Here is a 142,213-nt window from a genome sequence, read left to right as displayed (position 1 = left end):
TTGGAGTTGGAAGCATTTTTGTCACTGAAAATTTTACCAGGTCCTGTAGACTTCCAACGCCGTTTGTGCATCTTCCTCTTCTGTGCACCAGGAAGAGGAGGAGGAGTGTGAAAGATGCTGACCTACTTTAGAACAAGGGAAAACAGCTTTAGCAAATAGGTTTTTTTTTAAAAAAATCCTCTTTGAGAGTAATTCTTGCAGAACAATAGAGCAATATTCGACACTTAGAAACCATACATCCTAATTTCATTGTGTTTTTCATTTAGGAAAACACTTAGAAAATGAAAGGTCTGCATTCAGCTGGGAAATTGTGCAGTGTCTTGAAGGTACTATTGCTGCTATTAGGAAATCGGGACAGAAAATTTAATATTTAGTCTCAAACATATGGGAATAAATTAGTCGGTAACTGTGGAATTAATCTTTCACAGTTGTACCATTAGAAGTGTTCTCTTGTGTGAATTAAGAGAGAGAGAGAGGAAGGCATTTTGGGGTGATGGAGGAGGTGCTTGCCTGCAGAGGTTTGGCTGGCACAGAAAAAAACAATCTGACTAAGTGTCTTGGGCTGCAATGCAAGATGTATTCTATTCCCATCTGCTGAAACTGGTTGAAGTGTTTTTCTTTATCTCAAAACTCCATGAGGAGGGGGCAGGTGTCTTCTGTTAATGGGCAGCTCTCCAAACCAGGTGGGGCAGTGTTCTTTATCTCTTCCTGACCCATCCTCCCTCCAGGGGATATCTGCTGTTAATGGGCCATCCAGGCTCACTGCATGACTGATGAAATTACATCATCCCATGGGGAGAGGCTCCACCCAGGGGGAGGAGCCCAGCATTCCCACCTGGATAAAACCTGGCATTCAGAACACCAGCACAGCCTGTTTGCACTGGATTCCCAGAGGAGCACCAGACCCATCTCAGCACCACTGGACCTTCAGATGAAAACTACGTCCTCTACAGGATTATCTCTGCTTCAACAGAACCACATCTATCGCTGCAGGAGGACTTAACTGGGCTGCTCCCAACACCCTGACCAACAACAGGGTGTCAGGTTGTGTTCTGACTCTTGTCAGTCAGTGTTTTTCTTTTTTTGTTCATTTGCGCTTTTTTTGTACTACTACCTTTTTAATATTCCTAGTAAAAACCTGTTACTCCTATTCCCATATCTTTGCCTGAAAAACCCTTAATTTTAAAATTATAATAATTCAAAGGGAGGAGGTTTACATTCTCCATTCCAAAGGAAGCTCTGGCTTTTCCTGGCACGGACCTGTCTTTCCAAACCAAGACACTGGGGAAGGTGGCACAGCTGATCCAAGCCTTGGCTCACCTGGAGAGGTTTTAATGGGGGAGCAGAAGATTTATACATTTATACATTCTAGGGGCTGGAGAAATCTGATGTGTGCCTACACTTCTGTCAAAGTAAAAAGAGTCAGGGTCTTCTGGTCAGTGAAGTGAATTGTGACTAAGGACTGAAGTTCTCCACTCCAATCTGTTGTTTGCTTTTGTGCACATGCCAGCTCTGAACCTGCACTGACTCAGCAGGAGCACTGTGAAAATCATATGGAGGCAAAGGTCTGCTCCTGTAGAGCTTTTTACATCATTTTTTAGCATTGTCAGTGCAAGGGAGGAAAACCCTGCTCCCCTCCCTATTGCTGCTGTGAGGATGCACCAACTGCAAATGCACAGAGTGCAGCAGGAGGGTGGTTTGCCCTGCGACTGAGTGAAAAGTGATTTTTTAAAAAATAACCTTTGCATAGTTTCATAGAACTACAGAATACCTTGAGTTAAAAGGGAACCACAAGGATCATCAAGTCCGACTCCTGGCCCTGCACGAGGCATCCCCAAAAATTCCACCATGGGCCTGAGAGTGCTGCCCAAACACTTCTTGAATAGTGACTGCTTGATAATAAAAAAGCTGTCAGCAGTTATGAGCTGGGGATGGCTGCTCACAGCCAACTGCTGTAAGATCTCTGAAGCCAGATGTCCTGGAGTGACTTTTTGATACTTGTATCCCCAGTTGTCTGTTTTGTTTATGCTGTATACTAAGTTCTGCACCTTTAAGACTGGTTCTGAGAGAGAAGGGGGGGAAAAGAGGAAGCTTTTTGGCATTTTCCAGTGCCAAAAAGACTGTAACTAATAAAAAATTAAGCAAGCCAAGCTTCGCCTGCAGCAAAGACTTCCTCAATTTTACCATCTCCCTTCAAAGCAACAAAAAGTTTTATTATTTCATATTATTCATTCTTTATACTTACAAGCACTTTATTTATTAAATAAATAGTTTTTTCCACTTGTCTCTAAACAATTTTTCTCCCAAAACAATCAGGGGAGGGGCTGTTTAAATTTACCTTCCAAAAATACCCTATTCAAATGTTTTCTGCCAAATTTACCCTAAACCAAGACACCAATAAAGCCAGAATGGCTTCAAACAGAAGCTGTTTTAAAAGCATCTCTGTAATGTATTTATCTATGCAGGTGTAAAACTTCTAAAATTTTCCTTTCTCCTTCAGTGAGTCTCTGAATCATCTGTTTCAGGCCAGCTCTGCATTAGTCTATCAGATGAGTGTTTTATGCAAGGTGTTGAATTCATAAAGCTGTTTTCTTTTTCACCATTTCAGCTAATTGAGGATGTAACTCACAGGAAAATGAAAACCTTTTACACGTTTATTTTACACCTCTAAATATTCCACCTTGCCGAGGAAAGGAGAGTAATTTATATGCATGCATGCACAACTGGCTCTGCAGACAGCAAAGTTCAGCAATAGAAAAAGTGTTTTTTTCATTAAGTTGTATTATTTCATTGTCACTTGTGGATTTTTTTAATTGTCAGAAAGAAATTTGAAGGCACATACTTGAACGTCTAGGAGAAACTATAAATAGCAGCAATCTTTGCAGAATTTTCCAGGAGAGATTGTTGCAGAGATGACAGGTAGTCTTGACTTAACCAGCCCTGAAAAAACCCCAACAGGAGAATTGAATTTTATATGCTTTTTAACAATTTATTAACAATTTTATTCTATAAAATAAATCTTACTGCTAAAATTATTATTAATAATAATTAATAAGTTATTAATGGAAGAAGAAGGATGTTTGCTGATGTGTGATACTGTGAGGGTTAATCTCTCACATAAGAGTTTAAACGAGAAGCATTTTCACTGAAGACTCTGCACAAGCACTAAAGGAATGACTGGAGAACTGCAGCATTTCCTTGTGATCCCAGCTCTGTGCTGCAGCTTTCCCCTCTGTGAGGTGGGGATGATGATACTTAATGGGATGTGACATTGCCTCTGGGTGGGGTTCACCTGCCCAAATGCTTGTCACCTGTCCCCTTTAGGCAGGGAAGAGAAAGAGGCATTTTCAGGCATCCTGCATCCTGGAACAGATCATCAATCCAATCATTCCCCCAGTACTGCCAAGGCCACCACTGACCCATGTCCCCAAGTGTCACATTCTCACATTTCTTAAATCCCTCCAAGGATTGTGATTCCACTGTCCTGGGCAGCCTGTGCCAGTGCCTGACAACCCTTTCAGGAATAGATTTTTCCCTGATAGCCAATCCAAACCTCCCCTTGAGGCACAACTTGAGGCCATTTCCTCTTGTCCTGTCCCTTGTTCCCTGGGAGCAGAGCCTGACCCCACCCTGGCTGCTCCTCCCTCCTGTCTGGGAGTTGCAGAGAATGAGAGGTTTCCCTCTGAGCCTCTTCTTCTCCAGGCTGGAGCTGGAGCTCATCACAAGCTGGAAGTTCCTCTTTCCCTCCATTGGCCATGACAGGAGGCTGAAGCCTCAGCTCAAATAAGGGAATAATAAATGAAATAAAGTTTGAGCTCTGTTTGTCTTTTTTTTTTCCCTCAGGTATGGTTTGACTTGTAGGAAGACCAAGGCATATTCTGCTACCACCCTTCTCTTTGCACTGTGGCCACAAAACAAATTGTTCAGGGAGCTGATAGAGATGAAATTCAGGTGGTTTTTTTTTTCCTGGGAGAAGCAAGGGAGTTGCAGTTCTTTATCCAGCCAACCACGGAATGGCTGTTAGTGGCAGCACGGGAGGATGGGAATGTGGCAGGGTGGCCAAGGAGAGCAGGACTGGCTTTTTTTTTTGAATACTCCAGAGTTAAATCAGCTTTAAATTCATCAGGAAACAGCAGCCAGACCTTTTGGGTTTTTTCTCTTTTTCTTCTTTACTCACTCCCCTCTCTAGTTATGTTTGATGTTTGTTGTTTACTTCTTTTCACAGCCAGTTCCCTGCCTCACCTCTCTCTGCCCACAGCCTGTGTCTGCTTTTGCAGAAGGTTGTCTGGACTTTTGCTCCCATCCTGCACACCCTAAGTGGGTTTATTTTGCAGGGGTGGATGTACCCTGGTGTGTCTCTTGTCTCTGAAGCTGAAGAGATGCTGTAGTACAACACCCCTGCACAGAAGAGCTCCATCCCCAGTACTCTTTTCTTTCACTCTTCTGGGAGAAAAATACTGAATTTCAAGCCAGGTGATCCTACTCCTTATCCTTGGCTGCCAGAGCTCATTGTGCAGAAGATTTTTTGGGGAGGAAAGGAGTAATTTTTTTATCAGTTCACTATATATCTAGTGAGTTTCTTAGACAAACAGCATGAAAAAGAGCAATTCTGTGAGAACACAGCAGGCTTTTTCCCGTTGATAAATGCAGATGACTCAGGGAAAACGTGGTAAGACTAAACTACTGGAATAAGGATGTGATTTCTGGGATGTAAGAATCACAGCTATCCTTTACCAGCTGACAGCAGCAATAGTAGAGAGCTGGAGGTTCTAAATCAATCCCTTAATGCATTCTCTTATATATCTAAATAGCTTTTGATACCTAAAGAGGCTTCTGCATGTTTTGCATTTATTTATTTATTTTCCCTTGTTACTGCTGCACGTGAATTTAATGCTGCTCAGACACATCAGGTGCAGTTTGCTGTGCTTATGGAACTGAATTCCTGCATGAGAGGCAAAGAAACCCTTTGGAAAGAGAGAATGCTGCACCATGGCACGCGTGGAAAATTGCACTGGCCACAGATTATTGAGGAGAATGGAAATATTTTCAAACCATGGTGAGCAGTGCTTGGGCCTCACCCCTGCAGCTCACTGCTGATGTTCCTAAGCAACTCTCTGCTGCAGCAGCAAGAGGTTTTTAAGATCTTTTATTTTTTCAGATCCTGCCTGCTGCTGCCTGCCTTCCACAGCCCTGGTGAGCTCGCTGAGGGAGAACTGGAGTTTTAACAATTAATGTTAAGGAGCTGCTGCAGACAAAAACCATAGAACAGAATCATTAAGGGTGGAAAAGCCCTCTAAGATCAACTAATCAACCATTATTTCAGCACTGCTAAGCCCATCATTAAAACATAGCCCTAAATGCCACGTCTCCACATCTTTTAAATCCCTCCAGGGATGGTGACTGCAGCACTTCCCTGGGCAGCCTGTGCCTGGCCACTCTTTCAGAGACAACATTTTTATTAATATTCAATCTAAGCTTTCCCTGGCACGACTTGAGGCTGTTCCCTCATCAAAAATCGCAGTTTTCAGCTAAATAATTCAGAATAATTCTGAATCAGACACTGTGCTAGAAATCCCCTTCTTCTTCAAGAGTTGCTCCAACAGAGGCTTGGGAGATACTTGTTTCCTCCCTGCCAGATTTCATGTCACTGTCACCTTCTGTCATGCTGCTAGAGCTGTCCAAAAATAAATCACCATGCCCCTTCTTTGGGGAAGCCTCCTCTTGCTTTCTTTGTTCTTCCAGTGCTTGCAAGCAACCCTTCCATTTTTAGTGAAACTGGTGGGAAACCAGTGCATCAGAAAAAGCATCACTGCCTGGAAGATACGAACAACTGGAATCTGTTTCACTGGAACACAAAGTGAGGTGATCTTATCACAACTACTGGTCGTGTCATGCTTTATGGTATGTGTATGAATTTTGTTCATGTATGGTGTCCTGGGTTGTAGTGTAGGATGTACACAAAGTATTTATTCTATCACCATCTTCATGAGCTGTTGGAACCAGGTGGGGCAGTGTTTTCCCAGGCCCCTCCTTTGGGCTCTTCTGCTCATGGCCCATCAATGCCTTGCCCAGAACTCACAGGGAACTCCCTCCAGGAGTTATCTCTGTTTAATGGGCCATCAAGGACCCACTTCATGACTCATCATCCCATTGGGAGATGCTCTGCCCAGGGGGAGGAGCCAAGCATTCCCACCTGGAGAGAATCTGGGATTTGGGACAGGACAAGCAGCCCTGACCCACTGGATTCCCAGAGGAGCAGAGCTCCCAGACCTTTCTGTGGGATCACTGCTTCAGGAAGAGCCCCTCACCTGGACTGCTCCCACCACCCTGCTCAGGGTGTGTTCTGACTCTGTCAGTGGTATTTTATTTTATTTTATTTTATTTTATTTTATTTTATTTTATTTTACCTTTTTTACCTTTCTTCTTATTAAATTGTATGTCTGACTTGGAGCCTCCCACTTGTTTTGCTTTCAAACCACATATGAATAAGCAAGGATTCATTTCTACAAACACAGAATGATGGAATCACAGGATGGTTTGGGTTGGATGGGACCTTCAAGGCCAGTTTGTTCCAACCCTCCTGGAAACCTGGACTGAGATCATCTTGAAAGTCTCTCCCAACCCAAACCATTCTGTGCTTCCGTGAGTGTGGTAAAAAGGTAAAGGCTTTGAAACCTACTCCCACTTCTGCAGATAGTTATATATATATATGTATATATATTTTTAAAATTAAATTGCCTTAGAAATGACTCCAGGTGTTGAATTTTGCCTTTTCACATGGAGCTGATGTGTTTCCACAGTGGCACAGGCAGTAAAGTGACTCCCTTGGCCTTGGGTGCACATGTACAGTCTTGACTTCTGTATGAGTGGTGTACACAAATGTATCCACTCACAGCCCTGGAATGTGAATTCTTTTCTGTATCAGAACCTCTCAGAATGCCACACCTGTATTGATGCTTCTTACAGACTGTGAGACAAACACACACATGGAATTCACTCCCTCCAGGCAAACTGCTTAAAATAAAGGTACCTGCATTTCCCAGCAAGCTGTGACATAAGGTTTTACTTGTTTTTATGTTCTGTCCTACTTTCTGCTTGATTTTCTTTCTGAGTGATAACATGAAGACAGATTACCAGATTAAAAATTATTTGGATTTTTTTTACTAAATCTGATATAATCAGGTTCCTGCACTGGAATAAAATCACATGAAATTTGATCAGGTCCTAATTTGCATGGTATATTAATTAGTCATAGTTTCTTTATCTCACAGAATTTTGTCTTTTGGCACATAACTGTGGTTTTTGCAGAAAATTCTTTTCCTCCAGAATAAGTTTTTTGCTCATTTAATTTTGGAAGGCTTCAGATGTTTTAATTTAAAGTGTTAGACATTGCACAGCACATTGCTCAGTTAATTGCATTCATTTTAATATGGAAGAAAGAAATGACAAAAAAAAAAAAAAAAAAAAAAAAAAAAAAACACCTTGATACTCATTTTCCAAGAAAATCTTCCAAGAAAAAGGTTGAATTTGAAAAGCTGAGTATAAAATTTTTGCACTTACAGCATTTGTTAAATCTGAATTCAGTGGCACATTTAACACAAAATTCTTTGGGTTCAAAGGTCAAAATTCAATTTCGTAATTGGCCAAAGTGAGGGGCATTTCTAGAGAACTGCAGCCCTTACCTTTTAAGAAGAAAATGAATTTTTTCTGATGTCTGACCTTATTAACTGTTAATTACTTGGTTATAGAGTCACTTTCAAAAACACAAGGTCTCTATTGACTGTTTTTACCAGATTCAGGGAACATTTTGTTCCTCTTTTGGTCAATTTATCAGGACATTTTTTATAAGGAACATAAAAAAGGTTCAGTGAGAAGCTGATTTGGACCCCAGTCCCTCCCATGCCTCTGGTGGAACTGCTGAGAGGACCAGCTGAAAAGGAGAAATTAAAATCAACAGATATTTAGTGGATGCAAACTATGTGAGATAAGAAGAAATTTAGAGAGGAAGACTGTTCAGACATTAAGAAAGAGTTTGTGCTCCTCCAAACTTTTAACCTGAGTAAATCCTGCACTGAGGGTCCCTCAAATAGTAGATTTCACAGGTTCACATCTTAAAGGATTTTTTTTCATTACCAAGCTGAAATGGTCATTTTTCTGACTCTTTCTGTGATTAAATGGAATTAAATGCTGCCTTAACCACTGTTCCTTCAGTATTCTTTCTTTGCAAGCTGTTGAAATTCTAACTGTGAAATCTCAGAGGGGCTAGAAAATGGTAGATCCTCATGCAGATATTATGAAAACTGTAAAAAAAACCCCACGAATGGCAGTAAAGGGATTCATTTTCTGCTGTTTTGGAATTTTTATTTGTTTTGACATATTCTGTTTTATTTTTATAGGCTATATTTAATTCTCATAGCAGAAACCCCAAGCAACTGGAAAAAAAATGGAATTTAAAGAGACAGACATTTTGGCATTCTCAGGGAAGAGAATTTGTGGCACAGAGGTTTCTCCTTCTGAATGTCACCTGAATTGCAAGGCATTGCAAAAGCAAAATAATCCAGATATTCTGTGGATTTACCCGTGTTCCGTTCATGGAGCTCGATGTGCAGATCCTCAATTTAGCACTATAATAATAATTTCATAATTATAATTATATATTAGTTGCTTCTCTCCTGATCTGCCTTTTGAAGGGTTCTAGGGCCAAAGTAAAAGGGGAAAAGCTGAAACTCTTCCTGGTGAACCAAACCCCACTTTTAAACCCCCTTCCCTGCACAATCCCAGCTAAGAACCCCTACGCAGAAAAAATATGAGTTCCTGGAAACTCATGTAAAAACCACTGCTCAGAACTCCACTATTTTTCTTGGTGGCAGAACTATTTCATTACTGTCCTCATGAAATGAATGTTGCCATTAATTAACAATGTAATTACTGTAAAAAATGAGCTGCAGCCAGCATCCAGCCCTTGATCTTGCAGGCAGTTATAAATGTCTTATCTTTACTCTTCTGGGCACTAACTTCAGGAGAAATATTTTTGCTGGGGAAGTTGATCAAGTTGTTTCGAGGGTCCAGGGAGTTTTGATCTGATGGTGATCAGAGAGCTGCAGGCCAAGAATTTCACAGACTGAGTGGAAGAGAAGCATTGTCTTTCTGTCTCTTTCCTGGGTTTGTTTTGTTTGTTGGTGGTTTTTTGTGGTTTTTTTTTGTTTTGGTTTTTTTTTTTTTTTTTTTTTTTTTTGTGTGTGTGTGTGTGTGTGTGGTTTGGTTTTGGTTTTGGTTTTGGTTTTGGTTTTTTTTTTTCTGGTTGGTTGGTTGATTGGTTTGGTTTGGGTCTTTTGTCGTGATTTGGTTTTGGGTTTTTTTTGTTAACAACCTCCTAAATATGTCTCCATTGGTTTTGTTTATTAGGCTGCAGCTTGATTCTGAGTTCCTGCTTTTGCAATCCAAAAATTGCCCAAGAAAAGAAGGATTTCAATAAGGAACCTGGAAATATAAGAGGGACACATTTATCCTGGTTCAGAGTTTTTACTGCTGAGGCCATGGGCTAATGGTGAAAGACTTGAGAGGCACTGAGAGGTCTGATGAGATTGGAGAGAAGTTTTGTGTGCTGGATGCAGAAGAGAGGGTGGTGAGGTTGGGATGTTGATTTGGGAGGGACTAAATGTGCAGTAAGAGCATGGGGCAGACAGATGGATGTGGGAGGATTGTGGGGAGATTTGTCAGCAAGGATGAGGTCGGGTTCCTGGTCTGGAAAGCTGAGTGTGCAGCTTTCAGAGTCATCCTGGCTGCCTTGCTCCCTGTTTTTTTAATGTTAATATTGATTTTCACTGTGTATAGAGAAAAATCTAAATCAGATGGGGCTCCACACACGTCTGTCCACGGGGGCTGTGTCCATAACCTCTCCTCCAGAGGTGTCCATCTCAAACAAGAGGCTGGGCCATTGAAAACTCTGCCATGGATCTGGGAGCCACACTGTCCCCATGCCATGGCCACTCCACCTGCTCTTCTACAGCATTCCCAGCTGTGACCCCAATCACCCACATTCCTGTTTCCTGTGTCTCTTCCATTTTCCTGCACTTTCCCCCATTAGCCCAGGCCCAGAGCTTCTCCCTGCCTCCACTGATATTTCATCCCCACCCTCCCATCCTTCATGGAAGTCAAGAGTTCCCCATTTTAGGCACTGGTGGAAATTTTCTCTGAATTATTGCAGTAAATCTGTTGGAGTGAGTGATGGTGGTCAAGACATCCCCAAGGCTACTGACTGTCACTGCTCCTTACAACAGTGAGGAGCTTCTTTCTCAAAGAAAATAGGGCACTGGAGTGCTGAGTATGAACTGTGCAGCTCTCAAAGGTTCCAGGAGCTCCCCTGGTCTGTAGCAGATGCTCTGTCCCCAGGGAAATTGTCTGAGCCTTGGTCTGATCTGAGACAGGGTAAATCAGGTGCCAGGAGTGCAGGAAATGCACTCTTTGCATGTCTGACCTTAGAAAGGTGGATTGACAGCCAGCCTTGAGGGTTGTGCTCGTTCTGCTGGTTGTGCTTCCAAATCACAAAGGACAGTCATGGTCGTGTAACTCCTCAAACCTCCCTAAAAACCAGGGCTGAGGCTGTCACTGCTGAGGAAACTGTGCTGGATTCATTCTCAGGCTCTTCCTGGCACCTGAGCTAAGCAGAACATACAAAAGGAATGTCAAATGTACCCTGATACTCTCCTACTCTGTATTTTCCTTAATATGATCCATTCCAAAAGAGCCTCCCCCTTCATCTAATAAAGTGCTGATGAGACTGTGATCAGAGGATTGCCTTTTCTTTTGTGTCCTGAACACAACTAGGTATAAAAAGCAATTGTAACAATTTATTTTCACCCAATGACACACTTTCTCCTTTTTTAGCTTTTCCTGCTTTCCTTTATTTCATCCTATTTTGATGAAACAACTGAAGTTGCTTCCTTTTCTCCTCTATTTTTCTTTCAGGGCTTTCAGTATTTCTTCCACTTGCCCTCCACTATTTTCATCTGCAAAAATGCCTCAGTCTGCATGCTGTGTTATGGAGGTGGAGTGTGTCAGGGGAATAAATTCCTTTGTAGGAACCATGTCAGATCAAGCTCATTCTTTTTTGTTTGGAGCATTACAGTGATGCAAAATATCAAAGTAATTCACAGGAATGAGACTTAGTTCACCTTTCTCATACCTGTTTCTGCCTAGGGAGCCATTTCCTCTGTTCTACATATTTTACTTTTTTTTAAAAATTTTATTTTTAATACTGATTTTTCTCCTACAGTCCTTTATATAAAAAAAAAAAAAATTAAAGCTCGTGAGAATATCCAAACATCTATACTTTGAGTTCATCTGGTGTTTTTAGTCTTTGATCACAGGAGTGGCTACGACAGGTTTACTTGACTTCAGAGTCTCAGAGGGAACAAAACCAGGGAGTGCAGCACTTGACATTGAAGTGAGTTCAGAGTCTTGTGTTGTTTCTCACCCTGAGCCCAGTTTCATTCCTTTGTTTGGCTTTATTTCCTGGCTATCATCTTGTCTCTCTGTTCTCCAGGTCTCCCAGCCTGCATAGATTGTTCCTGTCATCCGTTTTCCTACTGCAGCAAAACAGAAGGGGATGTATTTTTCCACTGGAAAGTCATTTAATTCATGACTTGTGTTTCTTTGGCCTTAACCAAGATGAGATTCCACTGTGCTGAGAGATGCACATACATCAAAATTAGACTCTTTTTGGCCAGAGCTACTTGTGATTATATTTAAGTGCTCATCAGGAATGGGTGAGTGAAGTTCAAATCAGCTTCAGTTCCCAAAATAGCTGTGCTGGGTGAGGCTCAGTGCTGGTCCCACCACAATCCTGCCTTCTGCAGTGATCAATAGTCCTCCTTGGAGAAGTAATGCAAGAACAGTCAAATATAAAATGACCTTTCTTCTGTATAATCTCCATGACAAATGGAGTGTCAGGAACTTCTCTGGATGAGGATGATATCTGCATTTTAATAGCTTTTGATGGAGTTTTATGCTATGCTGGATCCTCAGTGCAATATTCTCCTACCACTGATTGATTCTTTTAGCTCACATATGCATTTATCCTCCCTAATAACTTATATAATTTATTTAATAAGGACTAAAATTCCCTTGTTTTAAGCCTGCTGTCTCAAAAGTTTGTTGTGTTATGAGAAACAGTTAACTCATTTCCTCAAATCCTCCAGCAAAGGTGTGTGTGATTTTTACACACCTTTACTCTGTGTCCCTTCAACTGCCTCTTTTCCAGGCTGAGCAAAAACAGTTGGAAAAGTCACCCTGGATAATTGTTACTCATGCTTTCCTGACTAAACAGAATAATGATTCCTGTTAGTTTGTAGGAAGTCTTGCCTTATACTGGAATTAATCTGCTTTTTCCTGAAAGACTCAGGTGATAGGACAGAGCAAATGCTTATCATAGCTGCAGATGACAAACGTGATAAGAGTGGGAGCACCCTCTGCAGGGCAGAACTAGAAATTAAGGATTATTTTAGCAAGCCAGAAAATGATTTTAAAGAAAAAAAAAAGGTTCACAATATTTTTTTTTAATCCATGTTTTCTCATTTAGGTAAAAAAACCAGTTGTTTGTGCAAATCCATCATGAGGGAGATGTTTGAGCAGTGATGAACAGAATTAAAGCTGAAAAGTTGAATATAAGTCAACAAAGATTTGCAGCAATGAAAGGGGCAACAGTCAGACCTACACAGGTGTGAAAAGGTGACCTGGCAAAGTTTAAGGTGTGTGTTCTCACCTGGAGCTTTGACAAAGGACAGACCTGGAGTTTAAAGGAGGATGCAGATCATTTTGAGATTGAAGAGGGAATCAGTAAAGATGATGAAAAAAAGTTGAAGAAATGTGCAACTTTTCTATTTAAAATGGGTAAATCTAAGAGAAGGCCTGATGGGAACTAGCAAATAAATAAAAACTCCTAGCAAGACAATAAGCTTTTCTCCTTGCCCACTTTCTCAGACAAATAACTGGGAACAAAACAGATTTAATATAAAAAGAAGCCCCTTAGAAAGCACAGTCAGCACACAGAGGAAGCTCCTGGAATCAAACTGGAACCAGTTGTCTGAGTTTTGCAGTGCCAGAGTATTTCTACCACCAGGGTTTTTAAGGATAAATCAAACATCTGTCAGGGGTACTTAGGTCTAATTGATTTTGCTCTTCAGCAGAGATGGACTAAGATGACCTTTTGAGATTACTTTCAGTATTCTTTCTTCTACTGTAAAAAGAAGGAGAATTAAACCTCAGCAGGGTAACCCTGGAAGAAACCCAGAGAGAAACAAAAGAGAGAAACAAAATAATAATAAAAATAAAATTAAATTAAAAAAAAAATAAAAAATAGGGAGACCAGTTAAGCCAATCAGTTACTGGTAGACCCTGCTTTTATTCCTAACAGTGTAAGTCTGATGTTCAGTCTTTGCATTGTCTAAAAAAACAGTTCCTCTGCTTGGCAGAGAAGGGAGATGAAATTGGGAAGGAAACTAAGAGGAGCATCCGAGGGCAAGGCACCTGCCTGAGGCATAATCAATGTCCTGTGTCTGGGGCATTTGGTCAGGGATTGTAGGAAAAGCTTCCCTGGCACATGAAGGGGGCTGGGATGCAGGTGAGGTGTGGAACAGACCTGTGAAATGGGATTTATGCTTTGAAATTATTCTGCACATCATTGGCTATCAGCTCTGTCTGATCACATCTGCCTGGAACAAAGGTTTCCCCCAAGATGAAATTTAGTTGGGTGCTGGTAGAGCTGATCCAACATTATTGAGTCAACATAATTTTGTGGGAGCAAAGGAGGAGGAGTTTCCCTGCTTGAGCGTGACCTGGGCTGCTCTGGCTGCTCTCACCCATTTTATTTGGTGCCACAGACACGAGTGGCTTGTGTTGGTTTTGGTAACCCCTAAAATTTGTTCGAAGGGGTGAAATGGATGATGTTGTTGAAAGAAAAACTGGAGGAATACATTAACCTTTGTATTTCCATGAGCTAAAACTCATTTTATTCTTCCTGATCTCTCTAAAAACAGTGAAACTATCTGGAGAATATTTAGAAAACTGTGGTAATATTCAGTTGTAAATATATTTTTTTACAGAGCAATAAAAGAAGATATTTTTGTAGTGAACTCAAGCCAGAAAAATGCAAAAGCCTAAATGACCTGACAGTGTTTCATAGTAACATGTTAATAACTACTTCAATTACATTTTTTCTTTTTAAGATAACATTTTTAAGAATATCTTTCAGTCCTTATATTTTATATTTTTTTTGGCACAGCAATCTACCCCATTTTAAGTCTTAATTCAGTTGTAAATCTTCTGAAGGGATGGTCAGAAGAGATCTTTATTCAAAAGATGCACTTAAATTTTCTGGTTTAGTGGTTTGAATAAATCTATTTGACTTATCATGTAAAAAAACAAAATTGCATTTTGCAAATAAGGCACTGCCATCTTTGAAGTCATATGAGGCAAATTATTAAATCTGTGTTTTCCAGCAATGTATAAAATCTTGGCTTATAAAAACAATTTTTCCTGATATTATTCCTTTTGTTGATCTGATACTCAAGCTTGTCTTAAGTCTGTACCTCATAATGTTCTTGCTGTTCTCATTCAGTTCATCAGCATTGTAATATTTTCCAGTCGGGTGTGGCTTTAATTTTTAACAGAAATTAAAATAAACTATCAAGTAATTTTTTTCACCAATTATCCTGTCAGAAAAGCAAACTTTGGGTTTTTTTATGCAAGGATTGGGTACTTTAAAAAATTCCTGCAGAGCTACAGGTCTGGTGGCAAGTCAAGCTGTGGGAAAATAAGATGAGCAAAACAAGTTTCTTAACATTTTGTGAGTTGCTTTTTTTTTTTGGTTTTGTGGTGTTTTTTTTTTTTTTTTTTTTTTTTTTTTTTTTTTTTTTTTTAAGAAAAAAAAAATTGTACTCTGTGTCACTACATGAACTTCTGGAAAATGAGTGGGAAATATTGAACATATTGCCAGTTGTAACAACAAAAATTCAGCAATGAGAGGAAAAGATCAGCAGGCTAGAATACAAGCTGGAAGGGCTGGATACTCTGGTTGTCAAAGAATCCTGAATGGGTGATCACTGTAAGACACACTGAACTTTTTTTATTTTTCCACACTTCTTTTTTCCTTCTAAATCCCACAATATATTAATTCTTAGCTGGTTTCATCAGGCACTGTTGTGATGGAACAAGGAGGAATGGCTTCAAACTGAAAGAAAAGAGGTTTAGATTGGATTCAGGTTGGGAAGAAATTCTTCCCTGTGAGGTTTCTGAGGCCCTGGCACAGATTACCCAGAGAAGCTGTGGCTGCCCCATCCCTGGAAGGGTTCCAGGCCAGGTTGGAAGGGGCTTGGAGGAACCTGGGATAGTGGAAGGTGTCCCTGGCCATGGCAGGGACTTGGAACTGGATGGTTTTTCAGTCTTTTTCAATCCAAACAGTTCTGTGAGTCTCTGAATCTGTAAAACACAAGCAGCGTGTCCAACCCTCCTGCTGCAGATTGAGACCATTTCTTGGAAGAACCAGAAATGCTTTAAGGCATTCCTCAATCATCCTTAACATCCACTTCCTGAAGAGCTGTGCTAATAGCACTGAGGGGGCTGTGAAATAGTCTGAGCATCAGTGATCTTCCCAGAACTGAGTGTCTGCCTTTGCACAAAGGATAAATAAAACTAACAGACCTCAACTCCTGCAGCTTGTGGCTGGGTGGTTATCACTGCAGGACTGTGTGGTTAATTAATGTTTATGTTCTTTAGAATTTCCATGGGAGCAATTTGTGCTGTTGTTTCTGTGGCTGCCATTACATAAATACACACACACACACACACACACACATATATATATATATATATAAAAATTCTTTTGATGCTACTGAGAGGTGATAAAAAACTTCATTAATTTGTATTTCACATTCCAGGTTTTGCTGAAGCTAAAGCACTGGAGTCCAGCAGAAAGGTCAGTGGTTGGGGTGCCAGGCAAGGTCCATGGGGTGCACTGCCTTCCTATAAGCTTTAATAGAATCCCTCATTCTGCTTTCCAAACCAACACACTGTTTCTGTGACCTTGAAAAATATGTACTCTTTACCTAGAATTTGTTATTTTTCTTTTTAAAAACAAGATCTAGCACAACATTTAAACCCAATCCACATAGTCCACATAGAAATATACATGAAAGAGTAAAGTCCTTAGATGTGGTATTTTAACACGAATTTTAATCCCATACTTTTAGAACTCTCCTCTAGATCACTGTGTCTGCAAATTACACATTGTACACAGCAGTTCAGTATTTGATTTAAGAAGATCAGTTACTCCCTTAATCCCTAAATAAAACCTCGCTTCTGCATGCAAGAGTGAGTTTGTTTGCACACAATTTTGAGGTGCAGTGAACCTGCCAAGTGGCATTTCACATTAAAATAAAAAACAATCACATAAACCTATGAGGGTGTATCAGATGTAACAAAAATAAACCTGTGGAGGAGAGAGCTCAAGGCAGCCTGGCTGAGGTGACACCTTTCAAAGCCTCTGAGCTGCTGGCAGACTGTCCTTAGCAGTGTTGGCAGGTGATGGAATGAAAAAAGCATTATCATCACAGTCATATAGAAATATGCAGTTACAGCCAATGATCCATGTAATTTGAAAGGATCTTCATGCTCTTGGTTCTGTTTTTGACCCTTCAACAGTGCTCTGCATCTGTCTAGACCTTCTACAGCATCAAGTTTTGGTGACCAATACCAACCCAACTCCTAAGAAAAGAAAATCTTTAATCTGGTCTATTTAATGGTCTCTAGGAAAGTCTCCATATTTGAAGCACACAGAGCATAAACTCTACCTTATAAAGAATTTTATAGTGCACTTCTCCAGCAGTCAGTCTCAAACATCATGAGGAATCATGCACATGTTTTATCTTCTGATGTTAGGAAGAAGACAGTCTGTTTCCACTGGTGGGGGATGAAAGCTAGAGTATGTGATGAAAAAATCAAGTTCTCTGGTATATTCAAGCTCTATTTTTTTTTTATTAAAGTCTATTGAAAACCCGGCTCTATTGTTTTATTCAAATACCATGTTAGGAAATGAACAATACACAAGCAAACCATTGTACTAGGACATGTCACAAGCTTTTTATACAGATTCACAGTGATAAACAGATAAAAAGACATTACTTTTGATCTATACCAGATACTCAGGAAGAATACAAAGTGCAGCTTTTTAATATTACACAGTCTCACACCCAGAGGTACTTCACCAGAAGCCTGGCACATAACTCCTTTTTGAAAACAGAAGTTTCCAAAGCGTGACAAGCACGAAAATTGCTCCATCCAGACCACTGGGACAGAGTTGTTGGCACAGGCTCCTTTCAATGTCCATTCCCAGATTCAGCAAGGATCCGTGAGGGCTCTGTGTACTTTGCTGTCAGCAAGTAGAAAAGAGCAGGGGCAGGCACCAAGGCAAGCAAAGGCAGGTCCTGCTCAAGCTTATCCAGTTTGGAAATGGAGATGATTCCATAGGCATGGAGTAACCAGTGGCTGAAGAGGACAACGAGCCTTTTCTTCCTCACGAGCAGATCCTTGAAAAACTTGCAAAATAAACAAAATATCCTGTTAGCATTCAGCACCTGAAATTTGAGAGGTGTGACAGGTAGAGGAGAAAAACCATGTGAAGCCTCCTGGGTTTGAGCCCTTCCAGCACACACCCAATATCCCAGTGCACTATCAGAGGGAATTCTTACATGAGATTCCTCCAGCCAAGAGGGGAAGGGATGAAGGAAGAGGCTTAAATGTAAAATACACCACTGAGAAAAGACAAGAGACAAAGTGGTCTCTGCTCACTCAAGTTTTTTACTGTTGAGTTTTAACACAGGAAACATGTTTACCCACCTCCACTTCAGAAGCAGACATGTACACAGCCAGTGTAACCAAAGAGAGCACCAGGATGATGTATGGGAAGGCATAATCTAAAGGCAAACATGCAACGCGTTAGCAGGCAAAAAATGGCACGGCTTTTCCTTCAGCAGAGAGAGTTTCTCCACAGGTGTGAAGCAAACTGAGCTGCTCCAGCTGCCTCTTAGCCTGGCACCAAACAAGCACAACCCTTCAGATGCTCCCCCTAAGGTTTTCTGCTGTTTCTCACTGCAGTTATTCAACACTTCCAGCACGAATTGAAAAAGGCACATAATGAGGAAAGTAGTCAGGCTGAGTGGAGATTTTGTGGCACCTCTCCAAATGTGACAGGAACGCTGGAAGCTAAACCAAAAATAGCCAATCTCTCCAAATTTACACTGAAATCCATCTCTGAAATTAGACAAGCTCTGCCTTAGCAAAAAGCAGAACTAGCTCACTCTGAAATACTTTCCTCTCACACCCCCTCTATTCATTTTTTGGGACAGTCTCTAGCAGCATTGGCTGAGGCAAAGCAGTGTTGGTCAGGAGCTTGGTGAGGACAGAGCTCCTAACGAGCAAAATTTTCAGGAGAAACTCTTCAAAACAACCCTAAACGATATTCTTATTCCCAAAGCAAAAAGTGTCTCTCTCTTCTCTCCCTTAAGTCCTTTCTCAGTGTGCATTTATAGGTATGTTCAGGAGTGTTTTTTAAGAGAGAACTCACAGAGGAGGCCTCCTCCCACGGCCTGCAGCACGGTGAGGATGGGGAAGAAGTAGAGGGCTGCATAAATGCTTTTAAATCGGTCAGACCTCCCCAAACCACAGGCAATCTTCTTCACCAGGAGAGGCCGAAGCAGCATCATCAGCACGAGACAGAAGGCGTAATAGATAAATACAATGGTGTACCTGGAGAAAAAAAAAATGAAATTCCTTAAAATGTGCAGGGTTCTCATGGAAACTCAGGGCACAATTAAGGAATTTGGGTTAGTCAGTGAACTCTAAAGACTTTATAGGCAAAAGGTGTAAACACAGAATGATGGGATAACTTTTCCTTAGGGGAAACAGTTAAGCTGTTTCTTTCCAATGAGTGGCAAGCAAAAAAAGAAGTTTTAAGCTACATAGTGACAGGATGAGAGGACACAGTCTCAAGCTGCACACTGGGATATTCATGTTGGACATCAGGAGGAACTTCTTCACAGAAAGGGTGATCAGACACCGGAATGGGCTGTCCAGGGAAGTGATGGAGTCACCATCCCTAGAGACTTTTAAGGAAAAACTGGAATTGGCACTTAGTGCCATGGTGGTGCTGGGTCATAGGTTGGACTCAATGCTCCCAGAGGTGTTTTCCAACTCAATTGATTATGTAATACCCTGGACTGTGCCACTTTCTTTGATTACTCAGAAAGTCATTAAGTGTTGCTAAACCCATGTAAAACAGCTCAATGCACGAAACATTCAGGGCATTGACTGCCATTGATCCCAACTCCACATGAACACCTTTGGCAGCTTTGAGGAGAGGCAGGGACAAAACAGAAACCCAAAGGCCAGAGGGGCAGGCAGAAACCCAAACCCTTCAAACTCACAGGGGGTACACGGCCTCGTGGGTGCAGTGCACTGTGGTGATGTAGTCAGGGCTGGGGTTGTAGAGCATGGTGTACCAGTCTGAGAGCTTCTTCACCCTGCAGGAGCGGATGTGCAGGGAGCCCGCGGGGTCGCTCAGCAGCAGCGTCACCACGGCGGCCGCGCTGCACTCCAGCAGGGCTGTCAGGTGCTGCAGCAGTGCACTGGAGCTGAGGGACAACACACACTGTTACTGTCACTGCCAGGGAGGCAGCAAGGGTCAGCCTTGTCAAGCCTCTAAACAGGGGAGTATGGTGCCTTAAGTTTTAGCTTTCATGCTTGTCAGATTGTATGCTGCCTAGGGGTGCAGTTCTGAGCCTCCCACTGTGCTCAGAATCTCTCTTCACAGAGCAGGGAGACAAAACAAATCCTTTTCCTGCTGGAGATCAAGGACAACTTGTTTATACTTTTTCAGGCCCAAAAGCACAAACAGTGGTGGACTGAAGAGAGAAAACAAGAAGGATGGGACTTCATAATCTGAAGCTGTAATTGGACAATTAAACCCCAATATGCAAATGGACCAAAAGTTATAAAAGTGTGAGACCTGGAGACCAGTCAACCATTTTGTGATCATTTTGGGCCCATCTTGGGTGTAGCCCTGGCCACGCCCTGTCCTGCCCAAGATGTATCCTAAAGGCCTTTCAACAAATATCTACTTTATTCTCCAGCTCTGTCCAGTCTCTGTTCCAGGTCAGCCTTCCCAAGGCATCCCCAGCTCCTGGCAAACCCCAACACCCATTGGAAAGAGGGGGCCTGGGCAGGGAGAGCCTTCTGCAGGGTTAAAAGACACTCAGTGGGGAAACTCTTTGACAATCTCAGGTGATTTAGTGTGTAAAAGAAAAGAGCAGTGAGGGTAACACACCACACATCTCAGAAGGGGTGACATTGCTACATGTGATATAAGCAGAATTTCCAGAGCTGCAAGTCCTTACTGAAGATGGTAAATATTCACATAATAAATATTCTCAGCCCTCTGTCTTTTCACAGAATCACAGAATGATATGGGTTAGAAGGGACTTTAAAGACTATCCAGTTCCAATCCCCTGCCATGGACAAGGACAGTTTAATGCACTCCAGAACCATCATTTCTTAAAACACTCCAGTCTAACACCTAACAGCCACATGCAGCTGTGGATTTAAACCTCTTTTTTACAGAACTTCTCTGATGTAAAGGCCACAGCAGCTCTGCTATCAAGACCCAAACCCAGAATACATATTCCTAAAGAAAAAACTCAAACCTATCCTCTCATTGCACTTGTGCAGCCCTGCTGATACTGACCCAGGAGAGAGGGGATGATACAACCTGCTGGGAAACCAAATCCAGCCCAAACTGCCACATTAAAAAGGTACAGACCACGCCCTGATGGCAGTGACTGGAAAGGGTGCCCTGCAGGACACTCACATTTGTAAATAAACCCTCCTACAGCTGCTCTAAACTTCTGTGCAGCCATATCAGCTCAATCAATAAGGATGGATGGGGCTCTGAGCAACCTGGTCTGATGGAAGTTGTCCCTGTCCAACAGAAAGAATTGGAACTGGATGATCTTTAAGCTTCCCCCAACCCAAAGCAGTCTAGGATTCAAAAGAACTGCTGGACAGTTCAGTTCAGCATCTCAGACTGGACAAAAGATTTCCAACTTGAAGCAGCTCATCTAGAGAAAGGGCACACAAACCTCTTCTTCCCAGAATACCACTCGATGAAGAACCAGTGTAAAACCAGGGGCAGCATGGCCATGAAGCCGAGGTACAGCCAGTCATAGCGGTCTGGAGAGCCCACACACTCCCGGCAGATTTTGTTGTCGTCGGTTCTTTGCCCTCTAGGACACACCTGCAGAGAGCAGAGGTTGTGTTTAGAGTCCCACTGCCAACAGCAAATCACTGCAGTTAATGGGAAAACAGCTTGAAGCAGGACGGGGTAAGGCACAGAGCAGATTTTTAAAGAGATGAAACAATAACCCCAGTAATTTTTCAACCCACACTTGCTTACTCTGGGTCTTTTTTTTAATATAAACAAGGGTGAAGCATGATTAAAAGCCTCTATTTCCTTCTCCTGCTGTCACACCACTCCTTTTCATCTCAGCTCCCTCACCAGGCTGCTCACAACCACTGCTCCCAGTTTCTTCCTTCCATTTCATCCCACCTTTCCTGGATCTCGCTCTCCCTTAGCACTCCAATAAAACCGACGTGCACAGCGACTTATTTCAGCACAGCTCTCCACACCATCCCAGCTGGAAGTTCTGCTCCAGCTTTTCCCAGTCAGCTCGGGTTCAGCCCCGAGCCTCCAGCAGCTCCTCCGGGCAGGGTGTCGGGGTGCAGCTCCTGTTCGGTCAGGGCGCTGTTCTCGCCCCCGGCCTGAGCCACCCCGCACCGGGCCGAGCCTCGTACTCACCCCGCAGTCCCCGTAGGTCTCCACGGAGCCGTTCACCGACAGCACGGTCCTGCCGCAGTACAGCCCGAGGCAGGCGGGCTGGATGTCCACAGCTGCGGGGAGAGCGCGGGCCGCGTTACCGGGAGAGGCATCGACCGCCAGTCCCGGCCCGCTCCAGCCGCTGAAAACACCCTCAACCCCATCCACACCTCCGCCCTCATTCCCAGCCCCGGCCCGGTGCCCCATCGCGGCCCGTCCCGTTGCCCCATCGCGGCCTGTCCTACCGGCGCGGAACATCGCGGTAACCCGGCAACCGCGGGCCCGGTACTTCCGTCGCGGCACTTCCGCTTCCGCCGCGGGTCGGCTCCACCCGGGAATGCGGGCGCGGGAACGCCCAAAGGGAGGGGCGGGGCCGAGGGGCGGGGTCCAACATGGGGCGTGGTTAGTTCTATGGGCGCGGTTGTGTGCGTGAGTTCATTGGATGGGTGTGACGTGGGCGTGGTCACAGGCTGGGGAGGCCTGAACGGGGCGTGGTCTGTAGTTTGTGGGCGTGGCCTGTTGTTTGTGGGCGTGGCCCATAGTGGGTGTGGCCCGTGGCACAGGCGCGCCCCCTGCAGTGCGACCCCGGCGGTGCAGGCGCGATGGCGGCACAGGGTGACACCGGCGGTGACGGTGGCAGAGCGGGACGGGCGCTGCCCCCGCACTCGCCCTCGGCCGCGGTGCTGCAGACGGTGGAGATGCACACGGGCGGCGAGCCGCTGCGCATCATCCCGCGGCTGGAGGCGGCGGAGCGGGCGGCGGCGGCGGGGCTGTCGCTGCTGTCGCTGCGGCGGGAGGTGGCGGCCGGGCAGGACCACGTGCGGCGGGCGCTGATGCACGAGCCGCGCGGGCACGGCGGCATGTACGGGGCCCTGGTGGTGCGCGGCGGGGCGGCCGCCGAGGGCGCGCACCTGGCTGTGCTCTTCCTGCACTGCGCCGGCTACAGCGCCATGTGCGGCCACGCCGTGATGGCCCTCGGCCGCTTCGCCCTCGATTATGGGCTGGTGCCGGAGCCTGCCCGGCCCGAGACCGCCGTCCGCCTGCGCTGCCCCTGCGGGCCCGTCACCGCCTTCGTGCCCTGGGACGGCCGCCGCAGCGGGAACCCCGTGCGCTTCCACAGCGTGCCCGCCTTCGCCGCCGCCACCGGTGGGGACCTGGGTTTGCTGGGGAGGGTGGTGGTGGCCGTGCGTGGGGGCTGGTGGCCTGGCTGGGGGACCACCGGTGATGATCTCCCTAGTCCCGCTGTTCTTCAGGGATGCTGTAAGGTGCCCATAGGAGTGCTCAGGTTATCATCCCCATCCACTGCCCTAGTGTGCAGCTGGGTTCCTTCACTCTGTATACAAGCTCATGGCTCAGCACAGTTTTGCCTCCTCACCTTCTTCCCTTTCTCTGCTCAGACTTGGCCATTGATGTCCCTGGCCGTGGGAAGGTGGTGGTTGACATTGCCTACGGTGGCACTTTCTATGCCTTCCTCAGCGCCGAGCAGCTGGGCCTTGATGTGTGCTCTTCAAGGACCAGGGACCTTGTCAGTGCAGCCAGTGCAGTGACAGAAGCCGTGAAGAAACAGGTATGGGTGAGCACTGTGGTGTCCCAGCATGTTCCCTTTGGGGTGGCTGCACCAGACTGAGATGCTCAGGATGGTGGGAGAGTCCCATCCTCCCAGCCCCATGCTGAATTTCAGTCCTTACAAGGATGTGAGAAGGAGCCTTGCTGCTTCTCTCTGTCTCTGTTACCTGCAAAGCAGAGGTGGAAATGCAGCAATGTGGCCTTGTCCCCTTTGGTCTCTCACAGAAGCTGCACTGCACACGTTGCAGCTGTTGTGTGCATTTGTGACCCTCTCTGTGCTGTTCCCAGTTCAAGCTTCATCACCCTGAGAGTGAAGAGCTGGCTTTCCTCTATGGCACCATACTGACAGATGGGAAAGATGCCTTTAGTGAGGAGCCCACCACCAACATCTGTGTGTTTGCAGATGAACAGGTACAGAAACGGGCTCTTCTCAGGCACAAGAGGCACCACAATTGTCCCTTTGTCCCTTAGATCCACTGCAAAGAAGAGAGACTGTTCTGATTCTTAGTTTGGGCAGTGCTTGCTTGTGCTGCTGTCATGTCTGTGGAGAGCTGAGTGTTGATGCACATGTTCTGGTTTTACTCCTAATAGCAGAAATACTTCTGCACACCTTAGATGGTGTGCATTTTAAAAAGTTTCATACCCAAAACCTGTTGATTGGAATTTTCCAGGAGTTCAGGGGCTGAGACAGGATCCCAGCACAGTACATGTCCCTAAAGTCCTAATCCACTGAACATCTCCTGGGGATGAACAACAAGGAGAGAAATGGGGTGTTAAAATTCTGTTATTGTCTGCAGTGCATATGGCATCACATAAATGGCAGGGGAAGTTTTGGTTGGATTTCCCAGCAGAGAGGAGTCTGGAGCACTGGGACAGGTCACCTCAGAAGCTGACTAACACTGTTTTTGGAGATTTTAAAAACTAGGCTGGCCAGGAGCCTCCTCAGCTTAGGAGAACCAGTCGTGCCTTGAGGTGTGAGAATGGGGCAGGTGGTCTTAGCCCCTCTCAATTCTTTTGAGATGATGCTGGGAAGATTTCAAGTGCTCCTAAATAGCCTCAGTGTTTATTAGATCATCCATCCCTAACTCTGCCAATCACAGTCCAGAAGTACCCCAAACCTGCTTTTTTTTGTGATGTATCTGGATTCTCTACAAAACCCTGGGCTGGAGGGGTTTCCCCCAAGTGCAGTGTAAAGGTGGCAGAGAGAACTGAGGGGGAGCAATCTCATTTTGTATTAAACCTCAAAATCTAGAGCTGGTTTCTCTCTTGTGCTGCAGGTTGACCGAAGTCCGACAGGTTCAGGGGTGACAGCTCGAATTGCCCTGCAGTACCACAAGGGACTCATCCAGCTGGACCAGACCAGAACCTTCCGGAGCAGCACCACGGGCTCCTTGTTCACTGGGAAGGCAGTGAAGGCAAGTGGCTTGTGCTGGACTTTCCCCCTGTCTCAGGGGCTGCTGGAAATGTGCTCAGTGGGGAAGCAGAAAAGCCTTTCTGTGCCTGGGGAAGGCTGTAGGGAAGGAGGGAGGTGCCTGGGGGTCTTGCCTTTCCACAAACCTAGCACTTCAAGGGTTTTGGGACCTTGTGTTGCGTGGTTGCTGCACGATTTGGGATGTACCAGGGTGGGGCAGAGCACTCAGGGAGGGGTGTCTGCATTAATGCCAGGTAACACTGGAATTCTGTGGGGTTGGGAGAGTTGAGAACCTTCTGTTTCCTCTATCCTCATCCTAAGCCCTCTGCAGGAAGCCAAGTTTGGGAACTACAACGCTGTCATTGTGGAAGTCTCAGGAGAAGCTTTCTACACTGGCACAGCCACCTTCACTGTTGAAGAGGAAGACCCTCTGAAACATGGTTTCTTCTTCAAGTGACCTAAGCTATGGGTGGTGATAAAGTCTCACTGATGGTGCTGCACTTCTCCTGCCCATCAATTTCTGTTTTGCTTCTCCACACGTTGCAACAGGAAGAGCCTTGGATGGTGTGACAGCATTTGTCACATTTCAGGATAACAGGCTTGTTGCCCTGTTGTGATTAGCATATTGGGTGCCCTGTGATTAGCATATACAAGCTGCTCTGAGAAGCTGTAGTATTTTTTCTCTTCCCAATAATTCACATTAAAAGGGAGCTGATCTTGGAAAGCTGCCTTCAAGTCTAAGTGCCTTCTCTATGTCTGCAAATTATGAATTTCAAAGTTAGATTTCTATTAAATGCCAGCTGAAAATGCTGCCGTTTTCCTTGTTTTCATTCCCAGAGCTCATTTGCTGCATTCTGCTGAGTATGTCATGACTGGGTTTGAATTGCTTGCTCTTGTTGTCTCCTGCTCAGCCAGCTGTGCTGCTCTGTCTCATGCCCCAGCTTCCCTGCTCAGCCTGTCCGGACAACCCCTTCCTCACTTATTTCTCCCATGCCAGGGCTGGATGCGGGCATTTGGTCAGAACTTCCTATATTCCTGCTGAGTGTCCATGCTGTGCTGTCCCCTAAGCCTTCCTCTCTTGCTTTTCTTGGACCACTGGCTGCAAATATCCTGTGGTTAACTTTCAACAGGGGCAGCTGTGTTTGAAGGTCTGAGCCATTATGACCTTTGCTAATTATTTACTGATTTCATCCCAGTCCAGGGGCAGCTTGTGCATCAGAGTGCAGTCTTGCTAGATTTGCCAGAGTCCCTCGAGGGAAAAACCAAGCATTTGCATTTTCAGACCTCTGGTGGCCTGTCACTTCCACTGTGTCTGGACAAAATGGTGATTGTTAAATGAAGACACTCACAGAAGGAACTGGCACTTGTTAAAATGAGACATGAAAATGATAATGATCATCTCATGGAAGTTCATGCAGCAGAAGGGAGAAAGTCATACTGGTGAACTTAGATAAGGCTGGCACAGAAAAGCCTGGGAGGAATTTCTTCTGTCAGCTTGAAAATAACTTTGTAGCAAGAGGAAATAAAAATCCCCTGATTTGTGCAACTGCTGTGTTGCCAATAGAGGTTTTTAGGGTGGTGTCTGGGGCTCTTGCTCCCAGCTTTCCTGTAACCCTCCTGTAAGTCCCATACAGCCTCTCTGGTCCAGGAGAACAAGAAGTGACACACACATCCTCTGTACTTGCAAGGGCACACTCTTCCATGTGTTTTCATCTGGGCATCTCCCTCCTGATCAGGCACCCAGCCTGGCTCCTGGGAAAGAGCTGGGACAGCAACTCACTAAGTCCAGCAGAGGATATTTGCAGGTTCTTCAGGCACTAATTGGGACGCATCCTTCATTACCTATTCTCTACCACCATCCCTAAGAAAATTTTCAGGTAGAGGCACGCAGCTATGGCATTGATGAGAGTGGGTGGAAAGAGTCCTGTTGCCCATATGGGGTCCTGCTCCATCAATCCTACAACTGATGATCCTTCAAGCCCCAGCCGGGATGGTGGTCCCGGCCTCCCCCTGAGTGTCTGCGGTAGCTGGTCCTTCCTGGAAGGCAGAGGAGCTGCCAGGGGGGCACATCCCTGAGGACCCATCTCCGGCTCCGGGATGGGGATGATGCCCCCGGCCCCACCGCTGGTCTGTAGCGGGGCCGGGCCGGGCCGGGCCGGTTCCCCGGGCAACGGCGGCCGAGCGACGTCAGCAGCAGCCGGGGGGGGCCGGGCCGTGAGGCTGCGCATGGAGCCGGCGGCGGCCGTGCCGGGAAACCTCTCCCGCGGCGGCGGCGGGAACGAGAGCGGCGGGACGGCGGCGGCGGCGGCGGCGGGGGGGTGGTCGGCGGCGGCTCTGGCCTCGCAAGCGGCCGCGCTGCTGCTCATCTTCGCCCTGTCCGCGCTGGGCAATGGGGCGGTGGTGCTGGTGATCGCCCGGCACCGGCAGCTCCGCACGGTCACCAACGCCTTCGTGCTGTCGCTGTCGCTGTCGGAGCTGCTGGGCGCGCTGCTCTGCCTGCCGCTGGCCTTCCTCAGCCTGCTCAGCCGCCCGCCCGGCGCTTGGCTCTTCGGGCAGCGCCTGTGCCTGGCCAGCGCCGCGCTGCACGCCGGGCTGGGCATCGCCGCCACGCTCACCATGGCCCTGCTCTCCTTCGACCGCTACTGTGCCATCGTGCGGCAGCCCCGGCACAAGATGGGGCGGCGGCGGGCGGCGCAGCTGCTGGCCGCGGTGTGGCTGGCGGCCCTGGCGCTGGCCGGGCCCTGGTACGGCCTGGCGGGCGAGGGGCGTCGCGAAGCCCGTCCCGGTTCCTATCGCTGCGTCTACGTGCTGCCCTGGGGCTCCTCCCGGCTCGGGCCGCCCTACGGCGCCGCCCTGATCGTGCTCTGCTACCTCCTACCCTTCGCCGTGATGTGTTTCTGCCACTTCAACATCTGCCGGGCGGTGCGGCTGGCCGAGAGCCGCGTGAGGCCGCTCACCACCTACGGGCACCTGCTGAGGGCCTACGGGGAGATGCGCACGGCCACCACGGTGCTCATCATGATCGTCTCCATCATCTGCTGCTGGGGGCCCTACTGCGTCCTGGGGCTGGCCGCCGCCGCGGGCCGCCTGCCCTTCTCGCCCACCATGGACGCGGTGGCCAGCGGGATGGCCTGGGCCAACGGCGCCATCAACCCGCTCATCTACGCCGCCCGCAACCCCAACATCTCGGTGCTGCTGCGGCGCGGCCGGGAGGGCGGCTACAGGACTAGGAATAACATGGTGGCCTATCTGTCGGTGCCGGGCCGCCAGCCCGAGCCCCGGAGCAGGGCCGAGCGTGTACGGGAACGCTACATCAACCGGCACGGCGGCCCCCCGGGCAGCGGCCTGTCCTCCTCCAGCCCGGCCAGCGGGGCTGAGGTGGCCATGTGGGCCTGCAAGACTCCGGCCGTGCTCTTCTGTCGGGACGGGCAGCCGGACACCATCTCTGAGGCCACCCTGAAGGCCAAAGCTGGCACCATCGACACCAGCCTCTGAAGGGATGGGGGTCAGGATGGAGGCGTCTCTCCCTGGAGAAAGTCCTGGAGCCCTTTGTAGCCACATCACCAGGAAAACTGTGGTGGGACTGTGTTTGTTCTCCACTGTGCGAGCTCTGCTTTGGTGGCCTCATCTGTGAGCAGCAAGAGCTCCACGGGGGAAAGGGAAATTCCCCTTCCCTTTCAGCAGGTTTGATGCATCAGTAACAGCCACCGAGCTCAGCTGCAGGAACAGGACAGCGTTTGCTCCAGACCTGCAGAAAGTGCCACTGTGAAGCCCAGAGGCTGACACACCAAAGCTGACTGAATGTCCCTGTGTGAGCTGTTTGTTAAGTGCCATAAAAAGCGATTGAAAGCTGAGCACCGGCAGCTGGAAGCTGCTCTGAAAACACCACACTGTGAAAACCGCATTATGGCAGGAAAATGTTGCTTTTACGTGTTATGTGTGGAAGTGCCAACAGTCATAAAGTCACAGAATGTAGGACAGCCTGAAAAAAGTGATCTATTTATATTATTTTTTTTAATTTAAACTCTGAAGCATAACAAAAAAAGTAATTGATGTATGATATTGGGAGGGAAGGAAAGGAAGGTCACACCTCAGGTGTCAGAATTTCAGCAGCCTTTTCTCTTTTTTGCAGGTACAGTCAAAACACTATGAATATGAAAAACATGAGTTCCTCAGACAGACTGAAAAGGGTGTGGGTGTGAACTGTGGTGTGCACAAGATGTGTGTTTTCTTTTTGAGCTCATCCAAAGTGTCTCACATCTCCAAGGGTTTTTACCATAATTAAAGGAGCTGTGTGAGAGAAATGTCTGAGAGGTAAAGCAATACCATGTGCTCCCTATGTGCTCTGCAGCATGTGAAAATGTGTGTGTGCACAGAACAGTTATTGTTGTATTGATGGCAGCAATCCATTGGAATGCAATATTGAAAAAACAGCTGTTTGCTGTTGAAAACAAAAAAGAAAATAACACCATAGAAGCGCAACGGCACAGCATAAATCCAAATGAATTTATCAGTGTAATCTTTTTGTTCAAGGGCCCAAAGCCTTAAATTAATATTTTGAATCAGAAATTAAAATGTGACCTTCATTTGTCTTTGCCAGAGTTAAGTGTGAGACAGTATTTTTCCTTGTACAGGCTTTAAAAATACAGTGTTTCAGTTTTTCCTGATTTTTCAGCTGTTTGTGACGCAGGTGAACACAGTATCATTATTTTGTAAGTGAGACAAGAAATAAATTGTCTTTTATGCAGGAAATGAAAGTGTCTCAGCCTGGCATCATTCTCAGGCCAGCCTTGGGAAGGGAACTCCTGTAAAAAATTGCCAGTTGAATGATAGCAGAGAGACCTAAAGGTTTGTGAAACTTTAATGCAGCTGATATCCATGCTGTTAAGCATTACTGTAACTTTCTTCTCTGATGCTCCTGAAACCCATGAGGAAAAGATCTGACCCTTGACTACTCAGCACTGCTGATTTGCCCTGCAGCTACTGGATTTTGCAGGTTGAGCAGTGTTTTCTTGCTGTTTCAGAAAGAGGCTGTGCAGAAAACCCACAGCTCTTCACAGGAGCTGTTTGGCAGTGAATGAACACTGGTGGCTTGTTGGAAGGGCAGGACAGGAATTCCTGGCACACCTGCCCTTCCACAGCAATTTGTGGCCAAGTGTAAATGGCAAAAAGGGGTGGTTGTGGATGATGAGATTGGATTTAACTCTTACCTGGGTAGCTGCAGGTGGTAACAAGGAGATTGGTGGGGGTTAATTGATAATTGGCTCTGGTCACCTTCCCTGTCCCTTCTGTCCCCACCACCCCAACTGATTCAGGCACAGAACAACCACTCATTCCCTCTTTTTCATACTGGTTTCCTTTTCTGCTGGTTTGGTGTCCTGACCAGTGTATCACAGGCCAGGGGAGCATCTTTTTGGCAGTCAGTTATGGCAAAGGAAGGGCTGGGGATATCAGGACTGAGGGAGCTGCACTGGGAGTGGAGGTAACACAGCTTTCTAGGAAAGTGGTAGTGAAGCTGCTATAACACAGGTTTCAACATAGTTTTAATAAGCTCAGGCTGGTGCATGTTAGTTTTGTATGTGAGGAATTGAACAAGGGCAGCTGGCCATGGTCTTGGAGGCATCACAAATTGGCACATTTCTGTGAAAAGCTAACTTGGGCTGTAGCAAGGGGAGATTCTTGAACTGATCCTTTTTGACATGGACCTGCTGCAGCTCCAGTAGAGAGCCAGCTTGTGTATTAAAGCTGTGTCTGGCCCTTGTTCCTCATAATCACAGAATCATAGAATCATTTCAGTTGAAAAAGGCCTTTTGGGTCATCAAATCCCAGCACTGCCCAATCTACCACTAGCCCATGTCCCTAAGTGCCACAACGACACGTCTTTTAAATGCCTCCAGGGATTGCGACTTTACCACTTCCCTGGGCAGCCTGTTCCAGTGTTTGGCAATATTTTCTGTGAAGATATTTTCCCTGATATCCAATTTAAGTCTCTTCTGGTGAGACTTGAGGTATTTTCATCTGATCCTGTTATTTGTTACCTGGGAGAAGAGATCAGCCCCACCTGGCTACAACCTCCCTTCAGGTAGTTGTAGAGAGGTCCCCTCCAAACCTCCTTTTTTTCCTGGCCAAACACTCCCTCAGCCACTTCTCATATCACAGCACTGTTGAACAAGTCAGGTACACAGTTCTCTACACTCACATTTTTAAAAGTATGTTTTTAAAATCCAACCAAATGGTCTTAAATAAACCACAAACAGCAGTGAGAGACACACACAAACCACACCAAAGGCTGCCTGCCAAAACAGTGCTTGAAATGCTGCTGTGTCCCAGCTCTGCTGAAGGCTGCTGCCTCTCACCCAGCACCACAGAGTGGGTGAGAAGGTCTGTCCCTGCCCCTCACAATGGCTCCATATGTTCATCTGGGAGAAAGGAACCAGTGGATTAAGCCACTGTTTTAGTCTAGCTCTTAAAACTCTGCCTGTGCTTGCAGCTGCTTTTTCTTGGGTGAGAAGACATTGCAGCAGGAGGCTCCTGGCCAAGACACTATGGGATGTAACCCCCACATCTCCCACATGCCCATGCTGGTGTCACCCCACTTAGAGATCCCCTTTCATTGGGCTGAAAAACTCAGAAGGCAGGAAGACACCGATGTTTTGGACACTACAAAACTGGCTCTGAGGCTCCAACCCTCTAGCCTCTTTCCTTTATCCTCCCTTGAGACGAGCCTTGACAAAGCAAATTGCACAAACATTATTTGCTCAAAGATATTGGGACATATTTTATCAATTTTCTGCACACTCCTGTTAATAATAATAATAATAATAATAATAATATGTTTTGATAAAATAATATTTTATAATTTTTCTGTACACTCCTCGTCTTTGCTTGTCTCTGGGCTCTACAAAGCCTGGAGAGGGTTTCTGCCTGCTCTTGCCTGTGCTGAGACCAAAGAGCCTTGGGGTGCCCAGTGCTGTTGGCATCAGAGCTTGTGAAAGTCACCACAAACAACACAGCCTTCCCCTCCAAGGCTCCAGAAATACAAGGGCAGAAAGCTGGAGCCTAAGCTGCATTTCACCTGAGATCCCCTCTTCACTGTCTGGCCTTGCAGGTTAGCAAAATTCACATGGACATCCGGGAACATTCCAGCACTGACTTTCACTCCAAACCTCTCCATTTTCTACAGGGAAAATCCTGGTTTTTTTCCTTCTGCTTGGAGCAGGATGGATTCCCTTGGCTGATGGATTTGGCACAAAGCTTCTCCTTACATGGAAACGCTTCTGGGCAACCTGAAAGTCTTGTGCCCAGCAACAACCCCTTTTGTCCCACTGTATCTTGGGAAGTGCAGGGCAAAAGCAGCACCTTTGTTCCTCTACGAAGAGCTGGCTTCACAGCCCAACCTCCTGACACCATGCAGATGGTCCCAAAGGGAGGCTGTAGCTAGGTAGGGGTCATTCTATTGGCCCAGGGAACAAACAATATGAGCAGAGGAAAATGACCTCAGGTTGCACCACGGGAGCTTTCAATGGGATCTCCGGGAAATATTCCTCCATAAAAAAGGATATCAAGCTTGGGTACCGTCTGCCTGGGGAAATGAGTCATGCACTAGCCTTAGAAAGATTGAAAATTCATGTGGATGTGGCATTGGGGGATCTGGCTGATTGGTGCAGTAGGCAGTGTTAAGTTTGCAGTTGAACTGTGTGATATTCAGGGACTTTTTCAACCTCACTGACTCAGAGATTTAAGTGCAGCTCAACCAGTGAGGAATCAAAGCTTAGAGTCAATGATTCTCAAGAGTGCCTTCCAACATAGACATCTAGGAGACTGCCAATGGAGGGCAGATGAAAAGAAATCCAAAAGAAAGAACAATGGGAGTTCTCTGAAGAAGATTCATTCAAAGGCAGCCTTAAGCACTACACCAGAGCCACTCTGAGCAGCTGAGCCATGGTGGGGATACAGGGTGGGGCTGGCTGGGTTGGGATGTGCTGTGACAGCTGTGACATCACGGGAGCCGTGTCACAATAGGGGCAGCTCTAAAAGGCCCGAGCAGGTAACGCTGGCCCTGCATTGCTCAGGCAAGCGGTGAGTGCACACGTGCTGGGGAGGCTGGGCTGGGGACAAGGGCCGGGGCAAAAACGCTGCACCCGGGGCTGGGCTCTCCCCCTGCCTGCAGGGACAGCCCCTCATGGGACAGCCTTGGGCAGGCCACGGTGCTGCTGCTGCTGCTTCTGGGGCAGCAGGACAGGCCTTGCTGCCTACAGCTGTCCAGGTCCCTGTCCTTCCTGCCCCCAGATCCCTGAGCAGCCTGTCCTCCCTCCAGCAAGCAGTAGTTCCCTCCCTCGTAGCCTCACTCAAGGCCTTCTCTCCATCCTCCTGCAGACCATGAAGTCCGTAGTGCTCCTTTTCGTGCTCTTGAAGAGCCTCATCCAGTACCCGCAGCCTGTGGGTGACGTTTGGGATGAGGAAACTCGTCTGCGCATGGAAGTGCGTGCAAAGCACCTGGAGTGGGAGAGGATTCGGCTGGAGCGGGAGCTGGAGCAGCTCAGCCTGAAGCAGGTGCAGCCCTTGGAGCTCATGGTTCTTGCTGTGCTCCTGGTCCTTGTGTTCCTGGTCCTTGTCTTCGTCCTGTGGTTTATCGCGTGGAAAATCAGCCTGAGGAGAGAGGAGTTTGAGGAGGAAAACAATGGTGCAAACGAAGAGGAGGTCAGAAATGAGGGTGCAAATGAAGGAGAAGGTGTTGGAAATGAAGAAGACGGTGCAAATCGGCAGGAAGACAACAACGATGATGGCAATGCACCAGATGATGGCGACACTGATGCAAATGAAGAAGGTGATGCTGGAAATGAAGAGGAAGTTGGAAATGCTGCTTTAAATGAAGATGATGATGATATTGAAAGTGAAGTCTTCAATGAGGTTGCAAATGCAGAAAACAACAATGATGCGGAAAATGTGGTCCAAGGAGAAGACAATGATTTTGATGACACCGTTGGAAGAATTCTAATGGCGCGCATCCAGTGGCCTGTACAGGACCTGCAGAGAGGCTGTGAGTGGATAACTGGCCTCATGGACAAATACATCACTTACTTTAGACGCATCTTGTCAGGCAGCTTCTACCCAGTCCTGCAGCGAGCCATTGGGGTGGGCAGTGCCTTTGAGGGTTGGAGTCCCCGAGAGCAGGATGTTGTCTACCGTGTGCTCATCCCCATGACTCCTCCCCGAGGCCACAGCTTCCACCTGGAGCTGGACTCTGCAGAGCACAGGCATGTGAGGAACTTCCGTGTCCGTGTGCAGCTGGAGTGCACCTGCTCCAAGGAGCAGAAGGCTGAGAAGATGCTGTGCTTCCTGCACCACCCCAAGGAGGAGCTGGGGGAAAATCAAGATCTCAGCCTCCTGGACACCCTGTGCACCGACTCCTACCTCGACGTGCACAAAACTGCCCGCTGGTTCTACCAACTGGTGAGAGCAGTCTGGCCAGCTCTGCCTCAGTCACACACTTGGCATTTAAAGCTGCTGCCCTCCACACGCTCCTGCCAGTTCCAGGTGACCAATGGCACGGAAACGTTCAGGATTGAGATGCTGTTTGGCGTGCGGAGAGACAAGTCACATGTCTTTGTCAGCAGCCAGACTAGGGAGGCTTACACCCAAAGCACAACCTGGCCTGAGACTTACGCCGTGGCTGAGGCCAAGTTCTTCAAGCACATCGCCAGGCAGGCCCCCCCTGACAGTTTGCACCTCAAGTGCCTGCAGTTTTTCATCCGTCTGCAGCTGGGCTTCAGCTTTTCCACCTACGCCACCAAGACAATTGTTATGCACCTGCTCACTGCCGTGCCCGTGTCATCCTGGCGCAGGAAAGATTTTCTGATGCGACTGGTGGATATCAGCGAGAGCCTGCGCTTATCCCTGCAAGCAAAACGCCTGAACCACTTCATTGTGGGTAACCGGAGGCTTCCTCGGAACATCAAATTACCCCAAGATGTTCAAATGGGGAAGACAAACAATCTCTTCCATCACCTGGAGCAGCAATCGGACGCCCACAGTCAGGCCATCAGTGACTACCAGGTTCTGCGAAGGTGGTTCAAAAGAACCCTCCTTGGGGAACAGTGAATCAATGCAGGGGAGCAGGCACGGCTATGAAAGAAGGCACCAGATCTGCATAAAGCCCCGCTTCTGAATTAACTCTCCCACTCCTAAGAGTGCACATGAAGAGAACACACGCCACACATGCAAGGACGAAATCACCAAAGGCCACCTGCAGCATGCAGTTGTTCCTGGCCTTTTAGAAGAGCCGAAAATTGGAGTACGAAAGAAGAAGGAATGTGGGATGGAAAAAGAAAAAAGAAAGAGGGCAGCAACGAGCAAGAAGAAGAGTCATTGCTGCTTGCCCGGGATTGTTCATGGATGGACTCTCTCCTTGTCTCCGGAATGGAGACCTTTTGGTCAGCATTGGACCAATGGTGTTGGAGCTGACCTGATTTTTTTTTTTAATACAAGAATGTTGATTTTTTATTTCATGGAGAGATATGTATATATTGTGTATAGAAATTATATACGATAAAGTTTATCAGTTATTATATCAAATAGTAAAATACAATAAAAATACTAATATAAAAATATTAGAATGTACTGCTCCAAGTGCATGCAGTGGTAGTTTTCCTGCTGATTTAATCATCAGATTCATTCAAATAGTTATTTTCCACTCCCTTCCTAATCTGTGGATGAGGCCTCTGTTCAAAGCAAATGCTGCGTGCATAACTTATGAACTGTGAACAATTAGCAGGCCAATTAGCAGTATTTATAAGTGAAAGCCAGATGGGCTGTAATAGTTGCCGTCAATCACCAGAACTGGGAGAGCTCAGGAGTATGAAATACCCCATTGCTGCCTCTCTTTCAGCACTGGTGTTGATTCCTGTATCCAGCAGATGCCAGCAGAGATCCAAGCAGCCAGCACAGCTGTCCCTGTGGCGATCTTGAGAAAATCCTCTTTCTGTTAATGAGATCGACCACTGCCCTCAGAGCTGCTGCTGCTTCCCAAATATGAGCACTCAGGGTAGGGGTTGTGACTGATGCCCAAAGAGCACCTCACCAAAGCCTAGTTTGGAAGACACAGGCTGAAATGAATAATTTGGAAAGCAGATCAGAAAAGAGGCATTTTGTGCATGCAGGTCAGAGCTGCAAACCTGCAGCCTGGAGAGCTGGTGAGATCAGTCCTAGTGCTGGCAAGGTGCTCTGTTCATCCAGCTACCTCTGCACTCTGAGTGCTTTTGTATTTTCACATGATAACTCTGATTATTAATAATAAATGGATGCACATCTAGATCTGCTTGCAAAGCATTACAGAGCCACAAAATAAGTGCTAGAAAGAAAAGGTCCCGAGTCTTCCAGGAGGAATAACCCACAGTAAGATCCAGTCTTGGGGAACCTCATGCTCAACTGGTTTGCTGCTGCAAGCCTTGTGTTGCCATGACCAGTGGGGTGAATCCCAGTGGCTTCACTGGGGCTGAATGTGGGAGGACAAGGCCAGCCCTCTTCCTATGGCACAGACATCCCTCCTGCTGTTCCCAGTTTGCAGAGGAGTGATGGGTTTCCAGTGCCATGCTGCTGGCAGGCCACTGCCTGAGTCCCAAAGTACCACCACAGCCAGAGTGCTTGGGCACCAGCTCAGCCTTTCTAGGGATTTTTTTTTTTCCTAGAAATCACCACTGCAAGAAGCAGGAGGAAAAATGACATGGAGAGAGACAGACTGTGAATCCTTCTCAGTGGCATGAAATGGATGAGTCACAGGGGATACCAAAGTGAAAGTGGCAGAAACCCCAGGGCACAACATCAAGGCCTGCACTAATCTGTCTGGGGAGTTAGGGGTGATCTCAGCCAAGAAGACCCCAGGAGGCTGTGACAGAAGGAAATTTAACACAGGGGGCTGTTTGCTGGGGCTGTTTGTACTGGGTGGCAGAGCACACCAGTGTGCCCACAGGCTCCTGGGGTGATCATAAGCTGTGATTCAGCAGAGGAAATAAATTCAACCTGAGAGGAACTGCTTGTTATTTGTGTTATTTCTTGGCCTGCTGGCACTGAGCTCCTCCAGGTTCAGCTGGTTTCACAAAGGCAAGCACTGCCAGAAGCGCACAAAACCAACTGGGGAGCAATTTCCTTGGCATCCTTCAATTTATACATCCATTATTCTCACCTTTATTTTTAATTTTATCTCTTGCATAGTCAGTTCAGAAGCTGAGGGAACATCGAAAGGTAATCACAAAGCTTTTTTTTTTAAAGCTTTGTTTAGACCAGAGTATTGTGTCTTTCCTCAGGGGCCTTTCATTGTGTGCACTGAAGAGTTAAAGGTGTTGAAAACCACAGTGCTCCACACATTTGTTTTCTCCTCAGACATGGACAGCTCTTCTCCTTGCCACCATAAAGAAAAGCGGAAAGATGCAGCCGTGATGACTTTGGGGAAATCACTTAGGAAAATTATATTCCTCATTTCCTGGGATGGAGATTGGGAGTGGAAATGGTGCTGATCAGCCTTGCACATCTGGAGGAGCATCCGTGTTTCTCCCAGGGGCCAGAGCAAGTCTGGCTGAAGGCAGCAGGGGAATCTCCTCCTGCTTCTGCCAGCAGCTCTCATGCAGAGGCTTAAACACTTTGTGTTAAACACTTGGGGGCTTGGCCAGAGAGATTCACTGAGGGGTTCACACTCAGAGCAGGTGAAAATTATCCCCATGTTGGGGCTGCACATGGGCACCAGGCTGGCTCCTGTGTGAGATTATGGAAAACACCGGGCTAGCCCAGCCCACCCCACTCCATCAGAGGGCAGCTGGGAGGATGCTGGTGCTTCAAACCCCCTCTGGATGGGCTCTACAAATTAACACACCCCCCCAGGCTCATCTGCCCTCAGGGTAGAGGTGGACAAAAGCATCAAAATAAATATCTCTGCAATTCATCTCACCCTTCCAGCAATTCCCTCACGACCCCATAAATGTAATTTGCTTACCTGATTTAGCAACATACTCTGAACTAATCTCAGCATCAGGGATAAAAAATGCTCTGAGTAACCAGGTCACTTATTTTTTTTTTTTCCAGTGGAATGTAATGTGCTGCAGCACTTGTGCCTGATCTGTGCCTGTGGCTTCTGTGCTCAGTCTGGTGCATTTTACAGAACATTTGGTAATATAGCATCCCTGAGGTCATGTCAAGTTCTGAATACAGCATCTGAATTGTGGAGCCTTTACAGAAAATGTAACTCAAATGGTGATTGCCTCCTGCTATTAAATTGGAAAGATTTACCATAAGAACTAGGTATTGCCTGAGTGCTTCTCGCTGATTTCATAGCAAAAAGGGTTTTAGGCAATGATCAGGAGCTGGGTAAAGCACAAAACTGGGACTTCCTTATTTTTCCTTGAGCCCGGGGGATGCTCTGCACAGAGCCTGGCAAAGTAAAGGCATGTCAGAGCACACAGGCACATATTCAAGCAGATGGAAAAGCTGCTGGTACCCCTCAGCACCCAAAGCCCAGGAAAAGCCAGGGGCACCCAAAGCCCAGCTTACAGCAGTGTCCTGGCAGGCCAAAGGCAGGGGTTAAGGCAGCAGGAACAAAGCTGTGGCCTCCAGATTGCCTGTGGTGGTGCCCAGGATAATCTTGGTTTAGAGCAGCTTTGTTTGCTGTTGCCCAAACCCAAAATGTGTGAGTCCTGTCCCTCCTGCAGAGCCACCTCTGAGCTGAGAGCACATGAGCAAATACTGGAATATGGGCCAGTAAAGAAAATAATGGGAAAATGGCAATTTCTATGACTTCCCTTCACACAGAATTGCTCTGAGAACTGGGAAACTCCAGCTTAATTTCAAGTTCTTTGCAGTGTGACAACAGAGTGCATACAAGGTGTAAGGAAAGCTGGGTAGAAACAGTCTCCCAACACAGACCCTGGCACTGGGGCAAGCTGGGGACAGTCTAGTGGTGTGGGGCATTCTGTGGTAATTTCAAAAGCAAGTTCAGATGACCCATGAAGCTGTTTTGAGTTAGTTTATCTTACACACATGTGCATTTTTTGATGCCTCCACATGCACACAGTGTGCATCAACCTGAAGGTTGGGCATTGCCAAAAGTCACAGAGGAGCCACAGGCTGTGACCTTTGGCTATTTGACTCGAATTACAGTGGAGAAAATTAAAATTATCCTTCCTCAATCACGCCGGGGGAAGCTTACGTAGAAAACTTAGCATGAGGACTTTTCAGACCACGGTAGGGATCGCAGAGGAAAACAAGAAGCGGAGTTGATTTTGTGACTTGACAGCTCTAAAATGCTGAAGTTGGAAAGTGCCAGCAGATGGCACTTTGCTCAGCCTTTGTACGGGATTTCTCCCTGGCTTAACTGCACACCCTCATCAAGCCTGGTTTAAGGCTAAAAATGACACAAAATGCTCAGAGGTTTCAAGTCACAGCACTCCTGATTCAAAGGGAGAATTCTCCTTTTCACGTGCATCTGTTGGAGGACCCTGAACAATGCCTGGGAGAGAGCTCAGGGGAAAGATGTTTGCAGGATTTGCATCTTTGATGGAGATGGGGCTCATCCCCTCCCTCCTGCATCCATCAATTACCTTTATGTCTCTCCTGTCTCCCCCAGAAGCAAAGCTCGAAGAGTGTGTTCACCCAAAGCACAGGCTTTGGGTGAAATGACCAGTTTTTATGAGAGTTGAGAATCATAGGATCACAGAATTTTTTGGAATCACAGAATCATTTAGGTTGAAAAGATCTCTAAGATCATTGAATCCAACCATTCCCCCAGCACTGCTAATCTCACCATTAACCATGTCCCCAAGTGCAATATCTACATGGCTTTTGGATACCTCCAGGGATGGTGACTCCACCACTGCCCTGAGCTTGTTCCAATGCTTGGTAACTCTTTGGACAAAGAACTTCAATATCCAATCTAAACCTGCCCTGGCATTACTTGAAGCTGTTTTCTCTTGCCCTGTTATTTGTTACCTGAGAGAAGAGATGAACCCCCACCTGGCTGCCCCCTCCTGTCAGGGAGCTGTAGAGAGTGAAAAGGTCCCCCTTGAACCTCCTTTTCTCCAGGCTGAGCCCCTCCAGCTCTCCCAGTTGCTCCTCCTCAGCCTTGTGCCTGTTCCTGTGGCATCCAGCAGTGCCAGCCCTGCACAAGGACTGCAGGTTTGGTCGGGCTGTGTGACAGTGATGGTGGCAAAGTGCAGTTTTATCCCAGGAGCAGTTTATCCAGTTTTATCATGTGGAGCAGAACTGGCAACATCCCTGTTTTGCTTACCCTTTCCCGAGGGCCTCCAGCAGGGATATCAAAGTCTGACAGGTCCATTGGGCCCACAGTCCCCTTTACTGGGATTAAATAAATAATCCAGAAATCCAGCAGCTCCTGCCAGTGGCACAGAGTGGCTGCCAGCAGCATGGGAGTATCTATCTCCCCATCTAGCCGTGCCTGCCCTGCTTGCTGAGCTGAGCCGTGCATGCAATGCTGCAATGCTGCCGTGCCTGCATCTATTGCCACAAGCCCTTGACTCATCTTTGCCAAGGTGGGGCGCGATGCCAAGGGCACCGGGCTGTGCGGGAGGTGACACTCCTGGCTCCGGTGGGACTCCCAGTCGCCACAGCCTTTGGCAACAGGGAAAGCTGCCGGGCTGGAGCGGGGCACAGTCATCAGGGCTGGCTGGGCAGGTTTGGTGCCACCAAGCTGGGTGGCCCCACGGGACAATTCCTCCAGGAGCGCCATGCCCGGCAGCTTCCCTGGCACCAGCGGGTCTGGGAGGTTTGGATCATCCGGCACACTGTGCTGGCTCATGGCTGGAACTGCAGGAACAGCCAGGATTTGGGGCACAGGAGGAGTTTTTCAGGTGAAAGCCCAGCCAGCCAGGACATCAGTGGACATGGGCTCACATAGCACAGGTGTGCCAGTCCAGCACAGTGCCCACCCTGGTCCCCTTCTATCTGGGATGACAAACACAGTATCTGAAATTTGTATTCTTAAACGATCTGCTGATCCAGCCCTGTGGAAGGGTTTGAAGTCCAGGAAACTCGGAAGTTACTAGGATATTTTTTCCCATCAAGTATCTTGGTTGAATAAAAAGCTGTGTCCTGACCTGGCTCACACCTCCCACAGCCACCCTACCCCCATCCTGGGGACCATCCTGTGTCACACAATGGCGTGGCCCAGGAAACCTGCAATCTGCCATAAACTAGAATTTCAGGTCCTCATCGGTTTGTGGGGTTTGGCCAGCTTGTTCACATCTATTTATGGACAAACCCAGACCAGTCCTATGCTGGGGACACGGGGATTTATGATGGGAAGAGCAGCTGAAGCCATTCCTGTTTTCCTTTCCTATCACCACACAGCCCTGGGCTGCTTTCCCATGGCATCACCAGCCCACAACTGCCAGGGGTGGTGATGGAGTATGTGCTCCCTGCCAGCCCCAATCCAAAATGGGAAGCCCATGGGTCAGAGAACAATGCAGATGCTCCCTGTGGCACAAGAAGTGAGGTCTGGGGGTGTATTTGGGTGCTGCAAAAATCACTCCAGAGCATTGGAAAAAGAAAGCAACACAGAACCTGGATGGAAAGGTGTGTGGGAAAGGAAAAGGTGAGCAGGAATAAGCCAGGAGGGGTTTGGGCTACTGCCAAGGAAACATCATCACTAGATAGGCTTCCTAGAGGCACAGTGGCCAGCCCAGCGAGCACTTCTCCTGGAAAAAGGGACAGGATCCAATCCCATGATACAAAACTCGCTGTTGCCTCAATGCAGGATCCTGGAAAAGCCCCAGTGGGATTTTGGAAAAAATTCCCACCAAGGTGGGGACAGGCATCAGCAACAACAAAACGAGGAGAAATGAAGGGGTTCAACGACTGGGAGGCATTTCAGAACCCACACATGGGTGACAATGAGGATGCTGCAATCCTGGAGGCTGGAAAAACCCAACTGCCTTAAACCCAGCAGAGTGGAAAAACCCCAACCTCCTAAAACCCAGCACTCAGGGAAAGGGTGAAGGGGTTATCACTTGACCCCAGAAATGCCTGCAAACACACCCAAAAAAGAGCAATCCTGAGAGACCCTCTTCTTCAACATCTGCCCTCAACTCCTAATTACCTATAAAAATCTCCCATTTTTTTCCCCTACAAAATAACTCACGCCTCTGCCATGTACACTCACCGAAATTGTTTTGCTTTATTGCATATTGCCATCTTAGAAAATGTACAGTCTCATAACATTACACAGCATTTCCCACTAGCTAGAACTATAACATCCTTACACCTAACAGACTATCTTAGTCACTACGAAGCTAATATGGTCCAAGACATAAACTTTCGTTTACAAATTATTATGGAATTTTTTTTGTTGTTTTGTTTTTGGCATTATTAAAAAAAAAAAAAATCGTCTTTAAAATACACACCCAAGAGAAAAGAGTGGCTACTTACACCAGCACCAATCTAAAAGTAGTTTTCGACAATGGCACATGGAATTACCTGCACACAGCCTTTGTATTTATTTATAGATATAATATTTTTTCTTTTTTCTATTTTTTTTTGAAAGAAAACAAAGAAATGGCAAAGTCAGCCTGATAATCAGGCTGTTGTAAAACAATTAAAAAAAGAAAACAACCCAAGAGGTTTGGAAGGGCAAGAGGAAATCTGTCAGGAAAGGTCCTGATGTGGCACTGGGGTTGCAGAGGCAGGAGCAGGGTGGGTGCTGGCACCCAGGGACCCTGGGAGGAGATCACCCTTTCTGACCCCCACCACCTGTCCAATTAATAAACACGTGTGACCAACCATTCCTTAAACCATCAGAAGCCAAACTTTTTTTTTTAAAACCTTTTTTTTTTCCTTCTTATTTTATATATTTTCAATTCCCCCCATAGTCCATTCCCTCAATTGTATCAGCCCCATTTTTTTTCAGCCATAAATAAAAAATATAAATAGAGGCACTTTAGTTAAGGAATAGTATTATCATTACCTTTTGTCTTTATTTCCCCCTCCTTCTTAAAGCAAAGTGCTTAACTCCACCTTTGAACATAATCTGCAGGTTTTGCAGCTGTTTGGATATGAGGTGCTGGACTTTATTTTTGCACTTACCTGCTTTATTTATTACTGCTTTAAATGCTACTCAGAAAGTCCTTTTTTTTTTCTTTTTTTTTTCTTCTTTTTTTTTTTTTTTTATAATCTACAGTGCGTTAAACGTTGCAACGAAGAAAAGAACAAAATGGTAAAACCACAGCTCTTGACAACTCTGCTTTGAGAGAGATTTCACAGCTTTCACTCAGCACACAGACCCCGCGGCCTTCAGGTGCTTAGAACCATATTTTTTTTTTTTTATACAAATTAGTTTAAACAGCACTTTTGCTATACAGTACATATAGTTAACTGACATCCCATACCCCACCAGTAATACCGATTATCTGACAAAAAAAAAAAAAAAAAAAAGAACAACCAACCTTATTTCAAATAGTGTTAATATCTAGTGCAACAGGGACAAACTCATCTCTCCACAGGAAAAAGAACAAACAAACAAAAAAAAAAAAGATCACAAAAGTATTGGTGGTATAAAAAGGTTTTGTTTTGCTTTCTTAAAAAACATACCAGAAATAAATAAAAGTAAAAAGTAACAGTCCTCTATATACTCAGCATAATTTAAGAATAGAAATGTTAATATGTTAATGATGGTTATTTTTTATTCTCCAATTCTTAATTTTCTAAACCCTTAAATTATTACTCCCTGAGAGCTCTGAATTACTTTTATTATTGGTTTTTTTTGTCTTTTTTTTTCTTTTTTTTTTTTTTTTTTGGACTGACATTTGACAGGTAGTTCGGCTTACAAATTTGCAATGACAGTGAACAGCAAACCAGTCAAAAAAGGACCAGGCTAAGAGACAAGTGTTTCTTGGCATCGCTGCTTCTGTGTGTCCGAGAAAGAAAAAGGAAAAAAGGCAGGTGAAAGCTGGTGGGTTTTACCCCAACCCCTTTGTATTTCAGAGACCTTTGGTCCTGACCCACCTTGACAGAGGATACAGTTTGTCCCATTGAACAGAAAGCAAGAACAAAAGTTACAACGCAAACGTTTATGCTCTTCGTCTCCTCCGAGAACCGAACCTTTCCCACCGCCTTGGGCCAGAAAACGTTGTTTAAGTATAAATACATCAGTGTGGCGTTACAGCAAGAAGCACTTTGGGGTAAAATCTGTCCTTTAGCAAGGTGGCAGCAGGAGGAAAAAGAGCATTTCCCAAGGATGACGGGAAGAGCATCACGGGGAGCGCCCACGGCGCTGAGCTCGGGAACCAGCGCGAACAAACGAACGCACAGATTTGTGAGTTCCTCAGAATCGTCACAACAATGAGATAAAACAAACTAAAAAACAAACAAGCAACGGATTAAAGTTCAGTCAACTTTGCTTTTTTTTCTTTTTTGTTTCCTCATCTTTTCTTCTTTAAACCGCTCGGCTTTGTGTGTGCAAGGCGTCCCCTGCAAATGGCCCGAGGGGGTTCTGAGCAGGAGAGCAGCAGGAGGCAGATTCCCCGTTGGCTTCGGGACCACAGGGACAACCGGCGGCTCCACGGTCACGGCATTGTGCTTGTGCATGGGGAGAACTACTTTTTTTGGAGTGGGGAGGAGACAGTGCTGGCACTCACCACCTTGAGCTGCCCAAGCACCTCCCTCCACACACCCCCCGACCCGACTATGTACACAGTATATACACATAGACACACTCACCCACGGGGGGACGAAGAGCGTGCCACTGTTCCGCCTCGAATCGCAAGGCAGTGTCATGGAAACAAAAACAACAACAAAATAAAAAACCCAACCAAAAAACCAAAACCCACAGCCACTTCAGCGAGACTGACCCGCCTTGTCTTTATAACTGGGTTTTGCTGTCTCTCAGTTCCGTTTCTCAGAAGTTGAGCTTGGTGACGGGCCTCTCGCGGCCGCTCTCCGCCAGCTGGTTGGTGATGCGCTTGCGGTTGCGCTTCAGCTTGGTGAGGTCCTTGTCGAAGACCTCGCCCGAGCGCAGGGCCGACACCAGGTCATCGAACTCGCCGCTCTCCTCCCCGCTCTCCTTCGCCTTCCTCGCCTTGCGCTCCCGCTCCCGCTGCTCCTTCAGCTGCAGGGGGAGAGAAGGCATCTCAGACTCACACAGATGGGTGGTGGGGGTGCCCAGCACACGTGTGGTGATCCCCAAATTTGTGGGATGAGGGTGGTTTCCCACCCCAGTGTTTAGTGTGTGAGAGGTGGTCAGGATTATTGGTAGAACTCGTCCCTGGAAGTGCTCCAATGACAGGTTGGACAAGGCTTGGAGCAATCTTGCCTAGTGGAAGGTGTTCAAGCCCACAGTGAGGGGGTTGGAACTAGAACTAGGTCACTTCCAATCCCAACCATTCTATGATGCTGAGATTCTATGCTACAAGCCATGGGCTGGAGGTCACAGCCTCATGGCTGCTGTTTGTGGGTCACAGCAGCAACAGACAGCACCAGCTCTGCTGCACATTTCAGCTGCAAGACCCCACCAAACCCAAGGTCGTGAATCAAGTAATCAAAAGTGAAAAGCCATTGGGTCTGAAACCACAGAAGCTCCTTGCCAGTCTTCAGTGCTCCCTGTGCCACCCTGACCACCATGGGGACACAAGTGCCATTCCCAAGAGCCCTGGGGGTGCTGCCAGAGTTGCTGGTGTGTGCTCACCTGGGCCTCCATGCGTGCCCGGCGCTCTTCCTCCTCCTTCCTCTTCCTCATGTTCTCATTCTCCTGCTTGGCCTCTGTCACAGCTTGAAGGAACTGGTCAAAGATGCCAAAGAATTCGTCAGGCTGCATTTTATCTGTGTCTTCTCCAAAGTGCTTCACAGCCTTGGAAAACTGGAAGAGAGAGGACAAGGGGTGCATCAGTCTTGGATAAATCCACTGGACTGGTGAAACTTTCAACCTGATGGAGAAGAGTGAAACACTTCCAGCAGCCACAGCACACAGCAGGGCTTTGCCTCATCAAGCCTTGATTTAAACCTGAAATAAATCACCTGATGTGTTACCTGTTGCCCTGCAAGACCTGGATCACCATCAAGCTCCCTCTCCCCATCTCGCCTCTGGCTCTGCTGAGCCTCCCCTGCCCCAGCTCCACTTTATTAACTAAGCAGCAGTAAAAACAAGGAAGCAAAATACTGTGGGACTGAAGACATAAAACTAATAGTAAACACGGCAGGGGAAGGGAAACTTGCACTTTTAAGTTTTTCTTTGAAGTATTTTTGGGGTATTATTTATCATTGCCACATGCTCTGCTATTGAAACCAAATGTGTTGGTGAAACTTCTAAAAGAAGATTTCTGCCCAGGCTCAGGCACAGCCCTGGGCAGGGAAATAGGGAGTTTTCCGGCCTCTTGTGCTGTTTGCACACCATTAATGTGAGGGAGTTGAATGAGGCCATAGCAGAGGTCAGGACAGGACATCTATGATCTGCCAACGTGCCCCAGTCCCCAAGCAGCCCCCAAGTTGTCCTTGGGACTGACACTCTTTGTTCTCACTTCCAGTCTGAAGGAGACTCTTTGTGCAGAGCAAGTTTGTTAAAATTGTGAAGGCACATTCTGGAGATAAGCACACTTAAAAGAAAAGGAAAACAAAATCAAAGCACCAACAGATTTATTAGTTGCTTTGATATTGCAGGGTAGACCAAGAGGAACATTTTTAAAGCCTGCCTGTATGATTTAGTTTTATTTGCAGGGGTGCCCCAGGCTCTTCAAAAGACATTTAGTGCATTTTTATTTCTTTGTTTATTTAAGAGACTTAACGCTTCAAGATGCAGGGAGGAATCTGAGAAGTGCCACTATATAAGTCAATATAATTGAGGTTAATCTTGCTGATTTTAATCAAGATATTACAATTCTCTGCCATCTTATAAAAGATGCTGGTGGGGGAGGGAATGCTGAAAATGCTCTCCTCATGTGATATAAAGTTTATAAAATGGGGATGTTTCTGCTTTCCTAAGAGAAAACAGGAACACAACTTGAATCTGGACATGTGTTTAAAAAGCAAAGAGCTGGAGCACTCCACAGAGCCCATCCCTTCCAACAACCATGGAAAACTGCTTCAGAGTGGGGATGCTGGGGACCACAACCAGACCTTCTCCTCCAGATCCAGGCAAGTCAGCAGAAGATGATACAGTTTGTAGAGCATTTGTCACCAGGCCTAACCCAGTGCAGAGAAAATCTCTGCCAGGTTACCATCAACAGGCCAAAAGGGTGGCCTGGGTTAGCCATGGCCTCAGGGAGGACTATCACAATGCCCAGGTCAGAAGAACAATGCCAACTGGACAATGGGCACAGCCAGGGAGGAGGAGGTGAGGCTGAAAAGCTGCTCAGATCTCAAGGACATTGGTGGCATTACCAGCTCTTTTGCTTCCATCAGGAGATCTTCAACATCTGAGAAGCTGAAGCTGGCCAGTGTGATGAACTGGCTGACGACAGACACAAACTTGTCACCTGCTTGCTGAACCTGAGACTTCTGGAAATCCAGCTCCTTTGAGAAAAAAAAAGGTAAGTCTGGTTAGGCCCTGGCTGATGAGGGACACAAATACCATTGGCCTCTGGTAATGTCACTGGGAGTGTGCCTGAATCAGTGCCAGGGGTTCTGCCAGCACCACACCACTGCTGCTCCCCCCACTGTGTGTGACACCCTGGATTACTCTGCCTCAAGTAAGCTTTTAAGCCAAATCCTGCAGGAAAGCTTATGGAAGCAGGATAATTCAGCAAGACAGTGAGTCCTTTGGGATGCCTCCAGCATTTCATCACCTCTCCAGCTGTGCTGCAGAAGTGCTCCCCAACCCTCAGTGGTTTTCTAGCCAAGGGGAGACTCCCCTGCACATCACAGGTCCGCCTTGGGCATCACCACCAGGCTCACTCAGCCTCCCTTGATGCATTAGACATAAACCATGCATGTGCCTAAACACACACGGTAACTTCAGTGCCAAAACAGCCCTAAGAGGACAGGCACACGTGCAGGGCAGGAAGGAAAGGCAAACAGATCTCCAGGATGTGAGATAAAAGCAGCTTTGCTGGGAGCTCCCTGGCCTGCCTCCCCAAGGAGGGATGCAGTGCTGCTCAGAGCCAGGCTGGACTATACTTGATTTAAATGATACTTACAGTCTCCACTGCTCTCAGGCCGCTTCTCAGAGTGTTTATTTCTTTCTCCAGCTCCGTCATGCTGTTGGAAATAGCAGGATGTTAATTTTCAGCTTTTCCCAGCAAAATCTACAGCTCTCCAACCAAATTGACCATGGCTTTCCCACTGAAAAGACTCCAACCCTGCTCACACTTCCTCCTTTTTGCAGATCAGCATGACTCAAGCAGCAAATCAGGCTGACAGCCTCTAAGCTGGGACTATCTCAAAGTGGCTGCAGCTGCCTGTTTCAAAGCAAAGCGCTTTTCTGTATTTTTAATCAAGGGGACTGTGCAGGTTTAGCAAGCTCAGCAGCCTCCAGCCCTCTCCAAGTGAAAGGATGGCTCAGGAAAAGGGCTTTGCTGGGCACAGATTTCCCTCCAGGTCCAGCAGTAGATGGGATCATTATCCCAGGGCATGGAGGACAGTTTTTCAGGGCACCACGGTTGGGTGAGCACCAGGCAAAGCATCCTTCCGAGTTTTCCACAAAGGGAGACAGCCCAAATATAGAGAAATAAAAATAAATCACCACGTCTGGCGCTGGCTTTGTTTACACAAGGCTCAAGCCCCTGATGAGCTTCAAATTCAAGTGCTTATGGGTTTCTACCACTGTGTCTGAAGGGAAGCTTTCTCACAAAGCCTTGGTGACCACAGGCTTGATGCCTTTCCAGGGGTGTCTGTGCGAGGGCTGGGGTCCCTGGAAATGCTGACTCTGGGTCATGGGGCAAGCATTCCTGGCAGGTTTAGTCTGGGAAAATGCAGTTTTGGGAGCCCTGTGCTCCAGCAGTTCATTACCAGTGGTGGGATTGACAGAGGCGGCAATTTCTGCTTCACAGCTGCAGGACTGGGGGGAATTCAGGGTTTTCCAGAGCTTTAGAAACTTTTTGGTTTCACTCTAGATTGGACCAAACCCAAATGTTACATATGGTGTCCAGTTTAGAGTGAAATGATAAAGTTTAGGGGGGTAAAGAAACCCTCTGTGCAGGCGTTTTCTTTCCCATACGTGTGCCTGTGCAACAGCTGCAGATCAGGAGCCTGGGAAAGCCAGAGCCTCCACCAGCATGGAGCGTGTCCTGCTCAGCCATGCCCTCAGCTGATGCCTACAAGCTGAGCACCACACACCTACAGAACCATGTAATATCCTGAGTTGGAAGGGACTGAGGAGCATCTCCAAGTCCAGCTCCTGGCCCTGCACAGGATAACCCCAAGAATCCCATCCTGTTCCTGAGGACATTGTCCAAATGCTTCTGGAGCTCTGTCACAGGCTTGATACTGTGACCATTGCCCTGGGGAGCCTGTTCCAGTGCCCAACCACCTTGTGGCAGAAGAACACTCTTCCTGCACGCCAAGATTTATCCTGTCACTGTGCTCACTCCCAATGGCTCATGATTATTTTACATGTTATCCTTGTTTTGTCCAGCACATATCTTCCCTGGGAAACCACCACTGCTACAAGAGACCTTTGAAGCTTGGAAGACCCTTGAACCACTGTAAACTCCATGTACATTTCACAGCATCATGGAATGGTTTGGGTGGGAAGGGACCTCAAAGCCCATCTAGCTCCAACCCTGCTGCCATGGGACACATTCCACTCTCCCAGGTTGCTCCAAGCCCCATCCAACCTGGCCTGGAACACTTCCAGGGAGGAGGCATCCACAACTTCTCTGGGTAACCTGTTCTAACTGCACTCTGTCTAAAGATGTGCAGTTTCAGCCCCTTTTCATGTCCACAGCTAAAACAAATGGCTGCAGAAACATGTGATCTTTGCTGCTCACATCCCTGAAGCATCAAAGCCCATAAGCTCCTGCTGGAGTTTAAAACCAAAATAGAGCCTCATTGATTTCAGAGGTACTTCAGCACATTCTTGAGGGCTTTGCAGAGCAACAGCAGATTCCTCCTGAACTTAAAGGTTCAGGCTGTGTTTAAGGGCTTTGCTGAACTGGAACAGCCTGTTCCCAACAGGTCACTGGGCAGGGTTAAAAAGCAAACCCCAGAAACTCCATGTTGGTAGAACAAGGGGCAGGCAGGACCTGGATGCAGGTGAGTCCCTCACACAGCTGCCTGGTCCTGCCCATGCTGCAGGCAGAGCCTCCCTGGCACATGAAGATAAACAGCTGCCCTTTATCTGCAGCCACACCGCAACCGCTTCCTCCAGGATTACTTAATGCACCATTAGAAATTAATTAAATGCTTTTGCGGTGAGATAACAACAGGAAGCGGCTGCTGCAAGCAGCTCTCCTCCCCCAAGCTCACAAGTTTAGAGCCTTTGCTCTAAGGGCTGTGATTTAAAGCTGCCAGGTGATGTTTGCTTCTGAGTCCTGGGCTGCTCTGGGTCATGGCATGGGATACAGCCCAGCAGCTGCAGGGCAGGGATACAGCTCCCAGCACCTCTGGCCAGGAGGGTGAGCCAGGGTGAGGTGACATGGAAAAGCAGGCTGAAATGAGGGGAGGGGTGCTCCCAGTGCTGCCCATGTGCCCCCTCAAGGCCTGCTTACTTGACTTTGGCTGCCTGTGGGATGTCTCGCAGCTCCTCGTGCAGGCGGAGGACTTTGGGGTATTTCTTTTCCACGACAGTGATGAGATAGTGCAGCAGGGTGATGTTCCTAGGAGAGAGGGGCAGAGAGGTCAGTGTGGCAGCATCTCTGGAGCTCACTGGTCAGTCAAAACCCCTAGTTAAACCCCAACCCTAGTAATGAACTATTTGAGGATTTCTGCAAGGGTGGTGCTCAATGCCTGTCTGGGGATATGGAATGTGTCTGTCCCATGCACAGCAACAGGGCAGAGCAGCCTGCTCCCTGCAAGCAAAGGTTCTCCACAGGAGGAACCCAGGAGAGGTGACTGGAGCATTACTGCTCTTGTCTCCCACTGTCTTTACTGATAGATGAGACCAGGCAGGTTTGAGACCTGACCCAGCTCCTCTTGCTCTGTGAACAGAGCTCAGCAGGGCAGAGCAAACCAGGCAATGGTTGCATCAGCATGAGAGAGTGGCAGAGGGAGTTCCTGTGGAGAAAAGCCCCTGGAAACAATTTATCTGGCTCTTGGCATTTTCAAAGGGGTTAAAAATGATGGAAGATGATCCTCCTAATCAGCCTTGGCTGCAGTTTAGCCAGCCCAGGAAGGAAAGGCCCCATCAATCGCTGTGCTGATGTGCAGTTTTGCTTTCCTTGAAAGCTGTCCTGCTCAAAAAAGTGCACACTCACATCACTGCATGTGCCAAATTGGGCAGCAGGAGGAGGGGACTGCTCCCACCTACCCACATCCCAGAGGTGATGCTAATGACCCCTGCATTCCCCCAGCACCCCTGGGGCCCATGGAAGTTACCAAGGATAAGGGCTGCTCACTTGTCAATGCTGGACTTGGTGTCTGCAATCTTGTTGAGGCTGGAGATCTTAAACCCGAAGGCATTGCCCCTCTGGCCCTTGTTCATGTAGTTCCCAAAGGCCAGGACCACCTCCAGGAGCTGCTGGAGGCTGCTGCTCTGCAGCACTGCCTTGGAGCCTGCACGGATGGCTGAAAGCAGAGAGGGGTGGGACATTACCCCCTGCCACAACAGCCCACCAGTAACCCCTTTAGTACCCCCAGGAGTGACCAACTCCTTCCCTTCCCATTTCCCTTTCCCTTCCCCTTCCCCCAGGCTCATCCTGGCATAGAGGATGCTCTTCCTGGGAGTGATCCCTGTGCTGGCACAGAGTCCCTTAGCAGCTCTGGTCACTTGCCTTCCACCTTGGGCTTAACCTCTGCAACTCTCTCTGCAAACTTCTTCTTGAAGTAGAGGGACTGCAGCCTTTGCTGATAATGGTTTATCCTGGAAAACAAAGAGGAGGTGCAGGGTGAGCTTCGCTTGCTCCAGGCAAAGCTCTGTTGCTCCACTGCTCACAGCTGTGCTTACAAAGCAGGCTTGGGCCAGGGTGATTAAAAAATAATGACCCCTTTTCTCCCTGAAACTGTGCTGGGATGGGAAAAATTGACAAGTGAAGCTACAGCTGTCCTGGGGTGGATCCCCATGGTTTCTTAAGCACATGCTTAAGCATATCCCCTTAACTCAGCAGGTTTAACAAGTGGATTTTTACACCCTATTGATATGTGAAAGAACAAACAGTTCTTTCACAACCACTCCTAAGCAAAGATGCTGATGAGGTCTGGGCTCCCCATGGGTTTGTGATGAGCTGCAGCTGGAGAGAGGCTCACCTACAACCAGAACTAATGAAACTGGACCTTCTGATCATCAGAATGATGGGCTGGGCTGGGCTGGGCTGGAAAGCCCCTCTCCTGGGCAAGTAAGTGATGGCTCTGCTCATGTCAGTTGTGTTTATGCTAACCAAGATCTCACTTGTATGCACATGGCAGTCTGATTTGAGTCACTTGGACCAAGGACCCACGGGAGACATGCTCACACACAGGGCCATGAGCTGTGCTGTTGCACTAATCAGAGGTGACAAAGACATCACACTCAGTTACAGACCACAAGGCAAAAATTAAAAAGCCGTGCTGGAAATCAAGGAAAACATTTGCATCAGCACATTGTGCTTTCCAAAGCATGAAGGCATGAGAGTCTGTGGCGAAAGAGTCTGTGAAGAAGGAAGGTGACCTGTGATAGAAAAGCTAATTCTGAGCATCACTGAGCCTCGAGGGCTCAGGTCTGAACTTCACAGCTCCATCCTGCCTGCCTCTGACACTCAGCAAGCACACAGCTCATCAGTGCACTTCTCAGGGAGCATTTCTATTTTTGATCTCCCAGTGCAATTGCAAAACTCGCTGACCTTGCCAACAAGTGACTGGCTTGAAGTTCAGCTAAGAAATTCAAAGAGCTCAATGCTCAGTTCAATTTAAATAAGGAGCTTCAAGATTTTAACCCAGCACCTCTAGAGGATGTGCATGCAATAGATAAGGTTATTCATCCCCGAAGACTCCTCAGTTTGAAATGATTGCTACCAGGAGCAGGAAGAAATGACATTTCCTTTCAGTCTCATATAGTCTCAGGAGCCCTGGAGATGAGTCAATCCTGAGGTGAGAAGTGGGACTCATCTACACAGCAGGGCAAAATGTACATACATCAGGCTTGAATATGCATTAGGATGAAAGGGAAAGGAGCACTGTGTTACCATTTTAACAGCACTCCCCACCTGGGCCACAATGAATCATAGAATAGTTTGGGCTGGAAGGGACAGAAAAAACATTTACTTGCAACCCCTCTGCCCTGTAGAGGCACTTTCCACTTGACCAGGTTACATTACAGAATCTCAGAATCATCAAGGTCCAAAGAGACCCTCAGGATCATCTAGTCCCAAAATCCATCTCCCTCTCCCTCGCTCTGTCCAGCTGCTGCTTGTTATAGGAGCACAACCCTGATTTTAGGACCAGAGCACCACAAATGATCCTTGTAATTTAGAGCACCTTGCTTGCCCCCCTGTCTGCTTTGCCCACTCATTTCTTGACATGAAAAACAGTAAGAAAAGAGCTTATTTTCCAAGCAGGCTCCATGAAACAGACACTCCCCCAGTCAGCCTGTGCAGCCACTGCCCAAAATGTGTCCCCTGAGCCACCAACCTGCTCATTTCGAAGAGGAACCGGTCAGCCTTGGCCATGCGGTCCAGCTCATGCTTGTGCTCCTCCAGCAGGTCAATGTCACCCTTTTCAGGAACAAACTTCAGCAGCTGGATAGGAGAGAGCACAGCAGTGGACATGAGGTCCATGCACACATTTTTTCAGGAGTTAAAAAGTGATTTATTTCCTTGAGTCTAACACCTTTTCAGCGTGTACAGACAGTGACCCCAAGGCACGTGTGAAATAAGTGTTATTGCTGTCCCTGTGACCTTCCTCACATTACTCCATCATGTCAGTGTCTCCTGCCTCTGCCCTGCCATCACTCAGCTTTTACAACAAATGAATTAAGTCTGCTCCAAGGAGGTTTCAACATCAGCTCTGTCAGTCAGGGATTCCCATTTGCTGCAACTCAACTTATTAGCAGATGGAAATTTTGTGCAATGAATCCTCCCACATCTCTGCTCAAAGTGCAATTACCAGCTCAGCTTTAAGGACAGGTGAATAATATACTTCCAAAGGGATTCAGAGGGCGTGAAAATGGGATTCCCCTTCTGAGGCTTGCACAGACACTGTCTAACCTTTCAAAAATAAACCACCACTGAGCACAAACTTCAAGCTGCAGCCACAAAAAGGGCTCCACCTCAGGGTCCCAGGGCAGACTTGGGTACAGGAATGGCACATGGGGGTTCATGCTGCTCCCAGAATGCCACATTTGAGCTGCTTTCCTGCTGCTCCAGCCCACCTGGGTGGTTCTTCAACAAGTGGCTGGTAAATAATTTGGGGCCCAGCACACTCAAAGCTGAGTTTTGGCCCCAAATTTGGCAGAGTGTTGTCTCAGCAACACAAAGGAGCACGAGACACGTTGCCCACCTGTTCCAGCATGTCTTTTGGGAGGTCCTCCTGCTCGTCCATGGTCAAAATCGCTCGTTTGATCTCCTCATTGGAGAGTTTCAGCCTGGGAGGTGGAGGGAAAGGAGAGTTATTCCCAGCCCAGCACTCGGGGAAGGCTCAGGAGCCTTTCCTTACACACCTGTGCAACATGAACAGCCAGCAGCAGCATCACAACCAGCTCTATCCAGCATGCTATGAAGGAGGATGTGTGAGAAATGTGGTAGGACCATGCTCTGCCCAAGGCTCAGCACAGCACTGAGCAGCCCTGGCCCTGCTGCCAAACCCCTCCAGCCAATTCCCTCTCCCCACACTGCAGCTGCCATGCCCTATTTCCCTGTTTTACAGGACTTTATGGAAGGATTGTAAGCAGCACATTAAATACCCAACTTTCAGATGTAACTCTTGCCCATAGCAATGTTGCTCCTGCAGTTCCAGCACCCCCAAAGGCCACAGGGCCAGTGAGGTCACATTCCCACTGGCAACAGAGCCCAGCCCAGGCTCAGCACTGCCCCTGAATCCACTGCCACAACCCTTAAGGAAAATCTGGCCAATTTCCACTGCTGCTCTTGGATTTAAACCTTGTCTCTCCCACTTCTCCTGACCACCTTCAGCTGGAGTCTTCCTCTAGGAAAAAATTAGAAAGAAATCCAAAATTTGGACAAGTGGATGTTCAGCATCCCAGGAAACCCATCATTTTGGTTTTCTTTGGAGGGGTGGGGATTCAATGCTCCTGGAAGTGCAAGAAGCTGGAAACCAGCCTCTCTCCCCCACCTTTTTCTTCCTCTACTTCACCTAACAGGAATTGGAGATGCAACCTCAAATTGGAGATTTCCAAACCCACAGACCACTGTGTCACAGCAAGCACCACCAGGCTGGGATCTTTCTGCCAGCAGCCCACACTGAACTGAGGCAACAGAGAGATGGGAAGACACCCTCAGCTCCTCCTTGGGCTGGAGCAGCCATTAATTACAGTTTAATTTGACTCCAAGGAACCGCTCCCTGCAAGGACTTTGATTGCAAAACCACACGTTATTTTTCTTATTCTTTGCATTGCGGTCTATGAAATAATCTAAATTAAATAAAGGGAAAGCCCACGAACTCCTGCAACTCCATTTGCCTACACCCTCCCTCTCGCCTGGCGTGCAGTTGTGGTTAAAGCCATTGCAACAGATCTAGTTTAAAAAAATGTAATTTCCCTGTACTTGCACGCAGTGAAAAACCACAGAGTTGAAAAGACCTGTTTTGAGGAACCCCATGGCCCCAGTATCGGTGATCAGTGCTGCTGGAACACTGGATGTGGCTCAAAGGAATGAGTTGAAACCAGAAACACACCCTACAGCAGGATGTGAGACCTTGGAAGTCAACCTGATCAGCAGATCAAAAAGAAGATCAGGAGCTGACTCGATCACTCTGAGTAATTAAACAAAGAAGGTGTTTTTAACCCCCACATCTCTTCAGGGAGCACACTGAGACTGTGGAGGTGGCTTTTGGAAGCTAAGGCTGATACAGGAAGGGTTCTGGTCTCTAAGGCCAGGGTAACAAGGGCTTGGTTTAGCTTGGAGTATTTTGCCCAAAACTGGAAGTGAAGGATTAGCTTTATTGAGACAGGTGCATCTCACAGACCTGTTAAGTAAATCTTCATTCTTTATGAGTCCATGGTTCTCATCCTGCACTCAGTTCTCTCTCACCCCCTTCCTCAAGAGAGCACCCCAGAGAGGGTCTCTTAATTAAGGAGTGAATTAAAATCTACCTCAGCCAGAGGAGGAAGCTCAAAGATTGCACTGAGCAGCGGCCAAGACACTTGCTGGGGTCATCATACAAGGAACAAATCCAGAATCCTTGGAAAATATCCCCTCTGCTGCTTGGAGGAACAGGCAGCCACATCCTGGGGTCACCTTACAATGGCAGTGGCCAGTATGGGACATGATCTGAGATGGGACATGAAACTGCAGGAGAACTCCTTTTACAGGAATGTTCAGACCACCAACACTGGTCTCCACCCTGATAAAAAGCAGACATTGGCTAGATCTGGGCATTTGGGGATCCCTGGGAGGCAAAAATGCTCCTGGGAGAAGAGGGTGGGCAGGCAGCTACTCCTCATCCATAGCAAACACCTAAAGCACAGAAAAGTACACTGGAGGCTGTGGGAAGATGAGGTGTGACTTTTTTAAGCCCTTACTCACTGAAAGCAAAGTCAACAATAAAAATGCATTTAAAAAGAAAAGAGATTGGGCACGAGGGGAAAAAAAAAACAACCCAACAACTTTTCTCAGGAATCATCCCAAGCCAGTGCCAAGAACAAGAGGCTGCCCCCTGCATCAGCAGGGGCGCCAGAAGAAAACAGCTTCTCAGACAACTCGATGGGAAAGGGGCCAGCAAAAGCTCGAAGCTTATCTATAACCACAATAATTATCATTGTTGGCAGCAGCTGTCGAAGGCGAGCTGTCTGAGAGGAACGGGGTCACAGGACTCGCTGTCACAGGGATTTAGAGGCAGCAGCCCAGAATGCGAGGTGACAGCTCCACAGCCCACCAGCTTTTGTCTGGCCCCGTGGAGGACGTGGTAAGTGTGAAGGGGGAAAACAAAATTCCACGAAGAAAGGGACCATCCCTCCCTTGAAAAGCCACATTCATTTGAAGGGAAAAAAAAAAAAATAAAATGCTTCATGTCACCTCGCCAGGAGAGAGGAATCAAACAAGCCATTCACTGCCAGTGCAAGCTGGAAAAATGATGGAGTGAGGGGTGGGTTTGCAGGGCTAAAAATACACACCCATACACAGGGAGCAAAAGCAAGGGCTTGGTGGGTTCACAGCAAGGCACTGACATCAGCAAAGCAGTTCTCCAAAAAAGCAGGAGAGAAAAGCAAGCCTTAAAAATGTCCTTGTGCTGCATTACAAGCTGGAGGAAAATCCAGTGATCTCACTGCACAGTAATTTCTCCCAAAGCAAGGGAAACAGGCGAAAAAATAAATCTACAGAGGGAGATAAAATATCTCACTGGCCGTAATCTTTCCACGCTGCGAGCCAGACAATGCCTGGTGAGCTCACAAACGTCTGGGCTAAATCAGGGGCTGAGCCTGCAGGTCCTTTTGCATGTGAAAAGCTGCTCAGCCCAGTGGTGGCCATGCAAGTGAGGTGGGACAGCAGCAGCTCAGCTGCCACACCAGTCCCTTTGGAACACTGGGATGAGGGACCCACTGCTTCTGCCCTGCTTTGGGGTGGGCAGAGGGAAAAGGGTTTGCCCAAGTGACACATGGAGTCTGCTGGAGATGCAGGAGCTGGACCTGAGTATGCTAAAAGGATGCTTGGGCTTTATCCCTGTACCAGCTCTGAGACACCTGGCATCAAATCACCCCAAGGGATTTTAGGGAGAGAAGCTCAGTTGTGGTCCTGGGAGAACCATGGGATAAGCTCTAAAGCAGCATCTGGGGCAAGTCACTGCAACTTCAAAGCCACTCATCCCTGCATGAGGATGGGCCTGGGAAAAGCCATATAGAGGCCTGAGGACCACCTTGCAGGGCAAGTCTGATCCTGTTTCTCCCCTAGGAACTGGCCCACAGGGAAAACCAGGCAGGCAGCAACCTCCATCCTGCCCTTTTTGTGGGATTAGTTACTGGCAATTCCTTTCCAGCCAATGCACTCTTGGAAGATGGTGAGATGAAATTGAGACCTTCACTCAGTAAGACGTGCAAGATGCCTTTGAAGTTGAGTGCTTGGGTCTCTCCCCTTCCCACTGAAGGAGTTATTTGTGTGCTTGACTTCCAAATATACCCTTAAACCTCTGGCTGAATCACACCTAAACCCACTCGACGCTCAGCCTACGTTCGCCGGGAGCAGCTCAGCCAGTGCCCCAAATCCCATCGTTTTACTTGCTAATAGCTGCCTGCCACAGACATACTCATTTGCCTGCTGCTTTAAACTCTGCTTTCATCATCATCCTTTTTTATTTGCACTGCTAGGAAGCATGAAAATCCCCAGAAGCAGCCCAGAGCAGAGCCAGCCAAAACCAGGGCAGTTTTACCCCCAAATGGTGCTGCACTCATCGCTCTCACTGCCCACAGGCTGCCAACCACCTCTGGGAGAAGCACCAGGGGCTGAGTTACCCACTCAGGGGTTTTATGTTTTTGCAGACATCAGCCTCTCCAAGCTTTCTAGGGAACGAAATCAGTTGGGCTGCCCAGACAGGGCAGCATCTCCACTTGGAAGAGCCAGAAGGAATCCAGAGTCTGGGAAAACACCGAATTCGGCTGCAAACCCAACCCACCAGCAATGCTGCTACATCCTGGCCAGTCCTGGGTGGCACAGATGCTTCTGTGCCTCCAGACAGCAGAGTGAATATTTTTAAATTTTACTGATGTTGGATTTTTTTTTCCCTGGGTGAGTCAGAAACAAGTGGCATTTTTTGCTGCTCTTTGGGTGTTTTTTTTCCCCAAGTAGCTGACACTGATGGCTCATCCTTTCAGACCACAGCAACCTGGATTCCCTTTTCTCAGGATTCAGTCTGATTGGTGTAGTTTATCTTGCTGAGATAGTTTTTATTATTTTGGCAGCTGTTTGGAGATCAGATTAAATTGCTGGTAGCAGTGCTGAGCCTGCCTGGTAAGGGGTGTGAGGGAGGCTGTCAGACCAGCAGGGCAGCTGTAAGAAGGGGACATCCCCTTCCCAAAATTCCAATGTGGGCAGCAAGGTCCTGGCTGAGTTACTGCTGCTCCCTGCTGATACCCAGCACTTCCCCAGCCCAGAGAGACCCTCTTCAACCACCAGCAAAGAGCAAACAAAACCCAGGCTGGGAAAGGTAAGAGGTGAAATCAACCCCCTTCCACCTTCTTACCTCCTGTGGAAGCTCACTGGGTATCCCAGACCTTTGGGGGCTTTCCAGGGACACCAAATTGCCACGTACCCATTTAATGGCACTGCCCCCGCTCTGGGTCACCCCACCATGAGGATGTAAGGCTATAGCAGGGTTCAGGTGTCACTGGCTCTCCTGCTGCACTGGCTCCTGTCATCAACTCCCTGCTCCAGTGATGAGCAGCACACTCAGGGCAGGGTATTAAGCATCCCCCCACTCTCCAGAGGGCAAGAAAGCATGAACCATACCTGGAGAGTAGGATGTTGCAGTTCTGAGCTCTCCGGCCGTCTATGACAGAGAGCTCCTTGACTTTGTGCCGGGAACTCAAAGTGTCATCGATGGCATCTTCCTTCTACGAGAAAATAAGGAGAAAAGCCTGGAGAAGAGGCCATGGAGCAGCAAGGACATTGAGTACTCTCAGTGTGTTACACAGAGGGCCCCCATGAATCAGGAGTGTCACCAGAGTAAAACCCCTCGCCTGTAAACCCAAACACAGTAAGTCATTTCATAAACCAGAGCTGGCTTTGAAGCCACTGGTTGGAAATGTAAATATTTTCTCAGACAGGGAAGATTTAAAAATCTGCAAACACAGGGGCGCTGCTGAATAAATAAAGGCGGGCTTTCTTAGCATACATACTTGTGATACTTCATTAAACCCTCGCATGGAGTGTTTCATTATGGGCTGCTGCACACACTCAGCATGGCTCACCCCTGCTCCAAACATCTGTGATCACCCTTCATGCATCACTCCTCCCGAGCCAGATAACCAATACTGCTTTTTTCACAAGCAACCAGCAGCTTTTTCAGTGAAATCCTCCCAAAAGAAAAGATTTGAAAGCAGGAATTGGTGTGGCATAAGCACCTGCATCTCCTAAGTGGTTTAAACATGTTACCTTCAGATGAGTAACAATACTGTGGTTGTGGGCAAATGGGCAGACCTATGTAACAGCAGTTTTGTAGGGCTGCTCGAGGAGTTCATGTTGCCCCAGGTTTTAATTTACCATATTGCATATTTTAGTAAGGGTAATCAATTAAAAGCTGGCTATTCAATCCTTCTGGAAGGAACACAATCTGGAGCTGCAAGGTCCTGAACGTTATAGATCCACATTAAATGTCCACGAGCATAGACCTGGCACATGGCCACTGCAAGGGCTGAGAGTGAGCACTGAAATGACTAATTTTTTAATCATTTTCCTGTTTCAGTGAAGAAAACATGCAGACATGAGAAGTGGGAATAGAGGCAGGTGATGGAAAATGAGCCCCAAGTCACCCAGCACCAGCTGCCCCTCTCAGGTGCCTTTCCTGCTCTGACCAAGCAGAGAGCTTCAACCCGTGGGTTTATTTCCATCTTTTGAAAACAAAAACTGCTCAGGGGTAGGAGCTTCTCTGTGTTCAGCTGCATCTAAATATCCAACTCCTGGACTCAGACATTGGGTTTGACCTCAGGTCAGACAGCAGAGAGGGTGGATTCTGCCTTACCAGCCTCCCCAGCATCAACTTTCAAGCTGCTCCTTCTGGGTGATCTTTGCACCTCTTGAATTCGACCCCATTTGTCACACATTAACCCCCTCAGAGGCAGCCACGTGCCCCTGTGTCCCTCTCCCCAGCCCCACATCACACTCCTGCAGGTGCTCACTTACCTGTCTGGAGCTACCATTCACAAAGAAGTCCTACAGCCATAGCAGAAGCATGGAAAAAGGCAGGAAAAACACATGCAGTTCAGTGATCTCAGCAAAATCAGAGGGAGTTGAGGCACAGAGAATGGAAAAGTGCACCACTGGGGGGTTTGGCAGCATGGGGAGGCACTTGGGGGGTGCTGGAATGGCGGAGATGCAGGTGAAAATGTGGGGTACAGGATGTGCAGAAAGGGAGAGCTGATGGAAGAGGAGGCTCCATGAATGGATCAGGCCAAGGTACATTGTGCACAGAGGTGAGGAGGGGACACGGGATGAGGTGGGAGGATTCTGGCCAAGCCCTGCTACTGGCCCAAAGGCACAGCTCTGCTCAGCCTGCCGTGCAGGGAGGAAAATTGCTGGTTCTTGCACATCTGAGGGACTGAGATGTGACTGCCAGGAAAAACAGGGCTTTAAAGTGGAAATAACGAGAGGCGCATCCCGGAGCAAATCTGGCCACAGCAAAACTTTACTATTACACACTTCCCCTCAAGTTCTCATCCTTCTCCTCCTCCCTGCTTCTCCAGGGCTCAGCAGCCTGGCCAAGTGCCACCCCAATGCCCACCAGCACCATGCCCCTCCCAAGACCTGGCTGTCCTGCTGGGCTCCCCCCAACAGACTGGAAGCAGGTGCAGTAAAGCTGGCACCACACACATGTGCACACACACAAAGGAGTTTTCCTTCCCCGTTCCCTTGGCTGAGCTGTGCTGATCAAGAGTCTGGTGGCTAAAAAGTCTCTGGTTCAGTTAAGGCTAAGGATCAATGTTTCACTCATCAATCTCTTCCCCTAAGTCTCCTTGGTGGGACAGGCACAGAACACACCCACAAGCTGCAAAGGTATTTTTATCTTTGTTTAACTGATCCCTAATTAGGAGCTCTTCCTTCCATTTCAACCCTCAGATCTGCCCCATGATGCTCAGACTTGCCCCAGGCTGCTGGAGAGGGAGAAGGACATGGTGGGACTTTCTTTGCAGTCCCCTGCTCTAGGGGAGGAAGGGCTCCTCATGCATTAAGGCCTAGAAAAGGTTCACTACAAAAACCCTCCCTCCCTGCCTCAAACCTGCCCCTTTCCCTGCCAGGAAACGTGATCCAGGCTCTGCTGCAGGATGGTGTAAGTTTTAAATGTGCTCTCACCATCCCCACAAACAATTCCCAGCCCTGCTGTCCCTGGCCCCTGTGCAGGTCACTCTCCCTTGCACGGAGGAGCTGGAGGCTTTACTTCCTTCATCCTTTTTTGGGAGATGAATTCTTTCCCAGCTCACTGCTAAGCCCCTGGTTCAACAACACAATATATTTTCCACTTGGCCCTGACTCTTGTACATCACTCACCGCTGCAGGACCTGCCAGGACTGCCCTGGCTGTGTCACTGCTACTTATCAACACCACTCCCAGCCTCTATCCCCATGAAGACTCCCAAGACATCCCTGACAGAGGCACAAAGCCCTGTGTAGCCTAAGCCCTGATGGTCCTGGACTTGCCTTTCTCCATCACTACATGCACACCCTTACAGAGCTACTGCCAATTCTGCTGCCACAGCCAAAAACTCCTGTTTTGGAGTGTAAATGCTGGTATTCTGTACAGCTGCAGGGCTGAGACCTTCTCTGGGGACAGGGACATCTGCAGAGCCTCAGCTGGGAGGATACAGGTTCTCCCAAAAGCTTCATGCATTGTGAAGCAGGGATGCTCCCAGGCTGAGCCCCAGGAAACCCAGAGGGTTCCTGCCCTCCCCACATCGAAAGGGCCTTTCCCAAAAGCTGCAGAGCTCACTTAATAGCCTGCATTTACATCCCAGCCTGTGATGTGGGAAAAACATTTAAAGAGATGCTTAAAAATAAGTACATGGTTAAGCCTGGGGTCTGTGCAGCATTCAGGGATTCCCAGGAGCTCTGGCAACAAAACCAGACAAATCCCAGCAAAGGCAGCCCCACAGGAGCCACCCTGGGGTCCTCAGAGAGCTCTGTGCACTGCACACTCCTCTGCCTGCTGTCCCTGAGTCCTGCTGGGGCACTGCCACAGGGATGCACCACTTGGCCATTCATTTTCAGAGCCCTGGTTTGTTTGGGGGCATGGGCAGACAGACAGCCCCTGATGCTCCATGTCCTGTGGATATTGTGACAGGACAAGTGAGAGGCATGATCACTGAGCAAGTGGCTCAAGACAGGGAACAGGAAGGAGAAAACCCTGCCCCTCCCTTGCATCTTCGTGACAGAAATCAAGTTTTGCTAGAGCTTGAAAATGCTGTGAGTTATTAAACCATTATTATTAGTTCTTTGTGCCTCAGGGACAAGCTGTTCACTCCCCCAGCCCCTCACCATGTACACAGGACCCCGTGGTTTGCATGGATTATAGAATAGCTTGGGCTGAAGGGGTTTAAATATCCTCTAGTCCAACCCCCTGCCATGGGCAGGGAACATTCCACTGGACCAGGCTGCTCAAAGCCCCATCCAGCCTGGAAGACTTCCACTCCTCCTGATCTCACAGAGCACATCTAACCCCACACACTGGAGCCTGCTCTCTCCATCCTGGGACTAACTCTGGGAGCACCCTGGGGACTTCCAGCTAGACAACCACATCCCTCAGGCCCAGGGAGATGTGTCCCATGGCTCCACTCACACAAAATGAACCACAAGGTGAACCACCAGGAACTCGTGCATCATGTCCCCAAGGGCAGCTCCAGCCCCAGCAGCATCTCACAGGTGGGATTTTGTTTTGTCTTTCCCAACTGCTGTTCAGATGCTCTCACAGCATCTTCTGCCAGTCCCACCCCAGCCCTACATTCAGCTCCCTCTTGGTCCTCATCCCATCTGGGGTGTAAACCCATGTCACAGCTCTCCTTGCACCATCTCCCTCTTCCTCCTGGCCCCAAACCTAACCAGCCACTTCACCCAGCAGGACCTCAGCCAAGCCAAATTATTTTTAAATTCCTGCCTGGCAATAATCCGAATCACACCAGGTGACTCATGGGCCCGAGGGCAAACCGTCCTGCTGACACTCAGGTTTCTATTCTTGCTCCTCTTCCATTTCCACTCCTTGTCCTCAGACGTGCCCTCCAGTAGGCATGAGTCAAGCTCAAAAAATGCCAAGGGAAAGAGACATTGCTGTGGTCACCTATTCCCAAAACACTGGGGCAGGCAGCACGTACTTCTGGTGGGTTACTCTTGATATTTGCCCTGCTCTAATCCACCCTGATCTTTCCTTCAATTAGCCTCTGGAACAGATTAAACTTTCACGCTGCCTAATGAGCTTATGGGTCTGGTCCACTCCTTCCTGGAACCGTCCCTCTGACTGAGCCTGGCACGAAGGAGACAAGCTGCTCTCTCCTCCCAGGAACACAGCCAGGTGTTCAGCAAGTGAACATCCTTTTTCAGCTTCTCTCCTTGCTTTTTCTACCGCCTTCTTGTAACACTCACTGGTCTTGCCCATTTTGATCCTGCCTGGGGTAAAAATAAGTGTCTTATTTTTTTGTGTTCTTAGATGCCTTCCAAACCGGGGCTAAAGTGCTTGAGCAGGAGATTAAAAAGAGGAGATTTTTGCCTGCAATGACATTATTTTGGTTTGGGATATTTGTTCAAAGCTCACATTTTGCTCTCGGCTCACTACAAAAATAAAAGATGAGACCCACCCATGGTAGATGTGGGCAAAACTTAGTCCTTCTTGGCCAGAGAGGGATAGAAATTTTCCACCCAATACAGACACATGGAACAGTTGCTGTTAAGAGCAATCCAAAAATATTACCCAACTGTGGCCACATCTGGGGGTTATTTTCATAACATTCCCCATCTTTTTTTTTAGTTTTAGGTGTTTTTTTGGTGATCCATTTTCAGGGTGCACATGGCCAGGTGTGTGGGCAGGGGTGGAACCAGGCACAGTGAGCCATGAACAGCCACCTCAAGGCAAAGGCTCTGGCACAGGGATGAGAGGATAAAGCAGGTGAAATAAATCTGGCAAACATGATTTTGGTACAAAATAATGATGGGAGATGTGTTTTGGGACCACAAGTGAATCCATAAACATGATGGTGTCCATAATCCATCCATAATGGTGGCACCTTGCCCAGGTGTGCCCACCCCGGGCCAGCTGTTACCTGCTGTCTTTGGTAGGCAGAGAATGTCCTTTCCAGGTCTTCGAGGTCCAGGATTTTGAACACTTTTGTGTCATCTATGCTGGTCCACACGGTGCCTGCCAGCTTGTTCTGCAAGACAGTGGGAGCATTGCAGGTTGGAGGGCTCCCACCCACTGCCCTTACATCACCATCCAGCACCTCATTGTCCAAATTATTGCCCAGCTTACCTCTGGAAGCTTGGACCAGTTGAAAGACTTGAGGGCATTCGTTGGCTGAGGGATGCTCTTCTTCTTGAAGGCCGTGCCCAGAGGTGGTCCAGGGGGAGGCATCATCCCCCCCAGGGGTGGGGGGCCAGGGGGAGGTGGGGGACCACCTGGAGGAGGTGGTGGGGGAGGTGGTGGGGGACACACCCCTGGGAGTGGAGGGGGTGGTGGAGGGGGAAGAAGAGAGCCGGGAGTTGGAGCAGGTGAAGGGCCACCAGGTGCTCCTGGGGGCATGGGAGGTCCTCCAGGACTGGCAGCACAGATCGCCCTCTGGGAGAGAAAGAGGAGAGGGGACTGGTCATATGGAGTTGGGGGACACCACCTGAGAAATACCCCCCTGCTGATTTTTAATTGATTTGGTTAAAATTTAGGAAACAAAGGAAGCATTTAAAGATTTCAGCACTCTTGACTGAGGCTCAGTGCAGCTGAGAGGCAAAATCACCCCTTCATTAGGTTCAGACACCTTGGTGGCTTTTCCAACAAGCCTCCTTCTCATTTCCCCCATGCAGCTCAGCCTCCTCAGTTCACCCCACAGCATTTGCAGGGGGTTAGGGAGGGACTGGGCCCATAACAGGGAGCAGGTCTGAGGTCTCACCCTGCTCATCTCGTGGAGCTGTGCTGTGAGATCTGCCACTTGCTGCTTGACCTGCTTGTGCTCGCTGGACTCTTTCTCCAGCTTCTCCTTCATCTTGTTCAGCGTCTGCATCATCTCCTCCTTCTCCTGGGCCTTGGCATCACACTCCCTCTCCTTCTTCTCCAGCTTCTGCTGCAGCTCTGTGTGCTCTGAAACAGCCCCAGGAGACCACTTTGGGTGACAAACTCTCCTTTTGGCCACCAGCAGAGCCCATGAGGGGCTAAACCCCACAGTGCCCTGCAGAGAAGCTGCAGCTGACAAAAGGGAGCCTGGGCTGAGCTTTAATGCCTCATTTGGAACCTCTCCATGAAAAAATATTATTTGCTTTGCCCATTTCCCATGTCAGCCCCATGTTATGATACTATCTCAGCCCTTCAATAAAGCCTATAAATATATTTATAAAAAAATATAAATACGTGTGTATGTTAACTGTTTGGCCAAGGTTAGAGTTGACACTGTATTTCTCCATCACTCACCTTTTCTCATTTTCTCTGCTTGCTCTTTCCACTGCTTCACTTCATTTTCATTGACTAACCTAAAAGGAAAAGAGATGTAGCACATGAGACAATCCTTAAATCAATGGGATTTAAGGCTCCCAAACTGGCACAACTGATAGCTCTGCTGTGTCCCCCTCAGCAGGGTTGTGCAAAATTTATCAGGGAACACACGAAAGCTCCTAAATCTCAAATATTGCTTGTAAATGCTGTCTAACAAAAAGGATGGGCTTCATTGATAAAGGTGGGGTGAGCGAGTCTGGGGAAGTCAACAGCTCCAGGGATGCTGGCTTGTGTCCTGCTGAGGAGCAGGAACATCACTGTGTGACAGCCACCAGCAAGGAACAGAGACACCTGAGCACTTACATTCGTACAACATTTTTAATGTTGAAGTTTTCCAGGGGAGTGGCGTCGGGGTCCTGCCCTTTGTCACTCTGGATGACGATCTGCTGCACGATCCTGTCGAGCAGCAGCCAGTACTGGACAGTGTTGCCACTTCTTTTATCTGCAGGGAAGGAAGGGGACAGACTGACGTGAGCAAAGGGGAGGTCGTGGCATTGCTGGGCAGGAGAGCTGGGCTGCCAAGTCTCCAGCAAGCCCTGGGTGTGTTCCTGGCCTCCCCTGGGACTCACAAGGCATCTGGAGACAGTGGTGCAGGATGGACATAAAGTGCGGGTACGCCTCGCTGTGCGTCAGCCTCTTCCTCGTCAGCTCAAACATCTGGGTTGCACTTTTGGTGTCAATGTGGACCTGTGGGCAGGAGCCAGGCAAGGTCAGGCCACTGCACCCAGCACAGCATCACCTCAAGTCCCAGCTCCAGACCCCATGAGTCACCCCCACCCCAAAACTGACAGACAAACCGGCCCCACTGCCCTGTGAGGGGCACACAGAGCTGTTGGGCAGCCAGAGGACAAAAGGCTCTAGGACAGATGTTGCAAAAGAGCAGGGCAACAGGAGAGATTTCCAGCCTCCAGGTTTTATCCTAGGGCTTTGTCCCAGAGCACACAGGTGTTTTTAAAACTAGCTGTGACATTGATTGCCAGTGCCTGTATCAGCAGAATTCGTACTCACCAGCTCAAATCTTTTGGCAAACTCCAGTTCATCTTCATTTCTAAGCATTTCGAAGAAATCTAAGTGCCTGAGGAAAGAAAGGAAAAAATAAAATCCCAGAACAACCTATTAATAGTAGATACAAATGTGACAATTAATAAATTACAGGCAGCTGGTCTGTCAACAGACCAGGCACTGTGAGGGCTTGAAACACCAGCTGGTCCTTCAGCCTGGACTTCCTAGGCACTACAGGATGTCCAAGGAGCCTTTTGGGATGAGAAGAGGCGGATGAGGGCTGAGAGCATCCCCTGAACTCCTTATGGGGCATCCTCCCCAGCTCAACCCTACATCAGAATGCAGCAAAACCATGTTGAAATTTTTTTCTATCTCTCTGGAAACAGCAGGGAATTTCTATCAGGTGTGTGACTCGAGCTATGTGATTTCCCCAACACCTGAAGCAAGGGCACCAGACAAAACCCACCAGAGTGCTGGGGGGTCACTACTCACCGGTCAAGGGTTGAATTTTCATGTTGTCTCAGTTTATCAATGACTGGCTGGATGCCGAGCATGAGGAATTCGTATCTCAGGTGGAGTCTGAAATCCAGGCTCTCCTGCAAGGGACAGTTGTGGGCTCAGCACAGCAAGGTGCACAGAAATCTCACTGAAATGAAAGCACCCCAAGCACACCCCAGGCCCTCCCTGTCCCAGTGCTCACCACTCCTGCCCCCTGGCTCAGCACGGCGTTGATGAAGGACATGATGGCTGTCTTGAGGCTCACTTCGTCCCGGTACCGGCCCGTGCTCTTGTCCAAGTCGTTGATCAGCGTCTGCCAAACACACAGCGTCACTTAAATGCCCCGTGACAGCCCCAAGTGCTGCCCAAGCAGCCAGGGAACACAGGCAGGAATAACTCCTCGGGATGCTCCCAGAGCTGAGGATGAACCATCAGCACCCATTTGGGCCAACAAACATTTGGGCTGGATTATAACCCATCCAGGTGTGCTGCAGCATTCCAGAGCTGTGATCCCAGGGACCCTGCACAAACAAGCCTTTTTTTTTTTTTTTTTTTTCTTTTTTTGTGGTGGGTGTTGCCTTAAATAATTCTTTCTTTCCTCTTCACTGGAATTTTCAACTCACAAACAGCCACAACAAAGCATTTGCAAGCGGCCAAATCTTAGATTTAAGATTTTTGTATCTAGAAATATATACAGGGCAAGATGGAGGACATTAGGCATTGTCTAAGTCCTTCACCTTCTTCTTCATAGTTTCAGGTGTTTTTTTCTAATTGGGTGAAAAAGGTCCACATTGCAGACCTTGGGTGGTCATTATTGGGTCAAAAACATAAATAATATAAGTGTCATCCCATTATTAGGTGATTAACACTTAAATAATCTTGGAAAGAGTTAGAGGTACTCCACTTTCTAACTCGCTAGTTAGAGCTCATGACTCATAAGGCCATAATATAAATAAAAAAATAATGAACACTAAGTCCAAACGCAAAACCGTAATTCCCATGTTATTAATCCCAACTCTAACACACAAAAAAAGAAAAAAAAAAAAAAAAAAAACAAACAAAAAAAACCCGCAACAAAAAACCCCAAAAAAACAACAAAACAAAAAAACCACCATAAACCAAAAAAAACCCTAAAAAACCCCCAACAACAAGAAACTCCCAACCCCCCCAAAAAACCCACCAAAACCCAAAACCACCCCAAAAAAGCCCTCCCAAAAAACAACAAAACAAAAAAACCCACCAAAACCCAAAAACCCCCCAAAAAACCCAAAAAAACACCCCCAAAACAACAAAACAAAAAACCCCAACAAAACTCAAAAAAATAAAAACCAAAAAAAAAACCAACAAAAAATTCACCAAAAAATGACAAAAAACCCCACCAAACCAAAACAAAAAACCCACCACCAAACAAAAAAAAAACCAAACAAAAAAAACCCAAAACCAAACCAAACCAAACCAAAACAAATAAAATAAAATAAAATAAAATAAAAATAAAAAAACAACCAAAGAAAAACCCCAGAAATCAACATATTAGGATATTCACGAGGAGAAATGCACAAGAACACTGAATTTCAAGGGCTGAGCGGAGCTGCCTCACCCACCTGGAAGCGAGTCCTTTCGCTGGCGTATTTCTGGTAGTGCAGCATGGCCTCCAGTACCTTCTTGTGGCCCCCAGGAACCAGGCACACGGCGCCCATGATTTCCAGCACTGCCACCTTGGTCTTAATGTTCTCCGTGCTCAGACTCTGAGCGATCACGTTGATGCTCTCCAGGTGGGCCAGCACGTGGGCCCGGCCCAGGGAGTTGTTCATTAGTGCTTTTATACATCCAATGAGCGAGGTATGTATTCGAGACTCTGCTGTCTCATAGTCCATGCTTTTGAGAAAGTTGAGGATGCAGGATAAGCCATCCAGGTCGATGAACCGGGTCACGAACCTGAGAGAAAAAAAGGGGGATTTTTGCTTTGAAACAAGATGCTAAAATAGTGTGTCTTACCCTCATGGTACAGATTAGCAGGTGGTCAGTGTAAATGTATCAGTCTCTGAGGGTCCAGGCTTTGCAGAGAAGTGGCCAAAATTAATTAGCGAGACTGCTCTTCTGAGGTGTTTTGTAAAGCAAAAAATTTAATAAAGAAAAATAACAAAATAACAAACGTTACGGAAAACAAAAGATAAGCCATGCACAGGTGCGCTTCCCCCTGCGTTTTCTTGCTTTCAAGTGTTTGAATCTTTGCAGCCTGATTCTCACACTGCTTCATGTAAACTATATGTATTTTTAGAATTTATCTATGTTGTTTTGCATAGTTCTTCTCTGAGAGGAGAACTTGACTGATGGTCAGAGTGACCAGTGGAGTCATGAGGTTGTAACCTTCTTGGGCCAATCCTGTAAAAAGTGTCTATAAGTTGATGGAGTCAGAAAAATAAAGAAGCTTTCCGTGTCTAACCTGCTGCTGCCTGCTGTCCTCTGTGTGGGTCTGCACCCATGTCACAACCTGTGACCCCTCTGTGTGAGGGGACCACACAGGTGTCCCAGAAAACCTCTGACACCCTGCTAGAAACACTCCAAAAAGCCCCTCATTTCCTTTGTGCTCCTTCCTAAATACTGAATGTTTTAGGAGGGACAACCTGGCCTGCTGCCAATAAGGAGAGATACAGGATTTGGAGAACAACGAAGGGGTTCAATAGATGCTCCTCTCTTGGCACTGGGCCATGCACTGCCAGGAGGGTATGGAAAATTCTGGGCTCTTTTCCTTATTAGAAATGCAAGGGGTGAGTCTTAAACTTTTCCCTATATGGAAAATACTTGCTGGGTGTGGGAAATGCATTCCTATGCCCTCAAGCAGAGCTGACTTGTCTGTTGGTGTAAACCTAGAACCTTCCTGTGTACTTCTTCATGGACACCAGAATGCCTGAAGGACTTCCTGTGGCCTAGACACAGGGATGGGGTTGTTAAACCCAATTTGGGATTTGACTCCTGCACAAGGTTCTTCAGAGTGAGGATATTTCAAAGAGAACCAGCTGACCCAGCCATCAACACAAGTCCTGGGATGGAGGTTGGAAGTTTGCAGTCACACTGCAAAAAAATACCAACCTGAGTCTTGAGTCCAGTTTTGAACTGGAAGAAGATCCCAAGCCCTTAAGTCACCTCAACAGCTGTAGACAGCTCAGTGTCAGCATTTCTGTCTTCTGTTACCTCTCCTGTCTCACCATCTTCTCCTCCCTCAGGCACAGCTCCCCAATTTTACGGGATTTCTGATTTTTATTGCGATGACTTACAACGCCACAGAACAGAGAGCAGGAAGCAAACACAGGGCAGTGCCCCAGGCAGACACAACACTGCACACTGCTGAGGCATTTTAGGGCCCCCATGCCCAGTGCCATCCAGGCTGGGTGTCCTCTGGTTTGGCAAAGGGCACAGGCTGGGGAAGAGAATGAGCCAAGAACATCCCAGCACTGGGATGGTTTTAATTCAAAACAAGCCATGCTGATGGGCAGCAACAAAAGGGGTAATTGCAGGCTTGGGGAAAACTGCTTTCTCTGCTTCAAAGCCTGCTCTTCTTCCAGCCAAAGTCAATAGGAAAGTTGGTGTTCACTTCCCTGGGTGCAAAAGTAGGTCCAACAGGTGGAATTTTCTATGGAGCCTGCTGCATCCCTCAAAAAAACACTCCAACCCCACTTGGAAGGATTTTGTAAAGTTTCATGGCTGGCCACCAGCCCTGCTCACTGCAGGGGCCAGCACCCACAAGGCCCAAGTGTCACAGAAATCACCCTGTGCTCACCCTGGGAATTTCTTACCATCACCACAGGTGGAAGAGGGAGAAGTATTTGCAAGCAATAGTAAATATGTTTCTTCCATAACCACAACAGGTCAGGGTTTTCCTAATGGAACATATTCCCATCAGAAGATGCCAACCTGAGGCACATTAAGTGTTGCAGAATTGTGCATGAAGACTCCAGAGAAAATGAAATTAGGAAAAGCTACAGACATTCAGAGAGAGTCCCAGCCTTCATTTATCCTCCCCATCAAAAATTGTTTTCCATTTCATAAAAACCTGAAGATTTATGTGACTTTATTCCCTTATAAAGTGCAAGAGGAGTTGAAGTTGAAATAAAGGGCCTAACTGACCAATATAAATTGCTGTTTTCTTGGAAAAAAAAAATCAACCTTTAAGGAATTTTTACCTTCTGTTCAGTTCAAAGGAAAAATTTGGAAAAATAAAGAAGTTGCCTGATTTGCCTGAACGGACAGGGAGGTCCTGGTGGCTCTTGGCCACTAAAAGGACCAAGAAAAAGGAACAAAATGACAAAATGTGAGACAAAAAAGCAGTTGGTGAAACAAAAAAAAAAGCCATTAGTATCTCAGAGTCCTTGCCTCCCTCACCCTGTACAACTTCCATTTATATTCCTATTTAACCCTTGCTCTGCCAGAGAACTCAAACCCAAAGCCACAGTAATAAAGGCAGGAAAGGGAATTGCCTCATTGGTTTTGTCCTCAGTGCAGTCTTCAAACTTTCAATTGTTTTATTTCTCTCCTCCTCGTCTTCTTTTTCCAAGGCTATCAGTGATTTTCTCTGTGAAAGGAGGAAGGCAGGAATCAGAGGGGGAATCTCCCCGTGTGCCCCAGGAGTGACAGTGCCCACCACCCACTGTGCCAAGCCATGGGGATCCTAAACCCATCCTGGAATCCTTATGGCAATCTCAGAACTTGGGAAAAGGGGCAGTGAGGGAAACCACTCCATAATCTGCAAGGAGACAGCTTGGACTGAGGACAGAGGGATGAAGGCACTGTCTCCAAGCCCCCACACAACACAACTCCTGCTCTGCTCTGCACTGGTGTGGCCTCACCTTGAGTCTTGGGGACAGTTTTGGGTACCACAATATAAAAAGATATACAAAAAAGACATCAAGGATATTGGACATGATCCAGAGTAGACCATGGGGATGGTGAACAGCCAACCCTGTCATTCCCAAGTCTCCCAGTGTGCATCTCAGCTGGGGACAGTGCCTGTGTGCATCTCCCACAGTGGATGTTGCTCTCCAGCTGGGGCTGGGATTTGACTCCTGCCCCAGGGCTACCTGCTCCCTGGGCATGCATGAGGCACAGCTACAGCTCCCTGAGTGGCTCCTGCACCACCCAACAGTGCTGGACCCCCAGAGGTGTCAGGGTGAGCCCTGCCAGCCCTGGCTGAGGCTAATCCAAAGCAGAGACAAAGGGTCCCAGCAGACATGAGGAGCTGTGGTGACCTCTCCATTTAACCCAGCTCCTCTTCAGCAGCACGTCAGGGAGATCAAAGCCACCCTCCAGGCATCTGGCAGGCTTTGATCACAAGCTCTGCTCAGGCTCAGGGCTCTGCCTGGCTGGCAGCCCATGGCCAGCACTGGGTGTTCCTGCCTTCCCAGAGGGAAGCAGTTCACTCCCTGCTGGCTCACAGCCCCTGCTCATCCCCCCTGCCCCATCCCTGGAAGTGTTCAAGGCCAGGCTGGATGGGGCTTGGAGCAACCTGGTCTAGTGGAAAGGGGTTGGGACTGGATGTTCTTAAAGATCCCTTCCCACCCCAACCCCATCCATGGTTCTGGGATGGTGTGAAAGGCCCTGGGTGATGTAGGAACATCTCCATCCTGCAGCTGTACCTGTTGGTCTAACAGGTGACACTGCCTCTGCTAACACCTGCCACCCTCTGAGGGACAATGCTGCCAGTGTCCCCACTGTGCTGCTGCCCCACATGGGCTCAGGGGCACCAGAGCTCTGGGGGAATACTCACAGCAGCCATTGAATTCAGCTGATCGATGTAGAACTCTGGCCAGCTGGTGGCTCCTTTGTTTTCTTCCTGGTCCTGGTAGGGGATAAAAAAAAATTGAAACAAAGCCAGATTAGTAGAAATAGAATTAACATCCCCTGCCCTTCGTGGCCAACCACTTCTGAAGCACCCCTGAGCTCCTGCATTACTTTAATTAATGTGACTTTCTATATTCTGAGCCTACCCCTGACTCCAGCTATGGGAACATTACCTGGTTTATTGAACTGCCACACTTTAAATACAATTACACCACCTGCCTGTGACCAAACACTGTCCCACTGATACTGCATCAGCCTTGTGATTATCAGCTTCAGGGAAACCACACTGAAATTTTACATCCAAATCTCTCTTGTTTCAACTTTACAGTGCCCTTGAAGCTTTGGCTGCACAGCCTTGGATATGCTCAGGGGGGAAAATGTTTACAAGCAATGAAGAGTGTTTAAATGTGAAATGATCTAGGCTGCACTCCTGGAGCAGAACCCTGACCTATCAACATATCAACATCCTAAGAGAGACTCCAGGCACAACAGTTCCTCTGGGGACTTCATAAGTCACTGGGAGGGAACATGGATCTGGCAATGTCACCTCTTAAAGGATGTCAACCCTGGGCCCATGATCTATGGCACTGAATGATGCAGAGCCATTTTTGGCCATCTTGGTCCATGATGCCCTGCATCTGTCAGGGTTCATGAGGGGTTTTCAGGTTCTACCTCGTTCTTGTAGGACATGATTGAAGGACATCTGAGCCAAGCCCAGGTAAGCAATGCTGCACATTCCCAGGGGCTGCATGGAGTAAGTAGGCAGAATTTGAGGGAATACTACATAATTAACCTTTTCCCCAATTTTATCTTCCAGAGGACATAGATACCAAAAGAAGAAGAGGATTTCACAGCAGAAATGTCACACAGGTCTAGGCTGGAATCAACAAATACTACACAAATCCCAAACATTTTCAATCTTCTGATCACATCCTGACTGGCTGCATGGCTCTGCCCTTTCCCTGACTTCAGGAGATGTTTGTAAACCTCATCCTACACCACAAACACCTAGGATGGTGGGAGCTGGGTGACCTCCTCTCTGCCCCCAGGTCTGTGCATGCAGACAATCACAGCTGCTTCCAGCAAGCCCCAGGAGCAGAGTCCCAAATATTTACTGTGGCTCGAGAGGAGTACGTGGAAAACATTTGTGCATCCAAACTTCCCAAGCTGCAGCATGCCAAGATGAGGATGAGCAGAGTCAAGGACAGGTAATTTGGAGGAGATTCAGTTTGCCCCTGGGCAGAACAGCTTGTGCCTCCAGACCTGACCCTTCCTTTTGCTGTGCCTGGCCCCAAGGCAGGGACAAAACAAGCTTGAGAGTGCCAAGAGGCCTGGAAACCTCTGCCCTTTAACACTTTTCCTGACCCCACAGTCCCTCAGAGGTGCCAAGCAGCTGGGCTGAGGCTCAGGCCACCTGTCTGCTCGGTGTCAGTTCTGTCTGACATGGCCATGGGGGCTTTCAGCTTCTCAGGCACTCCCTTGTGCCAGCCCCCTCCTCTGAGCTGCCTGTGCCCTGCCAGGGAAAGGCTCTGTACAAAGCCTCTGGGCATTCTGATTTTCCTGCCCCACTTAAGAGTCCAGCATGTAAATGTACTCCAGGGGACAGCAGAGCTGGGACACCCATGGGTGCCTTGACCATGGTCCTGTCACCTCCTGGAGGTGTCAGAGAAGATCTTTCCCATTGCCCCTGTTGTAAGGAGCATCTCTTTCCCAGCAGAGACACCAGCTGGGAAGGGTGGCAAGGTCCCCACCACCAACACAGCAGCAAGAGGTGTCCAGATGTGCCCAGCCAGGAGATCTGGGCAGGGAGTGGGATCCATGCTGAGGAATGGGGAGGGAAAGCAGCAGGGCTGGCTCATCCCACATCCCAGCACCTTCCCTCGTGCTGTGAACACCTGGGAGGCAGGCAGGGATGTGGACCTGCTGCTCATTTAGGGTTGAAAAGGAGCGGTGGAGCAAATAAAGGTCTCCAGGGGGTGGAGGGGAGGCTGAACAACAAAATTGGCTAAACTGCTCATTTATAATTAACGTGCTGCATTATAAATATTTCCCTTTGCTCGGCTCCCTCGGGCTCTTGCATTTCCTCTCTGAAACCCCCAATTTAGAGAGCACTCTCAATTAAGTGCAGCAGAACCTCATTAATCCCCGACGAGCAGCTGGGCAGGCTGGTCGGAAAAGCAGCTTCCCAGGAAAAGGGGGACTGCACAATAAAAGCAGGCAAAGATCAGGGCATGGGCTTCCCTCCCCTCAGCTCGCTGCAGGATGTAGCTCAGTGGTAATTACTGGGGCTAATGGTCTACAGCACACTGATAAGTGTCCTTTGGTGGTACAGAAATCTCCTGACAAAGCGACAGCCCCGGAGGGAAGTGAGTCACAAGGCTCTGCTCAGAGCCAGAGGAGGGAGGAACCTCTCCAGCAGCAGGGTTTGAAAGGTTGAGGGTGTAAAATGGTTTCCCAGCACGCAGGGTGGGTTTTGGGGATGTGGGTTTTGCAGCTTGCCTTTGGGGAGGGATGCCCAGACACAGAGCTGAGCACCTCCAACCTGAGCATCTCCAGGATGTTCCATTGCATCACTGAACATCTCCCAATTTCTTATTCTCTGGGCTGTCTTTGCCCTGTGTGCTCTCAAGCAGCAAAGGAGTGAGGGCTGATCTGAACCCTGCTGGACCCCAGACTGAGCTGCTCTGTCACAGACACACTGATGGCTTTAATTGCACATCAACATCCCTCACTGTCCTCCAGGCCCCAGTGTGCCACCACACACGTGCTCAGCTGCAAAAATTAAGACATCCTAAAGCTGTGCAGACAAGGACAGACCTCGCTCCATCCCCTGCTTTGCTCCACCTGCTCCCCTCACCTACTTCTTCTTTCCAGGGACTTGACAAAAACACAAATCCCATCAGCTGCTGCCCTGGTGTCACCGTGTCACAGCCTCTGCTGTCCCTTAGCCCTGAGTTCTGTGCCTGGGGCTGATGGATACAGTGCTGGCAGTGGCAGGGGGTGCTGTGATGTGAATTGATCAATGAGCTCCATCCCATCCCCAGCAGAGCAGGGAAAGCAGTGCCCAGGCAAGGTGCCTCATTAGCAGGAGCTTCCTCAAGTGAAGGTCACCAGCCTGCCAGCTCCAGCCATCCCTTTGCTCTTCTCAGGGAGATTTCACACTCCCCCAGCCCTGTCATGTCTTGGTTATGAGCCTGACACTCCCACAGCCTTTGTGCCTCCCCCTCGGAGCCTCAGCAGCTCCCACAGACAGATTTCCTTCTCTTCCCAATAATCACTGCACACAGGAGGTGGGGGCTCAGCTCAAAGTAATTTTAAGGCTGGTCTCAACCTATTTGGACCTGGAAGGTGCATCCCTACAAGCTCCTGCTGCTCTGACCTGCAAGAATGCAGCTGCTGGGAGCAGTGCAGCCTCACAGCCTGTCCCCATGGTGGTGGGGAGAAGGACACCTGAGATGCTCCTCAGTGCTTTGTCACACCTGCTTTGCTTCCTAAACAACCTTCTGGCAACATCTTTTAAATTCTCAGTCCACAGGTGATGTCACACCTGAATCCAGCAGCTGCTTCCCTACACTCACAGCCCATGGTGGTGCTTTGGGATAACTGATGGTGGCTGGGTGAGTTCCCCACCCACCTGACATCCAAGACACCAAGCTACATCCTACAAGGTTGGAAGGAAAGGGCAGCCCCAGAGAGCCCTTCAGTGAGAACAGCCTTTCCTCCAAGGTAGGAAGTGACAGGACAAAAGGAAACAGCCTCAGGTTGTGTCACAGGAGGCTTAGATTGGATATCAGGAAAAATTTCTTCACTGAAAATGTGGTCAGGCACTGGAACAGGCTGCCCAAGGAGTGGTGGAATCACTATCCCTGAAGTGTTCAAAAAAGTGGGGATGTGGCACTTGGGGCCGTGGTTTAAGGGTGACCATGGCAGCACTGGGTTAATGGCTGGATTCAATGACCTCAGAGAACTTTCCAACCTTAACAATTCTGTGATTTTGGTGGTTCACCTCCCTCTTGGCACCACCTGCAAGGCTGGTTTGCCCCAGGAGAGTTACAAGAAGGGATTAAAAAAACCCTCTTCAGTTGGCACCAGCTGCAAAAACAGAAACACCCCCTTCATTTTTACACACTGTCCTGGCATAACTTTTATTTTGCACAGTGTTCCCCAACCCTCCTTGCTGCTCCATAACAGCAGAGCAAGGGAAAGCTGGCAGCAGCTGGCAGCTCACTGCATTTTGGCAACCCCTCCCTCCCTGAATGCTCTGGATGATCCTCCTGGATGCTGTTTGCAAGGTCAGAGAGGAAAGCAGGCTGTGGCATGGATGAGTTTTATAAAGCCAAGGGGTCTGCAGCCTGTATGAGATGTTTAAATCCAGCCAAAGGTGGCTCAGCCTTTGCCAGGCACATGCTGGTGGAGGTTTGGACTCACCACATCCCTCCAGGTATCCCTGGAACAGCACCTAAATCATTCAATAAAGCTGCTGCTTTTCCATGGAGCCACACTGCAAAGGGCTGGAATTCCATCAGACTCTCCCCAAGCTGGGATCTCAGGGTCTGAACCAGCCCAGCCCAGCCTGCTCTGGTTTTCCATGTGCTGACACTTCCTAGACCCTCTCCTCCACAAATCCACACGTGCCCTGCTGCTCTTTTCCCAGGGTTTAAAAATTATGCTCCCCATAAGCAAATATAGCATGACCAGATGCCTTTTCATAGTCAGCTGGTTCATTGTTTGAAAAGCTCCTCTTTAAAATCCAAAAAAGATTGCTAACAGATGCATTTTTTGGCCAGAGAGCGAGAAAAAAACCTTGCTTAAACAAAAGTGTGTTGTGATTGGAACTAAAAGGGGAATTACCTTGAAAGATAAAATACTGCAAACATTTCCCAGGGAAAAAAAAACCACCCCCAGCCATTGCAAACAGCCAGTTTCTCTGGGGCAGCCTGAACAAATGACACCTGAGATGGTATTTCAACCTGCTGCTGCAATAACAGCAGGTATATCTGGATGTTCAGAGGCCATGAAATCCTTCTCATCCATCCCAGGTGACCCTGGAGCGTGGCAAAATGCCGAGCTGTTTTATCCTCCCCTCTCCTCCCCTGCATGCCATCTTTGTCAGCTTTTGCTCTCAGTTCTGCTACTGCAGGAAAAATATGGGGAATTGATGCTTTTTAAATGAGGGAAATGGAGCACAAGCCCCATGAAGGAGCTGCAGGGACTGAGCAGGACAAGTGGAAGAAGGAGCTGGAAAGCAAAGCTCTCTGGAGGGAGTGGGTGGAAGGAGGCTGGCTGGGAAATAGAGGATTATTGGAGAGACATCACTCATTTCCCTATTTATCACATATTTCCCTTGAAAAATCACCACTGCTGCCTCTTCCTAATGTAAAAGGATCCTGTTTTGTTTTTTTTTTATCTGACCCCTGAGGAAATTTTAGATACAAGCTTTGCTTCACCTTGCTCAGAGTGATGCCACCAGGTTTTCAACACAAGCTTACAGAGCTCAGCATCACTTGGCATCCCTGCAGGATGCATTTTTCCTCTACTGCAGCTTTAGAAATGCTCAGCTGGACCCAAAGGGAGAGGGGCAGAGCCAGACCCTGCATTCACATGAGCTGTTTTTCACTACCCATCCCTCCCACCTGGTTATTTATTCTGAGCTTCTGCCCCAAACACCCTGTACCTGCTCATATTTTGAGGCTCATAAAAGCCACCCTTTGAGCTGCTTTAACAGCTTGACACGATGTGTGTGCATGGGCTGTCAGGAGCCAAATCCCCTGAGGTTAAACAGGCCCTGCAGACTAAGCAGGAAGGGTTAATCATTAACTCCCTCTGGAAAAAGGCCATCCTGAGTCACCCTCTTCTACTGAGGCAAACCCACAGCCAAAGAAACAGCAGATCTGGAATCCCTCCTGCTTCCTCCCTGCACTTCCGAGCAATATCCTCTCCTGGAGAGCAGGGCCAGCAGGGAGAGAAGTATTTTGGGATGAGGTATGAAACAAGTCATCCTCCAGAAATACCACTGCTGCAAGCAGATTTCATCCCACTCTTGATGCATCTCTGCCTTTGCATGTCCCTGCTTTCTCCCAGCCACAGACGGGCTGATGACTTCAGAGAGGGTCTCTCTCCAATAATCTTTAAATCTCTCTCCTGACCCCAGCCCTGCACAGCTGCTGGATTTAGTGCAGACCTTGGTTCCTCCTCAGGCTGCTGCTGGCAGAACCTGCCAGCCCCATCATAAGATGCTTTTTGTCTCTCTGTCACCCCCTGAGTGACACAGGGTGATGCAGGAGGGGTGGGAGCACGAGGAGTTCATGCAGTGCAATCCCCAAGGATGGGACCAAACCTGCTGTCTCCATGGATGGAGAATCAGGGAGGACAAGGCCTCCACCCTGCCAAGGCAGTCCTGTGGGCTGGGATAAAACCAGCTGCTAGCAGGGCAGAGAAACCAGGATACAGGGCTGCAGGCCAGGGGGAAATATTCCAGGGACAGAAATATGCCTGGGGAATAGCTGGATTTCCTCTATTTCCTCTCAACAGGTGCTGCCAAGGCCAGGTGCTGTCAGGTCTCTTTCCAGGACAACCCAGCAAAAAATGTCTCATTTTTGGTTTCCTTTTATGGAATCTTGCCTGTCACAGGAATATTTAAAACAGCAACATCTGGGATGTGCTCTGGAGAGCTGAGTGTGGTGGGTGACACTGACAGCAAAGCAGAAGCACCAGCCAAAACTGGGAGCAGAGTAAAGAGCAAAAACTGCTCAGGGGACAGTTTTGGCTTGTTGGTAAGTCAGGCAGCTGCCTGAGACTGAGATGTCCACCTTTGCCAGCCCCATGGGACCCACCAGGTGAAACTGGGTGTTGAAAGCATCTTGAGCAACAATTTGTTGTTAAACCACACGCTTTGGGCACATCCCGCACTTCCTAAATTGCTGCCACTCAGAGTGCAGCCAAACTAGGGACCACTGTCCTACCCCCAGCTCTGCTGCCCTGCCCAAAAAGCAGACACTGCTCTCAGTGTGGAGAAGCCCAGCCCCTCTCCTCAATGCCAGACTACCATGTGGGTGATCTGACCTCATAAATACACAGGAGCACAAGTAAGATTTACCACGAGCTGCCAGGACATCCAGCAGTGTTCCTGCTGCTCACTGGTCATCACCACACAGGGCAGGACAGCCTCGAGCCTGCTGAGCACAGACATGTTCTCCAGCCCATGGAATTCCTCATTTTCTCTATGGCTGGAGCCTTCATTGATAAGGTTTCACTCATTTTTAATTAAAAAAGCAGGAGGAAAGCACTTGTCTCCACAGCACAAGCCACATATGCTCTGCAGCTCACTGTGATGACACCACAAGTAGGGAAGGAGTGGCTGGGAAGAGCCAGAGGAATGAGGAGCAGAGGAGAGCAGCAGCCAGGACCCAGCCTGCTCCCAGAACCTCAGAGGATGCCACAGGCACTTCTGTGGCTCCTTCCCTCCATGAGCAAGGAGTTTCACAGCACAGCCCTTAAAAAACCATGAGAGCAAGGAGGTTCTGGAAAGGGAAAGAGCCACCATCAGCTCCATCTAAACCCTTCCTCAGGAGATTAGATAGCACCTAATCTCCACTCACAACAATCATTACAGGGCTTTGCTTGATTTAACTCTCCCATTATCCAGACACACCAGGGCAAGGCTCTGCTTATCCACCAGGGAGTGGGGAGTGAGCATCCCCTGCCCATTCTCCTGTTGATCCAGACCAGTGCCTGTAATTTGTTAACATCCCTCCTCCCCTCCCATTTAAATCTCGGGCATGGCAGGCCTCTGTCTAACAATAATACAGGGATTTCAGGGGTATTTATGAGAGGTTTAAAACTTAATCCTACATGAGCAAGGTAAGCCTGCTCTTGGCCTAAAATGCGGATGGAAAATCTGGTGCCATTGCTGCAGCAGGAGAAAAGAGGCATTTACAGCAGTGAGCAGCCTTTGAGTGGGGCCAGTGACTGCCCAGCCACCCCCTGCAGCCAGGTGAGGGACACAGGGGCACATTAGGAATGGAATCACAGAACCCTGGAATGGTTTGGGTTGGCAGGGATCTTAAAGAACACCTGCCACCACACCAGGTTTTTCCAAACCCCATCCAACCTGGCCTGAAACTTCCATGGACAAGCATCCACAGCTTCTTTAGACAACCTGTGCCAGTGTTTCAACACCCTTACTGTAAAAACCTTCTTCCTTTTCTCTAAATAAACTTCCAGTTTAAAAATCCCCTTGTCTTACTGCAACAGCCCCTATTATAAAGTGTGCCCTCATCTGTTTTATAAGTCCCCTTTAGGTACTGGGAGGGGCTCTAAGGAGATGGTGAGCAGCCCCTTTGCCCCTGCAAAGAGTTCCATGTGGCCCTGATGTGCTGCAGGGATGAGCAGGGGCTTGGGGACACCTGTGTGGGTTGTGGGGTGAACGGGCTGGGGACCAAAGACCTTGTCACTCCAGGAACAGGTACACTTCTGTGACACCCCAAATACCAAGTGGCATCCCAAAAGAGCTCCTCCCCATCCTGCATGAGAGGGAGGAGGCTCAGCACCCAACGAGTCTCTCACTTTTTTCTTGCTGCAGTAGATCTGCCACTTCTTCTCGGCCGGCAGCGCGAACATGGCCTCTCTGTGCTTGTCCGTGAGGTCGAGTTCATCCTGCAGAGGGGAAAAGAGACACAAAACATGCAGCTTGAGCACACAAACAGGTGATGGCACAGACACAACCCTCCAGACAAGCAGTGTGGGGACAGGCCACAGTGCAGAGGTGACCCCATAGCATCACCTAGGGCTCTCTGTTTGTCAGGGCAGTGATGGCAATTCTCATCCTGCTCTTGCTGACCTCTCCTGATTCTGGGCTGAAAACTTCCCTGCCTTGTCCCTCCCAGGCATCTCCTCCATTGCTTTCAAAGGCTGTAAGTTGTGGGTTTGTTATCTTGCTTTATATATTACTATATACTAAAACTTTTTAAAATCTAAGTTTTCCACCTTGGGATATTACACACTTCTATTTAAACTACACACTTAGAATCCTAGTGGTATCACTCAACTTTAGAAGCTTATTCTCTGGCCTTAGGTCAAATGTAGTGCTTTCTTAAGAGTCAGTGCCTGCTAGAACAGAAAATTCTCAGCTTCCAGGGTAAGTGTTTTGGAAAGGACACCCATGAAGCCACCACAGCTGCCCACAAGACTCACACTGACAGCTTCAGGTGAGCAATCTCATCTCAGACACACACTGCAAAGAAGAATTCAAACAGGACTTCTATTTTTTATCATCATTGCCTCACTGGAGCACCTCACCCCAAGTGGTCCAGCCCATTTCCACTGCTGACACCCTCATATCATCAAAAACTGCAGGTGCTTTGGCTTCTGCTTTGTTTTCCTACAGCTAAAAATAGAAAGCTCTTTCCCTAATACCTCCAGCCCATAAAGAGGTACACCCTCTCCATCAGAACTGGATCACGTCCTGCCTGGCAGAGATAAAGCTGTTTACTGACTGAAAAGCCTTTATTGGTTTATCTGATGTTTTAAAGTACACATCCATTTTGGAGCTGGAAGCTGGGTTAGCAGCGTGCCCTCCTCCGGGATGCCCGAGCATTATCAAAGCCTCATCGCTTCCTGCTGCTAGATGTAGGTCAAAGCTTTTATGAGGGAACTAAATAAAACATTCAGGCAGGGCTGGGAGGCTCGTGGCTAAAGCCAACATCGATCTCAGGACCGTGAGTGTCTTAAAAGCAGCACCACGGATGGTAATCCTGGTGCTGGAGGGGTTTGGGGCAGCAGTGAGAGACTGGAGAGGCTGTAGAAGGTCATAGGAAAGCCCTGCCATGGCCTCAAGCCAACTCATCCCACCCAGACAGTGGATTTAAGTAAGAGGATCCCCATTAAAATTACATATTTAATTCCAGCAACCAAACAAAAACCCCAGATGGAGAGCTGTTAAAGCTTCCCTGCCTGAACAATAACACTTAGCTACTAAAACTGGCAGCTTCTGTACCCCAATCAAGGCCCCATTTGGGGAAGGATGAGCAAGATGCCTCTGGCAAAAGATGGGCACCTGCATCAGCAAACCCACAGGCCACCAAGAAATTCAGCTGATCTAATTCAAGCTGATATTGCACCCAGCAGCCAAGGAAGGGAGGGAGCTTTCAGCTATCTTGTAACCCAAACCTAGGGGCCCTGCAGCACAACAACCAGTGACAGAAGGCTGCTAGCAGTCCCAAAACATCTCAGAAAGGCTTGTCTGTCCACTGCAGGTATTGATTTCTCTTCTGGATGAAATTACTCCTCAAAAGGAAAGGTGTTGCAGAGCTTTTTCTGTTACATATTCATGGAGGAGGCTTTGCCTCTTCTCTGACCTTTTTACCCCAAATCTTGAAACCATCATGCTGCACAGAGCTGATGCTGGTGGAGTTCTGGAAGCAGACCTGGACACCTTTACAACATTAAAAAACCATGCTGCTACAACAGAGACTGGGGAAAAAGAGAGGACTGAGAAAACCTGAGCCCAGTGTGGGACACATCCTCCTGTCCCCAGGGAGGAGAACCTGGGCTAGGGACTGCTCCAAGGAGTGCCATTCCCAAACATGTCCATGTCCTCACAGTTTGGGAGGTCAGAGATTGGTATCAAGCAACCAACCTCCACCCCAGCCTTGGGCAAGTCTCATCACCCTTCCATGCTTCAAAATCAAAACTGCATTTCCCTGCTGTCTCCTCAGGCTATGAGCCAGTCAAACATCCAAACTCTGCTCCAGCCTCAGTTCATAGAAATCACAGAATGGTTTGGGTTGGGAGAGACCTTAAATATCATTTATTTCCAGCATTCTCCAAACCAGGTTGCTCAGGGTCCCGTAAAACCTGGCCTTGAACACTTTTTTGAAAGTCTAAAGGTGACCAACAGGATGACACCTACACAGGGACCTGGCTGAAATTCAGCTCACTGGAAAAGCAAATCTGGGAGTGTGGGGGAGGACAAGGGTCTCTTGATGAATATTTACCTCTGTGGTGAGGGTTTGAAAGAAGCTGTTTCCACTGTGACCCCACTTTCTGGCCATGTGAATCTGATAATCAGGCACGAAAGCACCAGCCATGCACATCTGCACTTAGGTCCTTAGAAAAATATTTACTGAAGCTTTCAAAATGCCCATATCCTGAACAGACAACTTGTGCAAATGTGAAGATTTATTAACCAAGAAAAAGAAATAAATCTAAATCAAGCTGAAGACCAAGCAGGAGCAAAGGACAAAACAGAAGAACATATTAGGTAGGTGCTGGCACATGACAACGTGCAAACACATCCAAAAAAGGTGCAGAAATGCTCCTGAGTCTCACACAGCACATTTCATTGTGCCCCAGCTGTAAAATGTTCAGTCATCACAGCCCTGCATCACTCAACAACACCTACCTAATGATATCTTGCAGGATGCTTGGGAGAGGTGTTTAAAGAAATACTGTGTGGCACCCAGTGAATATGAAAATCCTCACAATCAGAGAGTGACTAACGACTGTTATTCGGAGCCCTAACAGTGACTCAGCTGTCAGGAGTGAGGTCTTTGCTGGTTTTTACGTGTGTGGGGATTCCTGCAGCCACCTCCAGCCCTTTGCTTGGGCTCCCTGATGTGCATCTCAGTGCAGGCTGCTCAGAAACTGCCCTTCCCAACTCCAAAATATCAAGGAAGGACAGGAACAACACCTGTTTTCTCACAGCCCACTGTAGAAATGCAGCTCCCACAAAGCCTTTAACAATAGAGAGAAGCCTGTGCAGAAAATCACACCCATATGGGCCTTCAATTAATAATCATGAGCGTGATAATTAGCTGATTCTAATTGACAATTCATTTTATGGGCTATTTGCAATCCACACACTCCCAGTACAGCTGTTGAAGAGTGAGGAGACAACCAGGGGCTCTGTGTCCATCACCCTTCACAGCCCTCACCCCTCGCTGCAGCCTCACCTTCCACAGCTCTGCTCCCTCCTCCTGGCTGCCTCCCGAGTCAGGATCTGCCAGCTTCACTATTTTTAGTACTTTTTTGGAACTAGGTCAGTGGCACATAAAGTAACAGCCTCGTTTTACCACCTAAAGGAAGTCTCTGCCCAGAGTGTTTTTACTGGAAAGAGATATGCTGCTCTTAAATATTTATCCCGTACAGCTAAACTATTCACCTTTACATCAGGAAGCAGGTTTCCACATTAAATCTTCATTTGAATATGGTTAAAAAAAAAAAAACCTCACAGGGGAGCTTTGATTCTCAGTGTGTATTTTGCTATTTCTAGGAAGTACAACACTTCCATGCTGTGTGCTGTGCTGATGGCTCTCCACTCCAGCCAAGCAAGCCTCACCCCCTGTCTCTGAGCATGGCACGAGCTCCACTGAAAGTGAGATCTCACACCCTTCTCCTAAAGCTACCTAAGAAATGTGTGGCTCAGCTCAGCACACGGTGAGCACAATCCTGTGGCCAAACAAGTGGTCCATGGCTTTCCCTTGGAGGGAAACTGAGCACAATCCTGTGGCCAAACAAGTGGTCCATGGCTTTCCCTTGGAGGACACACAGCAGCACTCAGGGACAGATGTTCCCATGTCCTGCACCTCCCTGAGCTGGCAACCTGATGGTATGAGATCTCTGGTCAAAAACAACCCTGGTCAAGCAGGGCCATTGCAATGTCCAGATGGCTTTTTGAGTATCTTCAAGGAGGGAGATGCCACCACCTCTCTGGTCGGTAACCACCACCATCTCCTACCACCTCCTGAAGGCAAAGCCACATCAAGCCAAAAAGCCACTGGAAGAAATGTTCAACCCTCCCAGCAGGAAAAGCATCAAGCCCAGCCTCAGACTCACAGCACAGCCCTGTTTGAGACAAACTCCTGTCCCTGCCACTTCCCTCATGTCATGTTCCAATGAGCATCTTCCACAGACTGAGAGCCCTGAGCTTTCATGGGGGCAACAGGAGGGAGACAGCAGGATGCTGCAAATCTCCTGACTTTAGGAATGACCTCCAGGATGGGTTCCTGGAGCTGGAAATGACCTCCAGGATGGGTTCCTGGAGCTGGGTGAGCCCAAGTGCTGCCCACCCATGTCCTCAGCGTGACCAGCATGGGTTTTTCCCCTACATCCCACAGGTCCTTCATGCCATCAAACATTCTGCATGAAGCATCTGGGGAGGAGAGATTAAATAAGGAACAACTCCCTGTAGAGAGGTCTGCAACTCCAAAATAGCCTTACAGGTTGTAAGAAAAGAAGACAAAAAAACTTTCAATCCAATGCACCTTTCTGGCTGATAAATTGTGTAAGTGTAGTACATGGAGGAGACTAGGGGTCACCTATTGCCATAATTGAAATAATGATTATTTAAAATTTGCTGGTTTGTGCTGGGTTTATATGTCCATACATATATATATTTATAGAATGATAGGAAAGCTTGTTTTGGGCAGGACCATAAAGATCAGCTAATTTCAACTCATTCATTGTAAGCAAGGGATGCCACCCACTAGACCAAGCTGCTCCAGTCCCATCCAACCTGGCTTTGAAACTTCAGGGATGAGGCATCCACAACTTCTCTCTCTGTGGATTTATTTATACATATGTGTGTGCATATATATATATATATATATATATATATATATACACATACAAATACAGAAAGATGTCATTGGATCAATAAATGACCAACATAATAAACAGCAAATGAATTTACTCCTGGTGAATGGATGCACAAAGTTTAGAAACTTCCGTAAGCTAAGCTATAGCATGTAAAGATGAGATCTCTTGCATCATCAAATGAAGCATGAGAGAGATCCAAGATTGTTCAAAAAATCTGGGAAAAAAAAAATAGAAGGGAAAAACAAAGTGTGAACTTTTTGGCAACGTTTGGCATTAAGGGGTCCAGCATGGGAATTAAAAAGTCAATAAATAATGGCCTGTTGAAGCCTGCACCGCCTTCCTTTCTCAGGGGTCATATCGCTTTTTCACTCTCTTCCAGGCATTCTTCTCCAAGTTCATCAATTTGATTTATCCCAGCACGCTGTGGTGTCAGGGGAAATGGCAATCAGCATTTTCCCCCCGTTCCTCAGCTCGTGTTTTTCCGCTGCCGGAGTGGCCGGAGCAGCAGCTGCTGCCTCCACTGCCAGCCCTGCTGCCTCCAGCAAAGCCCTGCCCCAGAACACACCCTGCTCAGCTCCTTGTTTTCTCTTTAAGCTGTTTTCTTGGAAAAAAAAAAAAAAAAAAAAAAAAAAAAAAAAAAAAAAAAAAAAAGACATTTTAATCCTTATTAATTGTGGCTCCACACCCACCCTGTGCCGCAGGAGGAGCTACTCCAGATCCAGCTTTATTTAGGCAACTACAATTCCCAGCGTATGCAGATTTGTCTCAAGGGCTTTTTTTAAAAAGTCTTTTGTTTTTATTATCACTAATAAAAATGCCTCCTCCTCAGCACACTTCTTTTCAGCTGCAGCACCCTGAGAGCTTAAAACCAACTCCTCAGACGAGCCAGCCCCTGCTAATATTATCACTGTGTATTTTTAATTTCTCCATGACAACCTGCAGCTGCAATTACAGAACATGAAAAATCAACTATTCATATTTCTTAATGAATAAGCATAACAGATAAAAGATTATTCATTTTGCCTTTATCATGTAATGAATTTCCTGAATAAAGGAAATTGCTCACAGCCAAGTGAACGAGTAGCAGCAACAAGGAAAACCAGAAGCATTTCAAAGTGCTCATGCCTAGTTAACCTCCTCCCACAATGGATTTTTCATCCTAGTCTCAGAAAGACCCCAATCCACCCTGCTCAGTTATTGACCTGAACACACTGGACAGACATAAACAAAATATATATTCCTTCCTTCTTCTGCAGGAAAGATTATGGCCATCAATAGCTGATTTAGCCCTGCAATAAACTCCAGCTGCAGTTGATTCATGTTGTCACCAGTTCAAACACCTAACTGAGGCAGACAGCATGTAATGCTTTAATATTTTAATTCAATTAATTATTTTAATAGGCTAAGGTATCAAAGCTGCTCATATTTCAGTATTAGTGTATTTTAAGAGAGGGATCCACTTAGTTTCTCCTTCTTTTTTGTTACTGTATATATATAGATATACATAGATATATAACCTCATATACACTTTTTTTTTAATGTTATTTATTGAGCTCAGCCTCCTGTGACCTTTTCACCGACCTCATCTGGAAAACCTTTCTCCCATTTTAATTAACCCAGGGTACTTTTCCAGCCTGAGTTATTGATCTACACAGTTTTACCGTGCAGAGCACTCTCAGATCTAGAAGCCCTGCAGGTGCATCACCAACGTACTTTTTCCACACAATTGTACATACACCCTGAAAAAACAACAAAAATATGTCTCAGCCTATTATCTACTACTGTGACAGCTCAAATGGATTCAATCCAATCAACCAGAGCTGGGCATGGCTGTCCTTTGGTTGGTGCACCTCCTGCCATAATAAAGCACAAAGCTAGAAAATAAGTAAGGTTTCAGATGTGGACTTCTCACCTCTTTACAGAACCAAAGCAGCAGTTCCCTATTTAGTCAAATTTTATGCTGCTTCTGCTGCTGGCATCCCAGGGAGCTGCTCAACCTGGAAATCAAGCCAACAGGTCAAGTGTGGCTCCAGATGTCCCCTACTTGACAGGGATGCTCAGGAAGGAACACTGTAGATGGTTGGTCTGGGGCTAAACCATGCCAAAGTTTCCCCAGATAATGCTCTGGGAAGGGTTTCAAAAAGGAGCTGGATGGAATTAGAGGCTACAAAGCCCCACACCAACTTGATCCTGAAAGTTTCCCAAGAGGTACCACTCTGAGGTTGTGGGACCTAAAGAATGCAGCCACAGGAAACAGAAGCCAGCTATAGCCTGATGCTGGTGGAGCAACAGAGGATGGAAATGGGCACCTGGATGGGACAAGTCCTCATCCCCCACAGGCCTGGCTTCAGTCACACCTGGCATCCTAATGGCATTTTTAAGAACTTACTCAGGTGCGAGGAAGGGTCATCCTGAGAGGAGGTTACTTCTGACCAAGGCTGGATGAGACTTGGAGCAACCTGGTCTGGTGGAAAGTGTCCCTGTCCATGGCAGGGGGGCTGGAAGGAGATGATCTTTAAGGTCCCTTCCAACCCAAACCATTCTGTGATTTCTATGATTTCAGGGCCTAACACCCAGCAAGATGCCACGTGCAAACAGGCATCAGACTGGCTTATAAATGTTGGGTGTGGTTGGGAAAGGGGAACTGATCCCTGTAAATAATGGTATTGATTTGAACACTGGAGTTCATGGGAATTGGGATTGCTGGGCACTGAGGGAGGATCCTCCCTGCAGGGCTGTGAAAGCCTGGGCTGCCAAAAGCTGACCTTGGGGATGTTCCCACGCTGAGGAACACCCGGACTCTGCCAACAACAAGATACTCCAGCAGCACGGACAGCTTCCACTTGTATCTGCAAATGGATACAAGGCAGGCACAGGCTATTCCCGGCAGGAATGCTTCCAGCTGAGGATGGTGATAGAGCACACAACTCATCTGCTGTCCAATCCTGCTCATAACTCCAGCAACACCACCCAACCACTGAGCAGGCAGGAATAAGACTGCTGCTGGAGCAGATTCCCCATCCAAAGAGGCTGGTACCCTCCATGGTAACCTGTGCCAGAAATACTGGGAGCAAGTACAAGCCAAAAACCTGAATGCCTCAATTAAGGTCACTGATGCATTACCAAATGAGCTGCCCAGGCATCTCCCAGGGATGTGGCCTCCTCTTTTACGAAGTGCAAAGTGGAAAGCATTTAGCAGGTAGACTATATTATTTTTCCACTTCGCTTGTACTCCCTCCTGGAAACAAAGGGGTTCCTTATGTGCTCTCTGCCTTCAGCTGAGATTCACATTGTGCTGTAACATGGCTCCTTTGTAAAATCAGGGCTTGGGAACAGCACGTTTTTTGGGCAAGCCCCCACGCTGGTTTGTAGCAGTAACAGATCCTGCAGTTACAGGGCTGCTCCTGCTGAAATGCAGCGTTCCTTGGTGGATTGGTTCATTCAGGTCTGGGGGACACACGTAGGCAGAAAACCCTTATTTTCTGACCAAATAGGTGTGTGACTTCCCTATCAGATTCTTGCCTATCAAAAGGTACATTCAGAGATTAACTGGGAGGGTGTTAACAACACGAGGTGATGAAAACAAGCGCCGTGAGCGCTGGGCTGGGATGGGAGCCTGGCAGGTCCAGACTGTTCACATCTGAGAGACAGAAAGTGGGCACACAGATCCCTGCAGAGTGAATTTAAAAGCAGATATAACCAACCACTTGGTTTGCCTTCTTAAAAGTGATTCAAAAGCCAAGGGAACTTGTGTTTGGGAGACAGCAGTGGGATGGGGTCAGGAGCTCCATGCTCAGCATCTGGCTCTGGATTGATTCTGTAGGAAGGGGTGGCTTGCCCAGGACTCAGGAGCTTCTGCAATTGTAATTTTTTCCAGACACCAACCACACACTTTTCTTTGCAGATATAGGGGAAATGGCTTTGGTCACCATTCAGTAGTTCTCAAAATCCTGAAGTCCTTAATGCTGGGAGGACCAGGCAGCAAAATACAACAGCTGACCTGCAAGCATGAAATGCAAAGCTTGGCTTTGCAGCTGATCCCTCAGCTGCTACTTAAAAGCCGTGTTGTTTTGCAAAGCCCAAAACCTCATACTTTCTCCTTATTGGATTAGGAACCGAGGGGGAAAAGCACATTACTGAAGTTCCTAAGTACAACTGGATATCACCAGCAATGAGTTCCCAACCCAGAGCTGTTATTGACACGCAGCAGTGCTCACGCTGATCACACCACCAATTTCTCCTCACGTTTATATGCTCCCTGTCCAAGCAGCACATAAAACAGCCATCATCCCAGCATGCCAAGAGGAAGGGAAGGCAGAGCTCCAAGGGACAGTTATGCATGGAGAATCCTGCCCCAGAACTGCACATCATGAGCCACAGACCCACTGACCACCACCAAACATTTCAAAGGCAACAGATTTAATGTCTGTGACAAGGGATACTATCTCCTATCTGTCTCCTGATAGCAGCCAGAGAGCAGCTTGGATGAAATGCATTAGTTGCCTCAAGTACAGCAAAAACAAATGCTGTGATAAATCTTATAAGCTGCCAGAGACCTTTTTATTGTTCCTCAGGCTCACAAGTTTCCACTACTTCATAAAGCAGCAGGGATGAATATAGCTGTGTGAGGGGAAGGCATAAAGCCCAGGCAACATCAGTGGGCAAAGGCCTGCACCCATCCTGAGTCTGGGGGGCTGGGGACACTGCACAGCCACTCACCTCCTGGTGTCACTTCCCCAAATCCCAAAAAACTTGTCAGTTGCTGGAGTCTGGGCAGAGGGACCCAGGGAAGGTTACCTGCTCTGGTTTCACAGGCTAAAAACAGGCTGCTGCAATCACAGGCAGGATGCAGGGCTGGATGGAGGCTGCTCTAATTTCTTCTGCACCACTAACTCGGGAGTGAAAAGGCTGCAAAGCTCCATCGGGAGCCATAAATGGAATTTCCTCGAAGCCTGGGGAAAACAAGCGTTGAGGAATGTCTGGGGCAGCACCTCCTCTGAACCCATCCTTCCACCAGCAGGGATGCAGGCTGGGAGCAGGGTGTGGGATCAGGGAGAGGCAGCATCTTGTGCTTCAGGGATGAGCAAAGCCACACCAGCAGCTCCTCTGAGCATCTAAGCTACCTGAGGAGTCACCAGAGCATCACTCTCATTCTGCAGGGATGAGGTGCCACTGTGACCCACCCACTGTGAGGAGAGGGGTCCTGGGTCATGCTGGGGCTCCTCCTACCCTCTCCAAACCAAGGCAATCCCAGCCCAGTGCACACCACCACACACAGAGCGTTTCACTGCGAGCCTCGGAGTGACAAGGAGTGTTAAGCAGATATAAAGGACATCAGTCATTCACCCATCTGCTGGAGAGTCTCGTTGCTGGCGGAAAATAGAGAGGATTGTTATGGCAAGATCTACCATATGGCACCATTATGTGGAGCTTTGCAAGTGCTTTCTGTGAGCGTGCAAGCAAGATTTGAGCCTTTGAAGAAATGCTGTATTGTTAGCCTGGATAGGCAGGAGCCTCTTGAAAGAAGCTGTGGCAGATGGCACAGCTTTGTTCTCTTGGTTCGCAGGCAGCTCATGCAACCCCCAGATTTCCTCCTCTCTGGGGCACGGTGATCAGTGATCCTCCTGATGTGTCCTGAGGGAGGACTGATGGCTCCTGAAACTCCTTAAATCCCATGGATGCTGCCTGGCAGTGCCACACCTCTGCACGAGCCTAAGGAAGCAAACACTGCCTACCCAAGCTGGCAGGACACGGAGGTGTTGATGCACGGAAAGCTGCACAAAATCATAAAGCATCGTCCCAGCCAAAGGAGCTGAAAATCAGTAAATCTTGCTGAAATACTCTGCTTTTGTTTGTGCCTCTCTGCCAGCACCTGCTCCTCCCTGGGTGGCTGAGCCTGGCCGGAGCCCCGGCAGGACAGGGGACAAAGAAAAGCCTTTCAGACAGGGCCGGTGCCCGCCTGAGCGACATCCCAACAATGCTTCAACAAAACCCATTCAGAGCAGGCTGGGGGAGAGGCAGAGAAAGGGAAAAGGTTCCTCTGGGAGGAAGTGGTGATCAGTCATTGACCACAACAACATCTGCATCTGCCCTGAGCCAGGGAAAAGCCCCTGCCTGCTGCATATGGCTGGCTGAGACAGGGAGCATCGTCCCTGCAGTCTGGGATGAAGATCAGGCATTTCTTATTGCTGAAATTTGTGCCCAGGTGAAAAAAAAAATCCCATTTCCCCAGAGTTTCTAATGCAATTATGTGAAAAACACTTGCACAGACACAGAATAAACCCCTAACTATTTATCTGTTCTATTTATCTATTCCAATTAAAATCCAAAGTGTCCATCTAACACAACAGGCCAAAAAACAGACACTGGGAGAGCAGCCCAAGCCTTTAGCTGACCTTGGAGTCACAGCTGCTCCACATCCCTCTGCAGCTCAGGCCCTCATCCTCTGCTGCTGGCACGGGACAATCACCAATTTCTCACACTACGGATGTTTCCTGCCTCAGATGAACCAGGCACACTTAAAAACACACAAAGCTCAGGGAATATTTTGCAGGATAGCTCCAAAAAGAAAGGGATTTCACCCTTAGATGCAAAGAGCAGGCTGGGATCTGTGGAGCAGGGATCCCACTCTGCTGTTTGTGTCTGTGGGAGGATTGTCCATGCTAAAGGACCAAATTTACTCCTGCAATGTCCCTAAAGATACTCCCCATCCCAGGCTTGAAATCTTCCATCCCTCCCACTCCAATCCCTGATGCAAACAAGTGGGGCAGAGAAGTCACGATTTAGGCTGCAAGAGTAGAGTTGGCAAAGGACCAACTCCAGTTGGCAAAGCTTCCAGATCCTCTCCAACCCCTTTAACTTCCCTGAACCCAATGGGGTGAGACAGACAAGGACTTTGGAGGGAGCCTTAGTCCCACAGAGCAGCCACAAGCCATCTCACCCAGGAGGGCTGAGCACGATGGCATCGGGCTCCTGCAGGCATGAAGATCAGCCCAGCACCTCTGAGTGCTTCCTCTGTCTCCCTTCCAAGTGTTACACAGTGGGTTTGTACAGGAACAGTGGGATACCTTCCAAACCATTTAACTAATGCTGAAATTTAATACCCCACACCAACAGGTTACAGAGAGCAAGAAGGAGCCGTTGTAAGGATGGGGTTGGGAGGGGGGGATTTGCAACTTCATTCCCCTGAATGGGAATCTGCCTTCTTGTGCCCACAGGGCAGAGCCTGGCTTCCCCCTCCCTGCCACCCAGGGCTGGCTTGGGTGGGAGACCTACCTGATGGGTTTTTTGGGGAGCCAGGGGGTTCCAGCTGCTTGTGCAGGAGCACGGTGGGCACACAGTGTCCCCCTCCCTGCCTGACTCCAGTCCCCAGGGAGCCAGTGTGGCTCCTGCTGCCAGCATGCCCTGGAGCAGCAGCTGCCTCTGGGCCTTTTTCTCACCCTTGGCTGGGGAAAAATAACTAAAAATCTCAACAGCATTGGAGAAGGACTAGGGAGCAGAAGGGCCACACCAGGGTGTGCCCCAGGCTGGGCTGGCTCCTGCCCTGCTGCACACACAGAGGTTCCCTGTGGCACTGCCACTGCACAAAGCATCTGCATGAGTTTGGAAGAGATGCTTTTGAAAATCCTGGGCTGAGGTGAGGTGCACAGGTGGGGCTCCAACAAATGAGCCTCCAGAGGTATCCCCTTCAGCCCAACAAGCCTTTGGCTGGGGCATGGGGAAAGTGATCCATGGGAAAGAATTTCCCCAGGAAAACCTGATTTGGCCAAGTTATCAGTGGAGAATAAATTGGAACAGAGATAGCCACTTCTCCTGAACAAACTCAACCTGACCAGAAGAGTCCTGCTGCAGGGACACTTCATCCCCACTGTGCTGTATTGGTGTCCTGGTCTGCCACACCCTGCCCTTGGAGAAGGATGTCTTGGCAAAACCAGCTTTTATAATACAAACTGGAGCTTTACCAAGAAGCCCAGCTCAGCAGGTCCACGCTGCCTGGCATCTAATGGGATGTGGTGTACCTTGAGATGTGACTGACCTGTGTCACAATTCCCAGCTCTCTCTATGCATCCAAGCACGGTAGGAAAACCTCATTTCACTGCTGAATGAACTGAGAGTAGAACACCATCCAAAATACCACACCAAAATGTTTTTGCTTAGAGGAAATTAAAGCTTTTTTTGGCTGTCAATTTTTTTTCTTAATCCATGTTTTTCCAAGGTTTGGAACCAAGGGATAAAGAAACAATAGCCTGACTTTCCAAATCTCAGTATAGCCCACACCTGACAATTTCTGTGAAATTAAGTGCCCAGCAAGTAAAGTCACTTTGCACCTATGGGGAACATCCTCCTTTACCAACTTGGACCCAACCCCTTGCTATAAGAAATTAAGAGTTCCTAATGAGAGAGACCACCTCAAACTGGCAGGACTTCAGGGAGGAGCAGAGCTCAGGCTTCAGCAACAGCAGCCTCACTTCACGCCAAAGTTTGCCTGAAAACCCAAAACCAAGGCTGCAAAGAGGGGGTTGAGGGGAAAGAGGGAGAAACCCCAAAACTAGAACTGAAATGAAGAAGCCTCCTACTCACCACCAGCTCAGTGAACATGGCATCCAGCTCCTCCACCGGTGGCATGGGCAGCGAGGGCTCCATGGTCTGCAGGGCGAAGCTGCTGTCATTGCGCAGCCGGTACGTGATCTCAGGGTGGTCGCTGCTGCGGAAGCAGCAGAAGATGAAGGAGATCCCCCGGCCGCTCCTCTTCCTCGGGGCCATGGCCACAATCCTCTGTGTCCCTCCCTGCTGGGCACTAGATCCTGCAGGGGAGAGAAGAGTGGAGGCTGGAGCAGCCGCCCCGCAGCGCTGCGCTCCCGTCCCGCGGTGGGAGGAGGGATCGAGCCACCCACGCGCTCGGCACGGAGGGGAAGAGCAGAGACAGTTTCCATGCCAAATATTTTCTGCTCGGATTTGACGTTTACAGTCCTGGCAACCTTGACGACCAGGCAAATTAAAAAGATGGATTTTGCTTTGCCTCGTGCCAGAGCTGGCAGCGGCAGGGGTCACACCAGTGTCCCCGTGGGATGAGGAGTCCTGGGCCACACCAGCATTGCCAATCCCAGCAAATCTGCACCAACCTCCCCATGCCATGGCAGCCAGGCTATCCCTCCTCATACCCACATCTCATATCCCCTCATGCCCACACCTCATATCTCCTCATGCCAGGGGTATGGAAAATTCAGGAGGCTCCTGTCAGAACAGCTGGATGTGCTTGGGGCCACCAAGTCCCCACCATGGGTGATTCAATCCTTGAAGACCTCATGTGGCTCAGAGCATGCCCCGAGCTACAGACAGCAGCAGAGCTGAAAAAATAGCTGAAAAAATATCCTGCACGCTTCCCCCAACTCTTAAACATCCACCAGCAAGCCCCGGTACGACGGCTCTTTTTCATGGAAAGTTTTGCTTGGCTTTAATTAGATAAACCTTACTTGTAGCTCCAGTAAATATTTACAAGACGCTGATTTCAGCTGATAAAAATCACACGGTGCCGGTAGCTCAGATTTTCCTAAGCAGTGCTGACGTCGGGCATCGCTTGCCCTGGTGGCTGCTTGGGTTTTGCTGATTCCTGAAACTCTGGTTGGGAGCAAAAAGACAGGAACCATGTGCCCTGCCTGCCTAATGACAGCAAGGACCAGGCAAAAGCTGTCCCAAAATTAGGACTCTTAAGTCAGCAACACAAGAGGAGGGTCACCTGTGAGGAATGAGGAGTGTGGACAAACAGTCTAATGAGAAAAATCAACCAGCAGAGTAGAGAATTTTTGAAAGCCTAAACATTTGTCTTACAAAGTTACACACCCACATATTTTATCTCCGCGAAACAAGACACTGAGATGTTAAGAGGCTGGACAAACAGCCAAGGTTGAAATATGGATGACTCAGATTTATTAACAAAGCTATGAAGAGACTCAGGGAAAAAAGGTCAGCAGTTAGAAAGGAGTGTCTGATCTCCCTGGAGCCTGCCGTTCCCTCCAACTATGGATTTATACAGCAGAACAAACAGCTGCTGTGCCCTGTGGAGAGCCAGGGCTGGGGTCAGACCCGAGGTCAGACCCTGCACCACCACCATGGCAAACACTGCCCTCTGAAAGCAGGGACCTTGCAGAAAATTCAGGCTCTGCCCACAGTTCTTTAACAGAGGATTTGACCCTTGAAATAATCTCGCTGGCACGTTTTTAGCACATGGTGTAATCATCTGCTGAACCACGGGCGATGGGAAACAGCTCTTGGATCTTCACGCAGGATAATCCCAGGCTGTGCAACTGCTCTGTGCCCAGCCTGGAGAATCCCCCCCCTGCCCTGCTCCTGAAGGGCCCCAAATCTCATTTCACATTTTTACATCTTGGATGTAGAAATATGCAGCCGCTGGAGGAATTTCAGCTGCCATGAAAGCTCTCTCATCACAGCTCCCCGGCAGCCAGCACCGCAGCAAATCCATTAGCTGCCTGCTGGCATCCCCTTGGTGTCAGCAGGGTCTGGGGACCTGCTGCAGAGCTCCTCTCCTAAATAAGGCAGGGAAACAAAAAGCCAAAGGCACACGGATTTCTGTCTGCTCCAACACGGAAGAAAACACTGCAGGTATGGGTTTTTAAAAGTTGCAAAGAGCAGGGTGCAAAGGGAGATGCTGGTGGCTGCCCAGCATAGGAGCTCTGTCCCAGCCCACATTGGGACAAAGCTGTGCAAAGTTTGCTCACTTGGTCATTCCAAGCCCATGGGTACAGCCACACCATTCCCAAAGCAGCATCTGATCCTGCTCCAACAGCTCTGGAGCAAACAGACCCAACTCTTCCACAGGGCATTTTCCACCCCCTTTTCAACACCACATCAACCTCGTCCTGCTGCTACACACAGGCTCTGACTTGGGCTTACAAAAACGTGTGGAAAGCTTTTATCAGAACAACACCTGCCCTTCAGAGATACTCCTGACAATGTTTTATGAGCAGTCTGAATGGCAGACCAAAAGGCAAGGTTTTATTTAGGGGTTTAGAGCAGACAGCCATGTAGCAACCAAGACAGGGTACTTCTGAGCTGCTTTCCAGCTCTGGAGCTATTGAGGCTCCTCATTTTCATCTATAAACAATTTAAAAAACCAAACCACCCTATAATGTAGACTGAGTGGGCTGTAGGTTATTAGCAACCAAGGCTAAAAAAAGGTTAGGGAGAGAATATGTTAGCTACCAGGCAAATAGCATTAAACCTTCAGAGGGCTGATGAATATTCATTGACATGATGGATCAAAATCAAAACACAGCTCCCTGGCAGGTCCTTGGGAGCTGCAGACAGCGCAGCTTGCATCGTCAGAACAAAGTCCAGCCACACAGCCTCCTCCTCCCCTGCAAATCCTGCAGAAATTGGTTATTCAAGAAGAAAAAAGCAGCAGCCCCTGGCAATCTGGAGGCTTGTGTTAAGGAGAACAGAAGGGACAAGTTCTATGCCACATCATATGTTAAGTGTCCTGCTCCCACCTCCTGCCTGTACCTTTGACCGCTAATTAGATCAATAAATTTAAGTCAGATTGTGATCTGATGGTGCCTTCTGGCCTCTACTATTGAGCGGGGCCAGAATAAATTAAGCTTAATTGCCCCTGTATGAACACAGCCAGGGAAGATAGGCTGGGATGGGTCACTGAGGGAACTTGTAGCCAAACCCAAATCTCAAGGCAGGACTGATGGGGCTGAATCATTCCCAAATAACTTTGTTTTCTCAGAAACCAGGGTGAAAATGTGTGTTTGATGGGCTCAAACTAGAAACTCAGACTGAAGAGAAGGAGGAGAAGGAGCTTACCTCCTGTGTGTGACCAGGACAGAGGAAGGCCACCTGGCTCAGTGATACACAGAGATAGGAGTTTACTTCTCTCAGCCCTAAAAAGAAAAGCATCGAGCCTGCATCGCCCTGAGCAGTGTTTAAATGAAATCAGTCATTAGGAGAAAATTAGACCCTGGTGTCGCTTCCGCCTTTGCTTTAAGGAAAGGAGAGCAGCAATTACCACTTGCATATTCAACAGCCTCCTCAGCGAGCTAAATAAAACTGCGTGGAGCAAAGGAGCTGCCAAAGCCTGTCTGTGACCAATGCCCCGACCAGCTGGTTGGGAGCCAGCACCGGTATTGCAGCACTGCGGTCTGCAGCCTAAAAATACCCAACAAGGGCACAAACACATGCAAAGGAGAGCACACGCTCCCCTTCACACCCGCCTCCTCCAGACCCACCCAGCAGCCAGGAGCTAAACCCTCAAACATGAATATGAGCTTGTTGTTTTCTTGGCTCCCCTCCCAAAGTGAGGATGGCAAGATCTTGAGCTTGCTCTCTCTCTCTCTCTGAATGTGGAGCTTTATTCCAGCATCTTGCACAAGGACGGTTTGGTGAAAGTGTTAACAGCACTCACTGGTCATCTCTGCCATGTCCTCACCAATTTCAGCATCTTGGGACACGTCCAGCTTTGCCTGCCTTTACTCTGCAAGAGCTCCAGCACAGCTTGGGATGCTCCCAAACAATGGAAATATTCCAATTCTCATCCATCACTGCAAAGTGACTTCCTTGGCCAGCGATGGTTGGGAGGCACTTGGATGGTTGGGAGTCTCTTGGCCTCAGCAAGGACTTTAGGAAGACACCATCACTGTCACCAAGTGTTAGAGCCAGGTGTCCTGGACCCCTTTTGTCACTTAGAAAGCAGGAATTTGGCATTCCACACAGTGCATCCTGTAGTTGTCCCACCCCATCACTGAGCAAGGTTCATCCTCCCCTGGGGCTTCTCCCCATGAATTCAACACCCAGAACAGGGCACAGCACAAGATAACTTGCATTATTTTTTAAAGTAAACAATTCTAGATGATTTTACCTCCCCTATAAGTCACATCCAGACCTCCACAGCAATAAAAACTGGATGCTCCCACAGCATTTTTCAGCTCAGCTGCCCATTTGCATCATTCCCTGAGAAGCACCAAAGCCCTTCCTAGGCAGGTTTTCATTTTTCATCTTACAGACCAAAGACAGTCAGCACCTTCCTTGGCTCCACTCAGTAAGTAACCCAACCTCTTTGGGTTTGGTTCTGATTGTGAGCCCTCCAAAGCATGTTCATGGTGCTCTGCCCATCCAAGAGGGAGCAGCACATCCGTCTCAAGGGAGAGAAGTGCTTCTCCATTTCACATTTGCACCAAAGCTGGTGCATGAAAACACTTTTTACTGAGGGGGGGAAGTCTAAGCATTACTCATCTTTAAAAATAAAAGCTTTGACATTGAGTTCTCGCATGGATGAAATGCTCAGAAACAGGATTGCCTTCCCCTGAGCAGGAGTCACCTTCTCTCCAACACAGAAGCCTAAAGGATCTGAGCCCATTCCCAGCACCTCCGCCATGCTGAGCATGGTGCTGGAATTCACAGCACAGCTGCTCCTGTTTAGAGCAACCAGAATGATTTTTTGGCCACAAACTCTCATGCTGATTTCCAGAACCTCCTTTCTCCAGTGTAAAGCCGTTTTCAGGCATAGGCTGTACAGGGGAGCAATGTTTGTGTTTGGTGGAAATCAGTGCATATCATCAGGAGGGGGCAAAAAGCCCAAAACATTCAGCTAAAAGGCTTTAAAACTATTGATTGCCTTTTCTCCACAAATCTACTCTCAAAACAGCAGCCCAAAAGGGATGGGAACAGGACCCTTTCCATGATGCAGCTGCCAGGAAGAGCCTGATTCATCACTAGTGCATCACAAGAGCCTTGATTCTCAGCACAAGCAAATCTCAAGGACTTGGGTTTCATGGATTTATAAATACATCCGCCAAATCCTGAACTACCTCGTCCCAGAAATCCTGTTACACTCTGTGAACCCAACAAACAGTGTTTTGTGCCTCCATACCTTGCTTGGGCTACCTGGTACCTGAAGGCCACCAGAACAGTGCCATGATGAGATGGCTGCAGCCACAGGCTCTGTGCTCACTCTAGCAAAGCCCCATCTGCCAGCTTCATCAAAAACCCAGTGCTGGCCTAAAAAACGTGTCACCTCCTCTTCCTATTCTTCCCTTTTATTGTGGCATTTGTCACATCCTGAAGCACACATCTGGGCCTGCTGTCTCTCAAGGAAACATTCTGCTCAGCTCAAGGGCAGATGAGCTTTGGGGGCTTGATGGCCACATCCAGGGTGCAACAAGAAAAATGAAACCAAGTTTATTACAGAGCCAGCAAGGGAAAGATGCAGTTTCACTGTTATCTGTAACATGCCAGAAAAGCCCTCATTTTTCCACTCTAAACTTACACCTATCAAAAGTGCAGGGAGAGACTTTTTTGTTTGTGTCTGCATGGGGCTCCCACCTGGAGGTGTTGATGCTATTCAGGGAAAAGAGCAACAACCTCCACCGTGCTGTGAGAGCTCCATGGCCTGGCTTTGCCTGTCGCCTCTCCAGCACACCAGTGAGGTCCCTGCCAAGGGAAGCACACAGGCTGCTGACTCTGTAATCCACTTTTCAGGGAGAAGAGCGTGGTGCACAGCGGGGTGAGACGGGCTCTGTCTTAACGCTCTCCAGCTGAAATCAATCCTCGCAGCAGCGCTGCTCGCTTTGGCAAGGCAGCAAAAATCTGGTGCAGGGGGATGGCTGGTGGTGTGCTCTTCATGCCAGGCCATGGAGACAAGCTTGGATTCAAGGAGAAGGCTGAGGGCTTGCAGCATCTATCAGGAGCTGGTCCAGAGAACCCCACACAGCCCTTGATCCCCTGCGGTGCACGGCTCAGCGCGCTTATTAATCCAGCCAGGAAAGACGCTGCTGCAGCAAAACTTTGTTTAGTTTTTTGAGGATTAAAAACCAAACCTTGCTGGAAGTTTCCCAGCCATCTAGATGGTGAGCAGCACTGTAACACTGGAGGTCATGAGTTCTCCACTAAAAGGGGAAATTTCATCAGTGACAAGCTCAGCACCGGCGCCAGATCCTCCAAACCACGACAGACCACTTCTTAGAGGAGCTCCAGCAGATCAGCTCAGGCAAATACCATTTATTTCAGGATCAAGGGCAACAACATGGAGCCACAGACAAGACCCAGTTTGCAAACCTATTAAATATATATATATGTATTTCTTGATATTCACCAGGGTGCTGAATGACCCAATTTCACAGACACACACATCCCATCTTCCCAGAAACCAGGCGGATTCGTGGTTCTTCTTTTCACAGAATCAAACCAAAAAACTGGGGTGGGTTGGCACTGGTGGGAGGAATAAACAGTTTTCAAGTCACATATCACTCCCCTAAATGCACTCCATGATTTTGCATCCTGAAACCAACCCAGGCACAACACTTATCCAAGCACAAAAAAAGACTTTCCAGGAAGGCAGGAGGAGGCAGAGCTGGCAGAGGAGGGGGCTCTCCAGGAAGGATGCTGGGGGTATTCCCCTGACTTTCCTGCATCCTAGCCCGGTTTTAAAAGGCAACACAGAAAAAAACGAAACAAAACAAAACAAACAACAACAACAACAACAACAACAACAACAAATCAAAAAACCAGCAGAAAGGAAAGGCTGTGGGTCTCTCACCCTGCTCTTGTTTTGGGGCAGCAGCTGTCAGTGCTGCATTGTGGTGGGGCTCAAAGGGGCAGACACAGCCCTTTCAGAGCCTGTGTGCAGGGAGGGATTAGCACCCACCCCAGGCTCTCCTGAAAGCCTTGCAGGGAAGAGCCTCCCAGAATTTGTCCTGTGGCATTTGAAGCTGGTCTCTCAGACAGCCTTTGGGAGTCTCCGGGCTGGGTGATGCCAAGCCTTGTCCAGGCAGCCCTCAAGGACAAAACCAGTTAAGAGAGAGGGATTCAAAACCCCCTGGGCACCTCAGGGAGCTCCTACAGCCTCACTGAGCATCCCAGAGGGAGCATCCTCTTCCATCCTGGCTCCATCCCCATCACAAGCACCAATCCAGCCCCACTCCTTTCCACTGGTCATTTTGGCCCCAGCTGCAAGAAAACTGCTCATCCAAAGCACAACACACCTCCAGAAGGTGCTAATACCAGCTGTAAAGCCCAGCCCAGATATCACAAGCTCTGACTACTCCCTTTGACGATGCAAATGCTGTTAATACAAACTCAGCAGCCTGGCAAGCCAGAGAGGAGTTGCATTTCCCACTGGAGGAAGATATTTGTTTGCCAATTAGCCTTTTCCTGCAGAACAACAGTTCAATCAACAACCTTCCTTTATTTTAATTCCTCCCTTTTTTTCACCCTCCAATGAATATTTGGGCTCTGACTGTGATTTATCATATGCAAACCCTCACTTGCTGAGCTTTCCATTTCACTGCTCCCCATTTCAGCACTAATCCCCAGGGTGAGACAGGCTGAAGGCAAAAGCAGGTTTCTTTCCTCTTTTAAAGCCTCTTAATTTGGCTCCACAAAGTGGAGTTTCCGAGTTGCTCAGCAGCAGATGCTTCCAGTCCATCAGCACAGCAACATCTGCCATGGGGCAACAAGGAGCTACTGGCTGAGTCCCAGAGGGCTTTTTTTTGGGTTGTTTTTGGAGCTTTTTAGCACTATCCCTGCTTAAGGTGAGGCTGCTGGAACCACAGGTGTTCAGGCATTTTGTGCTGTAGAGCAAGCTGGTTTCTTTCTCTCTCAAAATGGAAACTGGATGAGTGTTGCTGTGAATAGAGTCCTTCCCAGCAGGGACCCTGATGGCTAAATATCATTAAACTTCAAGATATCATTAAACTCTAGTACAGAAGGTGCCCAGAGCAAACAAAACACACTTGTCAGATCTCTCAGCTGGCCTACCCATCTGCAATGCTGATTTCCTTTTAAAGCTTTTTCAATTCTGGTTAATCCAGAGTGATTTCCCCCCCTAAAGTACAAACCTGGGGTTGAGAACTCCTTGATAAATATGTCTAATGGCAGAAAAGGCCCCCTGGCTGCTTTTCCTTCCAGTATGACACGAATACCTCCCTGTGCTCCAGCAGATGAACACCAAAAAAACAATGTCTGTGACCTCACATCAGGCACAACATGATCCCAACAGCTCCCACCCAGCCTGGGATACAAACAGCAACTTTTATCACATTTCACTGAAATAATGCCTGCATTTAAACAAAAGAAAAAAAAAGAAAATCAGGCGAGCACAGCAAGTGAGATTAACTGGAAGGCTTGGTCATACTTGTTTTTATGTGGCTACAACACAATGTAGCTGATGGCAAAAGCTTTGACCAGGATGGATCTGCACCATCCTGAGCCACAGGGCAGCAGGACTCGATTTTCCAGGACAGCTGCTCAAATCCACCACCTGCAACTCACAGGACCTGTCGTAATGAGGCTACGTGGTTTTAATTGCCTAATTATCCAGTCTCTGACCGAGGGGATGGATCAAAAGAAGCTCCTCTTCTGCTGGAGCATCCAGAGGGGAATGTCAGTCCAGTGGAGGGCCCAAAGGGATGCATTTAAAAATCAATAGAGGCTATTTTAATGCTTAATCCAGGAAAGTATCAGCATCAGCAGCATCAATACAAACCGAATTTAAACACACTGAGTACATGCACAAGATTGTTCGTTTTTCCTCTGTGCATTGACTTAACCAAATCTGGTTTTTCCCCAGAGAGTTTGGAGTCCAAACAGGACATCCACAGCATCTCTAGAGCTTCAGGCATCCTGCCTGCTTTCATCTCTATGTACTGCTCAAAAAATGAGCCTCTGCACCCAACTTGAGCAAACATTTCAGTGAGGAAACCCCCTGGAGGGGCAATATCACAGCAACAGTGGTCACATCCCTGCCAGGGCTACATATGGGAGTGGATTTCTCTTTTTGCAGGTTTTCACACTCCACCCGGCACAAATTGCAACACAAGCTTCCCACCCCTGCAGATATTTATATAATCAATCATCTCCCTTTTCATTAAAAAAAAAAAAATAAGCCTAGCAATTGCAAATATCTGCTTTGAAAAAGTGACCCAAGGGGATCCTGAGAGGCTCAGACACCCTGAGAGAACATAACTCTGTTTGATTTTCTTTAAATTTAATCGCTCCCCCAAGCACCCACTGCTCTCTGCAGAGATGCTCCCACTTCTTCCTCAAGCCAGCCCTGCCCCTTTTCCAACCTGGCTGGGGCCAGAACACTTGATTTTCCTTGTGTTTGTGCTGGAAACAGTGTGGCTAATTCAGAGATGTTTTAGTTACAGCTCTGCAGGGCTCGCACAGAGTCAAGGTCTCACATAGGAGCAGGAAAGGCTGCACAAGGAGCTGGGAGGGGTCACAGCCAGGACAGCTGACCCCAAGTGACCCAAGGGTGTTCCAGAGCACCTGGAGTCATGCTCAGATTGTAAATCTTTGGAGTGATGGCATTTTTACTCCTCCCCATCACCACCAGTCTGGTTCACCCACAGTCCAAACTCCACACTTCAGAGGTGATCCTGGGGCTGCAGAGCTCCTCACACCTGGGCAAGGCTTCAGGAGCTCTGGGGATCAGTCACTGGTGTCATTCCTTCAAAGCTCCCCTCCTTTCATGGCTGCAGGGCAAAGCATTTGACTGACACCAGGTCTGCCCAGCCCTGCAGTGAGAAAATACATCCCCAGCACCCAGAAACACTCTCCCATTCCTTCAGCAGCTTTGGGAATACCTCTATCAGCAAAAGTAGCAATGGAGTTGGGTGTTGGAGGCCACCCAGGGGTGCAGCTCTGCACCCACCAGAATGTCAGGTCTCCCAACACAGCCCAGACAACTCCATGGATAACAAAGTGGGTCTAACCCAGCAAGTCTAACCAAGATTGAAACCCATGACTCCATCTCAATCCCTGTCCTAGAACAGACAGCCTGCAGGTTTGCTGCCCAGACACTGCCCTTAAACATTGAAATACATTTTCCTCCTTTGTCTGACCTCTGCATCCCATTGCCCCAAATTAACACTGCAGTCTGGACAACCTAAACACAAGGTAATGACATAATGCAAAGAGATGCTGACCCTTAGATCATCCACAATCTTCTGACTGTCCACAGGGGAAAGAAATTAAATGGCTTTTAGATAACAAACCTTTGCAGCATTTTCCAGCACAAGACCTGTAACACTGAAGTGAAAGCTTGAAGAAGCTGCAAATTGGATTTAGGTACCTGAAAATTCCAGATTCACTCCACTACTGCCAGAGTTGTCACGGGAAGAGAAAGCACCCTGAAATAATTGCCTCTCCAGGCAAAAACTTTCAAAAAATGCCCTTAATGCAGACTTTTAGAGCTGGCAAGAGCTACCCATCCCCATGGACTGCAACATGAGCCATGAGAGCAGGCAGAGAGGAGACAAAAAGCATCTTCCAGGCACTCACAGGCATTTTCTTCCCAGCTGAGTGCCTCATGAAAAAGAGCATCTACAGGAGCACTTGAGGCATGCCAGGGCTTTCTAAATTCACTTTCAGGAGATTTACCAACACTGCCAACACGTCCTATGGAAAAGGAATTCGTGCTATGCAAATCCAGCCTCAGACTGCTCCCTGCCTAATCGAGCTTTAGATTCAAATGCTTATTACCATGGCTTCTAATCGGGTCATGTGTAAAAAGCAGGTTTAGTATGGGCTCCCAGGACTTCAGCTGTGTTCTTACTAAGGCACTGAATGGAGAAAGAAGAAAGGAAACAAAGAGGGGGAAAAAAAATAAAAACCCCCAACACTGCGAAGAATTCAGGTTTTGGTGGAAACCAGGCCTGGAAAGAAGCATTGACACCTACCAGTAAAAGGCAGGCTGATATGCAAACATTTGGCAGCTCACCAAGAACACACTGAATGTCAAGTCCTGTTTGCAGCCTGTCACATCCCTGCAGGGAAGCTGGGGGTGGCTGGTCTTTCAGGGTCTGTCCCTTCCCCCTGAGACAAGGTGATGAAATGATCTCACACCCACACAGGACCCATCTACCAGCAGCTCCAAGCCCAGCTGGTCTCACCATCACCTCCAGACCACCTTAGAGATGCTCTGAGCACCCACAGCAGCACCCCCAGAGCCTGGGTAACATGTGCCAGCCAGGAGCTGTTGCTGGTTTAGGGAGGAAGGGGGTACATCACTGCATCAGGGTCTGCAGCAGGACATGGGGACCATGGGAATGTCATTCCCAGAGGCAACCACCTCCCTGTTTGCTGGCACCAGCCACACAGCTCTGGCCAAGGTAAACTCTGTCCCAGTCAGCACCAGGCAAAAAGCTTCCTTTAACTTCTGAATTTGTGAAATTTGTTCTGCTCACACCAACCCTGGTGCCTCCAGGACACAACCCACAACCTCTCACCTCCACCAGGGACACAGGACCCCCCACTTGGGATTCTCTTCTCCACCTGCTGCTCACCTGCCAGACTGTGCTTTCCTGCAATACAGCATGGTGAGGTTTCCAACAGCCCTGTCCAGCTCCCACCTTCAGGATGCTGAATCCCAGCAGCATGGCCTCCCCTGCCTCCACAGTGCCCACGTGGACTGGCAACCAGCTCCAGCAAAAAGTCAAGACATCCAAATGTTGCTACCAGTTTCTGAAGACTCTACAAGACAGTGCTGACCCTGTTACGCAGCCAAAACTACATTTGGTGGGGTGAGCAGCACTAGGAAATGCAACATGAATGGAAAGATTTCCTTCTGTGAATCTCAGCAACATGAACCATTTTTAGAGAGAGGCTGCAGGATGAAGTTACATTTATTAGACATCAGAGAATTCACTGAGGTGAACATCCCCCTGGCAACACCTACATGTCTGCACAGGGACCTGCAGCGTGGGTTCCCTGCTGTCTCATAACATGGCAAATCCAGCTAAAGCTCTCTGTATGGCTTGGATGTTCATAACATTTATGTGTATTCCCTGGTGTCTAGTACAGGCTGAGGTTTCATTGCGTCCCTTATTAAAAAACCTCCACAACACTCTTCTAACTTGATGGCTGTTTTGACAAAAAATTGCAGCAGCTCCACAGATTTGAGAGGAAAAATCAATCTGAAAGAAAGGACAAAACCAGGCAATGGACTTAGTGAATTGTCAGTGATGGGAGGAGGAGCACATGGACAGACTGACTTTAAAGCTTCCCTTCATTAGGACATTAAACTAAAATCATTGGTTAACTTCCAACAGTGCATGTTATCACTGAGGAGAGTGATGCAGCTGATATTCTGCCACTCAGGCAAATGTTTCTCTATGCTTCATCATTTCCAGAATTAATAATCAAATGTTTTGAAAGGAGAAGGAAAAAAAACCACCAAAAAAAAGAGAAACCAGAGGCTGCAGCTCTGAGTTCTCTCATCAGCATTTTCAAAGACCAAGCCAGATTTACCAGTGCCTGCATCGCTGCCCAGCTGTGCTGCTGTCTGGCCAGGCTCTCCCTCCAGCACCTCCCCAGCCCACAGCTGTACCTCGAACTGGTCTGGGGGACTTTTTCCCTTGCTCCTGTAGCCAAAACAACCAGCAGGGATGGTTAAACCAGGTGGAAGGACCCCTGTTTCCATGCAGCCCAGCCTGAGGCACAGAAGGAAGAAACTCTGCAAGATTCTCTGCCTGAGGACAGGGATGGAGAAGCTTATGGAGGAGCCCTTCCCAGCACCAAAGGAGCCATGCAAATAGTATTTACCAGGTCACAGCTACTAAATACTCCAGCCAAGTCATGCTCACAAAAAGAAAAACTCACATTCCTGTATTTACAGCCACTTGTACAGCAGTCTCCAGGACAGGATCATTCCAAGTGAGGAAGTGCAGCTGAAGAGACCCATGGCACAGACACTCATGGATAGCTCACACACAAGTGAAAAAATACTCCCAAGCCTCAGAAGCTGCATTGCTGGAGCTGTGGATAACACACAGGCAGAGAGCATGGTTTGCCTATGATAAGCCAGGATGACAACCCAGCGCAAATGTAAAAATAATTTAATGAATAAGTATATTTAGATTTATAATCCCCCAGCAGCTTTATTTATAGGGATGCCAATCACTTTTACACAGATATAAAACTGGCTGGCAGAACGCCTTAGACTATATCCAGAAACCCATCTGTAACAAATCTAAGCTGTGATATCCCCGCGCGCGTTTGGCCAAACAATAACGCTGATGCCAGTCATCCTCACTCTAAACGTGCAGATGGGCTCAGGGGGGCTGGCCAAGCCTTCCCCAGAGCCAAGGATGGATGAATTCCCCTATCACCTACTGTAAACTGGTTGGGAAAAGGACCAGATGAAGGAAAACCAGTCACCATCTGGGCTGTGTGGATTCCAACACCAGAGCAGAGCTGGCTGGAGAACAAGGCGGCATCCAGCTGGCTCCAGGTGAACCTCTTTCAGAACCTTCCATCACTGAAGTGGGGAGCTGTGCGCCAGGTAAAAAACCCCATGGAGCTCTGCAGCACCTTTAAAAAGTGGGGATATAAAATAGGGGCTCTTGGAGATGCTTTTTTTGATTCATTGTTCAAGACACAAAGCTGGGATAGAGGAAGATGCAGGAGAAATTAACTGAAAATCATCACTTGGCTCAGTCTCAAAGCAGATGAGGGTTTCTAGTGATCCTTGCCCAGGATCTCACAACTTTATCTAAACCTGCAGATGTCAAGGGAAGAGGCTGCTGTGGATTTCCACAGGGCTGGTGACCACCTGGAAAACTGAAAAGTCACAACTAATATACAAGAAACAAAGGAAAATCTGCTCGTCACCCCAGTGGTACTTCTGGGGCCTGGCTGCCTCAGAAATGGGGCAAAACAGGGATGGCTCCATGTCAAATACAGACTGTGGGTAACTGCAATTCATCCATAAACCTCTCAGGATATTGGCAAACACCAAGGTGGAAAAGGTTACTCTGAAATATTATTTTGAATAGCTCTGGGAACAAACCCAGCATTAATTTTCATCACTCATTCAGCAAATGATTTGAATAAACTGGGGAAGGCTCGTGCACACATACTGACAGCGTTATTTGGTAAATTTTTGCCTCTGCTCCTGAGATCATTCATGACAAAACAACTCCCAGCAAAGATGATCACTTTCCAGACCAATGAGTGTATTCAACCACCCTTGGGGACAAGGTTACCTCTCAAGATCCCTTCCAGCACAATTTTAGTGCCATTTTACACCACAAACTATTTTCACACTGGCATTTGCTCTGATTTATTCCTGGAAATAAGTTTGTCTAAAATAATAATTGATGGAAAGAAAAAAAAATACAGAAACCCAACAGCAGTTTTCTCGCTCAAGGACAAAGCAAAGTAAAACAACCAAGCTCAGAGCTACGGCATCCTCGATCCAAATGTTTTCCAAAACATTTCCAAATGTTTCTCAAAGCTTCCAGATGAAGCTTTCACAACTAGGCTGCAACCCCTCCAAAGCCTCAGGCACTGAGAGTGTGGCATCATGGTGTGTCACAGCAGAGACACCAAGGAGATGGCTGGTGGTGACTACCAATGACACACCTGCCAAAACACACCCGAGAGCCCTGCACAGAAAACACAGTGTTTTGAAGAAAAACTGCCTTTGCCTCCTCCACAGGGCATATTCCAATGTGACAGGAGCTTGATTGCTATGTGGGCTTTCAGGAGGAACCTTCTGGCTCTGCACAGCTCCCTGAGAAGAGGGTGCAGCCAGGTGGGGGTCAGGCTCTGCTCCCAGGGAACAAGGAACAGGACAAGAGGACATGGCCTCAAGCTATGTCAGGAGAGGTTCAGGTTGGACATCAGGAAGAATTTATTCACTGAAAGGGCTGTTAAGCATTGGGACAGAGTGCCCAGGGCTGTGGTGGAGTCACCACCCCTGGAGGCGTTCAAGAAACAACTGTGTGTGGTACCCAGCACTATGGTTTGGTTGACAAGGTGGTGTTTGATCAAAAGATTGGACTCAATGATCTTGGAGGAGTTTTCCAACTTTAATGATTCTAGAAATACATGTGGGCCAGATGTCCTCACCTTCTCTACAGGCTTTGGAGTTTATTCCAAGCAATTTAGGAAGATCCCTCCTGGTCTCTCTTTTGGAGTTACAAAAAAACAATTTAAAAAATCAGTAAAATAATTTTTAATAGAAGTTTAAAACCCACTTACAGAATGGTAAGGAGAGAAAAACGTACATTTCCTACACTCAAGCTAAAAATGCTGAAGTTCTGTCCACACCACCATCAAATGTGGATATTTATGGTTATTACACAGAGAAAACCGAGACAGTTGTAGCACATTCTGGTCTGAGCAGCTGACCACAAGCACGGCAGCCAAAGGATGAGCACTGAGGTCTCAGAAGTGCTCAGCTGCAGGAACTGACCACTCTGGGGAGGAGGGACTGGCACACAGCTGGTCCCCATCCTCAGCCTCCTCATCCCAGAGCTGACACCACTCCAGCAGAAACAGCAGCGCCTGCAAAAGTCTGAGTCCTTCCACACCCAAACTCATCTCCACCTCTTTCAACATGGACACAACCAAAGCCCCTCCTATCAAACTGTACACGGGCTTTGGATTAGACCTTTTGTAGAATAGGAAAAAAAAAGAGCCTTTCTTGAGGATGATAAAGTCTAGACACTACAATATATTTTCCAGCTGATGCAGCAAACCTAAAAAACCCTCCCTTGATCTCGGACTGTCACGATCAAAGCCATTATCCCGTTTGGAGCCCTTCTGAAACTTCAGCTTCCAAATGTGCAAGTTATTTTTAAAATCTAAACCAGGCCAAGCCTCTTGTTCGGAGTTTTATGAGGAAAACGGGGTGTGCTCCTCCCAAACCTTCCCCCACCACGTCTGGAAGGGGCTGGTGGGCACATGGTGGAGGACCAGAGCAGGGAGGGAGCCCCATGTCTGGGGACATCTCAGTGGCACCTGGTGGTCACAATCTGCTTGCATGGGGGGACACAGCTGAATCCCTCAAGCTGGCTATGGTGTGGGGAATATTCCCCATCCTTGACTGAGATAGAGTTTTTTGGAGACCAAACATTGTTTGCATCCCCTCCTCAGGATTTGTGCCTGCCTTTGGCACCCTCCATCACTGAGTGTGTTACTCTGGAGACAAAGAAAAGGGAACAGCTTGAGATGCTTTCATTTTCTACAGAAATTAAATAAAACTAAGCACTATGATTTTCCTTTACCAGGTAGCAGGATGATCAAGTGCACAAATAACATCCAGCTCTGCACCAAGAGACAACCAGGAAAATAAGGTGCTCAAAATCATCCTCCAGTCTCTTAGAGCAGTTTTTCAGTTGGCTGAAAGAAAGTAAGAAATGCACAACCCTGCAAAAGAACAGGAAAACCAAGGGGGCATCATCCTCTGCCTTAAGTGGGATGCTCAAGGAGAGGTGGTGGAAGACCAGCCAGCTCAGCCCAGACCAGCTGGTGCTGTGTGATGAGCACCAGAGCTCCTGGCATGCTGTGGCCTCTCTGGGAGAGGGAACCTGTGGTCAGTCCCAACCACCAAAGCTTGCAGTGTCCAGACTGGAAAACCACAAAGGATGGATGGTCTGGAATGATGAGGAGCTGGGAGAGAACTTTGAAGGGCTTTTTGAAAGCAGCTGAGCACCAAGCTTTCCCTCTCACATCCTAAGGTCGACTTTTAACGGGGATATTCCTCAAAGAGAGATGGGGAGCGGAGGTGGCTCACCCTGCAGAAAGAAGAGAGCAACAGAGAGCATTCACATGCTCCAAAGCTATTTAAAAGCCAAAAGAGGCTCCCTAGTGAGCACTTAATTTAACTAAGCAACTTCTAAAGCATCAGGCAAGTCGGCCACATCATCTCCTTTCCTTCCCAGCATCCTCTCTACCACTCTGTCATCTCCCTTCCCCTCTGAGTTTTCACTCTCCTCCACTGCCAGCAGCTCTGCTCCTCCTCCCCAGCTCTCCCTCTGCCCAAACCAAGCAGGTCTGTGAAAGGCTGAGTGAAGCAGGAAGGCACACACCAGTAGGATGGGGATTAGAGACCTGCCACCCCCTCCAGCACCCCTCACTGTGGCTGGAGGGACCATCCCAGGCAGGAACAACGGCTGTGCTGCACATCACACATTCCCAGTGCTTCAGGAGGTGTTGTCTGAACTGCCACCAGCTTTCCAGCTGGGCAAACATCCAGGAAAAAATCAGGCTGACAGGCTTTCTTAAGAGTATTTCCATCAAACAGGACTTTTCCCACCTCCACACACACTGGAGCAGAAAGAGCAAGTGCAGTGCTGGTGTGACAGGCACCACATCAGTCCCAGAGGGGACAGAGGATTTGCCAACATCGCTCCAAATTGTTACTCTGGAGCTGGGACAGGATGTGGGGATCATGCCCAGCTTCAGCTCTGCCACAGCAGAATCCAACACATGCCCCATCACTGAGGCTTGTCTTTACTCTTCCCAACACAGAGAGAAGATTCAACCTCAACTTGCACACAAGCAATTTTCCCTGAAGCCACCAAAGCCCTGCAGATCCCTTTGGTCCCACCTTGTCCCCTCCAGGCCTCTTCCCTTTCATGGGCTCCTCCCAGGGAAGGAGAACAAAGCCCAGCTGCACATCTCTATCCCCAAGAAGGGCTAACACAAAGCTACCAACCTCGAAATTTTATGCTCCCTCTCACACAGGAAAGCAGAAAACTGATGGCAAAAGCTGCTTCTGGATTTAAAAGTATCTAACCCATCAGGGAAGCAGCATACACTCCAAACTCTCGCTCCCAGGGCTTGCACATTGGACATGATGAATGAGGCAGCAAAAGGCAGCTGACAACCTCAGAACCCAACCCCTACCACAACAGCTCAGGAAGAGAGAGAAACCAAGGGGAAAAAAGCATTTTGTCCAGTCCCACACCATTCTGCCATCAGAACAGGGCCACTCATCTGCTCTTGGTAACAAACACTGAAGGGAGAACACCACCCAATTCACTCAGGCTTCAGCACGAACAGGGCTGGGTTCAGCACCTCACTGCTCTCCCCGGGAGGTTTCCCAGCCATCCCACCCTCCTCTGCAGTGATTTCCTGTGTCTTTCCCATCTCCTGTGTTAGAGATGGGAAATGTGTGCTTTAACAGTCCCCCTTCCCAAACCAAACATGCAGATACAGGCTGAAAAACAGCTCATTCCCAATCCTGCCAAACTTACAGTGGTAACTTATTTCCTGACAGAGCTGTGATTTTTATAAGGGACACCACCAGGTTAAGGAGTCAAAGCTGTAACTGTACGAGCAAAAGCCTTTCATTCCTGAAAGGCCTTTTTTTTCTCCTCCCTGCTCCTGAAATGACAGGGAGCAACACAGCTCTTGCCTGTTTAGCGGGGTGAAGGCTTGGCTGAGAGCAGCCTCATTAAACTGGCTGGGTCCTTCAGCGCCAATCCAAACACTCAGTCCTCTGATCACCACATGATGGGCTGGGAACCACGGGCAACTCACAATTAAACCCGTGACAATCAGGAAAAAAATCTGTAAAACCTCCCCCCCAGCCCAAGCTGAATCCACCAGCACCATCCCCACCCTCCTTGCTTCCATATATTTATTTATTTGTTTACTTACCTAAGCCTCATGACAGATAACTTGGGGAGGAAATGGGATGCTCTAATGATTGAGCAGCGACACTCAGGCAGCCCTCTGGAAGATAAATACGCCCTTTGGTAACCCTGCAACAGAAACAGAAGGTACAAACAGACAGTAACTAATTATTCTGATTAAATCTTGGAAGACTTGAAATACCCGACTACTGCAGCAGAACAAAGCCAGCGTGTGCACGCAGGGGCTGCTCGTAAAAAAGAAAAATAAGTCACACCCATTAAAAAAAAAAAAAAAAAAAAAAAAAAAAAAAAATCACCCAAATAAACCTTTAAGTGCTTCTGTGCTGTTTTTGTTTGTGTGTGTTGTTCCTTAAGGTCTCGACAGCTGATAGGAAATCTCTGCCATACCCTGGAGGGATCCCGTCGCCCTCAGCTAAAATTAGACTTCAAGGGAAGCGGGTGAAGGCGGCGTCTCCAGCCCACCACACACTCGAGGAGGGTTTTTCCTCCCTTCCCATCGAAACCAAACACAGAGGGGTTTTCGGATTAAAAGGAATTAAGGAAAATAAACAAGTAAGGTGCAGTCCTAAGGAGGAAGGTGGGGACAGCAGGTCTACCCCCCTGCCAGGCTGGGAGTGATGTGAGCCAGGGATGAGGTGTGGGCAGGTGGGGATGCAGCTGAGTTCACAGAAATGGGCAGGATGCAACGGGATGCTCAATGCAGCAGTGAGAGGGGCTTGCAAAGCCCACCAGCAGCCCATCCACCATCGTGGATATGGAATAAGGCACCTGCTTTATTGGTGCCCAAACCACCAGTTACAGCCAATGTTGCAGACCAGGACAAGGGGATGTGTTCAGCAGACATTCCTGTGCTCTCCTTGCCTTGGAGGAAAACCATAATTCCCCTCCACCCCTTCCCTCTGCCCTCCCCCCACCACACTAAATGCCAGTGGAGCTCAGGGGAATATTTAATCTCAAACCTCAGTAATCAATCAGTTCACCCTCATGCATGAGAAAGAGTCACAGCGGTAAGCACCAAATCCCATTTCCATCCAGCACTACGACGGTTTAATTACGTGCATAACATTTCCCTTCTCACATAAATCCTGAAGAGATCCAGGCAGCCCCCAGGTTGTGGGTGGGGAAAGACAGTGATGGGGAAGAACATGGGGAAAGGGTGGAAGAAAAGGAGGAGAAACCATCATGGCAATTATTTAAAATGACAATTTTATATGGCTGCCCCACTTTGCCGTTGGCACAGCCATTGTTTGATCTGGTTTTTGCTGTCCCAAAGGATGGGCAACAAAGCCCAACATCCAGCCCTGCCACCAGAAGCTGCATCTGTCTCATTCCAACACACCAACAAGCATGTGAGAAAGAGGGTATGGAAAATGCACGATGGGCACACGTGGAAAGGCCTGCCCAGGCTGTGATACAGATAACAGCAACAGAGCCTCTCCACTGGTGCTGCCAGGCTTATTCCAAAGCCTGCTCACTTCAAAGGGGTCTGAGCAGGTTTGGGATGACTCCCTGCCAACACCTGTTATTTCCAAGTGCAAGAATGGCTGGAGCAGCAGGACCATCACACAGCTGCCAGTGCAACAGGTAGGCAGGCAGCTGTGAGCTACATCCCTCCTCCATCCAACCAGCCCAGTCCCGAGGGGCACAGCTCACAAACAGCCATGCTGAAATATATACATACTGTTTTTAAATATAAACACATGCACAGACTTTTCCAATCTGTAGGAACAAAAGAGGGGACACCCTGCTGAAACCCCATGTGCAGCCCCACTGCTCTCACAGCAATGAAGGAAATGAGAAGCAGAGACCAGGCACACACCCGCTTGCCACGGCGTGTTTTGGCTCTGGGAACGTTCCTGGATTCTCCAGCTTGAGCTCTAACCTCCAAGAGATATAAAATTATCTTGGAGCTGCTCTGCAGGAGAAGAAGAGGGGTCCCTGGGGGCTCAGCCAGGCAGGTGGAACAGGATGGAGAGGAGCTCACAGCTGACCCAGTCCATGCCCCACCAGTTTAGAGACCATCAAAACACCCACTGTGCACAAGATCAAGTGAGGAACAACCCCAAACCCCCAGAGCAGAGCAGAAAGCAAAGTCCCCTCACCTATCCATGAGCACAGTTCCAGCCTCACCAGACCACAGTGCTCAGACAAAGCAAGGGAAACAAGCTCAGGACTGGGGGGAGGATTTGGGGTTACCTTTGACTCCTCTGTGTGTAGCAGAGCTGTGTTTCTGATCCAGTGGCAGGATCTGTAACACATGTGCATTGCTTCCAAGGGGCTCATAAAAGCAGATTTTGGAAGGGGAGGTGGTGCAGAGCAACATGATTTTTTCAATTTCTCTTGAGAGGAAGCATCACTCAGAATGTGGAAGGAAAATCTACCTGTAACCCAGATTTCCTCACTGTGGTCTCTCCTTCAAAGGGCAATGATCCCACCCCTCCCTTTTTTTTTTTTTTTTGGGCTTCAATTTCTCCAAGATCTGTAACATCAGGAAATTCTGGGCACAATGGACTAAGCCCTCAAACTCCACATACGGGGAAACTATTGGTCTTACACCCTGCCTGAACTCTTCAGCCACATCAGGAGGTGCACAATTAACAGGGATCAGGCACAATCAGATGCTGGCAGCATATTCCCAGAGGATCCATCTGTATCCTCATCCTCTCCCAAAGAGCAGAACTTCGCAGTGCAATTCAGGACAGAGATACTCTGTGCAGTATCTAGAGCAAATTAAACCTCCCAGGCACGGCAGCAAAGCATGGATTTATTGATTCATGGAAAACGTCCTTATAAATTACTTCATTCAGACCAACGGGACAAGACAAAACGAGGACTCTCCTCGGCAGTGAGAGGTTGCACTGCAGCAGTTTCAATCCCACATTCCAGCAGAAAGCACTTTTTCAGAGCAGACATTTCTTCCAGGGTTTCAGAGGGCTGGCAGAGGGAGATCTGTGTCACATCCCACCTCTCTGCCCCACAGCAGGCAGAGCCAATGGATGATTTTTGGAAGCAAATAGGAAAAACACTGCTTGACATCAGTATAACAGCTGCAGAAACTCCATCCACAGCTTCTCGCTGGCTCACACAGGGCTGCAGCCACCAGGTGGGAGGGACACAGAGGCTGCTGCCCCCAAACACTGCCCCAGCCACCCCTCCAGGGTCTCCTCACTGTGGGACTGTCCCCCTGGTGAGATGTGGCACAGATCCTTTAGGATTGTCCTCCCCCAACCCTGTGAAGCTACATTAGAAGTGTTTGCTCTGAAAGTGATTTCTCCTGGAGTATGGGGCTCCGAAACACCACAGCTTGTTGATCTTATCTGCTTCTCTTGCTACTGATGTGCTTTCATCAAGCTCAAACTCCCTTCAGGGCTACCTGTGGTCTGCATGCAGGATGCTGAGCCAAGGCTAAGGCCTTTTTCTGCAAGTGTTTGTTCCAGTGGCCAAATGCAGCTCAAATATAAATAAACATCCCCATGCCTTCATGAGGATTGCATGCACCTGGCTTTGGCTTCCAGGCATGGGCTGCAGAGCTGCTGGATGCCATTTTATAGCTTCTTGATGAAAAGGCAAGAGGAGCATTCCCACACCCCAGCACAAAACATTTCCCAGCTTTTATGCATGTGCAGCACTTCCCTGAACACTCACCAGCCAAACCAGGGTCAGGCACTGCTCTTCCACCATGGTCCAGCAGCACCAGCCCCGCTCCTAAACCACCCCTTTTGCTAATCACAGCTCAAAATGCCATTCCACAGCTCCAAATCACTGCCTTGTCCTCACACTTACCTCCTAGTTTGAAAATCAGCACCAACCCCAGGCCCACTTGAGAACACCATCAGCCAAGCTGCTGAGCCTCCAGGATGGGATGGCACCCACCAAGGATTTCTAGGAATGTCTTCTCCTCCTCCTATGAACTCCTCCGCTGGAAACATCCAAACTACAATTACCTCAGCAGCTTAATAATGTGTACAGCATCTCTGGCAGCAGTCTGAGGCAGGGACTCCCAGCAGCAAGGAGTCCAAGTTACCAGGGCACACACACAGCTGTGTTTGTGGTACCCCAGGATCCGCCCCGCCACGCTGCCTCGCCCCTTCCACCAAACACACCCTTCTCCCTGGGCACTGATCAGTGTTTTGATAAATAAACGTGTCTCTTCACATCTATTCACTTCACCCACCATGGAGGGGTTGCCATTCCCACTGCACTGAGGGGGAATTGCAGAATGAAATGGCTGTCACAGTCTCTGGTGTGATGTGGTCCCTCACCTCCTCCCAGCCCCAGGGCTCAGCTCCTGCATCCTCCTGGTTTAGGGACAGTGCAAGGGCAGAGGGAGGTGAAATCTCACCTTTCTGAGCTGGAAACTGGCCCCACAGTGGAGGGCTGTTCTGCTCCAGAGACATCAGGAAAGGAAGGATAAACTGCCTTGCCCCTGGAGAGCAATTCTCTGCTTCCCTGAGCTAACAAATTCAGGCATTGTCACAGAGGACAAGGAGCTGATCTTTCAAGGGTGAAGCTGATTTCCTCTACTTTTATCTAAAATGTGGGGCAGGCACCCATCTCTTCTCTGTGGTGGCCTGTGACAGAACTTGAGGGAACAGGATGAAGTTGTGTCAGGGGAGGTTTGGGCTGAATATTAGGGAAATTTTCTTCCCCCAGAGGGTGGTTGGGCACTGAACAGGCTCCCAGGGCAGTGGGCACAGCACCAAGCCTGGCAGAGTTCAAGGAACATTTGGACAACGCTCTCAGGCACATGGTGTGATTCTTGGGATGTTCTGTGCAGGGCTGGAGTTGGACTCAGTGATCCTTAAGGGTCCCTTCCAGCTCAGGACATTCTATGCTTCCATGATAATTTTCCTCCCCTCTGTAAGCCAAATCAGGGATAAAGCAGGTCAGTGGCTCATTATTTTAGAAACCATGGTGAGACATATATATTTATATATATATGTGTATATATATATATATATATATATATATATATTTAATTAAACATTTACTTAAACACTTCAATCAGCTTAATTATGCCAATCCAGGAGTTTGCTGGTGCATTTTTGGTTTTGTTCCTTTTTAAATAACAGAAGTAATCATCCCAGAGAGGGCAAACACTCATTTCCCATATGGAAGTCACCAAGGCTTTTGCCAGAATGCTGGGACAGAGGAGCAGGAGAGTGTGAAGGGCTGGCACAGAGGTGGATAAGAGGGTTAAATCCAGCTGCTCAGAGATAAGCTGGTTACACACCAGGGCAGCAAATGGGGGAATACAGCTTTGCCAGCCCCCAGCAAATACCTGCACAAGGCACTTGCATGGCTGACACGGGTTATTTAACTCACAAGTTGCCAATATTAGAGACCCTGAAGCCACATTTCACTAAAGCTCTCCTGATGAACTGCTTTCCTGGCTCCTCTGAAGCCACTAACAGTGAGGGCTGAAAAAATTAAGTGACTACTGGCTTTGAGGCCAGCATGGCAGGGAAGACGCAGCAGCACATTTTACCTGTTGTTGTGACTTTCTGGTCTTTCAAGGACCCTTGTGAGGCCCAACACAGAAGAGTCTGAGATGCTGCCACACAGGACAAACCTCAGGAGATAAAGGAACCAAAGACCCACCCAGCAGCTCTGGCAGAGCACCCACACAGACAGAACAGGGTGCAAACAGGTATTCCCCAACACACAGTTTGTGTGTTTTGTACCTAATCCCAGGCACACACACACCAGGTGGCACCTTTGGACTAATACATTCAATCTCACCACTGGCTTTTAATTTCCCTTAATTTCCCTTCTGTCTTCCAAGACTAAAACTTCTTCCAATTGCTATTCAAGCTGACCAACAGCTTTTTTATTTTCCTTTGCATCCAGAAAACACAGCACTGCTGCTTATGTGAGTTATGCAAAGATGGAGAGGGACCTTTTCTCTGTCCTGAAGCCACCAGCCATGCCCAGGTAGGTGCAGCTCAGCCACTAAACTTTAAAACCTGTCAGACAATGGAAAGCTTATGGCTATGCTGGAATTCCTCATGCTTCCAAAACCTGCATCACACAAAACTCTGGAGCTGGAGCCCTCCACAGAGATGCTCATCGAGCATCCCAAAGTTTGGCCCTGGTACAGACACAGGTAAGCAGGAGAGTCTCAGCCATGGGATGCCCCAATCCTCCTTTTCTCCTGGCTCCATCCAGAGGCAGCCAGCTGCATCCCGTGTCAGTGTGCTTCCCATAATCAAAAAGGGAGTTAGCCTCCATAACCACAACCCAAAGGGTATATTTAGCTCAACTGGGAGACAAAGGAGATGGTGTCCACCGCAGATGAAATTATCTGAGCCCGCTCACGCCAGGAGTGCCTGTCTGCCATCCATGGCAGCTCCCACGGGTTTATTCCTGGCTCCACACTTCAGTGGTCCCCCATGGAGGGACAGACCTGCTCCATAAAAGCTCTGAAAAGCAAGGAGGTGGAAGAATGGGTCCAACAGGTTTCCAAAGCCTTGGGCAGGACACAGTCTCTCACCAGGGTTTGTGTCACCTGTCTAGACCCATGGGATGAGGTGCAGGAACCCATAAGAAGCTGCACCTCCTTTAGCTCACAGTGAGGAGGAGGATGGCAGGGAACAATGGGGGACCCTCTGAAACCACTCCAGAGCTCAGCTCCAGTGTGTGTCCTGCACCCCAGCACAGCACAGGAGGGTGAGAGCATTTCCCTCACAATCTTCAGGACCTTTCCTTCAGATGTGCCTCCCAGGAAGAGGCTCATTCCTCCTGCATAATTTCCACGGATATCATTTCATCCCCCACCTCCTTTGCTGCCGTCTCACGCAACTCAAAGACACAGCCAAAGACGTGGTTATTTTTACATTTTCCTCCCAGGAGATGGTATCTCCACAGGGCACAGCTGCCATGCCTCATCAGATCACCGCACCAAACCGCCTCAGCCCCACGACAGCAGGAGGAAGTCGGGGGGACACCCTGCCACCAGGTATTTTTCTCTCTCACTGGCATCAAAACTCAGCAGCTCTTCAGTAAGAGCATCCTAAAAAAGCAAAACAGCACCAGTCCGGGAGGTTGTTCCAGCTCCTCTGGCCGTACCTCCCACCCAAGCACTGAAATCATCTTCCAGTCATCCCAATTTTAGATTTTTCTGAGGCTTTTGCAGTTGTCATGGAACCCTGGAAGGCACTTGCTTCATCCGGATCCAGATCTTTGTGGATTCAGGATTCCCAAGCTGACCTAAATTTCCCCAGCACAGAAAGTGACTGGGTTTGGCCATGCCATGATCTCAAGGTCCACAATGTGACCTCCTTGATGTGACACATGGGCTTCAGCACAGCATTCCATGTCTTTAGACCCACATCTCTTATTTAGACCCACATCTCTTATCCCACTTTTACACTGGGAGAAGAAAAAAAAAAAGCAGATATTCCACAAATAATCTAAGAGCTTTTGGACTTTAGGGAGTGGGGAGATGGAGAGCAAAATTCTAGGTGTGCAGGGAAAAGCTGATTTGTGCACCCCTAAGAGAGGACCAAGAGGACAGAAGGGTGTTCTGCTGCATGTCACAGCACATCTGCAACTTCACACAGTGTTTTCCTTTCCCCCTTTTCCTGATATCACTCTCACCACTATCTGTCCATAACAGCAAGGCCAGGTATGCAGGGAACAAGGCATCACCTGTGCACGGCTTATCTGCAGCTACTTTACAAATAAAAGCGACCATAATGAATGTTGGCACCCTAGAAGAAATCCCAGTGCCCTTCCCCCTCCTACACCTCCCAGAGCAGAGCATAGATCCAGCTGCTCTGCAACCTTATCTTGATGCAGAAAGTGTCTGGGACAGAGATAGAAGGGCTCCCTCAAGGCACAGCTTATTAAAGGCATCTCTCCTCAATCGGTTCTCTTCAAACACGCCGTTCCCGGACTGGTTTTCATCACAGCAGCAGCAAACACCCCCAGCCTGGTCAGGTTGTGTGTCCCTCTGGAAAGGGTTTTTCCAGGTGAAAAAGCAACCTAAAACCAAACAGGGCACTTTGGGGGACCTGCAGGTGAGTGTCACAAGGAGTTCCCAACACACCCTTGTCCTTTGCTCTAGGGATGTCACAGGAATGGGGTCCAGCACAGTAATGAAGTCCATGGGATGTTCTCTCCTCATCCAGCAGTTTTTCCCTCCAACCCCACTCCTGCCACCGCCGGGGATTGCACACTGGCAGTCCCACACTCCTAATCCCAGGTTTCAAGAAGCAGAGCTACAAAACAACCACACAAAGAGGCGGCAGCTCGCACAAATCCCGGGAACCTCCCCGCAGCCAACGCCTCTCTGTTTATCCAACACCAGATCTTCACTCGTTCAGCTATTTCCATCCCACCCTGCTATTAATGGATGCAGAAGGCTGTTGGGTGAGGCGTTCGACAAAAATCTCATTTAGAGATCAAGACAAGCTTAATTGGTTTGCAGCCAGACCTGCACAAAGATGGGTTACTCCACAAATACAGTTGCTAATCTGCCCATTATACTCCCCTAAGCTCCCACCCACAAAGAAAAAGAAAAATAAAGCAAAGATGCACAAAGGAATGCAGGATTTTGAGCGTGTAACTTCCACGAGTGGTGAGTTCTGCTGCAAGAACAAGGGCTTTGCTTTTCTCTGAAGGACAAGGATAACCAAGCAGTAAACAGACTAACAACAAAAAGACCTAACACAGATTAAATCTGCATTTTCCACAGGCAATCCCCAGCCGTTCTTGAAGAGCATTTCCAGCAGCTATTGTTTCTGTGGGCAGGCAGGAGCAGGGGAAAAGCTTACACGGCCAAGGAGACATCACGTCACAAGTGACAGGGTAGAAAGGATGGGGAACCTCGTGATTAAAAAGCACAGGATTGAAACCCTGGAGAGCTGAATTCACTTCCGAACTTGGCTGTAAAATAAAAAAAATAAATAATAAATTCGCGAATTTCCTGTGTGATCACATCCTAGATGATTTATTCAAAACCTGGTGTTGACAAGCCAAGGGAGGGGGAAGGAAGCAGGAGGAGGAAGGGGAAGACACAGTCCTGTGGGCTTTTAATAAGCTTGAGGTTAGACCAGCAGTGGAAAAGCTGTGAACATCCATCTGTATTGGGCACTGCATGACCTGGAGCTGGTGCTGGGAAAGCACTGAGTATCCCACAAGGTCAGATAAGAGCCTGCCCTGCTGCTCTGCCCAGGTGTGTGCCATGGGCTCACAACACCACAGCCCCACCAGCAGCATCCCACAGGCTTCTGTAATGCTGGACTCCCAACAGAAACACAGCCATGGAAAGGTCAGGGATGATTTCCCCTCCTGGAGCTACACAAGAATTTAGAAACAAGAACACAAAGGTGTCCCCTGAATGCAGTGTGGTATAAATGAGACACAGCCCAGCTCCAGAGCAGCTGCAGTGGCAGCACAGGTAGAGGCAGGTGATGAAAAGGTCGTTTGGTGACAACCTCCTCCCCTTGTGCAGCATCCCAGGACTCCCAGCTCCAGCAGAGAGGGCCTGTTTCTTTTCCTGAAAGCCAGCCAGTTCTGCTGGGTGGGAAGCCCTGCACCCAAGGGAGAGCTGAGCTGCAGATCCTTGGGCAGGACAGAGCCAAAAACAAGGCCAGAGCCAGAAAGGACAGCAGTCCTGTGCTTGGGACCTTTACAGCAGCATCCCTTGGGCTCCAGAGCACCTTTGCAGGACCTTTTCAGGCAGGCAGGTTCTGGATACTCCAGAGAGACAGAGATGTGTTTTTCCCAGACCTTCAGCCATAGTGGGTGCTCACAAATCCAAGGCTTGGTGCAAAGAGCAGCCCCAGTCTCTGGCATTGGACAAGAGCTTCCAGGCATGGAGATACGGGGTTGGTGCTGTTCCAAAACGCTGCTGTGGGAAACCCGGGGTGAACAGATTCAAACTTTTCCTTTCAGCAGCGAGAAAAGCTGTAATTAGCAGCACTGAGTCCAACCCAGGGGCTGGATAAGGACATTCCCGTGACATATCTGACAAGGCGACTGTTGGATTTGTTTTCCTTGGCTTTTTTCCCCCCCTGGAAAAATGAGCACCCATTTCTCACAGGTCTTTTTGCCCCCACTCTGTGTTGCCTGGAGTCAGTTTCCCAGAGTAAGGGCACACATTTCAGAACACACTCTAACAGCCCATTACCACAGCTGGAGCTTGGGTCTTGCCATCCCCAGGGATGGGTCCCTCCTTAATTATCCCACACCCCGTGGCACACTGGGGATGCCAGACCCCATAGACACAGCTTCAATTAGACTTTCAGCAAGATGAAAAACGCAGTCCAAACCACAAGGCAAAGGTAAAATAAAAACATGAACGTGAGGCAACTGAGCTGCAGCTGCGAGACACATCATCACCACTGTCTCACACGTCTCTCACCTAGTTCAGCCTCATCCCCAGAGCAAAACCAACAAAGCTTCCTGTGATGCAACTACAAGCAATCCTTTGGAAATCAATCCAGAGAATTTCCAGGCTTAAGTCCCTCTTTACTCTCTTTTTCTCAGGATGAAAGCTGTCACGCTATAGAGTGGCTTGAAAAGCCTGGATGTAAGGTAAGTCCCAGTGTGCCAGCTAAGGGAACAGCACAATTTCATGACTAGGTAACCCAAATCACAGCCTGTCACACATCAGTGCAGTTTGAACACAACTATGACCACCACTGCATCAATTAACAACTGACAAATTTTGCTGAACCTGGTAAGTGGAAGAGCAGCATTTAATACACAAATAAATAGGGAAAAAAAACATGAGCATAAAGGCTCAATTCCAGCCCAAAAAGCAGACTGACTGTAGGGATTACAATATTTAGCATGCTCCAAAAATTTTCCTCAACATCTCTTTGCTCCGTGTAATGGGCAGGGATCTCATGGCTCCAGAGCCACCAGCTATTTCACATGCAATTTGCCAGCAGCACTCTCCATGGAAAAATAGATGGAGCTCATAAATGGATCTGAGTGATCCCCAAAAAGGTTCCAGTCTCTTTGCAGGGTGTCTCCAAAACGCTGGGACAAGGAGATGGCACAATGAGGTCTGAAAACCAACCTCCCAGACCTGGAGAGCTTTGGTAAGCAAATGGCCTGCGTAAAGTTTCTGTCAGAACACCCATTTGAAGCGCTGGCATTGTAAACAAGGTTGCTCCAGAGACACCTGGGATTAGCACTGTTCAAACAGTCCTTGGCATGACTTACCAGGAACAGATTTGCAAGTTCAGCTTTTTCTCCTGCTTCATGCTCACCCAGCACCACAAAACAACCCCAGAGCTCCGACAGCCTTAACCCTGCTGTCTCCTACATGGAGCATGAGACACGGGGCAGGAGCCCTGCACTTGTCACAGGACTTGATGGAAGATGAAAACCCCAGGAGGCAGCACTGAAGCTGCTTTTTTCCTGTGTTTCAGGATGATATCCAACACCAGGCTGTCCATGAGCAAGCTGGGCGAGTGTCCCTCTGCAGAGGCACAGCAGCTGAAAGCCATGCAAGGAGATGGTGCCAAGCCAGACAGGGCAGCTGAAAAACACCAGGCACCCTAAAGGCTTATCCTGACATCAAGGCACAGAGCAGCCTCTCTTCCCTGCACTGGGCACACAAGCCAAGACACTCCTCGTGCCTCGGGGGCAGAGGGAAGGAAACCTCAGCCAGTGAAGCGTCCTTTGCATGCGATTCCTGTGGATGCCAGGCACAACAAGGGTGTCCACCTTCCCTGACACATCTCCCCCACCCTCAGCTCTGGCAAGAAGGTGCTGTGGTTTCCAGGAGCAGCAGCAGCATGGAACAACAGGAACACAAAGGATGACTGGAGTCAAAGTGCTGTGGTTTCCAGGAGCAGCAGCAGCATGGAACAACAGGAACATGAAGGATGACTGGAGTCACGGCAGGGAAAGCTTTACACAAACAGGTTTACAGTCACTTCCAGCCACACGAGCATCCTTGAAGGAAACAGCTGCACCAGACCACAGCTGACACACTCTCCTGGATGGGACATGAGTTCACAGCTCCTCTAAGCACCATTCATTAATTGATGCTGGGGCCAAGCAAAGAACAAGAACTCAGAAAAAAAAAAAAAAAACACACACACACCTCATGGCTAGGTAAAAGTCAGATGGATGAGCAGCTCCAGAGAGCCACCTCAGATGATGTGGACAAAAGAAACACTCAGAAGCAGCAGCAGGGCAGACCCACCACGGACTGAACTCTGTGTCCCACAACTATCTGAGCCAGAAAACATTCCCCTGCACTGACCCCACGGCCATGCCACAGCAAACAATTAATCTTGCTTGTTTGGGGTGAGGGAAATGGTCTCCGGACTGTTCCTTAATCCTCCTCCTCCTCCCTGCTGGAGCTGGGAGGAAAGCCTGCCAACAGAGTTTGCCTGTAATAGGCACCAAGCTGTTAGAAAACCACCTGAGCAACATAAAACATCTTTCCACACCCCCCCGGAACACACTGCACTCTCCTTCTCACACCTCAGACCTGAGTGGCTGCAGATCCCACTCCTGAACAATGCCCCTCTGCATCCCCCATTTTTATATTCCAGTGGGGTTTTTTTTATTTTAATGACAAGTGCTGTCCTCTCCTCCCAGCCCAAGTGGTGCAAAGCTGGCTCCCAGGTGCAGAGCACAGCCCCAGCTCCCCTGCCCTGCAGCCTCAGCACACAGACAGTTGTGCTCCTCCCAAAAACAATGTGAGGACTTTCCTGCCCTCAAATGCTCGACCCTACAGCCTCTGAGGATGCCCTGCTCACTAGAAGGGGATGCAAGCTGATCCTCACTCCTGCAAAGCATCAGAGGAACCAACACCCTGCAGAGCCTTCCCCAAAAGCTGCCAAGCTCAGTTTTGCATATTGGTACAGAGCCCAGCTGCTGGTGTTTCACACACCACCCCCCTGAGCCTGCCTCTGAATGGCACAATTTTGAATTGCTTCCTCCTGCCATAGTGCCCCAGGGCAGGATCTGCCAGCAGCCCAGCCCATCGCCACGGGAAACAGGATGAAAGCCCCATGTGAAAGAGGAGCAGCAGGGAGCCAGGAACACCAGGAGATCCCACTGTGTTCTCCTCTGCTCTCCTAGGGATGGGCACAGGTCAGGTGGATTAACTGTGTCTTTCCCCTCTCTTCATCTCACGGATCTCTGGATGTTGCCAAGTTGTTTTGAGCTTTGGCACGGCCGCTTTCCACCCAGGGCCTGCACAAAAGGGGACGAGGAGCCTCAGCGCAGAATTCCTGGCGGCAGTCCAAACCCAGAGGTCGGTAACTGGGTCACTGGGTTCAGCTTCCGAAAACCATTCCTCCAGGAGGTGTGGTAAGAGCAGGCACGGCCGCCTTCACCGCCGCAGACAGAGCCGGACGCTCCTGTGAGCCTCCATCCACCGCACCCTCCACACCTCATTTCATCACCCTGCCAGAAAGGACACAGGGACAGAGCAGCCTGGACAGGGACAGCCCTGCAAGCTGGGTGCACAGGGGAGTGGGGAGACATGATTCAGGTAAGCAGCACGTAGCTGAGAGCACATCGCTATGCACAGTGCTCAGCCCCAGGAATGCGGCAGGGAAACATGAAGCCACTTGTCTGGCACGGCAAATAACCCTTCAATCATCCGCCAGGCCCTGCCGGGGAGCTCTGGGTTGGGAAAGAGAGGATGTCTCCAGCCAGCAACGCATCAGCTCCCACACCAACAGCACCACGACGAGCTGCTGCGCCTCCTCCGTGTCTGTAAGTGAGATCCAAACACAAAAAATAAAAATCCAAGTGGCTCGTGCTGCAGGAAGAGAAGAGGTTTGAAGAGCAACCAACATTAGGACCCATCAGCACTGGCATGATGAGCTCATGGGTAAGAACAGGCCTGTCCAACACCGCCCTTCCAGTGGGCCAAGGCAATGTTTTGAACACAGTTTCTCAAGGCAACTCAGCCATGAGGAGCAGAACATCGAGAAACTTTCTGAGTCACGGTCACACTGACTCACCAGTGAGTGTCTCTAGGCTGGGCCACCCCATCCAGTTTGGCTGACTCAGGAAGGGACCATAAGCAACCTCCTTGCCCAGGTGCTCCAAACAGCACAAACACTCTCCATTTAATGTATTTACAATAAACTGCCCCCAAAAGACTGGGGGTGAACACAGGAGGGAACACAAACAGGATGGGGTAATCAGAGACTTGTGTGAAGGTACAGAGGTGGCTCCAGACCTGGGCACAACACGGGCCAGATGCTCTTGGGAATGACCCCACCCAACCCCACCATGAGGAAAACACAGGCCAGATGTTCAGACAACTTCAGGCGTTAATTTGGTTAATTTGCTATAATTCAGGTGGCTGGTGCTCAGGCCACACCAATCACAAAACAAAGCGCTGTCAGCTCAGATCCTGAAACTCTTCAGTCAACTAACCACGTCCTCATGGTGTGCCAAGGCCGCTTCTCTCATTTCCATCTCCTTTGGTTTTCTCCTCAGTGGCCACAAAGATCTGAAAGCTTTATGACTCACTGAGCTGAGATTTTCTGTGCTACCCCAGAACTCCTGGTTCCTCAATGTATTCCAGAATGTTATGACATGCCACAAGGACTGAAGACACCAAGAGCAAATGGTCTCATGATAGGGCAGGAGGGTAACTAGGCACCAGTACAGCTTTTCTCCCAATTAAGGAAGAAAGGAAAGAAGAATCAAAGGCAAACAGCAAATTACAAGATGTATCTGGCAAGGGGCTAAGGAGCCTCTAATTTTTGCATTAAATATAAAGTTGGAAATCATAGAATCACAGAATGGTTTGGGTTGGAATAGACTTTAAAGACCATGAAGTTCCAACCCCCTTCCTCCAGTTCATGTTGCGCAAAGAATATGTCATGAAGGGTGAGGGAACTAATGCAATACTCAGAAGAGCTTCTGCTGGAATATTTAATGACTTTCCAACGCTTAACTAGCTGTTTCTCTCATCCCCTAGTATGGTAAGCACACAGAGCGGGTAAATCTATGTGACTTAGCATCTAAATTAACCAACACACAAGTCAAGATCAGGCATTCAGTATTTCCGCCCCAATTTACAGCCCTTTGCTCAGATCAGCTCCTTTTTTTTTTTCAGCATGGCACTGACATCTGTTGTATTGCATGAGTGAAAAGTACATATATGATTATCTTAAAAGGGGGGGGGGAAATCAATGTGGACATGATTTGAATTTTATGGCATTCGGCTGCCACGACTTGCAAATAAACAGCTGTCCCAGCAGGTCCATGCAAGCTTAACAGCACAGCAGTAAAACACGAGGTTTTTCTTCCCCTTTAAAAGGGTTTTACTTATATATATATATTAAAAAAATATTTTTATAAGAAAATAAATTGCAGGTTGAAGAATCATAGTTAGGTCACACTCAATTCCAGCAGAACAAGCACATCCTGCTTCACACTGCCTCACCAGTCACTCCACGGCAGTGGCAGCTTTCTGAAGCCAAGTTGAGATATTTAATTACCAGCATCAAGTCAGAAACCAAAGCGTCCAACAAAATCCTCATTTGTGAGCGAAGGCTGCAGAAATGTCGCTGAGCAGGCTCTGGCAATCTCCAAAGCTGACAGCTGGATGCCCTGGCTTATCGACTGCTGGAGCACACATGGAAAAAAAAAAGCTCTGAATAGTTGCAGTGCCGAGCAAGCCTTCAAGGCAGCCCCGCCAGCCTCTTAAAAAAGGCTCACAGAAATAGGCAGGCTTCATTTATTAATACTTCAGAGATAAAAGTGGCCGTGTAGGACAGGCTCAGTGGGTGTCTGTGCAGGAGGCGGATGGGCAGAAGACCACCCGCCCTGGGTGGTGCATCTGTCAGCATCTCCATGCAGCCAGTTCAGGTTATAAATGCACCAGGTAGGTTTGCAACGTGGGCACGTAGTGGGCTGCTCCAAGTGCATCAGCCAAAGGCCTTTAGGGATAGACCCAGCAGGGATGGTCACTGCATGGGAACTTCAAAGCAGGAAGATGGAGTGAGGAGCCATGCTCCTGGCTGGCTGACAAACAGAATTTGTGGGAAGCCCAGCTGCCCAACAGCTCCATGTCTCCACTGCCTTGGGTTCCTCAGCTGTGACATGACAGCGCGGGAAAAAGAGGAGGAAGGAACCAAAACAAAGCACAGAAGCAAAGGGAGATAAACACGATCCAGTCAGACCGGCTGTCCCCAGGTCTTGCCTGTCCTCACCGGAGCAGCCAGCCCGCCATGGCTGTCCCTTTCCTGCTCCCTCCTGCACCCCTGCCACAAACAAAGGGTCAGATAAGGAGCCAGCTCAGGTCAAGACTGGTTTGACTCCGTTTCAAGCCCAGGGGAGCGGATTCAGCGCTGATTTTACACCTCACCCATCCTGTTTGCCTCCCCGGGGCAGAGGCCAGTACACGGAGCAGGGTGCACGCCTGGCTGGCTGGACCCAAAAATCCCAGGGCCGTGTCAGGGCAGCACAGGCAGAGCCACACACCAGCTGAGCAGTGGCCAGGAAGTGTCACTTCTTCCTCCTGTCCCGATGTCACACAACTGTTGGGCGGTCAGAGACTGTGGACTTTGGCTTTTGCTTCCTACTCCTGTCAAGAGCAGGGGCAGGTCCCGGCATATGGCCATGGGGAGAGCAGGGCGAGTCACTCATTAATCGAGGAACAGCAAGGTGGAAGTCTGACCTACGGGGTTTGGGGGAAAACACACGCCAAAACAAACTCCAGCACTCGTGGAAAAAGCTCCAGATGCTGCAGGACCCATCTACTCCTAATGGGACTCAGAGAGGGGCAGGCAGGGAATGCAGACAGCTTTGGAATACGTTGTTTTTGGCAAGGGAGGATAACAAGGTTGCACCACGGTTCACCACTGAGGCATTAATACACACCAGCACCTGATTTTGTACGCAGTATCAGAATCAACCTCTAGAGAGGGGAGAAAAAGGAAACCTCTGGCTTCTCCCTCTCCGTGCTGCCGGGAGAAGCTGGCTGGCTGTACAATGCCAGGCATCTGCAGTGCTCAGGCCTGGTCAAAACCACCAGGGCTGCCTGTGCCATGGGCTGCCCTCTCCCCAGCACCCAGAAAAGGGGACTTGGCTGCACCCTGTGATGTTCCACGGGGAGCCCCTCACACGTGGCTTTTGTCAGAGGTACATTATCATCCCTCTTTGCCTTAAATTAACCTTGATCACTTAAAGATGCAGAGAGACCGTTCCACACCAGCACCAGTGCAGGAGGCAGCGTGGTGTGAAAGCCACGAGCACTGCAGACCCCAGGGATGAAACCCCACTGTTCACACTGAAGGTTTCATGCCAAGCAAAAGACCAGGATTTGACCACAGCCATCTCACCCCAATGGCAGGGGGTGCCACCCCTCAAGGCTCCACACAGCAAGGGCATTTTCCCTCCTCCAGGCAGACCCCTGACCGGAATCCTCCCTCCCAGGATTTTTGGGTGGGTGCAGCCAGTGACAGACCTGACCTCCCCACCAGGTGCCTGAGCCACACACCTGCTCGTAGCCAAGCCATAGCCCAAAAACAGCACATGCCAAAATCCTACTCCCACATCAAAGCACCGGCTGGACCAGAGCTCGCCTGCAGCAAAATGTGTGACACCAGCACCAGAGCCTTGCCACATCCAGACGACGGGGCAGCCCCAAACTGCTGTGCCTATGGGGACGCACTCAGGAGGCTCAGACCCCCCAAAAAGCCCGCGGGAGCCCCATCAGGGGGGTCACATCGGTGGTGTGGGAGCCGCCGCAGGGGTGGGAGCCGCCGTGCCAGCCGGCGCCGGGGCTGCAGCAGCCTCCGGAGGCGTTGCCATGGAGAAGGCAGCGCAGCAGCAGCATCCCGCATCCCACGCCCCCGCGTGGGGCGCCCCCTGCCCGGCGCCCACGGGGCTGGGAACCGCCCGGGACACGCCGGGGGACACGCCGGGGGACACGCCGGGGGACATGCCACTCTCCGGGGGACACGCCACGCTCAGGGGGACACGCCACGCTCAGGGGCGCCGCGGGGTCCCGGCGCTCCCCCCGGGGCAACAGCTCCACGCAGCGCCCGGGGCGCGGTGGGACGCGGGCTCGCCTCCCTCTCCCTCCCACGGCGGGGAAAAGGCAGAAAAGCCCCGGTCCCCGCCCCGCCGCCGGCGCTCCCGAACCCCTCCCCAGCACGGCCGCGGGGTGCGGGAGAAGGGCAACACACACTCCGCCAAAAGCCCCGCAGAGCCAAAGGGGAGGAGCGCCCAGGGGCTCGGATCGGCTCGGCTCGGCTCGGCTCGGCTCGGCTCGGCTCGGCTCGGCTCGGCTCGGCTCGGCTCGGAGGACTCACCGCAGCGCGGCCGGGGCGGAGGGCTGGGTGGCCGCGGTCCGCCCGCCGATCCTGCCGGGGCGGAGGGTTCCCTGCCCGCGGTCCGCCCGCCGATCCTGCCGGGGCGGAGGGTTCCCTGCCCGCGGTCCGCCCGCCGATCCTGCCGGGGCGGAGGGTTCCCTGCCCGCGGTCCGCCCGCCGTACCTGCCGGCGCGGCGCTGCGCTGCGCGGCGCGGAGCCCGCCCGGCCCCTGCCCACAATGGGCCGCGCCCGCCCCGCCCGCCCGGCGCGCTGGCGTCACCTCGGTCCGCCCGCCGCCGGGATGGGAGTGACGCGCGGGGCGGGGGCTCCGCCACCGGAGTGTCCCGCCGGCGGTACAGTACCGGGGCTACCGCCGGGGGTACCGTCCTGGGGATGCTGCAAAGGCTGTACGGCATCGGGGGTTCTGCCAGGGGTACCGTCCTAGGGATGCTGCAAAGGGTGTACAGCACCGGGGGTACAGCACCGGGGGTACAGCACCGGGGGTACAGCACCGGGGGTACCGCCGGGGGTACCGTCCTAGGGGTGCTGCAAAGGGTGTACGGCACCGGGGGTACAGCACCGAGGGTACAGCACCGGGGGTACAGCACCGGGGGTACCGTGCTAGGGATGCTGTAAAGGCTGTACAGCACCGGGGGTACAGCACCGGGGGTACTGCCAGGGGTATCGTCCTGGGGATGCTGCAAAGGATGTACAGCACCGGGGGTACTGTCCTAGGGATGCTGTAAAGGCTGTACAGCACCGGGGGTACAGCACCGGGGGTACCATCCTAGGGATGCTGTAAAGGCTGGATGGCACCGGGGGTTCTGCCGGGGGTACCGTCCTAGGGATGCTGTAAAGGGTGTACAGCACCAGGGGTACCATCCTAGGGATGCTGCAAAGGGTGTATGGCACCGGGGGTACAGCACTGGGGGTACCGTCCTAGGGATGCTGCAAAGGCTGTACAGCACCAGGGGTACCACACCAAGGGCACCGCACCCAGGACATCGCTCCGGGACTCCCCAGCTCTGCAGGCAGGAGGGTCCCGCTCCCGCCGAGTGGGATAAAGTTTCACCCGCCTGGCGACATGGGTGACACGGACACGCGGGATCAGTGTTGCAGCTGCCTGGCAGAGGCCTCCCAAGATGCGGCGGTCTCCACTTGGATTTAAGAAATCAATTTTCCAGGGGTTTCCATTTTCACGTGAATCAGAGTGGCGATTGGATGCACGGTTGGATTCCCACATGCTTGGGAATAACCTCGCTGCATGAGGTGGCAGAAGGAGCAGTTAGTGTTCTTGGTGCAAATCAAAGCTCAGATCGAATTAATAGCGTGGAACATTTTACCTTAAGTAAACTTTTTTTCTGGGTAAGAGGTCAAACTATTTACATCTTGTATTTTTATTTTTTTTTCTTTCTTGGCAACAACTATATGGGGAGGTCTGAAAGGCAGGAAGGGATTTACCGTGATTGTGTTTCATATGGAGTCTGCACAAAAATTGATACAGAGGCAAAGGAAAAGCCAGTGTTGGGAAAGTAAAGGAAGAGCATCCTTAGAGGAGTTGATACCAAAACATTGAGTAAAATTATAGAATCACAGAAGGGCTGGGATTGGAAGGGACCTTCAAGATCATCTTGTTCCAACCCCCCTGCCATGGGCAGTGACACCTTCCTCTAGACCAGGTTTTCACTGGCCTTTTCCATCTGTGCCTTAGCCTTCCTAACCCCATCCCTAAATATCAAAATCATATCCCTGTACTCTTCCTAGGTCACTTGTCCCTGCTTCCATTGGCTGTGCATTTCCTTCTCAGTTTGAGGAGCAGGTCTTTGCTCAGCCGTGCTGGTCTCCAGCCTGCCTTGATTGATTTTGTGCCTGTCAGATGTTAAAGCAAATGGGAGGCAACAATCACAGAGGGAGTTTTGGGATAAATTGTGTCAAGGGCAGGTTATCTGGAGCAGCAAACCCAAAGATGGTGTTGTGAAGACGAGGATAAACATCTGTACCAGGGCAAGGTTTTGGCGACAGAAATTATAACTCACAAAATCTACCACAGTCCTTGATGGAGCCAAATATGTGGTGGAAAAACAGAGATCTAATGGATATAAGAGATATTGATTTCCTAAAGGCTCTGACAAAATCCTTCATCAAAACATACTGGGGGAGAGCAAGGAGCCATGAAAAAAACCTCAGTGGTTTATAGACAGAAACCACAAAGGCCAGACTGGGGTGGTCAGTCTGCACTGGAGCAGTGAGAAGGGGAGATCTGAATCTGTTCTCAGCATTTTCATCAGTGATGTAGGAGTGGGAGTGGGTGGGGACATGGTAAGGGTTTCTGGTGACACTGAGCTGCTTGGAAAGCCAGTGACACCTGTCCTGGTTTAGGGCAGATTTGGGAGGAAGCTTTCAAAGGGGTACCTCTAAAAAGCATATTCAAGTGCCCTTCCCCTAACTGGTTTGGGAAAAGATTCATTGGAGAAAACTGGAAAAAAAAACCCTCTTTTTTTAATAAGCAAAGTATTCACAAGCATAAAAAATGATCAATGTTGAACAATAAAACTTCTTGCTGTTGTAAAGAGATGGCAAGTTCAGAAAGTCCTTGTGGGTGTAGCTCAGCTCACTCAGTCTCTTATCAGTCCCTCCTGCTCTGGAAGGGGGTGTAGCTCAGCTCACTCAGTCTCTTATCAGTCCCTCCTGCTCTGGAAAATGCCACATCCCCAGTGGGCCACAGGTGTAAGCTCCAGGTATTCGGGGTTTTCAGTCCAGAGCAGGGCTGATCAGTTCCAAGAAAAAGAAAAGCCACAGTCCAGGAAACTTCTCTGCCTCAGGTAGCTAAAAACTAACTAAAAGCACAGGAGAGCTCTCTCTCAGTGAGAGAGCTGCAGACAAATGCAGTCCGTGAGAAGGATGTGGAGGAATGAGTGCAGTTTCTGCAAACAAACTCCACAATTCTTTTCCCCCCCTTCGCTCTCAGAACCAGTCTTAAAGGTGCAGAACTTAATATCCAGCATAAACAGGACAGACAATTAGAGATACAAGCATCATAAAGTCACTTTAGGACAGCACCAAGCCGCAGCAGGACCTCGGGACACTCAGTGACAAAATGACAGATGAAATTCAGTGGAGACAAACAGAAGTGATGAGCCTCACAGGGAGCACTCCTAACATCATGCACATGGCAACAGGCTCTGAACTGACTGCAACCCCTCAGGAAAAGGATCCTGGGTTATAACAAGGAATTTGATGAAAGCATCAACTCACTGCTGAGCAGCAGTCAAGAAAGCAAATGGATGGATAGGAGTTCATGAGGTAAGAGGAAAAAGAGCTGTACAAATTCCTGGTTTGCTCTCCTCTTGAATACTGTGAGCAGCTCTGGCCTCTGTTCTCACCAAAGAACTGGTAATCAAAGATAGGGAGCGTTTTTCACTGAGGTAAAGGGTTAGGCCACGACTATTCAATCCAGCATTTCTATACAAGCCTCGGGCTCAGGAAGTCCTGGAGCTGCCTGCAGCCTGCTGTGGACTTGGAGAGTTTATGGGAAAATATCCCTGAACACTTCTCATACCCCTGGCTTATCATACACCATTGGCTATGAGAGGTTGCTGGGCAGGATGCTCCTGCCTCCAACCCAGAACAGCTTTTCTTTTGCTCTTTCATTCATCTTTATTTTCTCTATAAAATGCCTTCCCAGGACCCCCCTTCCCACTCTTCTCCTCATCAAGGATTTCCATTAACCGTGTAATGATGGTTTGGTCTGGAAGCTCCCAGCCTGGGTAAGCATGTGCCTAATGGTTGGCATCTGGAATTGCATCTTCCTCATGGAAACTGCTCAGCCATCTTCTTGTAATTGCCTCCTCGGAGCTTGTTTGGACGCTGCTTATCAAGCCCCATTGTGTTGCTTTCCTGCTTGTTTTTCCAACAGCCGCCTATTAAATTAAGCTCCTGTATTCAGACAGGAAAACCCAATAACCAGCTGCCCAGAGCCTCTCTGGATAAGTAGGACACATGCAATAGTCATCGTGTAAGGCTGATGAGCATCCGGCCCCGAGAAAGGGAGAACATGGGTACCAAGCCTGCTTGGAAAATAATCCCTGTAATGCCTTCTAACAGGAGGGGGGCAGGCAGGGTTTGCTCATTGGATGAAAAACTAAACCAGGACTTTCTCAGGGCTGAGGGAAAGAAAATGGGTTTCTTGTTCTAAATCTGTAAGAATGTACTTGGTAGTGTTCATCGTTGGATGCTCTCTAGACCCTAATAGATGTTCTCTGAGACCAATCCATGTCAGATCAATACTGTATTATCCCTGGGGGAGAGTTTTTATGTGTCTGTTCCAGCAAAACTTAAAAGGACACTCTTGATTCAGCTGACAGTAATGGAATATGGAACCCATCCCCTTACAAAAATTAAATAAAATTGATTTTGGAGGGAAAAAAAGCCCTCCTGAGGTTATAGTCTTTCATGCTGCACAGATGATATGCTCTGCAGAAAAACAGGCCACAGCTTTTATTTAATTGTTGTTCTGGTCTTAACCGAAGACTTGCACCAAAAGAACAAAACCACCATCTGAGCCCCTGCCACCATCCCAACCCATTGGAGCTTTATGGGAAGATTTCCATCACAGCAATCAGGACTGGGTTTGGCTCAAAGGTAGGAGACAGCATCATGCTTTTCGTTCTTTGATAGGAGGTTTTTAGAGTACTAGAGTTTTAGAATACTAGAAGACCTTTAGCGGTTCTTTATCTGGGCTGGGATGTTCTGTGTGCAAACAAACCACACCCTAAATCAATGTTATCTCCAAGAGTGCCGAGCCCAATCTCACCCCAGGATTTACATGGACTCTCTGCAGCTGGCAGGGGGAGGCAAAGCTTCGGCGTAACATTTCACAGCCCCAAAAGGGAAAATAAACGCATTCCCAAGGCAGGGCTCAGCCGGCTGGGAGCGTTAGCAAAGACTCAGTGGATTTAGGCCCTGATTCTGCAAAGTCCTTAAGCTTGTAAGGAATTTGTAATTTGCTTGTAAGCAAATTCCCATCCGCTTCAGTGGCATTTAATCACATGCACGTAAGTGCTTTATGGCGTACCAGGGAGTTGTACCTTGGTGGAGGTGGGGATAGGAGCCCAAGCAGCTGAATTCTTTTCCAGTGTGTTCAGGCAAGGGTAAAATCATGGAATCATATTACAGAATTGTAGAATGGTTTGGGTTGGGAGGGATCTTAAAGATAACTTAGTTCCAACCCCCTCTGTCATGGGCAAGGACACCTTCCACTAGACCAGGTTGCTCAGGACCCCACTGAGCTGATCTTTCTAAGAAATAAAAAATGTAAGAAATATTTGTAGAGCAGATTGTGAGACTTAATGCAAACAGCTATAACAAAGTCTTGCTCCAGCCGTGCTCTGTCTAAACCCACTCTGCATCTGGGAGATGCTGGGAGAGCACAGCCTCTCCTGGCTGCTTCACCTGAAAGAACACCATGCCCTGTGGGAAACAGATGACTCAGATGAATGGCAGAGAGATTTGAAGCACTTGTAAGAGTCCTGAGGTCATAGGAAGCCCTAAATTATCTCAGTGCCTTGATGAGGACCCTCTACCCTACCCCTCTCTGTCACTGCCTTCCTCCTCTCTCCTCTGGTCCCTGCAGCTGCCAGAAGCCCCTCGTGCTTCCCTTGCCATCCATCCTCCAGCTGTGACCTGTGAGATGCTGCACATGTGGCCGTGCCCTGGTTTACATCATCTTGCTGGTATCTGGTGTGTCTTTGGCAGACTCCTGACACTCAGCTCCTGATTGCTCACAAAGCCAAGGGTCAATTTTCCTCCCTGGATTGTCAGAAGCCTGACAGTGCCAGGCTTCACCCATAGCCTTGTGCCAGCCTCAGATGCTGCGTCTGGGGGGATTTGTGTTGTTCAGAGTGCTTGCAGGGCTCTGTCTCTTCCCCCCTGGGCTCCCCAACATGGCTAGAAAACAAGCAATTCCTGATTAGGGATCTGTCACTTTGCTTGGATATTTTTTCTCCTCCCTATTCCTAGAGATTACTTGCACTGAATTGCTGTAAAAGGTACCAGTCAAACAACAATAGCAAAAAAACCCCAAATTCTCAATGGATGGAAATTCAGTGCCCTGTTTTCTTCCTCACATCCATGATTATTCATCTCCTGAGAGCAGGAAAGGAGGTGAGATGAGGGATAGCATCCAGGGAAGAGGTGAGGCAGGAGGAAGAGGAGTGAGGGAATGGCAGAGGGGTGTAAATCAGTGACTCTCTCTCAAGGCCAGACAGAGACTGCTGCAGATTTCCAGCAGCTGTTGCTGGGGCTGTCAGAGAAAGGTTTAACAGGGATGTGTGCACACATAGCCTACAGGGAGAGCTGCTTTTATTTGTTCACATCTAGCAGGGGTTGAATTTATTGCCTTTGCAGAGGGGCCAGCTAAAAGCCAGAGCATCACTTAAATCCCATTTAAAACCTCAGATTAAGGCTTTGCAGGAAGGGAAAACAGGGAGGTGGAAATGGCCTGGCCAGATCTGGCTCCATTGCTTGGGGGAGTGGGCTACAAATCCACATGGCTACAACAACCACGGGGACAAGTGAGGCTGTTGTTTCATCAGTGGAGCATCCTTTGCTCCAGACCTGTAGCAGCCACAGAGTGAGGAAGTGCCAAGTCACCTTACACTCATGATGAGCCTCCAGCCTCTTATTGGAGCACAAAACAGTCCACCCCTAGGTCACCAGGTGGGTCCCAACCCAGTTCTGCCATCCATTAAGGAAAGAAGCTTATCCAAAGGAATTAGGAGCCCTCATCAAAGGCCTACCTGCATTTGGAATATCTTAATCCCCATGATTTTTGACACGACTCAATATTCTATACCTCTCTTACTTTTGCAAGATGCCTAAGCCAATTCTTGGCAGAATTTGCCCAAACTGACTCAGCCAAGGTCACTCTTAGAGTCTGTGATTGACCTGGGAATGGCTCACAGATACCCCAAGTCCTGGCAGAGCACAATAAATCACAAAGCCCTCTCCATCCTGCTCACTATTTTGGTCCCCCTGATTTGTCCTGCATCATTAAATTTTTACAGCTCCTGACTCCAGATGACTTAAAGTTTGTGCCTTCTGTCTCCAGTAACTGCAGAGCTAAGAGGTTTTGTTCCTCCCAGCACAAGGGCTGGAATGTGAAGACTCAGCGACCAGCACAGGCAGGAAAATTTCTCCCATCCCTGACAGCTGTGTAAGTGGACAAACATGCTCCTGGTATCTTTCAGAGCATCAGTGTGGCTTTCACAGGACCCGGTGCTGCATTTCTTTCTAATCAGCAGAGTTCAGGACAGATCTGTTACAGGACTTGAACGATGATGTTGCAGTCAGCAGAGCAGCAGGGTCCTGTTTGCACCCCTGCCAAGAGATCACATCCTGCATGGATGGAGGGAGCACAGTGCTGCTCCAGCCTCCCTGCTCCATCTCTGGGCACTCCTGGGGTGACATCAGCACCATGAGATCATCTCTCTTGACTGGCTATATTTTCTTACAGGTTTTCCCAGGAGGGCTTCTGGTTACTCTCCGGTTGCAGTTTCTGTGCTGCGAGGACTTCCGCGGGCTTGTGTTCCCTTTTCCATGGTGCCCAGATGTTGCTCCACCCCAGGATCTCCATGCAGCTGTGGCTCCATCAGCTGTCAGAGCCACTGTGCTGGGAATGTTTGTGATGGGGAGTTACTGCAGCCACCTCTGGCTGATCCAGGTTGTACCCACAGCAATAGCCCTAACTGGAAAGTTTTCCTGCTTTGGACTCTGCAGGAAAGATCTTCTCTTTCCTCTGCTCATCCTTTTCTCTGCCCAAGCACTCAAACCTCTCCTCCTCCATCTGCCTGGCAGTAATTTTAGGTCCATGCACAGGACTCTGATTGATATCCTGGCAGGATCTCCTCAGTATCTAAAAGCCGCCCATGGCTGGTGATGCTCAGAGGTCTCAGACTCAGGTCACAGCCTTGGGAGAGCAACTTCCCTGGCACAGAAGGAGCCCCTAGGAGTGCAGGGATGAGCAGCTGGGGGCATTAGGAGATGTTTCACTAACAGCAGCCTCCCTGTATCACTGCCCTCATGCTGGATGGAACCCTGAAACTGCCCTCACTGCCTCGGATTACTGGTGACAAAAGGGTGTTGCTTAACTGGCAGAGAGGGAAATCACAGTCACAACAACAGCAAGTGGGACCTCCCCAGTTGCAACCTCCTTAGTCACAGTTGGATTACCAACCCTGTTCTTATATTTTCCATGGGGGTGGCATGAGTAAGAGCTGACTCCTAGGGATGTCTGTTGCCTCCAGAAACCCTTAAGGAGAGAAATGCTGATGGGACTATCAGGCTTGGCTTGTGTGGGATCCCTTATGTGGGATGTTGAGCGGTTGTGCAAGGAATGAGATGGTGACTCAGGTGCAGGACAGAGCCAGCCTGGGAGGCTGGGATGTTGAGGACTGCCCCAAGGTAGTGTCACTGGGAGGGGATGGGCGTGCACAATTCAGCATTTTCCACAGTATCTGCAACATCTCAGTCCCTCCAGAGATTGTATTTGGGACATGGATTTCCCTTGGAGAAGAGCCCCCAGGGACTGCAGCAAACCTGCTCAGTTCATGGCTCTCCCTGTTTTGGTCAATGGCGAGTTGGGAGTGAGATCAAACCTTGGGAGTGTCTCAACATCTGATGCTGCTTTATGTATAAGGGACAGTGCAAATGATGGGCATAGGACTCAAACACACACCAAGTCTCACTCAAGTTTCCTGCAGCTCCCAGCCATGGGTATCCCGGGAGACTCAAGCCTCTGACAGCCTCCCCACAGCCAGAGGGGCTGTTGGGGTGCAGGAGGGGGAGGTGGCAGCCCCCAGGGTCTGCACCCAGGGGTGATCCCCCTCTCAGTGGAGACCTGGGAAAAGGAGGAATGGGGAATAAGAACTTTCCCACTTGGGCAAAGCCGATGGGAACGAAACCTTGCTCCCTCAGCCCCGACTGCCGAGGCGGTGGGAATCTGAGCTCAGCCCCTAGGCGACTTAATGGGCTTTTAAAAAACCCCTTTGTATTGGATCCATTCTTCTTCCCAAAGCTCGCTGGCTCCGCTCCAAGGGGAAACCTTT

At 48.6% G+C, this 142,213-nt stretch overlaps 4 protein-coding genes across 5 annotated transcripts; 2 read left to right on the top strand and 2 right to left on the bottom strand.

The window, feature by feature from the left end:
• Positions 1-16,739: 16,739 nt before the first annotated feature.
• On the bottom strand, positions 16,740-22,232 carry JKAMP (JNK1/MAPK8 associated membrane protein). The gene is made up of 7 exons (XM_083863806.1): positions 22,168-22,232; positions 21,905-21,996; positions 21,189-21,343; positions 19,479-19,685; positions 18,620-18,801; positions 17,893-17,969; positions 16,740-17,591 (listed from the first exon to the last, which is right to left on the bottom strand). The coding sequence occupies exons 1-7, from the start codon at positions 22,178-22,180 to the stop codon at positions 17,373-17,375; spliced, it is 945 nt and encodes a 314-aa protein (XP_083719932.1). The 5' UTR covers positions 22,181-22,232; the 3' UTR covers positions 16,740-17,372.
• Positions 22,233-22,524: 292 nt separating this feature from the next.
• Positions 22,525-25,519, top strand: L3HYPDH (trans-L-3-hydroxyproline dehydratase; the record flags this gene model as incomplete). Of its 2 annotated transcripts, none has more annotated exons than XM_083864189.1 (5): positions 22,525-23,068; positions 23,320-23,489; positions 23,777-23,899; positions 24,766-24,903; positions 25,231-25,519. In XM_083864189.1, 5 exons carry the CDS (start codon positions 22,525-22,527, stop codon positions 25,354-25,356), a joined length of 1,101 nt encoding a protein of 366 aa, XP_083720315.1. In that variant the 3' UTR covers positions 25,357-25,519. The 2 variants fall into 2 exon arrangements, with proteins under 2 accessions (XP_083720315.1, XP_083720314.1); XM_083864188.1 differs by having other exon boundaries at positions 24,766-24,907; positions 25,235-25,519.
• Positions 25,520-27,122: 1,603 nt separating this feature from the next.
• On the top strand, positions 27,123-29,612 carry GPR135 (G protein-coupled receptor 135). The gene has a single exon (XM_083864408.1). The coding sequence runs from the start codon at positions 27,126-27,128 to the stop codon at positions 28,392-28,394; it is 1,269 nt and encodes a 422-aa protein (XP_083720534.1). The 5' UTR covers positions 27,123-27,125; the 3' UTR covers positions 28,395-29,612.
• Positions 29,613-42,051: 12,439 nt separating this feature from the next.
• Positions 42,052-133,148, bottom strand: DAAM1 (dishevelled associated activator of morphogenesis 1). The gene is made up of 26 exons (XM_083863908.1): positions 133,110-133,148; positions 114,851-114,954; positions 96,020-96,243; positions 82,409-82,498; positions 73,770-73,841; positions 72,484-72,578; positions 69,610-69,943; positions 68,211-68,321; positions 68,003-68,106; positions 67,517-67,583; positions 67,078-67,195; positions 66,812-66,950; positions 66,428-66,486; positions 65,913-66,100; positions 65,282-65,587; positions 65,076-65,183; positions 59,567-59,670; positions 54,450-54,534; positions 53,583-53,689; positions 51,752-51,840; positions 51,377-51,545; positions 50,531-50,638; positions 48,020-48,080; positions 47,265-47,396; positions 45,577-45,747; positions 42,052-45,000 (listed from the first exon to the last, which is right to left on the bottom strand). The coding sequence occupies exons 3-26, from the start codon at positions 96,200-96,202 to the stop codon at positions 44,791-44,793; spliced, it is 3,210 nt and encodes a 1,069-aa protein (XP_083720034.1). The 5' UTR covers positions 96,203-96,243; positions 114,851-114,954; positions 133,110-133,148; the 3' UTR covers positions 42,052-44,790.
• Positions 133,149-142,213: the final 9,065 nt, after the last annotated feature.

The sequence above is a fragment of the Zosterops lateralis genome (assembly GCF_965231275.1).
Source record: "Zosterops lateralis genome assembly, chromosome: 6".
Taxonomy (NCBI): domain Eukaryota; kingdom Metazoa; phylum Chordata; class Aves; order Passeriformes; family Zosteropidae; genus Zosterops; species Zosterops lateralis.
Note: the sequence above shows the minus strand (reverse complement) of the source record. Positions and strands in the feature narration are given on the sequence as shown.

Excerpts from the sequence above, each read along its gene's own strand:
- JKAMP (XM_083863806.1), bottom strand. Across the intron at positions 21,344-21,904 it reads AGACCTACGGGGACTGCGGG|GTGTGTCCTAGAGGGCAAAG; the intron begins GTGAGTACGAGG and ends TGCTCTCTGCAG. Across the intron at positions 17,592-17,892 it reads TGTCTGCTTCTGAAGTGGAG|TTTTTCAAGGATCTGCTCGT; the intron begins GTGGGTAAACAT and ends TTATTTTGCAAG.
- GPR135 (XM_083864408.1), top strand. The coding sequence starts at position 27,126 with ATGGAGCCGGCGGCGGCCGTGCCGGGAAACCTCTCCCGCGGCGGCGGC.
- DAAM1 (XM_083863908.1), bottom strand. The coding sequence starts at position 96,202 with ATGGCCCCGAGGAAGAGGAGCGGCCGGGGGATCTCCTTCATCTTCTGC. Across the intron at positions 66,487-66,811 it reads ATTAAAAATGTTGTACGAAT|GTTAGTCAATGAAAATGAAG; the intron begins GTAAGTGCTCAG and ends TTTTCCTTTTAG. Across the intron at positions 47,397-48,019 it reads GCCTGAGAGCAGTGGAGACT|GAGCTGGATTTCCAGAAGTC; the intron begins GTAAGTATCATT and ends TTTTTCTCAAAG.